The 116096-nt window shown below is 38.1% G+C and overlaps 1 protein-coding gene and 1 pseudogene across 1 annotated transcript; both read left to right on the forward strand.

The window, feature by feature from the left end:
* Positions 1-45243: 45243 nt before the first annotated feature.
* On the forward strand, positions 45244-95192 carry LOC126968804 (organic cation transporter protein-like). The gene is made up of 6 exons (XM_050813918.1): positions 45244-45561; positions 57279-57486; positions 68349-68604; positions 90897-91529; positions 91659-91837; positions 93057-95192. The coding sequence occupies exons 1-6, from the start codon at positions 45395-45397 to the stop codon at positions 93243-93245; spliced, it is 1632 nt and encodes a 543-aa protein (XP_050669875.1). The 5' UTR covers positions 45244-45394; the 3' UTR covers positions 93246-95192.
* On the forward strand, positions 63641-63767 carry LOC126968858 (5S ribosomal RNA; annotated as a pseudogene).
* Positions 95193-116096: the final 20904 nt, after the last annotated feature.

Genomic DNA, 116096 nt, shown 5'->3' on the forward strand with positions numbered 1-116096 from the left:
CACGGAACGCGAGAGGTCGTGGGTTCGATTCCCGCATGGTTCATAAAATTTTAATTATGTTTTAATCCCAGAAGTGAGGGTTATCACTTTAAAAAAACATAATAAATTGTTTAGATTAACAAGAGTGACATTTCAAGTCAATTTCCTAATATGCAAATATTGGGGTTGAGCAGGTTATCAACTGTCAATATAGGAAAATTTATTGAAGTAAGCGTTACTTTGCGGAAATCCATAATTATACAAATGATTTGAGTTTTGTTTAGTGTTAATTCCGCCAATATTTGTCTTTAAACAAATTCGACACGTGTTTCGCCTCTACAGTCTACACGATACGAGTCTCGTGCCAGATTTTGGCGAGACAGCAAGTCTCGAAGTTAGTGTAAAAAACATTAACAACAGTATTTTCAAAATCAGCACATAGAAAATATTGGTTCTCTGAATACACTTGCATAAAAAATAAGTAAAACTAAAGCACGCGGCACGCTACAACTGCAAGCGTACTTTTTGCTTTTTGCTCTTAATAGTGATTTTAATTATTATAACACTAGAAATAAGGGATTGCTTGTAACTAAATCTAGTAAGCTTCAATAAGGTTTTTTAAATAATTTATATATAATAGTTTTAAGGGTAAATGAATACATTTTTATAATAAAGTCCCAGCCACTGTTTAGGCATTATCTATAAATAAATTTAAATGTTTTATAAAAAAAATGGCTCTGTCGTAAATCCTATTACTCCACAGCTGAATATCTAAGTGATCGCATAGCCTGGGACTAGATTATGATTATTTTATAGCGATAGAAATGACTGTACAATGTTGTATATTTTTATTAAAAAGAGCGCAAAAGAAAGGAATGCTGGGAGAGTTTCTTTAGCCATTTGTTTCCGAAGCGGTAGTAGTATCTAGTATATTAGAAAAGAATTCTAAAGGAATCAATTTTAAGAAAATAAATGCCGTTTATGCCTTTTAGCGTCACCGACTGCCGCCGACGCGTCGACGCCTTCCGCCGACGAGTGTCGACGGCTCCAGTTCGCACTATCGTTAGCAACGTGCCGCCCGTGTATTAGCACACTAAGAGGCTGGTAACTCTAGCACTACAGCTGGTGACTGGTGACTGTTCGGCACTTACCGACAGGTGACCCATGCTCGTTGGTTCGAGACCACGGGACAGTCTCAGGCTTTGGCAAATAGAAATATAGTCTTGCTAAGTCTCGGAGATATTAGTGTGTATTCTAGCAGCTGTAAATCAAGTTGTAACGACCCTAACGATGAATACGACCTTTAACGAGGTTGGAGAAGTCACTTAAAATACAATAAGATTACTAGTTTTACTGAGCGATGTTTATATTCCAATAAAAATAAATCATGAACGAGTGTTGCCGTATATTACAATGGGTTATATTAGACCGCAACCAATGTTCAATAATGTGTTGTCATATTGTTAGACACCGCAGCATGTAATCAATATTAATTGTAATAAATGATTGTTTTACAAGCAGCTATTTACTCACGTGTATTATCTTTAATATATTGTAATTCGGAAACAGTCGCATTTCTATACATTACATACGTAGGTCACACGTAGGTAAAAGTTTTGCATAACTTTAAAACAGGAGAACCACAGAGCTAAAGGCATGTTTTCTACGTTCTGATTGAACGCTATCACTGCCTCTTCGGAATTGGTAAAAGTGAAACCTCTCATTAAAGCTTTGATTTTGGAGAAATTACAGACATCACAGGGTGCTAGATCGGGGCTATGTGCAAGATGGGTGACGAGTTGTACTTTTTCGGAAGCTATAAAAAGACTTAGTTTTGTTGGCCGGGTGAGAAGAAGCGTTGTCATGATGTAGGAGAACGCGTCTTTCGCGAACTTTTTTAACAAGCTGTGTAAACAAATAGTAGAATACAATATAATATTATATAATTTTATATAAGAAATATATTATATTATATAAGAAGTCGTACTGTTTAGGCATGTACACCTGCCAGCTGTAGAAAACTTTTTCGCAGAAAGCTATGAGCAGAATAATAGTCCAGTACAAAAATGCGATCATTTTTTTACCAACGTTTCTCGCCTGCCTCACTTTTGTTGGCCTATTCTCATTTTCAAACAGCCATCACAAGATTGCTTTTTTTTTCGGGCTCAAAACAATAAATCCACATTTCGTCTCCTGTGACAATGTCATAAACAGCATTAGAATGTCCGTGATCGTACCTACTTCATTTGCATCTGTGAGCACCATGCCACGAGAGCCCGCTTCTGCTCCGCTGTCAGTTCATGATGGATCCAACGACAACAAAGTTTCCGAACTTTCAATTCTTCGTGTAAAATTTTCTGAATTTGGCTCATACCAATCCCCAACAGTCCTCGAATTGCCTCATAGGTAATCAGCGGGTTTTCTTCATTTAGCCGCTTTACAGTAGCCACATTATTTTCGTTGACGGCAGTTCAAGGCCGCCCTTCACGAAATTCGTCATGTAAAGAAACCCGACCTCTCTCAAATTCAGCAAACCATCGCCTCACGGTGCTCAAGCAAGGTGCTTCTCTCCCAAAAGTATTTTAAAGACGAGCGGCACAGTCTTGCGGAGAGAAAGAACTTTTAAAATCATAAAGAATCATCGCTCTAAAACCTTTTCGACTTAATTCCATTTTCGTTGCGTACGAAGAACTTTGATGTGTGATATAAAACAATTGACAAATTATTTCCCGCCAATTGTTTTTTTTTAATTACTAAGAAGGTTGCAATGTTTAAGAAAATATAACATTCGAAATTCAAATAGTTCTGATAAGCTAGAAATTCAAAACTTTTAGTGTGCCCCATGTATATTATATGCACCATCCATGTATGTATATACTTGTAATAAAATATCTTTGGATGTACTATTTGTATCTTGTTGGTTTTAATGAAATTAAAAAGGTTACATTTCTTAAAAGTAACAAATTAATATCGCTTTATTACCAGAAATTTATATTTGATTTTCATTTTGTCTGAATATAATAGTATAATTAAAAAAAAACTACGTTTTTTAATGCAATTAATCTTTATAAAACACATGGAACTGTTGAAAGGCTCGGCCAAGAAACACCTCTTCCAGAGTTTATGTTGCTAAAAAAGACCCAAGTAAAAGCTTCAACCAGATTAAAAATGAAGTTTTTTCGCCTGATAACCCTATAAACATCTCGTTAAGACTGATACACCGCAAAATTTGTGGAAGAAAAATTGTTTGGAAGAATCTCTCGAAAGTTACCGCTACTTACCAAGCAGCACTGAGAGAAGCGATTATTATACGCTAAAAAATATGTAAATTGAACGGTTCGAGAATAAAAAAGTGTTGTTTTCAGTTGAAACAAAAATAAATATGGTAAAATCCGATGGAAAACGCTATACGTCCTGTAAACTGTGCTTTTAATTATAAATACACAAGGCGTATAATCAAGCACGGTGGCGGTAACATTAAAGTTTGGGGATGTTTTTCCGGATGTGGACCCGTTCGGAAGACTGAAGGTACAATCAAAAAGGTAGATCAATACAAAAAGGCAATATAAAAATATCTTAGAGCACACAATGATTCCCTACTCGGATGATAGAAAACCTCTGGTATATTGTTAAAAAGAAAGTCTCAAACAAACGTGACATCAGTCAAAACAAAATGTTGTTGAAGCACGGAATTCAATCCCCCTAGAAAAATGTATGAAATTGATTGAATCAATGCCACTTCGTTGCAGTGTTGTTATTCAAAAATGTATGAAATTGATAAAATAAGGGATGCGTCACTAAATATTAATTATAACTATTGCTAGTGGACAGTAGCTATTTCGTAAATAACAATACTGATTACTAATAACTTGTTTTTAATTAGTTGACCATTATTGTTCATACCTTAAAACTGATTTAAATGTTTGTCCGTAATCTAATGTTAAGACTGCACTTGTGTAATGAGATTTTTCAAATAAATGATAAATCGTTGAACATATTGTTGTCCTATTTATTGACTAATTTCAAAATAAAAACGATTTAGTGAAGTATCTTAAATACTGTCTGGTTAAGCGGAATATAGACAATTAACTGACATAGATACGGCGCGACTAGTATACTTTAGTTATTTCCATAGTATTATGTCCTATGGTATATTGCTATGGGGCAACGCTGCCGATATTAATACAATATTTGTGCTGCAGAAGAGGGCTATTCGCGCTATTTATAACCTAGGTCCTAAAGAATCATTGAGAGCAAAATTTAAAGAAATTAACATCTTGACTGTTGCTTCTCAATATATTCTTGATAATGTAATGTATGTTCATAGGCACATAAGTGAATTTGCCAGAAATTGTCATAACCATAATGTTAACACCAGGAACAGACATAAACTTATGATGCCTACTACTCGGCTAAGTCGAGTTAGTAAGTCTTTTGTGGGGCGATGTATATGCTTTTACAACAAGATCCCAGAAAATGTTCAAAACAAAAGTATAACGTTATTCAAAAGAATTGTTAAAAAACGTTTGTGTGGTAAAGGTTACTATAACATAAATGACTTTCTTAATGATACCACAGATTGGGAATGGAGTGACCGCCCTCAGGCTATTAAATAATAAGTTTAATTGTACAATATTACTTTGTAAACATATTTATTCGATGAAAAAAAAAGCCCGCTGAGTTTGTTGCGCCCATTCTTCTCAAGTCTGAGGCATTCATATTGGAATGGGTTTGGATTGGACTTTCAATAAGTGATGTCACATCCTATTTTGAATAAAAATATTTGAATTTGAATTTGAATTTGAATATATGTATTTATCTTATATATAAAATTCTCGTGTCACAATGTTCGTTCCCATACTCCTCCGAAACGGCTTGACCGATTCTCATGAAATTTTGTGAGCATATTGAATAAGTCTGAGAATCGGCCAACATCTATTTTTCATACCCCTTAATGTTAAGGATGGTCCACATGATTTTTTTTTTAATTTTTTTGACATTTTTTTTTAATTAAAAATTATGAGTCAGCATTAAAAAATACATACAACTTCAAATTTTCACCCATCTACGATCAACAGTTACTTTGTATCGCGATTTTAATATCGGCAATACAACGTTTGCTGGGTCAGCTAGTATTATATATATTTATTTCCTATTATCCTACTCCTCCTTCAGTATCCTCTTTACCGTTACTATATTCCATTTCCTAATGGCAGCGTACAAGGCCACAGAGATGGCGCTAGTCGTTCGCAAAAGCCTTCGAATACGCTAATTACGCGAGGTCAATCGAAGGACGGACATTATTGTCTGCGAAGTGCCGCTGAGTGACACGAGTGAAGTGTTAGACATAGTGTTACCTACTTAGAGAACAGCTGGAGAGAGAACGAGCTCATCAAACAAGGTAGGTACGTTGCCTTCCTTCCTCCTTCGCCATATTAGGTACATTATAATCCTAATTTAAGTATATACTTATTTCCTACTTCCTTTAATTTGAACCAGCGCATACAGTCCACGAAAGCTGCAACACAATTTTTTCTGGTCCTGAATCGATCCGAATCGTTACTTAATTATATACTTAAATTCTCAAAAGTAATAGTGTTAATAGGTATATTGTTCGCTAGTGATCGGTATTTTAACCTACACTGATAGTTAATAGTTGTTGAAACCCGCTGTAATCTCATACTTATTTCGCTTCTAGTTTCGTATGAATATAACCCGCTTTAATACAATAGGTATTTAATTCGCTTCTCATTTATTAGATATTTAACCCGCTTAATGTAGAAGTATTAATTACGTCGCTGTCGTCTTAATATAACCGTAATGTCTAAGAAGGTATAAAGTCTCGCCATATGCTGTCAAATACCTACCGAGGTACGCTCCGCTTAAACAAATAATTCTTTAATTTTAAGTTATAAGTCATAACTAAGACACCTGTAGGCTTAGCCTGTAGGTAATTATATTGTCGTATTGTTCTTATCGCTAAGCAAACTACGATTGTTGAATGCATGACCAGTTTAGTATTGACTCGTAGTAGCTTGGTATAGATACGAGACGACGGTAGATTATCTGAAAGTGGTCATTTGTTCTGACTCATACTGTAGGTACTTAGTTAACATTGAGCATTAGTTAACAAGTTACGATAGATTGCTCATCCTTTATTGATATTTATATTGTTTACTTAATTGTATTAAACTTAAATATTATTTAGTTTGTTCACTTACGTATTTGTATACATATATACCTACTTACAAATTTAAAACGGCTAGTGAAAATAAATTGTTGCTTTTACACGCTAAGAAGAATGTAATGTTTTCTCGAGTTCAACAATTAGCAGAGAAGGCTAAATATTTCATATTAATCTTGAATATATAATAATGAAATATTAAATATTTAATATTTCATTCAGCACAATCCGCGAAAGGATGTTTTTTAGCTGATATTGAAACCGTAGATCGTTTGCGATTGGATTTCGAGAACGTTTTAGATGAAATTAATTTATTGGAAATGACTAAAAACCCCAAGTACACAATTAACATACAACCATTGTATGCTTTCGAAGATTTGTATAGTCGTGTCAAACATACCGCGAGAATTATTTCATCGGAAATGCAAGACTTGTCGACAGTGTGTCGCAATCGCCCAAAATTACCGCCTATTCAGTTGTGTCAGTTTAATGGTGATGTTAAAAATTGGCCACTATGTTACTCTGCTTTCAAAACCACTGTTCATGATAACCGCACTCTCACTGACTCCGAGAAATTACATTATTTGTTAGTTAGATTAGATTCAAAAGTACTATCGGTGTTTGCTGGTGTATCAGCCACTGCCGAGAATTATAGCATTATTCTTCAAACTTTAATAGACAAATACGAAGACAAACGTTTGCTCGCTTCCGCTTATTTAGATCAAATATTCGCATTTAAACCTTTAACTTCTGCTAGTATTACATGCCTTGAACAATTTCTTGATATGTTCGCTACTTCTGTTTTGGCGTTAAATTACTTGAAGTTCAATCAACTCGCTGATTTTATATTTTTGTATACCGCATTGAAGAGACTCGATCCGGAGACCGCCCGCGCATTCGAGGTACAAAATCGTGGCTCTGCAATTCCATTGTTTGAAATTAGTTTCATTTGTTCGCGATCACGCTAAAATATTGCAGAGCACTTCAAACAGTGATTCATTAATTAAGAATCGCTCGCGTAGCGATGTGACTGTAAAACAAAATAAGGCTACTCACACATACGTCAACACTAGTGATTACTTATCGCGCGCTTGTTCACTGTGTAAGTACTACCATGAACAACTGTACAAATGTACTAAGTTTCAAGAGATGAACCCCACGGAACGATTTAAATTCGTATAAACTGCTTGAGTTCACGTCACCTCGCTTTTAAATGTAACTCTGGATCGCTGTGTCGCAAGTGTCAAGGAAAACACCACTCGATGTTGAATTTCGAAAATAATCTTTATGTAGCTCCCGCGAAAGTCACACAGCGTCATCGTCATCAAACTTAGGCGTCGACCAATCGGACGTACAACGCTCCAGCGCTTAAGATGTGACATTGTGCACTTTTTTGAATAGTGTACATTCCGCTCCGCGTACTCATAGTACAGTATTATTAGCTACCTCACGCGTCGTTGTATTTGACTCTCACGGCAGGGAACACAGTGGTCGCGCTTTACTCGATAGTGCTTCACAAAGCAATTTTATCAGTCGCAGTTTGTGTCAACGATTGGGTTTGAAACCAAACCAGAAGCCCAGGTGTTCCATAGTCAAGGGAATTGGAGGTCTAACTGAATCAATAGACAGTTCAGTCATGATTAAATTCTTTTCCAGGTACAATCTAGGTGTATGCTTCGATATGAACACATTCGTAGTATATAAGGTAACTGAACGCTTACCTACCGTATCGGTTAATAATTCAGCCTTAATTAATTTTAATAACTTACCTCTGGCTGACGATAGTTACTTTATTCCAGGAGACATTTATTTGCTAGTTGGAGCCTCAGTCTTTCCTCACCTTCTTTTGTCCCACAAGATTCAAGGTCAGCCTGATTCCCCTTCATCCGTCGCTCTAGAAACAGTTCTAGGTTATGTCATCGTCGGTTCTGCCCCTGCTTGTATTGATAATTGCTTGTCAGTATCGAATTGTTGCTCAGAAGATCCGATGATGATTGTTGATGCTGCCTTGCGGAAATTTGGCAGATAGAAGAGATAGACGCTCCGCATCCAATGTGCCCAGATGACGCGGAATATGAAGAAATTTATAGTAAAACGGGTAGTAACCCGCCAGGCAGACGGTCGTTACGAAGTCGCACTACCATTCAAAGGAGATGTTTTATCATTAGGGGATTCACTGCAAAAGGCAACAACTCGCTTCTATTGCTCAAAGTGAACAATGTTATCTTCGCCTAAGCTCAAGGAAGCTTACGATAGTGTCATACTCGAGTACTTAGAAAAGGGGTATATTTCGCCAGTACATCCAGACACGGACGCAATACAGAGATTACCGTCGTATACCATTTCGCATCATGGAGTTATAAGAGAGGAAATGGTTACATCAAGGTGACGCGTTGTCTTAGACGCTAGTGCTAAAACTACTACACATGTATCTCTCAATGATATTTTATATAGTGGTCAGAACCCGCAGGGAAACATTTAATATTATGGTCAATTTCCGCCTATACCGCATTGCTTTTTCCGCTGACATACGTCAAATGTTCCTTTGTATTGGGATTCGGTATCGCTTTTCCCTGCAAGAACCTTTGAAGACATAGGAATTAAACCGCGTTTGCTTCGGACTAACGTCTAGTCCATTCCACGCACTTCGTACTGTCAAGCAGCTACTTTCGGATGAAGGCGCGTCTTACCCGCGAGCAAAGGACACTGTAGATACAGGTTTATATACAGATGACTTTTTGTATAGTGTCGATAGCGATGAAGAAGCTATTAGTACCGCAGCCGAAGTAATTGCTCTTTTTAAAGCAGGTCAGTTTGATCTCGTAAAATGGACATGCAACTCAAAAATGGTTTTAGAATCCATTCCGCCGTCTCATCGTCTCTCTTCAGTTAAGGAGTTCGATGATTCTGAACCACTTAGGTGCTAGGCTTATGTTGGTCTCCCGCTACAGACTGCTTTGGTCTTAAAATTAGTACACCCGCAGAGTCTTGTAAAAAGCGCACTATTTTGTCTTATGTTGCTATACACTAACTTCTCATTTAACAACTTTGGTTATGTGAATGTGATTGGGATGACATACGACCTGAACATATTCTTCAACGGTGGTGTCGTTTCAAAGAGGAACTTCCTTTACTTAGCAAAATAAAGATTCCACGGCATGTAGGCATCGTTACTGGTGACATTATAACCATAGTGGGATTTGCAGATGCAAGTGAAAAGGCCTATGGTGGCGTTGTTTACTTCCACGTTAGAGATAGCTTCGGTCTGCGTGAGAATGAATTTCATTTGATAGTTGCAAAGTCGAAAAATTCGCCTCGTAAAGTCCTATCACTCGCACGTTTAGAGCTTTGTGCAATCCTCGTATTAAGTAAGTTGATTACCAAGGTAATAGAAGCTTGCAATAACCGCATATATATTCATAGAATTTTCGCGTTTTCGGACTCAACGGTTGCCTTGTGTTGGGTGCATTCTTCGCCCCACCGTTAGGATACGTTCGTGGCTAATCATGTAACTAAAATTCAAAACGAACTTCCCGTGAATACATTTTACCATGTATCAGTTATTCATAATCCCGCTGATTGCTTATCTAGAGGACTCACCCCCGCACAAATAATAGATCATCCACTTTGGTTTTGTGGTACCGAATGGATTAAATCGAATCCAGATCATTGGCCAGTTACCGCTTTCAACCCATCGATAGTATCGCATCCTCCAGAAGAGAGGAATCATGTTCTTGTGACCGCTGAATTTACTGAAGAAAACTTGATCGAGTCGCTTGCAGATCGCTTTTCATCGTGGTCAAAGCTTCTACGCTGTGTAGTTATCATATGTCGTTTTGCAAAGTTATTACCGCTACGTGAAGCTATCGTTGCATCAGATTAAAATTACGCTGAAAATTTAATATGGCGTCAAGTTCAACGCACTCACTTCCCTAACGAAATACCTAATTTACAGGTAAGAAAGTGTTGTAGTCCGGCGTTTCAACGCCTGAAACCATTCCTACAGGATAAACTCATTAGAGTTGGAGGTCGTTTAAGGAATTCGGATCTAAGCTTTGACACTAAGCACCCTATCATACTTCCGCGAAAGGGTCACATTGTAAATCTTTTAGTAGACCACAATCATAAGTTGAACTGCCACGCGGGCCCGGATCTTTTGATGTCTATACTACGCCAAAGATATTGGATTCTATTCGATCGTAATTTAATTCGAAGTCGGGTGCACAAATGTTTACCCTGCTGTCGACTCAATGCTAAGCCGAGTTTTCCAGAAATGGCAGACCACCGCTCTTGTCGAGTTACGCCAGCTGTTAATAGATGAAGAGCCGTTACATTGGTCTACGAGACAAGATTTAATTGATAAGCTTGTTCAGTCTTTCTGGAAGCGATAGAAATCTGACTACTTACATAGCCTTCAAATACGAAGCAAATGGAACAAGCCAACTAACCCTATCGCGAAAGGTGCAGTGCGTCACACCGCACCGAACACTAAGTCTCTTCTATCTTCTTCTTCTTCGAACACTTCCACTTTTCACTTCTTCTTTTCTTCTTCTTTACACTTTCGAGTCAGAACTAGAACTGCCGTAGGCCACGCTTAGTACGGCTTATATACCCCCGGATCTGTTCCATTTTCAAAAGAATTCTCCCATTACATCTTTAAATTTAAATTGTACTAGAAAATTCTTTTAACTATTTTTATCCTGCTTACACATTTTCCATCCCTTTTTTTCTGTTCGATTTGATCCTGAACTTACTAGAAATTTCCACTAACTTTGCAAAACCCAAAAAAACTCCATACACTGGTAGGTGTATCGAACCCGGGCCTACAGCGTCTAAAGTAAACACTTTTACGCCAAAGCTACGAGTATAGCTGACGGAGGTGTTGAAACTATCAATGTCTTGAAGTTTGACAATTCTCGTCATGTACGTTGCTGCACGATATGACGTTTGATAACTCTCGTCATATACGTAGAACCGTTGCTACGCGACAATACCATAGGACATAATACCATGAAAATAACTAAATTATACTAATCTCGCCGTATCTATGTCAGTTAACCGTCTAATTTTCTTAACCGCATATGCTGCAGAACTAAGCCTTTTTGCCAATTCTTCAACATAGGGGCCCGACTGCAATTTGGAATCAAGAGTAATGCCAAGAAATACATAAGATTCCACTGGTTTTACCACCTCTCCATTCAATAAAATATTCGCATCTACATTTTTGACATTTGGCGCGGTGAATTTAATATATTTGGTTTTATGACTATTTAATAATAAGTTATTGGTGCTAAACCAGTAAACGATGTCAGATAGAGTATTGTTTACTTCGTTATATAAAACTTGGCTTCGTTTCACTTTGAATATAAGTGAAGTGTCATCTGCAAACAATACCACCTTGTATTTTTTTTCTACAAGGTTAGGTAGATCATTTATATAAATAAGGAAGAGGAAGGGTCCAAGAATAGGCCCTTGTGGTACCCCTATACCGAGAGGAGTCCCAGGAGATCTCCTGCCATTCACCTCGACTCTCTGAATCCTATTATTTAAATATGAGATCAGAAGATCGAGTGCAGATCCTCTTATACCATAGTGACATAGCTTCCTGACCAGCGTTGAATGTTGAACACAATCAAAAGCCTTAGATAAATCACAGAAGATACCAAGTGCATTCTGTGATGTCCAGTACCGGAGACGCATCTTTCAAATGTCTGCCTTATCAACTTTCGATGGTAGTTTCTGCGACTACCATGGTTGTCACAGGTAACGGGGAATCAGGGTTCGATTACGGAGAGGGACCCTGAGAAACGGCTACGGTGCATCGCATCCGCGGTGATACTGACACGTCTGCGGAGCATATCGTCGGTGAGCCGGCGGTAAAACGCCGGTTCAATATCAAAATCCTATCGCGGTGCTCTTCAGTGAGTGTCGAGATGGGCCGACAATTTTACTTTGAACAAATTAGAGTGCTCAAAGCGGGCTCAAAATGCCGCTTGAATATTTCGTGCATGGAAATCCTCAAAACCATCTTAAGATGGTTTCATTTTCAGATTTCATTTTCAAAATTTATTTAATAAAGGCTACGTCGGCAAGTGTATTTATATCCACACAGATAGTAAGGCGGCTCTGCCCGCCATAGACTCCAACAGAACAGTCTTAAAGCACGTAGACAACTGCCAGACTATACTGAATACTCTGGGAGGAATAAACAGAGTTACACTTCGATGGGTTCCAGGACATGCAAGGATCGAAGGCAATGAATACGCCGACGAACTTGCAAATATTGGTGCTAAAAGCACTCAATGTTAAATCAACCCTTGATACATCATGTTCACAAGAGTGCATTAAACTCTGTAGCAACATTCCGGGCTTAACCCATTCTAAAACCCTAATCCAAGCCTCTAACAAAAAGGCTGCGAATGAGGCACTAGGGCTAGGTAGAGAAAACTTACGCATTCTAACCAGGACATTAACGAAGCACTGCAAATTAAACAAACACCTCTCAATCTTAGGTGACAGAATTGCAGAGCGTGTAGATTCCGTAATAGTGCAGATAAAACCCCGCTACACATTCACTCTGAATGTGGTCCTTTAAGGTTTGTGTATATGTCAATAAGTGGTTTTCTCCGTGTAACTGTTCTTCATTGAGTGAATATAAATGAACAAAAAAATATATGTTATTTATTGGACTTTATATTTTAGTTTGAACGTTTGAAATTATTCTTATAATGTTATAAATAGATGAAAAAAATCTCAAACTGAAGCCATTTTTGTTTGAATTATTGTAACGACTTCTAAACGGCATTGAATTTCAGTATTTTTCTTTCGCTAAATTTTTGGCTAGATATTTTTCACAAAGTGGACGATTGGCGATTCAATATAATGACTTATGAGATTAAAAATAACTATTCCTTGTTTTCTATATAAATTCGCATGGGCGGGACCAAGCGCCGGCGACGGGCGGCAGTGTAAGTTGGACTGTCGAACGGAGAGGTCACGCTACTTGTTGTAATTTTATGGTGCACTAATTCGCGCATCCCGCTTTAGTGTCACTTGTTTTATTTTAGTATAAGGTACTTATTGTGTAAATAATATAATTTCATTTTGAGGCGTGCGTGCGGGCTGCTGTTGTCGAACTATCGATAGTTTGGTTATCGATATATGATTTATTATAATACCTATAGGGCTATCGATATAACATTGAATATTTAGGTTCAATTATACTATAGTATTACTTTGTATCGAAAATATCGATACTATCGATAGTGTATCGATATTATTTGGCTTTAATAATCAGCTGTTATAATATCCTCTATCGATAGAGGACTATTGAACTGAAACACTTTTGCGTGTCCTCTCATTTATATTAGGTAGGTACATTTTATTTCTATAACAACTCGGGCGAATCAACATGACGCCTGGCTCAAATGTCGTACAATGTACAAAAAAGTTTTAGAAGTGAAACTTTTTGAGGCACATGAGGGTATTTTTTTACAAATGAAGCGGAAACGGAAGCGTCACGGAAATTTGAGACGTTTTTGAGGGTGCAGATTTTGGGATCATTTTTGAAATCCAAGATGGTGGCTGCGTAAATTTATTTTTTCAAAAATATGCATATCGTATACGAGGTTCTCGAGGATGCAGAGAACGAATTTGGGATCATTTTTGAAATCCAAGATGGTCGCCGCACAAATTTATTATTTCAACAATATGGATATCGAATCTGAGGTTCTCGAGGGTGCAGAGAAAGAATTTGGGATCTTTTTTGAAATCCAAGATGGTCGCCGCGCAAATTTATTATTTCAACAATATGAATATCGAATCCGAGGTTCTCGTGGATGCAGAGAACGAATTTGAGATCATTTTTTAAATCAAAGATGGCCGCCGCGTAAATTTATGATTTCAACACTATTGATATCGAATCCGAGGTTCTCAAGGGTGCAGAGAACGAATTTGGGATCATTTATTAAATCCAGTGTCTATATGTGCCAATAAAGTGTCACGAAAATATGGGACGTTTTTTTCCAAGAAGAGGGAGAAGGAGATTGAGACCGATTGAGATAGAGTAATGGCGTAGCATGAAGCGTATGGGTCACCTGGTGTTAAGTGATTACCACCGCCCACATTATCTTGCAACACCATAGGAATAACAGGACCGTTGCCGGCCTTTATGGAAGATGTACGCGCTTTTTTTGAAGTTACCCATGTCGTATCGTCCCGGAAACATGGCACAAGGAAGTTCATTCCACAGTTTTGCTGTACGTGGAAGAAAGCTCCTTGAAAACCGCACTGTGGAGGACCGCCAAACATCCAGATGGTGGGGACGATATCCTAACTTGTGGCGTGTAGTGCGAAGGTGGGATTCGGCGGCAGGAATCAGGTTAAACAGCTCTTCGGAACACTACCCGTGATAAATGCAAAAGTGTCTCTTCTACATGTAGAATGCACACAATAAAGAACAGCGACGTTTCTACGCAACGCCAAGTGATCCAGCCGTTCACAGAGCACTGGGTCCCCCTCAAATGGATCGATCTGATACTGGGGTGCGCCAGACCAAAAATGGAAGCAATACTCCATGTATGGCCGGACCTGCGCTTTGTACAGCGCTAGAATGTGGGCCGACTTGACTTGTATTGCCGTGCTCTATTAATAACGCCCAGCTTCTTCGAAGCCATTTTGGCATTATTCCTAGGCGAGGCTTTAAGGAAAGTATTGTCGAAGAGCGGTGATACGACAAATGGGGTTTTTTTGGTGGACAATGTTCAAGGTTCTGATCGACGTAATCGGATTACCCGAGAGAGACCTGCATGGCCCGTGTATACGGCATCACCACTGCTGTCTCTGCATAGCAATGTATGTTGGAGGTGTCCAAAATAGCATTGCTATGCTGATACAATCTAAAAAAAACCCTATGTTTTTTTCCTGCTAATGGATCGATTCCTGGGAAGTGGGATCTTTAGCCAAGTCTATAGAGTGTCATATACGTGTAAATCATGTGTATTGGTACGTGCGTTAATTCGAACGCTCTTGTTTAACGTTAAAGTTATTTTTTAAGCGAAGCTGAGCGGAGCTTCCACCGGATGACTCCAATTGATTTCTGTGTTAAATTGTTTCTAGGCCATTTCTGGACCGATTTTAAAAATTTTGTTGAGGCAGAATTTTGAATTTCGACTTGATTCAATTATCATAAATAAAAACAAACATGATATACAAAATATTATATATTAGCACGCGCTATTTATATTTATTGTCATAACTATACTCCTGAAAATAAATATTAATTCCAAGAGATGTCGATGATTTCTATTGTTTTTAACTTTTTTTACCACTTTAACAAAATATTGAGCATTTTCAAATCGAACACTGATTCTATCGAGCGCAATATAAGAAGGTTTTTGAATAACAGATCACAATTAACTTCAAAAATTATAATTCAATTTATTCCTATACAGCATTTAATATTAACATGTTTAGTGCTTTTTTCTGTGTAACAGTTTATATTAAATGTTATAACTTATAACACACTAAGCGATATCATCGCAGTTACCGTTGCACGCTCTAAGGTTATTGTTATTAGGTATTTAATAAGTTTTTGTCTAAATAAAATATTTTTAAAGGATTACAACGCGTGTAAGTAATTGTACTCTTAAATATTTTTGTTGTATTTGTTACATTTGGACTTTTCTTCTTGAAATAGATATTTCTAATAGATGATAATGATAGCGATAGATTACAAATAAAACATAGTAAAAATATTTAAAAATATTTAAAGAAAATAAATATATCTCAAACAATAACTCCAATAATAATTTTATATTTTTATATTTATATTTTATTTATTTATGTATTTTTCTTTTCTTTCCATATAAATCGCATAACAACTACAAGTTACTACCTAAAGCCGGTGCCTATGTTGTTTAATAATATACATACATTAAACTTTATAAAATATAAATATTATTCGTTTTCGTACGAGAAAGTAGAATGGAAGCAAAAACTTTTTTGCACACTGTACATTGCCCAAACGACATTTGAGCCAGATGTCATGTGGATTCGCCTGATTCGCCTATATCAATAATATAATATTATATTGTACTAATAAATGTATGGCCAGTTTATTCCTTATACCTAGAAAACTACTGAACCGATCGGAATAATTATTATACCATTAGACACAGGGTGCTACCAAATATGTGGGTAGTTTGACATATATTGGTCCAATATCAGATAAGATAGCTAAAATATTTAGGAAAAACAATATTAATGTGTCCTTCCGAACGAATCACAATGTTAGTCGGATATGTAATGGCAAAGATCGATTAAATAATTCCGAAAAATCCGGCGTTTATAAAATAAGTTGTGACACTTGCAACGGGGTATATATAGGTCAAACAGGTCGAAATTTCGAAATAAGATTAAAGGAACATATTGCCGCATTTAGGAATAATCATCCCGAAAAATCACACTTCGCGAAACATTTAATTGATACAGGTCACTCACTCTGAAACAATAATAATATTAATATTTTACATATTGTGAAAAAGGATTTCGCTTAAATGTGTTAGAGCAATTAGAAATAATAAAACACAAAAATAACATGTTTACATTGTTGAATGAACAAACAAATTTGGTCCCATCACCTTTGTTGCATGTCTCTTCCGGGGGTAATACGTCACAACAGCCGACCAATCACAGCACGTCATTTCATGGGACGAGGGTATAAAAGAGCGGCTTCCGGCTCATTTGATCATTCTTGTCTCGGCCCCCGCGCCGAGCAGACTACTACACGCGCCTGTGCTCACGCTCCGCTACGCCGCCACGCTACGCCCAGTGCTACGCTACGCAGCTCCGCTACGTGTGGTACGAGGTATACGCTACGCCAAGTTCGACTGGTTACGTCGAATTCGTTCCGGCCCGCAGCTTGTTTACAGCAATTTTTGTTGTAGTAAGTGAGTTGCGTGCCATCGCGGTTGAGCTGAAGGATACCTAACGGTGACAACTAACTCGGCTAACGTTGACCCGGTGCGTTTCTCAGGCCTCCTGACCTGAGAGAAACCGGACGACCCGATCCCATTGCACTTGGGCTTTCCCAAGGGTGACGGTTCGCGGCTATAACCATTAGGGATAGCCGCGCCACCACTTCCAACCCCCGTTGCTCCCTGCCCTCGGCGGGGAGGCTTCTTCATTAGTATGGCTCCATCAACGGACCCTCGTAACGCCATTATAATCCAGATTGCGGCTTTGCTTAAAGCCGCAAACATCCAATTCGACCAATCGCTAGCCGATAGCCTCTCCTCCGTGGTCAACACCCCAAGTCAGCCCCTTGCTGACTCTCCCGCGTCCCCCGATGAGCCCTCCGCTCACAAACCCGCGCCCGAGGACATGGAGTTCTCCGACTCCGCCTCCTGCGGCCGAAAGCGGCCAGTCCAGTCCTCCTCTGAGGACTCTGACAACGGAACCGTCACTGGCTCCGTTGTCAACACCTCCCGTTGTCCCTCTGGAGAACCTTTCAAACTGGTTCAATCCAGGAAGAAGCGCCAATCCAAGCGCTCAGCCACCACGTCGGACAACGTACTCTCCGCGGTAACCCCTGTCCCTCTAATGTCTCTCGACATTAGCTTGCCCGAGGTCTCTGTCACCTCTTCTATGAAGCCAGCCACGCGCTGCACGCCTGTCCTCCCTGCAAATAAGCCCCCACCGCCTATCTTCATACGAGACAAGGCAAAGTGGACTTATGTTGCACAGCTCTGCGCCGACAAAAAGGTGCAATACACCCGAGCCACAAACACGGGTGAAGCCATCCGCGTAGTCGTCCCGACTACGGAGGACTTCCGAGTCCTCACTCGTCTCCTCACTCATAAGAGTGTTGCTTATCACACCTATGCGCTCCCGGAAGAGTGCAAAGTGAAAGCCATCCTACGTGGCGTCCCATATGTACTCCCCAGTGAGATCATCCTAGAGGACCTGACCAAGCAAGGGTTCAAGGCCGAGGCTGTACACAAAATGTACAGCCGATCCGGCAGGAAATACCCACTGGCTCTGGTCATCCTCACCAATGTCCCCGAGTCGAGGGAAATCTTCAAGAGAGAGCTCATCGTATGTGGGCTCTCAAACATCCGTGTTGAAGCTCCACACAGACGGGGCTTCCCAGGGCAGTGCCATCGCTGCCAGCTTTATGGCCACGCAGCTGCAAACTGCTCAGCCCCGCCTAGGTGCGTCAAGTGCCTAGAGCCACACACAACCAAGGAGTGCAAACGCACCCGCGATGCGGAGACTCCTCCAGCTTGCGTCCTTTGTGGGCAGGAAGGACATCCCGCGAACTACCGCGGATGTCCCCGCGCCCCTCGTCCCTCAGTATCGAAGCCTGCTAAGAAGCAGTCTTCAAAACCAGGGCCACCTCCGGCCACTGGCACGAACTTCCCTCAACTGAGGAAGAGGACAACCGGGCCTTTACTCTCCACTTCTCGGAGACAAGCAGCCCCGATCTCCCAGACATCCAATGTCAATTCCCGCCCTGTGCAAGTCACCCCGAGTGGCCGCAGATGGGCAACACCTACCCAACCAGACTCAGGAGTGCAAAACCCCCTGAGTTTCTTGAAGAATGGAGAATTCGATATTAAAGAATTCAACATTCTCGCCAACAAATTTAAATCAGCTAGGTCTCCTGCTGAGCGCCTGGTTGCAATAATAGAGCACCAAGACCTGGTGAATTCTTTGCACTAATGTCCCAATCGCGTAACGCTTCATCACCGAACATGGGGCGAGTGAAGCCTCAGGGCTTATCACTTGTCTCATTCAATACGCGCGGCCTGCGCACCAACCTCCCAGAGATTAAGGAATTTGTTCGCAATAAGGACATCGACCTATTGCTTATCCAAGAAACATTCCTTAAACCCGACGCTTCAAAGGGATTATCGATCCCTTCCTACTCTCTTGTACACAATGGCAGAGCCGACGACCGTCGTGGCGGAGGCACAGCCATTTACTACAAGAAATCCCTTCATTGCTCGCAAATCGCTACTCCAGTGCTTACCAACATGGAAGCAACCGTCTGTCAGTTGGGCATGTCAGGTCATCCGTCTCTGATCATAGCCTCAATCTACCTCCCTACTCTCAAGATCCCTCTCCAGAGCGACCTTGAGACTCTCCTCTCTCTAGGTGACTCAGTCATCTTGTTTGGGGATTTCAACTCCAAACACACTGACTGGAAGTGCCTATCCACAAACGGGAATGGCATCAAGCTCCGCCGTCTAGTTAGGTCTATGGACTTAGACGTCCTAAGTCCCACCTCTCCAACGCACTACCCGGATAACGTAGCACACTCCCCCGATATTTTAGACATCGCCTTGGTCAAGGGTGTCACTCTTAATTTAAGGGCGATTGAACCACTCGATGACCTGGGCTCCGACCATCGTCCAGTCTCCCTCAAGCTCGGGCCCCATGCCCCCACTCCTACCACCATACACCCTAAAACCCTCACCAACTGGGAGGGTTATAGGGAGTCTCTTGCATCAACTTTTGATGCCCACAATTCACCGTATGCAATCTCGTCCAACTATTTCGATAGTACGGATAAGATTGACATCACGGTAAAAGCACTTACTCAAACAGTGCAGTCCGCTCTCCATGACAACGAGCGGGTGGTTAAGGTTAACAGCCATAAGCTCCCGCTTGATGTCATGAACCTCATTAGAGCCAAGAATGCAGCTCTCAGAAGAGCCGCCAAGTACCCAACGCCCAACTATAGGTCACGCGCTAACTTCCTCCAGAGCCAAGTTAGGTTACGTCTCTCCGAATTGAGGAATTCCAATTGGGATTCACTCATGGAGAACATATCCCCTTCACACCAGGCGTATTACAAAGTGGCGAAAGCCCTTCGTACTGACGCAATATTCCACACTCCGCCTTTGATACGCCCCGACGGCAGTACAGCTTTCGAGGACAGGGATAAAGCGGAGTGTTTTGCTGAAAGCATTGCTTCACAATGCTCACCCAGCACTTCTTCTTTCGAACCCCTCCACGTAGCGTCGGTGGAGAATGAGGTCAGCCGTCTGAACTCAATGCCTCTCACCGACGATCCCATTTCAACTTCTGTAGAGGAGGTTAAATCCATCATCCGTGGATTAAAACCTCGGAAAGCTCCAGGAGCCGACGGTATTTCCAACCTGGCGCTTAAACACTTCCCCGAGCAGGTGATCTTCTTTCTTGTCCTCCTCTTCAACGCCTGCCTCGACCACTGCTTCTTTCCAACCGCTTGGAAAGAGGCCATAGTTATAGGGATCCCTAAACCAGGAAAACCCCTCAATATCCCCTCCAACCATCGCCCCATCAGCCTCCTCAAGGCTATGGGGAAAGTCTTTGAACGGGTTATTCTGTTCCGTATGAGAAAGCATCTCTTTCCAACGGACGGCCCTCCCTTAATAATAAATCAACAATTCGGCTTTCGTGCTAAACACTCTTGTCCTCAGCAAGTCCACCGCATTGTAGAGTACATCTACAGCGGGTTCTATCCCAAACGTAAGAAGACAATCGCTGTCTTCTTCGACGTCGCCAAGGCTTTTGACAAAGTCTGGCACGAAGGCCTAATATATAAACTCCACGCTCTAGGCCTCCCATCCCGATTAGTCCGCATAGTAGCTTCTTATCTTCACAAACGTACCTTTCGTTTCAGACACGAAGGTGTCCTCTCCTCCCCTCGCCTGCTCACGGCTGGGGTACCACAGGGCTCAGTGCTCTCACCACTTCTATACATATCGTATACCAACGATATTCCCATCCCTAGAAATGGAGTCCAACTCTCTCTTTTCGCTGACGATACCGCTCTCTACGTCCAGTCCCAACAGATATCTTCAGTCCTCTCCAGGCTCCAACGCTCAGTTAATGAGCTAGGTGACTGGTTTAGGAAATGGCGTATTGAGGTCAACCCGGATAAAAGCTCCGCAGTCCGTTTTGATTTTAAGCGCAGACGCTTCTGCCGGGATCGACCCATTCATCTATTAGGCTCCCCTATCCCATTCAGGTCCACAACCAAGTACTTGGGTGTGACCCTCGACTCCCAACTCACCTTCAGGCCTCACGTCAAGAAGGTGACCGGAACCGCCCGCTTCTATCTGTACCGCCTAAACAGTATGTTAGGTAGGCACAGTAAAATGTCTTTTAGGAACAAGCGAACACTCTTCAAGGTTTGCATTCGACCGGTTTTGACTTACGCCGCTCCAGTTTTCGCTCATGCGAAACCCAATATTATAAACAAACTACAAACAGTTCAATCCATTTTCTGCCGTAAGGCTGTCAATGCCCACTGGTGTGTTAGAAACGCAGACCTTCACCGGGACTTAGAGCTCCCCACCATCCAACAACACCTTAAGTGCTTGTCTGAAACTTTCTTTAAGTCCTCAGACAATCACCCAAATCCCCTGATTAAGGAGGCAGCGGATTATACCGCCTCCCCCTCCTTCACGTCATCAAGTCAGGAGGCCCAGACACGCCCTCTCCGATCCCCCTAACAAACTCTCGTCTGACCTGGAACGCCTCTTGGCATCCGGGGACAATCAGACGCACTCACCTCTATTTTGTGATCATCCTTCTGATGTGACTAGTCCCAATTAGATAGCCCCCCTTTGTGCAATATCCCAGCGGAAACTCCATAGGGAGTGCCGCTTGCGCCTCTCTCTCCCCATGAGAAGGTCGCCTTCGATGTAGGCTTAGAGGGCACCTGCCCAAAGCCAACTGCAGGTGGTGTTTAGTGGGTAGGCACCTAGGTTTCACGTGAGTCCCACATAACCAACGCAGACTTAGGCTGCGTTGGCATGCACCACCATTGCATGAGCATTCACCACCTCCCTCCCGTCGTTATCCCGGAGGGTAGCCCATTCCCTTGCTTGGGCGCAAAAAAAAAAAAAAAAAAAAAACAAAAACGCCTACTTCAATAAATTTTCTTGTAGTCTTATCTGGAACCTATTTTTTTACTTAAACGACATTTCATTACATATTATGATAATTCATACAATGAGCAGGCGCAAGGTATTGCTGGGTCAGCACTTGTCTTCTGTAAAAAAAATTGTAACAATTCTGGTAAAATATATTAAATTTAATTACATGTTGCGATTTATAAAATAATTGACCAAAAGCAAAAACTTACTTTCAAGTATTTTCTGGTGCCAAAAATACTTCAAAAAGTGCACTAGATAAAGTATTTTTTCTAGTTCCAAAAGTGGTGTAAACAGTAACCATTTGACCGAGTGCAACGCAGAGCTGCTCGAATTGTCGGAGACGCAGTGCTCTGTGAACCGCTAGATAACTTGGCGTTGCGTAGGGACGTCGCTTCATTGTGTGTTTTCTACCGCATTTATCACGGGGAGTGTTTCGAAGAGCTGTATGATTTGGACACATTCGTGTTGTGTTCCAACACAGTGGGGTTTTCAAGGAACTTTCTTCCACGTACAACAAAGCTGTGAAATGAGCTTCCTTGTGCGGTGTTTCCGGGACGATACGACATGATCAAAAAAAGTGCGTACATTTTTTTAAAGGGCCGGCAACGCTCTAGCGGTTTCTCTGGTATTGCAGGAGAATGTGGGCGGCGGTGATCACTTAACATCAGATGACCCGTACGCTCGTTTGTCACCTCTTCCATATAAAAAATCAATAAGATAAAGTATCCCCAACAACTAGCTTATATTGTTGTGGTATGTGTATTTTGAAGTGAGTTCAATGAATATGCCATTTTACTTTATTTATTTTATAATTTTATTGTTTTTTACTTTAAAAATGTAAACTTAAAACAGAACCTTAACATTGATATGATTATCATAATATGATTCTCGTTTCGATCTTTAATAACAGAAAAAACAATGGATACGAGTATAGTACCTAATTCTGCATCTATAGATTAGGTTTAGTTTCACAAATTAATGTGAGAAAATATGAATTAAGAAAAGCTAAATATTAAATTTATTATCACATAATTACCTGGTAGCTTTCACTTTTTTAAATTCAGTAGAAATAAAATCAGAGTTTGAAAAAAAATCACTTTCAGTCATTGCAAATAATAATTATACAGATCATTCAATAATAAAAACCGACATAAAATGTTATATATTATATTGCTCATATTTATCTAGACTTTGACGTCACACTTGTTATGTATTGCCTTACGATAGTTATACATTGATCATTCCTATTATTTATTCTTAATACATAATATTTCTTCTACACTTATTATTTACTCTTAGTACTTAATTATATTAAACATTTATATCGTAATGACTCTGTTTATGTATTTTTCCCAAATCGTAATCAGTACGTAATTAGTAACGATCCTTAGCATTGTTTAATATATTGTTTACTGTTCCCATGTTTAGTTATCTTCAATACATTAGTTAAGTACACTCCTTTGGCATAATATAAGCTCTAGCTAGAGCTATAGCAGTTAGTCGATACTTCAATGTCTTAGATATAACTTGTAAATTTTGAATCATTATAATAAATATTTTTTTAAAACAAGTTTTCTTCTAGTCACCTAACAAATTTGGCGCAGTCGGTAGGATCTCGCGTGATCCACTTCGTGAAAAACGGAAGAAGAAACCAACGTACAAACGCACCGGGACACACATCGCCCATCGCAGAAAACGTACGGTAGCCACAGGCTTTTAAGCGTTTCGCCGGACCATGCAGCTCCTGATTTTACTGTTATTGTGGTGAGTGGCTTAACTTGTTGCTCTATTTTCTGATTCCATATCCTATTGTTTCCTATTCCTATTAATAATATTATCTACGTGTATTATTGTTTAAATCTAGGCATACTCTTTCATACTACTTCAAACTCAAACGATTTACAAATTTTTGTTATATCACTAACAAAAACATTTCAAAATGAGTAAACCAGAAGTCAAAATCAATACAGAAGTAGATCTTAAGGTACTACTACAACTAATTCCTGATTTCGACACGTCACAAAGTTCAGAAGAGTATCGATTCATTCGTTCTTGCGACGCCGCAATCTTGTTAGCCTCCATTCAGCAGCAACAACTTCTTTTAATTTACACATTAAATAAAATAAAAGGTCCCGGTTCCTCTGATGTCCATGTTAAACAATATGTTACTTGGGACGACTTAAAATCATTTTTAATTCAAAAATATTCCCAAACAAAAACGTTAGGTCACTTGACCCTAGAACTCCAATCCTTATTTCAAAAACCCAATGAATCAGTAACGGATTATTTCCTTCACGTTGACCTATGTAGAAGTAAAATAATTGAAAAACTAACAACGGAAATTTTAGATAATACCCTGGAGGGTCGTAAGACCACTACCGAAGAGATAGCCTTAAATGTGTTTGTAAATGGTCTAAGCTCCGATATAGGTATAGGTAATGCTACGAACTAGGGCTTTTACCAACCTATCAGACGCGGGTAACTTCGCTATACAAGAAGACAAAATTCGGAAAATGAATCTTGCTAGACAGTCTTTATATAGAAATGTATCTATCCCTGCTATTTCCATACCTTCACCTAACAAAAACTCACAATATAGTTATAACACACCCACATCTCAGTTCCAAATAAGTAATAAAAAATTTTCAATTATTGCAAAAAACCTGGTCATCTAATCGCTGAATGTCGAAAAAGAGCCTACAATAACAATTTAAAAAAGAACCACTTACATCCCTCAACATTTAGTCACCGTACATTACCTACACAATCACAAGAAAATAACGAACATTCAAAACATATCATTCATTTAAACTCACAAGCGGCCGAGGAGATGGGCTTATCCTTGGAAACCGCTTTAGTACCCTGCTCCAATGCCCAAACACAGTCTTGGAACCCTGTAATCCAACAGGAACTGAACAACAACCTGGAAAACCTACAACTTTAAAGAAGGTTCAGTTGATAACAGTTATCAAACAAACTAAAATACCCTTCAAATCCAGTCCATCGGAGACAAACGAAAATCATCTTGACCGAAACAGATAAGTCACAAAGTAATGTATATTCACAAACAAATTCAGTCTATCGGAGACAGTTTCGTGATGCATGCACACAAACAGATGACTTGACTAGCCGGTTTCAAAATACTAAATCTGAATGCACTAAATTAATCCAATTCAATACCGAACTCACTAACTCTGAAACAAATTCTAAAAATAATATCTCTCATAACTTACTACCTCATGAAACTCCTAAATCCAATACACACAAATCTAAATCAAGTCAAAATCCCAAATCAAAGAGAATATCTAAATTAAAAATAAACAAAGAAATTTCACCTGAATCATACAATATTTCCTCGCTCAACGTTCCTCCAGAAAATCTTTTACATTGCAAATTTCATATCCATGGCGTACCAGTAACATTATTAGTTGATACCGGTGCCGCTATATCTATCATTAAGAGAGATAAGATCGGTAACAACACGATCAATCCTTCTAATAAAGTTTCAATTATTGGCATCTCTAACTCAAAATCTACAATACAAACTTACGGCACTTCCGAAATTTCTCTTGATGATTTCCCTAAACATAAATTTCATATAGCCGATCTCAATATAATTGCTGACGGTATCCTAGGGAACGACTTCATGTCTTAATTCAATGTTAACATCTATGTCCAATCAAAAACTATGCGAATACGTAATAAGTCTTTTAAACTCCTTTTCCTTGATAAAATACCAAAGAAGGAAGACACTAAGCAATTTATAGGACAAAGATCAGAAACAGTTATTGCTATGCTAATCATCTTCCAGACGGTCCTGCTATTGTTGAAAAACAAACAATTGGCGACGATTTGACTATCCCTAATGCACTCGTCAACATTAAAGATAACAAATTCCTAATTGCTTGTGTAAACTCCAGGAATCAAAACAAATTCATTTCCGTTCCTTATATCAATGTCAGTTCATTTAATGAACAAACAAACCTAATTAGTTACTCTGTAAACTCCATGAACACAGGAAACAATAACAATTTCTTATCAAAAGAAAAGATTAATAAACTTATTAGACGTGATCACTTAAACGACGAAGAATGTAAATCATTAGATAAGATTGTTTCCAACTATGCAGACATATTTTACACTGAGGGTGACCCCCTAACATTCACGAATCACACCAAGCATTCAATTCCCACAACATCAGAGACACCCATTAATACAAAAACGTGTAGATTTCCCTTTGTACACCAACAAGAAGTAAAATCACAGGTAGACAAAATGTTAGATCAAAACACAATACGACCTAGTACATCACCTTGGAGTAGCCCTATTTGGGTAGTGCCCAAAAAGATGCCTCTGGAAAACAAAAATGGAGAGTTGTTATAGATTATCGTAAGCTTAATGACATTACAATAGGAGATTCATATCCCTTGCCTAATATTAGGGATATATTAGATAAATTAGGACACTCAGTATATTTTACGACTCTAGATCTTGCTTCAAGTTTTCATCAAATAGAGCTTAACCCTACAGATATCCCTAAAACCGCATTTAACACACCTTACGGACATTATGAGTTTTTAAGAATGCCATTTGGCTTGAAGAATGCCCCTGCCACGTTCCAAAGGGCAATAGACTGCGTTCTTTATGGTCTTCAAGGTGAACGATGTTTTGTTTACCTTGATGACATTGTAGTTTTTGCATCTAGCCTCCAAGAACATGAGCAGAAACTTAACGAAGTCTTTGGTCGCTTGAGACAACATGGGTTAAAGGTTCAACCAGATAAATGCGAGTTCCTGAGAAAAGAAGTTGCTTATTTCGGTCACATCGTCTCGAGTGAAGGCGTAAAGCCTAATCCTGAAAAGGTTAAGGCCGTCAAAGATTTTCCAATCCCAAAATCATGCAAAGACATAAAATCCTTCCTCGGTCTTGCAGGTTATTACCGCAGATTTATACCAAATTTTAGTAAAATCACTAAACCTATGACGGGTCTTCTAAAAAAGGACGTTCCTTTCATTTGGAGTGTAGAACAACAGCAGGCTTTAGACACTTGCAAAGATATACTCACTACCGTTCCCGTTTTGCAATATCCAGATTTTAGCAAGGAATTCGTTTTAACAACCGATGCCTCTATTCATGCAATTGGAGCAATACTTTCTCAAGGTGAAATTGGCAAAGATTTGCCAATCCCGTACGCTTCACGTACTCTCAACAAAGCAGAATCCAACTATTCAACAATTGAACGCGAATTACTAGCAATCGTATGGGCAGTAAAACACTTTCGCCCTTATTTGTTTGGTAGAAGATTCAAAATTGTGACTGATCATAAACCTCTTACCTGGCTATTTTCAATCAAAGACCCAGGTAGCCGTCTTGTTCGCTGCAGACTGAAATTAGAAGAGTAAGATTATGAAATTATATATAAAGCTGGTAAAATCAATACCAATGCTGACGCGCTCTCACGACCACCAATTTTTAACACCAACACAATTGACCACAAGATCAATACTTCAGATCCAAAAATTACTTCTGAAGATTATCTACAAACTAATTACGAACGTTTCTCCGAAATCTCATCTCATAATCTCGATACCTCAAAACTGAAACTTTCACCAGATAGACTCCTAGACCCCCGACACAAAAACATCTTTGTTCCCATATCCTGTGAACTCTCCGACTTAAACGAGATCTATAAAGAAGCTATAAATTCATGTTCACAAATAAACCCATATCTCGAAAAATCTAGATCTCTTTATGACACCGATCTCTTAATCTCAAATGAAAACCAGAACACATACTTTTCTTGCACACGACATTTTGATCCTTGGAACTCAGAAAGCTATTTTAAATCTTTAATGTCATGCCTTCAAGGAAACGATATAAGAGTACTTTATGTACCAGATCTCAAAAATGATAAGACATGTAAACTCAACGGAAATGAACAATTACACATAACGGCATATCTAGCCGAATATTTCGATTGTCATATAACAATATGTGAGAATAGAGTCCGTATTCCAAGTCCCGACGAAATTTCGAACATTCTTAAAATGTACCATGATGAACCCCTTTCAGGACACCGCGGTGTCATTGACACTACACGGAAAATCCGTGATGACTATTTTTGGAAAGGAATGACGAACGATATTAAAAATTATATTGACTCATGTCTTGTCTGCCAACGAAATAAAGTTCAAAGAAAATCCTTTCAAGCTCCTATGGTTATAACCTCTCAATCAACTGAACCTTTCGAAAGAGTTTCTATGGACCTAGTTTCTTATTCCGACATAAGCAATAGCAATAATAAGTATGTCCTCACGCTACAGGACGAACTTACAAAATATGTCCAAGCATACCCACTTCCAAACAAAGAAGCTCTTAGCGTTGCCAAACAATTAATTCATTTTTGCCAACACTACGGTGTACCTAAACGCTTCCACTCTGACCAAGGCTCTGAATTCATGAATAATGTAATGAAACAACTCATGAAATACTTGGGGTCCAACCACACGTTTAATACAGCCTATCACCCACAAACCAACGGTTTCCAGAGAAAGGTTTACGTTTCCACATTACGTGATCATATTCGCATGTATCACAACAGAAATCTTAGAAACTGGGATCAAATCATACCATTTGCAATCATGTGTCATAACACTTCTGTTTATAATTCTACAGGCTTTACCCCACACGAACTTCTATTCGGATTTAAACCTCGTCAATTTTATTCAATAAAATCTATTCCAGAATATACAGCATGTGACTACTTAAAGGACTTAAATGAACGCCTGAAGGTTGCGAGAGACTCCGCTTTACGTAATGTTCAATCTATGAAGGAAAAAGCCAAAGAGCGTTATGTCAGTCAAATCAAAAATATAATTAACTTCCAAATTGGTAGCCAAGTAATGCTAAGAAATCCAAATCCTAACAATCTGGATGCTAAATGGGACGGCCCGTACGATATAATACGGGTAGGTTTTAATGAAAACTATGTTATTCGAAAAGCTGGCAAAAATCAGCTAGTTCATGCGAATAGATTAAGACCCTTTGCTACCCAAGAAACAATTAGAAATTAATTCATATTTTTATTTTTGTTTATAAATTTTAGACTAATAAAAGTTATATCTTATCATAATTAAATTAATTACAACATATACGTTGCAGGGCCAGCCATCTCGCAACAGCCCAAAACCTTCCCCCAAAATCCAATTCATTTAACGAATTGATTAATAATCCTTATATCAGTTTCATCATCGGTTCTATCATAAAATTTATATTATATATTATTTTATACAAAATGTACAAATTTATAAAATCTTTTAATAAACAATATAGGCTTAAATCAAATAAATTTAACGAGACTGTTTCGTCTCTTTCAAGGCAATCGCCGCTGCCGAAACCAATATAAAAATTACCCAACCATTACCATCTCCTTCAAGTTTATTCTTTCTAGAAGAAGGTTCAATTTTTCCTTCAGACGAGTCATGGAAACTTGTCATATATCGAGACCTTAAACCATTATTTGTCGCTCATGAATCTCTGCTCCGATTATCTAATAAATTCCAATCTATATCAAATGAACACCCCGACTTCCCCAATGTGCAATCAACAAAATCATATCTAAAAACAAACATAGGACAAATCGAAAATCGAATATCAGAATTAAATATGTATTTAGGTACCGAAATTCGAGACAAAAAAGAGAGTTGTTTGATGCCCTAAGTTCTGTTCTTAAGTGGCTTATAGGAACACCAGATGCAAGTGAAGCGCAAAGATACAACGAATGCATCGATGCACTTGAGAAACGTGAACTAGACTTATCAACACTCATGCAAAAGCAGATTCAAATTAACATCATCAACGATCCTAAATTTTAACGAAACTATTTTTAAAATTGCAATAGATGAACAAATTATAAATGAAAACATAAATCGACTGAACGAGTACATAAATTCCACTGAAACTATTTTATTTGATATTAAATTCAGTGAAGATATCTCTTCAATTTCTCTACAAATTTTAGAATTACTTACAAATTTAGATAGCGAAATTAATTATTGTCTCTCTAGTATACTATTTGCAAAAATCTAATACGATCCACCCTTCAATAATATCTCTTCAAAAACTTTATACAGAACTTCTACTAACAAGCAACTTAAGAACTAACAGACGTCTAGTATCCCCTGTAATCATAGAAAACATTCATACAATTTTAGATTCCTCCAGATTATCTGCATATGTCTATTCAAATCGATTAGTTTATATACTAGAATTTCCAAGGAGTGTACTTAACTAATGTATTGAAGATAACTAAATTCATTCCTATTATTTACTCTTAGTACTTAATTATATTAAACATTTATATCGTATTGACTCTGTTTATGTATTTTTCCTAAATCGTAATCAGTACGTAATTCGTAACGACCCTTAGCATTGTTTAATATATTGTTTACTGTTCCCATGTTTAGTTATCTTCATTCGTTGCATCTTTTTTTTCATTCATTTTTTCGTTCATATCGATGCATTCGTTGTATCTTTGCGCTTCACTTGCATCTGGTGTTCCTATAAGCCACTTAAGAACAGAACTTAGGGCATCAAACAACTCTCTTTTTTGTCTCGAATTTCGGTACCTAAATACATATTTAATTCTGATATTCGGTTTTCGATTTGTCCTATGTTTGTTTTTAGATATGATTTTGTTGATTGCACATTGGGGAAGTCGGGGTGTTCATTTGATATAGATTGGAATTTATTAGATAATCGGAGCAGAGATTCATGAGCGACAAATAATGGTTTAAGGTCTCGATATATGACAAGTTTCCATGACTCGTCTGAAGGAAAAATTGAACCTTCTTCTAGAAAGAATAAACTTGAAGGAGATGGTAATGGTTGGGTAATTTTTATATTGGTTTCGGCAGCGGCGATTGCCTTGAAAGAGACGAAACAGTCTCGTTAAATTTATTTGATTAAAGCCTATATTGTTTATTAAAAGATTTTATAAATTTGTACATTTTGTATAAAATAATATATAATATAAATTTTATGATAGAACCGATGATGAAACTGATATAAGGATTATTAATCAATTCGTTAAATGAATTGGATTTTGGGGGAAGGTTTTGGGCTGTTGCGAGATGGCTGGGCCTGCAACGTATATGTTGTAATTAATTTAATTATGATAAGATATAACTTTTATTAGTCTAAAATTTATAAACAAAAATAAAAATATGAATTAATTTCTAATTGTTTCTTGGGTAGCAAAGGGTCTTAATCTATTCGCATGAACTAGCTGATTTTTGCCAGCTTTTCGAATAACATAGTTTTCATTAAAACCTACCCGTATTATATCGTACGGGCCGTCCCATTTAGCATCCAGATTGTTAGGATTTGGATTTCTTAGCATTACTTGGCTACCAATTTGGAAGTTAATTATATTTTTGATTTGACTGACATAACGCTCTTTGGCTTTTTCCTTCATAGATTGAACATTACGTAAAGCGGAGTCTCTCGCAACCTTCAGGCGTTCATTTAAGTCCTTTAAGTAGTCACATGCTGTATATTCTGGAATAGATTTTATTGAATAAAATTGACGAGGTTTAAATCCGAATAGAAGTTCGTGTGGGGTAAAGCCTGTAGAATTATAAACAGAAGTGTTATGACACATGATTGCAAATGGTATGATTTGATCCCAGTTTCTAAGATTTCTGTTGTGATACATGCGAATATGATCACGTAATGTGGAAACGTAAACCTTTCTCTGGAAACCGTTGGTTTGTGGGTGATAGGCTGTATTAAACGTGTGGTTGGACCCCAAGTATTTCATGAGTTGTTTCATTACATTATTCATGAATTCAGAGCCTTGGTCAGAGTGGAAGCGTTTAGGTACACCGTAGTGTTGGCAAAAATGAATTAATTGTTTGGCAACGCTAAGAGCTTCTTTGTTTGGAAGTGGGTATGCTTGGACATATTTTGTAAGTTCGTCCTGTAGCGTGAGGACATACTTATTATTGCTATTGCTTATGTCGGAATAAGAAACTAGGTCCATAGAAACTCTTTCGAAAGGTTCAGTTGATTGAGAGGTTATAACCATAGGAGCTTGAAAGGATTTTCTTTGAACTTTATTTCGTTGGCAGACAAGACATGAGTCAATATAATTTTTAATATCGTTCGTCATTCCTTTCCAAAAATAGTCATCACGGATTTTCCGTGTAGTGTCAATGACACCGCGGTGTCCTGAAAGGGGTTCATCATGGTACATTTTAAGAATGTTCGAAATTTCGTCGGGACTTGGAATACGGACTCTATTCTCACATATTGTTATATGACAATCGAAATATTCGGCTAGATATGCCGTTATGTGTAATTGTTCATTTCCGTTGAGTTTACATGTCTTATCATTTTTGAGATCTGGTACATAAAGTACTCTTATATCGTTTCCTTGAAGGCATGACATTAAAGATTTAAAATAGCTTTCTGAGTTCCAAGGATCAAAATGTCGTGTGCAAGAAAAGTATGTGTTCTGGTTTTCATTTGAGATTAAGAGATCGGTGTCATAAAGAGATCTAGATTTTTCGAGATATGGGTTTATTTGTGAACATGAATTTATAGCTTCTTTATAGATCTCGTTTAAGTCGGAGAGTTCACAGGATATGGGAACAAAGATGTTTTTGTGTCGGGGGTCTAGGAGTCTATCTGGTGAAAGTTTCAGTTTTGAGGTATCGAGATTATGAGATGAGATTTCGGAGAAACGTTCGTAATTAGTTTGTAGATAATCTTCAGAAGTAATTTTTGGATCTGAAGTATTGATCTTGTGGTCAATTGTGTTGGTGTTAAAAATTGGTGGTCGTGAGAGCGCGTCAGCATTGGTATTGATTTTACCAGCTTTATATATAATTTCATAATCTTACTCTTCTAATTTCAGTCTGCAGCGAACAAGACGGCTACCTGGGTCTTTGATTGAAAATAGCCAGGTAAGAGGTTTATGATCAGTCACAATTTTGAATCTTCTACCAAACAAATAAGGGCGAAAGTGTTTTACTGCCCATACGATTGCTAGTAATTCGCGTTCAATTGTTGAATAGTTGGATTCTGCTTTGTTGAGAGTACGTGAAGCGTACGGGATTGGCAAATCTTTGCCAATTTCACCTTGAGAAAGTATTGCTCCAATTGCATGAATAGAGGCATCGGTTGTTAAAACGAATTCCTTGCTAAAATCTGGATATTGCAAAACGGGAACGGTAGTGAGTATATCTTTGCAAGTGTCTAAAGCCTGCTGTTGTTCTACACTCCAAATGAAAGGAACGTCCTTTTTTAGAAGACCCGTCATAGGTTTAGTGATTTTACTAAAATTTGGTATAAATCTGCGGTAATAACCTGCAAGACCGAGGAAGGATTTTATGTCTTTGCATGATTTTGGGATTGGAAAATCTTTGACGGCCTTAACCTTTTCAGGATTAGGCTTTACGCCTTCACTCGAGACGATGTGACCGAAATAAGCAACTTCTTTTCTCAGGAACTCGCATTTATCTGGTTGAACCTTTAACCCATGTTGTCTCAAGCGACCAAAGACTTCGTTAAGTTTCTGCTCATGTTCTTGGAGGCTAGATGCAAAAACTACAATGTCATCAAGGTAAACAAAACATCGTTCACCTTGAAGACCATAAAGAACGCAGTCTATTGCCCTTTGGAACGTGGCAGGGGCATTCTTCAAGCCAAATGGCATTCTTAAAAACTCATAATGTCCGTAAGGTGTGTTAAATGCGGTTTTAGGGATATCTGTAGGGTTAAGCTCTATTTGATGAAAACTTGAAGCAAGATCTAGAGTCGTAAAATATACTGAGTGTCCTAATTTATCTAATATATCCCTAATATTAGGCAAGGGATATGAATCTCCTATTGTAATGTCATTAAGCTTACGATAATCTATAACAACTCTCCATTTTTGTTTTCCAGAGGCATCTTTTTGGGCACTACCCAAATAGGGCTACTCCAAGGTGATGTACTAGGTCGTATTGTGTTTTGATCTAACATTTTGTCTACCTGTGATTTTACTTCTTGTTGGTGTACAAAGGGAAATCTACACGTTTTTGTATTAATGGGTGTCTCTGATGTTGTGGGAATTGAATGCTTGGTGTGATTCGTGAATGTTAGGGGGTCACCCTCAGTGTAAAATATGTCTGCATAGTTGGAAACAATCTTATCTAATGATTTACATTCTTCGTCGTTTAAGTGATCACGTCTAATAAGTTTATTAATCTTTTCTTTTGATAAGAAATTGTTATTGTTTCCTGTGTTCATGGAGTTTACAGAGTAACTAATTAGGTTTGTTTGTTCATTAAATGAACTGACATTGATATAAGGAACGGAAATGAATTTGTTTTGATTCCTGGAGTTTACACAAGCAATTAGGAATTTGTTATCTTTAATGTTGACGAGTGCATTAGGGATAGTCAAATCGTCGCCAATTGTTTGTTTTTCAACAATAGCAGGACCGTCTGGAAGATGATTAGCATAGCAATAACTGTTTCTGATCTTTGTCCTATAAATTGCTTAGTGTCTTCCTTCTTTGGTATTTTATCAAGAAAAAGGAGTTTAAAAGACTTATTACGTATTCGCATAGTTTTTGATTGGACATAGATGTTAACATTGAATTAAGACATGAAGTCGTTCCCTAGGATACCGTCAGCAATTATATTGAGATCGGCTATATGAAATTTATGTTTAGGGAAATCATCAAGAGAAATTTCGGAAGTGCCGTAAGTTTGTATTGTAGATTTTGAGTTAGAGATGCCAATCATTGAAACTTTATTAGAAGGATTGATCGTGTTGTTACCGATTTTATCTCTCTTAATGATAGATATAGCGGCACCGGTATCAACTAATAATGTTACTGGTACGCCATGGATATGAAATTTGCAATGTAAAAGATTTTCTGGAGGAACGTTGAGCGAGGAAATATTGTATGATTCAGGTGAAATTTCTTTGTTTATTTTTAATTTAGATATTCTCTTTGATTTGGGATTTTGACTTGATTTAGATTTGTGTGTATTGGATTTAGGAGTTTCATGAGGTAGTAAGTTATGAGAGATATTATTTTTAGAATTTGTTTCAGAGTTAATGAGTTCGGTATTGAATTGGATTAATTTAGTGCATTCAGATTTAGTATTTTGAAACCGGCTAGTCAAGTCATCTGTTTGTGTGCATGCATCACGAAACTGTCTCCGATAGACTGAATTTGTTTGTGAATATACATTACTTTGTGACTTATCTGTTTCGGTCAAGATGATTTTCGTTTGTCTCCGATGGACTGGATTTGAAGGGTATTTTAGTTTGTTTGATAACTGTTATCAACTGAACCTTCTTTAAAGTTGTAGGTTTTCCAGGTTGTTGTTCAGTTCCTGTTGGATTACAGGGTTCCAAGACTGTGTTTGGGCATTGGAGCAGGGTATTAAAGCGGTTTCCAAGGATAAGCCCATCTCCTCGGCCGCTTGTGAGTTTAAATGATTGATATGTTTTGAATGTTCGTTATTTTCTTGTGATTGTGTAGGTAATGTACGGTGACTAAATGTTGAGGGATGTAAGTGGTTCTTTTTTAAATTGTTATTGTAGGCTCTTTTTCGACATTCAGCGATTAGATGACCAGGTTTTTTGCAATAATTGAAAATTTTTTATTACTTATTTGGAACTGAGATGTGGGTGTGTTATAACTATATTGTGAGTTTTTGTTAGGTGAAGGTATGGAAATAGCAGGGATAGATACATTTCTATATAAAGACTGTCTAGCAAGATTCATTTTCCGAATTTTGTCTTCTTGTGTAGCGAAGTTACCCGCGTCTGATAGGTTGGTAAAAGCCCTAGTTCGTAGCATTACCTAGACCTATATCGGAGCTTAGACCATTTACAAACACATTTAAGGCTATCTCTTCGGTAGTGGTCTTACGACCCTCCAGGGTATTATCTAAAATTTCCGTTGTTAGTTTTTCAATTATTTTACTTCTACATAGGTCAACGTGAAGGAAATAATCCGTTACTGATTCATTGGGTTTTTGAAATAAGGATTGGAGTTCTAGGGTCAAGTGACCTAACGTTTTTGTTTGGGAATATTTTTGAATTAAAAATGATTTTAAGTCGTCCCAAGTAACATATTGTTTAACATGGACATCAGAGGAACCGGGACCTTTTATTTTATTTAATGTGTAAATTAAAAGAAGTTGTTGCTGCTGAATGGAGGCTAACAAGATTGCGGCGTCGCAAGAACGAATGAATCGATACTCTTCTGAACTTTGTGACGTGTCGAAATCAGGAATTAGTTGTAGTAGTACCTTAAGATCTACTTCTGTATTGATTTTGACTTCTGGCTTACTCATTTTGAAATGTTTTTGTTAGTGATATAACAAAAATTTGTAAATCGTTTGAGTTTGAAGTAGTATGAAAGAGTATGCCTAGATTTAAACAATAATACACGTAGATAATATTATTAATAGGAATAGGAAACAATAGGATATGGAATCAGAAAATAGAGCAACAAGTTAAGCCACTCACCACAATAACAGTAAAATCAGGAGCTGCATGGTCCGGCGAAACGCTTAAAAGCCTGTGGCTACCGTACGTTTTCTGCGATGGGCGATGTGTGTCCCGGTGCGTTTGTACGTTGGTTTCATCTTCCGTGTTTCACGAAGTGGATCACGCGAGATCCTACCGACTGCGCCAAATTCGTTACGTGACCAGAAGAAAACTTGTTTTAAAAAATATTTATTATAATGATTCACAATTTACAAGTTATATCTAAGACATTGAAGTATCGACTAACTGCTATAGCTCTAGCTAGAGCTTATATTATGCTAAAAGAGTGTACTTAACTAATGTTTTGAAGATAACTAAACATGGGAACAGTAAACAATATATTAAACAATGCTAAGGGTCGTTACTAATTACGTACTGATTAAGATTTGGGAAAAATACATAAACAGAGTCATTATGATATAAATATTTAATATAATTAAGTACTAAGAGTAAATAATAAGTGTAGAAGAAATATTATGTATTAAGAGCAAATAGTAGGAATGATCAATGTATAACTATCGTAAGGCAATACATAACAACATAACCAATAGCATTGCGTTTCGATGTTTTATTTTTCGCTCGATTGCACTTTTGTTTATTTAATATTTATTTTTCAGCAAATAATTAATAAGAAAACAATATTTAAGATAAAATAAATAATAATAAAGATAAAAATAATAGTATTTGAACTAAATACAGTATGGAAATAAATGTACATACTTGTTAGTATATTTGCTGACGATATACCAAAAATTAACAAAATCCGTCAAAAAATAGACTTCATTTTGAGCAAATTTAAACGTTATGTAGTATTAGGTAACTGGGTCAATGATTCAATGAATATGAATATTTCAATATCATAAGACGGCGTTGCCGGTTTGCCGTGCAAAAGTTGAATAGCAGTGCTACGAAAGAAAAGCCGCCAGACCCGTGTATTTTATATCGTAAACACATAGTCCGATTTGGTCCGGCCGAACTATCGGACGCGGACCGGTAGCGGCCCATATTCGACGGTATGTCGCATGTCCATCGCACAACATTATTATTATCACCGTTCGGACCGGACTCAGCACGAAGGTCGACGGCGACCAGCTGGTGAGAGGCATCCAGCCACGCCCACCGGACCGTCCTATGGTACTTTTTAATACAAAAAGTAAACAGCTTCGTTAGTTTGTTTTTATAAATTATGAAGTAGTTTAGAGATGATTGTTATGAATAACAATTTATTACCTATTTGTAATTTAAAAGTAACCATCAAAAATCATACCAACTTGTTCCATACTCAGGAAATCATTCAGAAAACAGTAGTTTCGTAAGTATTAAATTTAAAAACTAAACTATTTTTACAAAACATATCCATTCATTAATTTATTAACTGTTAAAATTATTAAAACATTCGAATAACACAAAAATACTAGTTTTAATGCCTTGTTTAGGTTGTTGTTTAGTAATTGTAAATAAAGTATCGATAAACTAGAATAGTTTTTATCTTTGTTTTTTTAGCCATTTTAGTGTTTGTTGATTCAGTAATCAGTTTTCCGCTTACTTCCGAGATGTGTGTCCGATCTGTTAGAGTCCGTGAATCCAAGTGGGTGCCTTACGCAGGGCGCGATTGTTTTAAGTGACTGACTGTATTTATTAATTTAACTTTCTAAAAGTTCAAGTGAAATATTTAAATCAATTTTCATTTCTTCGCTATTTGTTAAGAGCTTGTTTACGAGAAGAGAAGAACTGATTTGGCGCTTGTGATCTACGTTGTCGCTCCTCGGGGGGTCAAAGTAGGTTGTCTAAACAGACAGTTCTATTTTTTTAATTCAATTTTGATATTTATTTTCTTTGAAAATTTCACTTCTGTAATTTAGGGACTTAAATTAAATAATTTATTTTACGATACTTCTGTGGACCAGTACCTACGACTTGTATTTTCAATTATTTCATATATACACAATCCATACTGTATACGTTTCATTCATATACCTTATTATTATTCAAATATGCTGAGCCTCCTCGAGTGTAAATTCCGATAAGATGCGTCTTTAATCAATTCGACACGAGGCATCCTCCGGAGATGTTGACTCGCCAAATTCTAGCAAGAGACTCTCGTGCAAGTGCTCATAACATTTGAATAATAATAAATACCATATCTTAAATAGAATCTCAATCATGACCATTCATGTTGTTTTAACAACAATAATTATTAATTTAATAATTACTAATGAATTGTTTACGTTATGTCGTGTGCCGTCTCTTTATGCATCATTACATTAAATGTAATTGAACATTTCATGTTACTATTGTTAATATTACCATTAACTGAACCTACTCGATGTTAGAAAAGCAAACACCTTTCGTCGCGTACACAAAGTTAAGTAAAAATTCAATAAATAAAGATTTCAGAGAAACGTGAATCAAACAGATTTAACTACAGAGAGCGATCAAATTTTTCATTCAATAATTTTGATCCCAAGTGTTAATAACGCTATTGAACGTCAAAACTATCACCTATTCGAAAATGTTATGCCTCAGAGATGAGAGGAACGGGCACAAGAAACTCAGCGAACCTTTTTTTTTTTTAATATTTTTTAAGTAGCCTCTGAGAGCGGTCGCTCAATTCCCAATCTGTGGTATCATTACGAAATTTATTATGACATATTAACCTTTACCACATATACGCTTCAAACAATTATTTTAAAAAACTCTGTTCCTTATGTATACAGTCATAAACATACCGTCCGTTACTACTTATATTATACAATTTAAGTTTTATGGACATGTGCCAATAAATGCACTATATGCTGTCATTATACAAAAGAAACAACATGATAAAAAAATAAAAGAAAACTCGAAGAAAATTTATGGCAGAAAATGTGCCCGTGTGTAATAATATTTACGATATTACAATGTGAGTTTGTTTGCTTGTTTGTTTGCTACGTTTTCTGCGTTCACTCCATTATCATACTCAACCAATCATGAAATGTTGACACACACCTTAATTAGGGGTACAGTAAAGTATATAATATGATAATACGGTTATCAATTTTATTGAATTGAATTTGACGCAGAAGTTGCGGGCAGACACAAACTGTTCATAAATTCGCACTATTCCTGGAAAAAGGAAGTAAATGATTTTCACCAACTTTTCAGGAGCTTAAAAAACTGTCCTATATTTTTATTATGAGTTCTAGAAATAAGTTTCAAAGAGAAAATTGTAGATCACAGTTGCTTTAAACTGCACATGTTATTTAATTTAGGAACAGCTTGATGTACTTCGAGATAATTTAAAAAAACACGGTTACTTCTGTATTCCACGAAACACAAATAATATTCGCAGGGGTTTTGTTATGTAATATGAAATATATGAACTGAAATAACTCTACTTACGGCTTTATACTTTATTATATTTCATTATAATCTAGAGTTGTAAGTATAATCACGTTATTATTTAACGGAAAATCCTTTTTTGTACATCGAGTTATGAATTTCTAGGGAGTTATTTATTTTAGTTTAGTTAGTGTATTTATAAAAATAGCTTTTATAATGCGGAAAGTAACCGAATATTTAATTTGTATCATGTCATACCTACTTCTTACAGTAAATAGTCTATTATGTGCGTGTGCGTGTATGTAAGTCAAAACTATAAATATAGGGACAAATTAATTTAGAGAAAATGAAAACAAACAGGGTTATTTTTTTTTAAAGATATGTTTATCTCATCCATAATCAGCTAATGTTCAAAATAGTGATATTTTCACTATTTTTATTAACCTTCATTATCCTCAACTTCGGAATCAGACTCGGTGGCAGTAGATTGAGTACTTAAGCTCTTATAAAACGTCTGAGAGTGTGGTGGTATGTGATTATCTTTACTCATCAAGTCTTTGTATCATTTTTCAGATATCGGTAACGGCGCATCGTATAATTGCAGTAATGCCTGATGTGTGTTCACTGTCTGCAGCTCTTTTTTTCTCATAACTCTTCCGCTTCTATTTGTGTCTACAATTTTTGGTGTCTCATCATCGAATTCATATTTTATTTGCAATTTACCCGGACATTGAGAATCTGCTGAAATCTCTTTAACTTTACTCCAACTCACTTTCTTTCCGAAGTCATCTGTTTCCCAGTTCTTATTGTTGACAACAAGCTTTTTAAAATCGACTAAAATGTCTTGAGTCATTTCTTCGACGTAGTATTTTTCACCTTGTACTTTTGCATTTCGAATGATTGCATATATTTCTTCTGGAATATAGAGTACGTGATTATTTTTGGCTTTTATCAATGCAGGAGTGCATCGAGTCACCCTCATATTGGGTATGACCTATCTGTAAAAATCAGTGCGTAATTTTTATACCTAATGCTTTAGATACGTGAATATACAGTGCAAAAACAAACCGATTACGATTTTGTCCAGTGCAGTTATACGAATACAAAGAAATTACTTTGGTTCCTTTCGCAGCTTCACTTTGTAGTTAGCACCATAGACAGCTGGCTATTTCATTGGCTTTTTGCTATTTGGGCATGCCAAACATAACAATGACCACTTTTTGTCAATATGTTAAATACTGTGAAATTAACCACTGGGTACTTGCGTTTATAATGGAAAACTCCAACTTCTGATTGCAGTAAGTTTAATACTTTTTCCAAATCAAAACAAGCCACCGCGTTTTCTTTAGGATCAAATTCTTCTTTTTCTTGGTTTTTAATTTTTCTTATAAGCTCCTTGTTTTTAATGTGCATCTCATATTATATATCCACTGCTCTTTTTTTAGAATCAGCCTGCAAGTTCCGCACAAATCTTTTTTTGGCTATAAGAAGCCAATATTAAATTGTGTAGTAAATATATTATAGTACCATCTCTCGGATGCTGGAGTAACATTTTCATAATCTGGGTTATTCTTAATCCACATTAAGTATAAACGATGCATTTTGGCGCAATTAAGCTTTTCATCTAGAAATCCTCTTTGTGTTTGTTTGTGGTGTAAAGCGATTCGTCACGTGGAAACATATTAATATGATCAATAAAACTTTTTGTTGTACGCGGGTAACACTGAAAATGTATAGAACTGGCCAGTTAGAAACATTGGTAATGAAAACTTTTTTTGAATTTCAATTTTAGATCTCTTTGGTAACCTAATGTAGTATATTGCATTCATTTTTCATGTGTTTTTGTGAATTAGCGGCAAATCTAAAACTCTTGTTACACGTGAAAATGAATCTAACGCGAGAAAATCTTCGGTCAATCATTTATTATGACTTTCGTTGAGGGCTTACGCAACCAAAAAACTATGATAGGCTGCGATTGGCATTTTTTAATAAAGCCCCATCTCGTGCCAATATTTACAATTGGTTTAACGAGTTTAAGCGTGGACGTAGCAATCCCAATGATGATCTGCGTGAGGAGCTCCTTTAACAGCGACTACTGAAGATAACGTCAGTGTGTGGGACGAGGAAGATAAGAGAGTAACCTATCAGCAGATACGGGCAAGCCTTGGTACTAGTCAAGTTCAAAAAATATTACACGAACATTTAGGCGTCAGGAAGCTTTGTACCAGATGGATTCCCCATACTTTAACCGACGACCAGAAACACCTTCGTATGGACTGGTGTCGCCAAATGTTAGATAAGTTCAACGGTGGTGACTCAAATGCTGTATTTGACATCGTCACAGGTGATTAAAGCTGGATATATTGCTACGAACCCGAAACCAAAAGACAATCAGCTCAGTGGGTGTTTCCATTCGAGGATCGGTCTACGAAGGTAAAGAAAGGAAGAAGTCAAGGAAAAAAGATGATTGCCTCATTCTTTGGTCGGAAAGGTCTAAAGATAAAATTCGAGGTATTCGCTTTACGAGCCCGGAAGATGCGGTGAAAGCGTACGAAAATGCCCTAAGGAAGAACGGGCCCACTGCTTTTCTCAGTGGTTCCATATAATGCGACGATGTGTAGAAAGGAACGGAGATTACTTCGAAAAACAATTAAAGTATTGGCTACTTTCTACATTAGGCCGTTTTTCATTTTCTAAACATTTTCAGTGTTACCTAGGTGCTTTCACTTCGGAGATCGATAATCTTCTGGATTTCTTGCTTATCAGGAACTGTGTATACAGTCTTATCACCGATATTTAGTGTTTGTATAAACATCTATTTGCAAACAGTAGTTGTATCACGTCCATTACTTTTTGGCATCGCATAGACCACTGTCTGCGATCGAGGTCTCTTCGAGCCTACTAGTGCACGTGTTGGTTCCCCTTTAACGTAATTTAAAATATAATCCCACATTAATTGTCTTCAAAAAAGTATTTTCATTGATCATGAAGTGAATCTGTGTGGGTTGTGCTGAAGTCTCATTGGAATTCGATGACGAAGCTATTGGAAGATTTTGATTCAAAAGTTCTTCTATGTTTTCGCAGTAAAGAGTACTCATAATTTCAGTGACACCAAACAGACTATTATAGTTTTCAAGATGATCAACATTAATGTCGCAACTATTGTAAACTATAGAAGTTGACGCTAAAAAATAAAATTTCTCATAATATGTGGTGTCTTTTTTCCGGAGGTAATTTCTATTTAGCTTCGAGGTCATACAAATAATCTGTTTTTCTCTCGATTCAGAGTCGCCGTCGTACTTTGTTTGTAGGATTATCTTCCTCCATCATGTATCATCCTTCATAAAGCATGTATTTAAAATTACCCTACATCAGGTATGAAATGCTTCGTGTAATAAAGGAGTAACTGCAACTACACTTTACGCATTGTGAAGTTTTGTTGGGTGGAAAGTATGTAACAATAATCACACAAACTTTCAGCAAAAAGTTTCGTAGAAGAAATAAGTAATTAGAATCACACAATAGTCCTAGGTTGTAAAATACAGGAACAAGTATTTAAGTATATTTGCGTTATACATTTTCTTGTAAATCTTCTTTTAAAATTGACGTAAACATAATTATGACTTAATTAGCGGGATAATTGTAAGGCGAATAAACGTAAATATGCATACCTCTATTTTAAGCTGGAATTTTATGTTTTCTAAAGTCGCAAAATTTTAGTATTTTTGCATTTATTCCTTAATTTTTGTCGATAGCTTCACGATATTTTGACAGAAGGTGTAAACCATGATGCTCGCTTTATTTACGTAATAAAACATTTTTGACGCAAGTGTAGTTACGTCTTTTTACAGGGGTAGTGCGAATTAGCTGACGCTATACACACAAATCAACTTCTTAGGCAAAGCAAATGAAAAATGAAAAATTTTCATAACTATATTGTTTGTTTGTTGTGTGGCGATAGGTGAAGTAAGAAGCTCGGACAATATCACAATATCACATAATGATCAATATCATATTATGTTTGTTCCTTTGGGGTGGAGAAGATGGCTCCTCGGGTTGATCAGCACAAGAACTCATAAAAGAGTTGTCGAGGCGCCTTGCCGATTTGATAGACGACCCAAGGTCACGAACTCTGTCAGAGGACCTAGGAATTATTTAATAGCCTATTTAAGTTTTTTTTAATAAATATAATTTAATATATTATAAATTATTAAATGTAGTCAAGAAATTTGTAAACTTTAACAGTTATTAATATTAAATTAAGTTTAATAAAAATCTAGCCCTTTATCTTTTTGACTAGCATTTCAGTTTGCGGCTATGGACAGAAAAGTTTTTTTGAAATTCTACTAATGGAAATCATAATGGGTCATATTGTGTCCTTAACTGGATCGTGTGTTTTTATTAAAAAAAATCTTTAATCTATTATACTTACTCTTATTGAGTTCCTCTGTTATTATATTTAACCAACAAAAAGCCTTTTTTCACTGAGTTTCTTGTGGCTTCTTGTTAGATGAGTTGCAATATTGAAGCCACAGTAAACTTATAATATAAAGTAATTACATTGATACTTTGAATAATTAAATTTTTAATTTGTATTTGAATTGAATAGAAATATCGACATGAGGAGTTCCGAAATGGCTGCCATGCAAATTTAAATATTTTTTGAAGTGATAACTTCTTATTGGAAGGTAAACCACTTGGTAACGTAACGCGTTACGGCGCCAGTCTGTTTGGCTTCCCTTTCTCTCACGCTATCTATCCAATTGTTTTTTTTATAGGACTAAATAATGATAATAATAAGGAACATACACAAAATTCTAATGTACATATTCAAAAATTTTAACAAAGAATGAAATATCTTTTATAATCAATAAAATATTTTATTTAAATAACCTTTCCGTACATTATCATATTAATATCCATAAAATGTATGTTATAACTTCAGCTTTTCTCAAGTTAAACAATTTCAATATTAAATAGTTGAACTTAGATGAATTAAAGTTATCACTTGTGGACTCTATACTTGAAGGTCCACAAGTCGTATAATTTGGTTTCTTTTGTAACACACACTTTTGTATCACAAACGTATTAAGTAAATATTATAATTGACGTTAAAGACTAATTTACTAAAAGATTTGATTCAGTATAACGTGAATAATTGAATAATATCAAAGAGTTCCTTGAAGGCGATAAGCTGCAGTTCTAAAGTAACAATAAAAAGTATTTATATTGCGAGTGGCGCGCACTATAATAATCCGGCCGATCGTAACGACACCGTCGCGTTTGCCTGTGTAAATTATAAAAAAAACGTTCCAAATTTAAATTGTTATTAATGTTCGTGGTAATATGTGGTAAACAATAATAAAATAATAAAATTTAATTTGTAATTTCGCATTGTGTGAAACGTAATTAATTTAAGATGGAAGTTGAAAAAGATAAAGAAGTGAGTGTAGACGATATATTACAAATATTAGGTCCGTTTGGTAAATTTAATATGTTGAATCATATTATGATCTTGTTTCCTGTATTATTGGCGGGAATGTACTCATCAGTCTATAATTTTGAAGCAATGGATCTCAAATACAGGTAAAGAACAATATAATAATATAATATATTATATAATATTATACATTTACCATATTCATTTGTGCTCTAATTGTATTTTATAATTGAACTCATTGATAATAGTAGTATGTGATGGTATGGTTGAGATAATTATTAATGAATTACATATTCTATGATTTAGATCAAAATTAATTTCCTAGTTATTTATTAAAGTGATGGGTCGTGGGTTGTGTTCCAATGGGGATGCTATAAGCATTTTTGTTGAGTCTCAATATTTTGTAAATTATTATTTCAATTTATGTTCTACAGGATAATATTAAATAAAATATTAAGTGTGATGTTTTCACAAACACAGTTTATGAATAATTTATCGTTTATATGGATGGAAACATAAAGCACTGAGTGATAGTAATCGAATACCATGAAGAAAGTGAGCTTGTGGAGCTACAGACTCCACAACGATATTTATAATAAATAAACATTTTGAATACGTTACATATTATGACGTTTGAGTAGTGTTCTAGAAAAAAGATTATCTGTGTTCTGCGATTGTGTGATTATAATTAAATATTTTGTAAGGTGATGAAGCTGTAAATATTGATTTAAACGAGCGGTAGTGGGTCCTTGCCAAACTCCTTAACTTTGTCTTGGTGATAAATGGTATAAAATATTTAACTTTTATCATTTATAAGTATAATGTATAAGTAATTCGACTCTATTAAATAAATGTGGTTTGATTTCATTTAATTTTTTGCAACATAACCCATTGATAAATTTGACGTTTGTCAATACGTTACTATATACTACCAATTTAGATTAAGGATTAGTCTCCGCTGCGCTCCAACTAGATACCACACTACCTAAGACAACCACAATAGCTTCTTTATTACGGCAACTATTAGATGCTTGTGTGCGTGGCATCTTTCAAATATTGTAATATACGGTTCGTGTTATTTTACATTGAAAACCAAGTGCCTTTCTTATTTTTTGTAGTATTATTATTACAAATTGTACTACTCAACCCAACATCTTAGTTTCAATTATTAGATTATAATATGTACAAAGTACTATCGTCGCGCCTCAATATGGCAACTAGAAACCCCAGCGCTGCCAGCTATTTCGGTCAACGGATCAGCCTAGCTATACAACGTGGAAATGCTGCCAGTATTTTGGTACACTTCCCATAATAATAGTTTTAATTTTATTTACTCATAGTATTGTAATTTTAACAGAACAAGTGGCACGTCAACGTCATACATTGTTCGAAACTATTACAGAAATTTATATTGTTTTCAACGTTGTTAATATTATGAATGTAAATCTCCTTATTGTTCCCATTTTTATACAAGATAGATAATAGTTTTATATTATATGGATGTTCTTTTGATTTTTGACGTGAATATCGTATTTGGTGGCAATCCTATGAAGTGACGATAACAAGATCTATACAAACATATACATACAGGTACAGCTTAGAGCTGCTGGGACTTGTATATCATCGAGTATTTAATTATATTACTGGTTGGCCAAACAATCAAACAAATATTGTTATATAAGTTATATTGAGCGAGCTATGAATTATTGCGCCCGGTCAAACGGACGATTTATACTGAATTACAACATTCTTGTTTGAGATAACTTGAAAACATTTAAAGAATACGATACTTGTTTATATTTCAATATTCTGCTTTCGTTTTAAACTATCGATAGGTAACACTGAAAATGTTTAGAAAATGAAAAACGGATTCATGTAGAAAGTTGCCAATACTTTTATTGTTTCTCGAAGTAATCTCCGCTCCTCTCTACTCATCGTCGCATTCAAATTCAAATTCAAATATTTTTATTCAAAATAGGATGTGACATCACTTATTGAAAGTCAAAAAACCACCACCCATTCCAAAATGAATGCCTCAGACCTGAGAAGAATTCGATGGAAACAGTGAGAAAAGCAGTGGGCCCATTCTTTCTTAGGGGTCTCTTCTTCAGGGTTCGTAAAGCGAATACCTCGAATTTTATCTTTAGTTATTGGGAATAAATATAAGTCGCAGGGCGCCAGGTCAGGACTGTATGGCGGATGACTCATTATCTCGACACCTGCCATAGTCAAATATTCAACAATCCGTTTTGCGGAGTGCGCTGAAACATTGTCGTGGTGAAGGAGGATCCTGCTTCAAGAGCACTGCTGTCGAATTTTTTGCAAGACAACAGGCAAACATCGATTAACATACCAGTCTGCAGTAACTGTCCTTCCATCTTCTAGCACAACTGTCGCAAAATGATCTTTCCGACCAAAGAATGAGGCAATCATCTTTTTTCCTTGACTTCTTCATTTCTTTACCTTAGTTGGCCGATCCTCGAAGGGAAACACCCACTAAGCTAATTGTCTTTTGGTTTTGGGTTCGTAGCTATATATCCAGCTTTAATCACCTGTGACGATGTCAAATACAGCATTTGAGTCACTGCCGTTGAACTTATCTAACATTTGGCGACACCAGTCAATGCAAAGGTGTTTCTGGTGGTTGGTTAAAGTATGGGGAATCCATCTGGTACAAAGCTTATAGACGCCTAAATGTTGGTGTAATATTTTTTGAACTTGACTCATACCAATGCCTAGGCTTGCACGTATCTGCTGATAGGTCACTCTCTTATCTTCCTCTAACATGCACACGCACGTCGCACAGCACTGATGTTATCATCAGTAGTCGCTGTTAATGGACGTCCCTCACGCGGAACATCATTGAGATTGCTACGTCCACGCTTAAACTCGTTAAACCAATTGTAAATAGTGACACGAGATGGGGCTTCATTAAGAAATGCTAATTGCAGCCTATCATAGCTTTGTTGTTGAGTAAGCCCACAATAAAAGTCATACTAAATCATTGATCGAAAATTTTCTCGCGTTAGGTTCATTTTCACGTGTAACAAGAGTTTTAGATTTGCCGCCAATTCACAAAAAAAATGACAAATGAATGCAATATACTACATTAAGTTACCAAAGAGTTCTAAAATTGAAATTCAAAACGTTTTCATTAACAATGTTTCTAAGTGGCCAGTTCTAAACATTTTCAGTGTTACCCACGAACCCGTCCAATAGACAAATCAAAATTTTATATTCTCAACGGCAATCTAATGGTAACCGGAAACACAATGTGATAAAGTGAAGTGGTACCGAGAACGTAGTAAAAGTGTCAGTATGGTGATATGCGGGATAAGAATAGGGATATTATATTTGTACGATGGAAGAGGAGGACAACGGAGCGTACGGGTCACCTGATGTTAAGTGATCACCGCCGCCCACATTCTCTTTCAATATCAGAGGAATCACAGAAACGTTATCGGCCTTTAACGAAGCTGTACGCGCTTTATTTATTTGTACCAATATCGTATCGTTCTGAAAACACCGAGTTCTGTGCTAGAGAGTAGGGACCAAAGGAAAACATTTACCACCGCTAAATAATTAGGGCTACGATATGATAAAAATCGATGTAATACCTAACTTAACCGTTATTGTTTTAAAATAGTATTCTTATTAAAACTATCTTATGAATCTATCTTTTAAATAAAACTGCAGTTAATTAGGCTTTGTAATACTCGCGTTCCGCCATGACGTCATATTGCCGCCAGGGACTTGTTCACAACCTCTGGGTAGCTCCTACGTGTGGAACGAGCACAGCTGTCTGGACTCATATTTAAGTTTAAGGTGAATGATTCAAAAAGTGCAAGTTCAATGATCAAAATATGTCAATTGATAGATATATTCACCCTTCCGACATCCGGAACGAGCTATAGAGCCTACTTACACTTTGCTCAGACTTAACTTACTTAAAACTTAGCTGAGTGGAAGCTTGGAATAATCAATGATTTAGTTTTTATAGTCATTTGACAGCTGAAATTATGCTGACTGCATTGGGCTTAAGACAGCCCAATGCAAAAGTAAAGTTCACATTTTATCACACTCACCTGAGTTACCTGGATACCGGATTAAAGTGAATCGGACTCGCCCACCGCGGGTTCAGTATAATGTTTTACTATTTAATTACAAATGTATAGCTTTAGGATGTTCTCCCAATACATGTAGGATAAGACTTTCCATAGTTCATAGTTCCAGGTCAACAGAAAATACTCTATAAAAATTGATTCCCTTGAGAGTGTCAAGATATATTTAAACGTATATTTTTGCTATATCTTTTTTACGTTAACTTAGAAGTTTGCTTTATTAACAGCCCCAACAAACTGTACACTTGAGTGTATCGTTTATTTAAACTTGATACCACGCGTTCTTGACATAAAGGGCCTTGACAGACACACATACAGACGGACATCCTATCAGGATTCTGTTTTTTCCGTTAAATATTAAAAAGTAGCTGCAGTAAGTTTTATTACTGTAGATTATCTAAACGGCGTGACAGTCTGGGACTTGATTGTGAATGTCTGTAGTATTGACATGGTAATATTATTAAAATTGCGCTGTTTCTTCTCTCTCAGAGCGTCATTACTTAATGAAGCGGTGCTAGTAGATTTTTTTCATCAAAATGTATTTTCAATTATTATTTTGTAGTTTTTTATTCTTTGTGTCAGTATTTATGGCCAGAGTAAGTATATACTCTTTAATATTATAATAACCTCTTGCCATTAAAACAGTTCTTACATATTATTACGTCTTGAATGTTTTGTCAGATAATTCTCTTACGGTCGCGGAGTGTTTATTCTAAAATCTAACAGAATTCCCCAACACACAACAATACACCTCAAAGGGCGGCGACGCTCCTGTGATTCCTCTGTTCTTTGAACACTTCTCCTCTTCCATGATGATCTCGTCCTTTACTTCAATAATAAAGCCTTAATTCAATTCAAACATAACACATCTCTAATATGCGATATAGCCAACGAACACCATCTATTAGATGACGTAAACAACGTTATTGTAATCATAACAAGATCATTAATACAGATTGAACACGTCTATTATATTGATAATATATTATCTCACACGTTTTCATTATATTTGAGGTATAATTCGTTATACAAGACAAATTGAATACTATTTAACTTAGTTTTGTTACCAGGCCAGTCAAGGCCACAGTATTGCGATGTTATTTGCGCTGTTTTTATAATCATAATTTGTTAACTGAATCGATTCATAAATGTCTGTTATAATTCATACTTAATCACTACATTAAAAAGTAAAGAAATTACAAATAAAATGTACTTATGTAATTACAATAATGTTTTATTATCCATTGTCCACAAATTATCTGATCCCAAGTAGGTATATATAAATAGGAGATAAGGAATTGCTTGTATATAATTCCAGTAGGCTTAGCTGAGTAGACTTAGGCTAGAGTAGACTCGACAACAAGCATGCCTAGATATAATAGCGACAAATATTCCTACAGCGGAAGGCAAAGTAATTAAGCTTTTTCTATCGGATCATGAATCATGCCAACTAGTAAGTTTACCGAAAATATTTATAAATAAACCGAAAAATTGGTCTATAAAAATTAGGGATTATTGTCAAGAGAATATACATAAATTTAATATGTACTTACAATCTCTAAATTGGATCGATGTATTAAATGAGTCAAATGCCAATACAGCCTTCAAAAATTTTCATGATTTTTTCTGCCTGTTATACGATCTTTGCTTTCCCATATATAATAAGAAAATGTCCAATTATGTTGGCAATAATAAATGGATATCAAAAGGTATTAAGGTAGCTTGTATTAAGAAAAGACAGTTGAGATTTAATCACTACAAATCAAAGTCTCATGAAAGTAAGATAAAGTTAAAAAAATATAGCAAAATATTACGGTCTTGTATTGACTGCTCTAAGAGACACCTAAATAATCAATATATACAAAACTCAAAAAATAAAACTAAAGCTACATGGGATATAATAAAGAAAAAAGGTAGTCATAATAATATGATAGCTAAAAATTGTATTGACCTAATTCATTATAACGACGTTGATATAACAAATCCATCAGACATTGCAAAAACATTTAATAATTCCTTTATTGATTTGACTAAAAATTGTAATCATAATTGGAATAATCAATATAAATACAAAATAAATGCAATCAATAATAGTATATTTCTCTCTCCATGTTCCGAAAACGAAGTAATAAAGATAATAAATTCTCTTAAAAATACAAAGGCAACAGGTTATGATTCCATATCTACACATATACTCAAACACTGCAAGCACAATATCTCTCATATTTTGACTTACTTAATTAATATATCCTTTTCACAGGGTGTCTTTCCAGAAAGCTTAAAGTTATCTGTTATTAAGCCTTTACTCAAAAAGGGTACTAAAACCGATATCAATAATTATCGGCCAATTACTCTTATATCTATTTTCTCAAAGATAATGGAAAAAGCAATGTATGTAAGAATAATGCATTTTCTAAATAAACATAATATTATAAAAAAAGAACAAACTGGATTTCAAGCTAACAAATCAACTACTTTGGCTGCTTATTACTTAATAGAAGAAATAACTACATGTATTAACAAGAAAGTACCTGTAATATCAACCTTTTTTGATATGTCAAAAGCATTCGATTTTGTTGATCATCATATCTTAATATATAAATGTGAAAAATATGGTATAAGAGGCCCTGCTCTAAAATGGATTGAAAGTTATTTAGCCGATAGACAACAAATTGTAGAAATAAATAACATAAATGAGAAACTGGAGATGACTACATACAAGTCACCCTATTTAATTAGTAAATTTGGAGTTCCTCAAGGAAGTCTTATGGGACCCTTACTGTTTTTAATTTATTTGAATGATTTACCCGATGTGGTAGACTATAACTGTGTATTATTTGCAGATGACATATCCATAATTATTCCTGACGAGCATAAAGCGATAAATAATTATAATATGACTATTAATAAAAATTTAGAAACTATATTGACATGGTTTAATGAGAATAATTTATTCGCTAATATGACAAAAACTAAATATATACAATTTTCTAATTATAAAACAATACATAAATCTCTAAATATAACACACAGTGACCTAACGATTAAAGAAACAAACACAATAAAATTTTTAGGCATTATATTAGATTGCAATTGTAACTGGAAAGCTCAATGTGATACAGTGGCAGGCAAAATAAATAAGTTCGTTTTCGCTTTAAGAAGGCTCAGACAAACTGTATCCTTTAATGCTGCACTTACTGCATACCACGGTTATATTGCGTCAGTTTTACGGTACGGGTTAATACTATGGGGAAACTCCACTAATATTTCAAATGTTTTTCTGGCACAAAAAAAATGAATAAGAGCTTTATGCAATGTCAGTCCTCTAGAATCGTGTAGACCATTATTCAAAAAGCACCGTCTGTTAACGCTTACTGGTCTATATATATTAGAAATTTGTATGTTCATTAAAAAAACATGGTGAACTTTTTAAACCAGCAAAGGACTATTCCATATTAGGATTAAGAGATCCAACTCGCCTTCTGATGCCATACTGTAGAACAGCGCTTCATCAAAATAACGCAAATGTTATGTGTATTAGGGTATTTAACCACCTTCCAAAGAATATTAGAGAGATGCCTAAAACATTAATGCATAAAAAATTAAAATTATGGCTAATAGATAAATGCTTTTATAGTTTAAAAGAATTCTTTAGCCAAAAATAATAGTATTCAAATGTAATTTTTGAGAGGTACCTACAAACTAATGTTTATTTTATATTATCTCATTGAATTAAAGCTATGTAATGTGTATTAAGAACGTATAAGTATAAATTAAATATGATATTCCAATATTGACAATCAAATATTTGTATGCCGATATATTGGCGAATTGTGCTGTACACCAATTAATTGTTAACAACTATGTTACCACGATTCATACAAATAAATCATTTCATTTCATCATTTCATTTCATTTCATTTCATTTCATTTCCAAAGTATACCTTATAGCCTTAAGGGTAAATGTTTACACTTTTATAATGAGTCTCAGTCGCTATTCAAGCATAAGGCATTCCACTCAGTAGTCGTACCACCCTCAGATATAACATTACTTAAGTTTACTGCTATTGGTTTAATTTGATAAAATAAGGATATTAGCAGTATTTTACTATTTTCAAATAGAATAGTGCCTAAAGTTATTATGTATTATGTAGTTTAAAATCAGTGATCTAAAAGTATTTGCAAAATTTCGTCGCTACAGACTATTCTTGTAATATTGAATCTTTGACTGTTAGTAAGTGAATTTATATTATACACAAACTTTGTGTGTAATTCGAAATCTAACTTTTATCAAATTGTTCCAGAAACACACACCTACTAGGTCTGGATTTCGTACACGCGACAGTCTCTTGTTTCAATGACTAACTGTCGCTCACTCGGCTTGCCATTTGCTATACCTTTTTATAGAGAGAAATTTTTTCTTTGACTATTTATTGTTGTTACTTTCTAATATTTCCCGCAAGTTTAACGTCACTAACTGATTTATTTTGTTATATGTTAAATGTCCTTAGTGTGTTATGCGATTGCTTACTCAGCTGCTAAGAAATTCATGCGTTAACAGTGATGGCTATTACAGTATTATATCAAAACGTTCGTGGGCTTTGCACTAAAACAGTACATTTTTAATAGAAACGTTTGTATGTGTTCATACGATGTGATCTGTCTTACGGAGACGTGGCTGTTAGAAGTGATTCATAATCGAATGGACTCCGTCGGATGAAGATAGTTCATATATACTATCACACTTGGAAGGAACTCACCAAGTAGAATACATTAATAATCTCACGTTATGCGATTTCAACCAGTATAACTATAATTTCAATGTTAATAATATGTAACTTGACTTAATTTTATCACACACCAATGTCACTGTTATGCAATCTCCTTTGGTTCCATAAGATGTTCACCATACAGCCCTCAGTGTTACAATTGATTTCTTAGAAATACATTAACTTAAGGCAAAGCCTTATCAGTAATTTTTATATTATTTTGGTGACAATGATACTATTTCTTCTTAATTAAATGATTTTTATTGGCCCAAGGAAATTCATAATAAACCTTTGGGCGAAGCTGTATCCTTCTTTAACAATATTCTTAAGGATCTGCGTGATGAATATTATATACCCTCTAAAACAGTCGTATCTAGTCATAAGTATCCATTATTGTATATGGTCCTTAAAGTTACTTAAAGAAAAACATAAGTATCGTACCAAGTTTGGGACATGATCGGGATTCTTTTCTTAAAGGAACATGAAAATGTAAGGATCTTGAAAACGAAATGTTTCTCGAATTTATGACCACAATTGAAACTAGTATAGCTAAAATCCGCAAGCCTTCTGGTCTTATGTGAAAACAAAGAATCAACGTAACAGTTATCCTTCTGTATTGAAATACGGCCAACTCACTTCAAACCAGGGAGTACAATTTTGTGAAATGCTTAGTGAATATTTTCAGTTTAAGTTTTTTTAAGTTATAGAAAAAATTGTGTATAATAAACTGAATTGCTCTAAGCAAACCATGAATCCGCGTCAGCATGGGTTCTCGAGGGGCAGATCTACCACCTCAAATCTCTTAGTGTGCACTGAATTTTTAACTAAATATATGTCAAATCCTTCTCAAGTACATTTCATATACATTGACTATAGCAAAGGCTTTGATCGAATTGCTCATGTCACACTTCTTATAAAACTTAAGCGTGTAGGCATCGGAGGTAATTTGTACAGATGGTTTTCTTCATATTTACAGAACGGATACACATCGATGCATATTCCATCTGGAGTGCCTCAGGGATCCTTTCTCGAGCCACTACTCTTCTTTATTTTCGTGAAAGACATACCTCCTGCTTTCACCACTCTAAGGTTATTTTATATAGAGATGACATGACAATTCTTTGTACCATTAGTACATATGATGATGGTTCTTGACTTCAAGAAGATCCTAATAGATTTCAAAATTATTGTAATTTAAATAAGCTAGATAATTTATCTAAATACTACATGTGTTGCTTCACTCGAAAACATCATCCCCTAAAAATCACCTATAGCTTAAAGTAGTCACCAATTGCAAGAGTATGAAATTTGCGATTTAGGAGTCATTTTTAATTCAAAACTACTTTTTTAAGAACACATAAATTATATAGTTAATAAAGCTTCTAAAGCATTAGGTTTCATTATTAGAATGTCATCGGAATTCAATTTAATTAAAACTCTAAAAATTCTGTATCTCTCTCTGTATTCTTTAAGAATTCGAAGTCCTTTAGAATACGGCTCGGAGGTTTAGAATCCTAGTTACAATGTCGAAGGCATCCAAAAGCGATTCTTAAGGTATATTAATTAGTTTCTCAGTAAAACTTATTTATCCGGATACATGTACCGTTGTAATAAATTCCATATATTATTATTTCATTATTATCATTATCAGAACAGAGATGGTCTAGGACGTCTGTAATTTATTTAAGGAATCAACTTTGAAAATAAAAATGATTTCATTATGGCGGCGCAGACACCATGGTTGACATCAAATAGAAAACACAGATATTATTAAATATCTTGGAGTCACTCTTGATAGCAATCTGATATAGAAGCAACATATTGCTTCAACTGTGGCTCGTGTCAGAAAGCTCATATATAATATTTAAAAAGCTCAGAGCTGCAGCTCATTTCAGATGTTCAATAACTGTCTAATCTGCGCTTGCCCAGTCTGTTCAGGGGAATTACCTTGCGGTCTGAGGTGGTGCTGGTAAAACAGCCATGCTAAGGGTAGAACGTTCGCAGAGCAATCCTGAAAGTTTTTTGAAGGAAACCGATCCGATATCATAACCACATAACATAGCTGCAAGTCGCCATTACAAATATAATAAGCTCTATAATTTATAACAAAATAAACAAATTAAGCTTAAACATCAACAAAATGACCAAGATAAAATACAAAGTGAAACTTGACTCCTGGTTAAAATCACTAGATTAGAAAATGCAAAAAATCTCGTGGAAGTGTAAAATACTCATCACTCCCTCACACACCTAACAAATCACAATTCACAATCACTATATAAATATCATTAACATTAACCCAACACTTATTCCAAATCACAATATGTCGTGTACTATTTATTATTTTTAACCGACTTTCAAAAGGTTCTCAATTCGATTGGTTTTTTGTATATGTATGTATATACACTACGAAGTTGTTTATTTTACTTTTTTTAAATTAAATATATAGATTTTAAAATTATGATCCAATTTACTCGATTCTTTAGTTTGATGCGGAATAGTTTGAATTTCAAGCTAATCGTTCTAGTGGCCGACGTACAAGGTCGTGGCCCAGTGCCCATGGTATTCTGGAACAACTCCTATAGAGCAACATCGTAATTGTGTTCATCATGTAGAGACAAAATGTCGACTAATTGGCTAGTTATTTCACTGGCTACGCCGCCCTTAACCGTAACACGATAATGATTACACATTTCTTCTTGTCGGAAGGAAAGGGCGGTGCTGTGCTATCCATCTGGCGTCCTCGGCAACGAAGTCTTCCACTGGAAAAACTGACCTTATGCTTTTAAGTTACACTGTCTAAGAAAGCCATTAATAATAAACATGTTTAATTTATCTCAATGTACTTATGGCTTCCATAGTGCATTCCCGCATACTTGCCTTCTATACCGGCCTGTAGAACCCACGTAGCCGGTATCCTGTGCAAAGTAGTCTCCCACTGGTGAAAACCTTCAAAGACTCATCAATTTCCAGGTGTTCAGTGCCAGAGTGTGAGGAGCCATCGGCGGTGAACTTCTCAATCCCTCACGGGTTGGACGGCTCTCCGTCCAGGTGCCGCCGCTTCGCGCCATTTTACAACAACACCCTGAACGACACGTGCTCACCCAACTATTATGATACGTCTACGGAAGTACCCTGCGACTCCTATATTTATTTCGAAGAACATTCTATCGTCAAGGAGGTAGGGGATTTTTATCAATTTTTTTGTAAATAGTTGTTTCTTGAAACAAACAAGATTACAGAATAATGTTCATACTCTCATTAAAGCGTAATTTCGCACCGAAATCAGTTTTATAATGCCATGTGGTAAAACATTGAAGCAAAGGGCATCGAAAGGTCTACCTGACTTCTGCCGCTGAATTCCACCTTCGCACCACACACCAGAAAACCAGCCTCACCGGTTGAATATATGGCGTTAAGCCACAATCTGGTCCACAAGGAATTTTCTTCCACGTATAACTAAACTATATAATGTGTTTCCTTTTGCGGCATTTCCGGGACGATACTACAAGGGTACCTTCAAAAAAAGCGCTTACACCTTCCTGTAAGGCCGGCAACGCTCCTGTGATTCATCTGATCTTGTGCGAGGATGTGGCCAGAGATTATCACTTGAGATGAACCCGTAAGCTTCCGTAAAATAGGTGGCATACATTTAATTAATTTATTTAGAAATACCTGACATGTCAGGTGTCATTAAAACTGTCAGAAACATCGTAAGCCGCACCTCATAATTGATTTTATGTGACCAATTTCTTTAAGCCTGAAAGACTTAAAAAAAATCATAGCAAGTTAACAAAAATGAATTCCTTTTTATATTGCTACCGCGCCGCGGCAGAACATGGTTCGATATGATTCTACATCTACATGAGAGTTGACACCACCACACAGCGTACTGTGTGGCGCATCTGTAGATGGATACTAACGTATTCGCTTCTGTTTCCGCATTAAACTTATAATTAATTATTCAAAAAGATTTTAAGGAATCATAATATACTGAAATGCGTCATATTTCTGGGCACCTATTGCGGTGCAGACCGTTTGTACCAAATAATTAACTATTAAGTTTCGCGAACGTGCGTTGACGAAAAGCGATAGTCTGAATTGAGAAATACATACTCTCTCTGTGCATGTTTTAAATTGTAGGTCTTAGATTTAACGCTAATCTGTGATTGTGATGTAGTCGCATGGCGGTCAATTAAGGCCATTAGCAGACTACATTCAATTTCTAAATTATTAAATTAGTAGAAGCACGTGTTCTAGTCTGTGCCATTTTTCATCATAACTATGATCTGCGTACGAATAAGAAGATATCTAATATTTATTTTTGACTGCGTTATATTCGCGGCGCATTCCTACATATTGTTATATTTATTAATATGACCTACAGATAAATTAAGAGCAATATTTACTTCTACTATTTTATTTTATATCATTTTCATCAGCTGTATAATATAATATGAATGATTTATGTAAGTATCGTTATAAGTTAAGACTGACATACAGTAGTAAATCGATAATGGATTTCAAGTCACAAATAGAGTAAGTAGTAATGGTAAAGATTTAATTAATGTACCTAATTGCTTTCATTCCAAGCACGATGTTACCTTAATTATTTAAAAGCCCAATCATTGTTCCGGAATATATCAAATCAAAATCATTTTATTCATGACAATTATGAAAGTAAAATTTTCTTCTCTTTTTTAATTTAGGACCACCACTTCTCAAAAGGTTGATCTTATATGACAACAACAAGAATCTTATTGTCACTCATTTAAATCAACATTTACAGCTTCATCGTTTTATAAATCATTTCAACTACAACATATTAAAATATTATGTAAAGTGACACAACGAAAATGCTCTAACGTCAAATACTTAAAAGTAATGCCTTACACGAGTAAATCTCTATGTATATTTAAGCAAGTACAAAGAAGATTTGTTGCCCTGAATAAAAAGTTAAAATGAATAGCTAGGTGGACAAAGCCTCCTCATCCGTTCCCTTGGTCTGTTCAATAATCTCGCCACAGACTATCCTCGCAATAATCATCGACACTTATTTGCAACTAACACTCACTGGCTGTTGTCACTTGTTCCAACAAGACTGATGACCTCTCGATACAGTGTGTCTGTATTTGAGAAATCATTCGTCGGCTGCTGCAGGACTTAGTTACAACGAGTGAGATTACTCACTCGAAAGGTCGGTCGAGCGCTCGCACAGAACGCGAGAGGTCGCTGATTCGAGTCCCGCACCGTTTTTAAATTTAATTTGTGTAATTAATACAACATGTGGCTTATCACTTTAAAAAAATAACAAATTGTTTAAGTTATCACTTCTGTCGGGCGTCGCGAGACGTACACGTGTATTAGACTAGACCTACGACTATTTACTACGGAACCATAGAAAGGTATACAAGTTTAACTAACTGACAAGCCCTAAGAAAATCCAGAGTCCACTTGTTGATAAAACATAATAATATCCATCATATTATCAACGAACTTGATTGTGTAAGCTAACACAGCAGCTTGTCAACAAATGTCATTTACCTGTACTCCGTTCATAACATGAAACCCAAGCAATTACACATAGCGTAACCGAAATACTCGAAAAACCAATAAAGAGACAGTACCCCAGGAGGGTACCGGCTCTACCAGAGTCGGAGAATCCCTCCCCGAGCACTCTAGCTCGGGCTGCCCTTCGTATTCTGGGGAGGGCACAGTACCGCGCATGACCAAGGACAAACGAGGCAGTAACACCACGGCACCCCACTCCACACTCAACGTGGACTTTTGCAATATCAGGGGAATTCACTCCAACTTAAACGCCGTCCACCACCACCTTGAGACGGCGAAGCCGGCCTTGTGTTTCCTTACGGAGACGCAGATATCTCGACCTACCGATACGTCATATTTAACGTACACCGGGTATAAAATTGAGCACAATTTTTTGACTCATGCCGGAGTATGTGTGTACGTTAGGGAGGATATCTGCAATCTAGGCAATTTTGAGTGTAGGGACCTGTCCACTCTCTGGCTCCGCGTAGATTTAGAGGACCGCATCCGCATCTATGCGTGTGTCTACAGGTCCCATAGTGGTAACGCAGAAACCGATTATCTCATGGGCTGCGTTCAAGCGGCAATTGACGACGTGCTTGCACAGATCCCCTCCGCTGAAATCGTAGTCTTAGGTGATTTCAACGGGCACAATGCCGAATGGCTTGGATCACGTACCACAGACTACGCAGGGCGATCTGTGCATAATTTTGCATTGGCGTACGATCTGTCCCCATTGGTTGAGTCGCCAACGCTGGTCCTGGATGTGGATAGCCACATGCCGTCCTTATTAGATCTTCTGCTGACTACACATCCCGATGGTTACCAGGTCATTGTCGACGCCCCTCTCGGAACGTCCGACCATTGCCTGGTCAGGAGTGTAGTGCCTATCCGACGCTATCGTCGCAGACCACCAGCGACCCGCCGCGTTTGGCACTACAAGTCAGCAGATTGGGATAGGATACGTTCCTTTTTTGCATCCTACCCTTGGAGCAGGGTTTGTTTCCCTTCGGATGATCCTAGTGCCTGCGCCGTTGCAGAAGCCGATGTGATACTACAGGGCATGGATATTTTTATACCAAGCTCTGTAGTACCGATCGGTGGCAGATCACAGCCCTGGTTCGATGCGTCAGTTAAAGCAGCATCTGACTGCAAAAAACAGGCGTATCGAACTTGGGTTGCGGCGCTGGGCTCAAAGGATCCGAACTGCAAAGTTCTAAAGAGGAAATATAACCGTGTCTCCAGATTTTTTAAGCGGCAAATCGCCCGTGCGAAATCGAAGCACGTCGTCAAAATTGGCGAGCAGCTTTCCAGTTACCCGACCGGAACACGCAAGTTCTGGTCGTTGTCGAAAGCTGCTCTTGGTAACTTCAGCCAGCCGTCCATGCCGCCGTTGCACATGAGGAATGAAATCCTGGCCCATATCCACATCCGGCCATATCCGGCAAAAGAGAAAGCCGATCTCCTGTGCGCTCTTTTCGCCTCCAACTCGACTCTTGACGACAACGGAAAAACACCGCCGACCATCCCGCGGTGTCAGAGCTCTATGTCTGAAGTACAGTTAAGACAGAAAACTGTTAGGCGAGCTCTGTTTTCGTTGGACGTTAGGAAGTCGAGCGGGCCGGATGGCATTTCTCCAATCGTGCTTAGAACGTGTGCCCCTGAGTTGACGCCGGTGCTAACGCGTTTATTCTGGCACTCTTATTCCAAAGGCGTAGTTCCTGACTCATGGAAGTCAGCCCTTGTCCATGCGATCCAAAAGAAAGGAGACAGTTCGGATCCGGCAAACTACAGGCCTATTGCTATTACCTCCCTGCTCTCCAAAATCATGGAGAGCATAATTAGCCGTCAGCTCTTGGTATACCTAGAGGGTCACCAGTTGATCAACGACCGACAATACGGGTTTCGCCATGGTCGATCGGCAGGTGATCTTCTGGTATACCTAACACATAGATGGGTTGCGGCTATTGAAAGCAAGGGGGAAGGCCTGGCAGTTAGCCTGGATATAGCGAAGGCCTTTGATCGTGTATGGCACAAGGCGCTCCTCTCTAAACTTCCATCATTTGGGCTTCTCGAGAGCTTGTGCAAGTGGACCTCCAGCTTCCTCACTGGGCGCAGCATACAGGTCGCTGTCGACGGACATTGCTCGAACCCGAAGCCCGTGAATGCTGGAGTGCCCCAAGGCTGTGTGTTATCTCCTACGCTGTTTCTTCTGCATATCAATGATATGTTGGACACCTCCAACATTCATTGCAATGCAGACGACAGCACTGGTGATGCCGTATACACGGGCCATGCAGGTCTCTCTCGGGAAATCGTCGACCAGTGCCGGGAGAAACTTGTGTCTTCTATCGAGTCCTCTCTTGAGAAGGTCGCGGAATGGGGTAAATTGAACCTTGTCCAATTTAACCCCCAGAAGACTCAAGTTTGCGCGTTTACCACTAAAAAAACCGCATTTGTCGCATCACCGCTCTTCGACAACACTTCCCCTTATAGCCTCGCCTAGTATCGGAATACTGGGTCTCGAAATCTTGAGCGATTGCCAATTCCGTGGCCATCTGGAGGGCAAAGCCAAATTGGCTTCAAAGAAACTGGGCGTCATTAATAGAGCATGGCAATACTTCAAGCCGGCCCACATTCTAGCGCTCTACAAAGCGCAGGTCCGGCCACACATGGAGTATTGCTGTCATCTCTGGTCTGGCGCACTCCAGTATCAGATCGATCCATTTGACCGCGTGCAATGCAGAGCAGCTCGAATTGTCGGGGACCCAGTACTCTGTGAACGGCTGAATCACTTGGCGTTGTGTAGAGACGTCGCTTCATTGTGTGTCTTCTACCGCATTTATCACAGGGAGTGTTCCGAAGAGCTGTTTTACCTAATTCCTGCCGCCGAATTCCACCTTCGCACGACACGCCACAAGTTAGGATATCATCCTCACCATCTGGATGTGTGGCGGTCCTCCACAGTGCGGTTTACAAGGAGCTTTCTTCCACGTACTACAAATCTGTGGAATGAACTTCCTTGTGCGGTGTTTCCGGGACGATACGACATGGGTACCTTCAAAAAAAGCGCGTACACCTTCCTTAAGGGCCGGCAACGCTCCTGTGATTCCTCTGGTGTTGCAAGAGAGTGTGAGCGGCGGTGATCACTTAACAACAGGTGACCCGTACGCTCGTTTGTCCTACTGTTCCATGAAAAAAAACGGTTTAAAAAACCGAAAAACAGTTTTGTCATTTTCACATGAATCTTAATTTATAGCTATTGTATTACTTATCTAAAAATTGTATCATTATGTGTGAAATACTCTTTTAAGGTACACATCATATTATGTATATTCATTTTTCAAACTTAATAATCCACGACGCTTATGTTACGATTTTGTTATATATTTATCTTGATCAAAACAGAACAATGCAATGACTTAATAAAACACTTTATCAAAGCATAATAATTTGCTAAACACCAATTTGTCACATATTCACTGACAAAGCACTTATTATAATTATACCGACGTCATTAAGTGCAGCCACCAGTGTGAATCTAACTTGACATTTGTTTGGCGTGAGTTAACACATTATGGTGTTTACGTATTGCTAATGTTAGTTATTATCTACTAGGTTCATACAAATATTATTGTGATATATTAATGTGTTTATTTCATTGTATGTAGACATTTGTGTCAGGAAGATACCAACACAAATATTATGTTGGTCTCGATCATGGGTGATCGACACTTATTGCTTTGGCTAAGTTAAACGGTGTTATTATTGGTTGATATTGTTCGATACTAGTCCATACCACGTTGAATAGTTGAATACACCGGTTCTCGTTCGACCACCGAAGTTAAGCAACGTCGGGCGCGGTCAGTACTTAGATGGGTGGCCGCTTGGGAACGACGCGTGATGTTCATGCATTTTAACTCTTATTTTATAATAAAAATAATCTTTATTTGAGAAACTGCCACCAATTTTTTCACAAATACAATAGAAATTAACAATTAACAATTAACGTTATATTAATATTTTTTTTTAACAAAAAACAACCGACTTCAAATGCACTATTCCAAAACAATAGATATAATATGCACTAAAAAGTATAAAAATAATTGCGTATTTTTATACAATCTAATTAATTAATCTTATTCCAGTTACGATTATTGTTATTTTTGGAATCGGTGTCCTTCCGCCGCGACCCGCTCTCGCCTCTCGCCTCCTCACGACTCAAGCACATCTCACCTATAACTATGTATGTAGTTACAAACCTATCTTGTATGACACTGCCTACAAACTACAAACCTATCTTTGAAGTATATTCTTTCCAATAAAAAAAGAATCATCGAAATCCGCTGGCGCGATATTGAGTTATTCATAAATTTATCATCCACTTTGCTATATCTATGTATAGCAAATTTAAGACTTTTATGGTTTTCTCATGGATGCCACTGTCGGATCTGGACCAATACAATGGGACCATACGGAAAGCACCAGCTTTCAAATAAAAAAAGAATTATCAAAATCAATATTTTTTGAAGTCGGTTAAAAAGAAAAAATAACAATACAAATGTTAAAAAACAATAAAAAAAGAGATAATACTTCTATAAAAACGTGAAAGGATTATTTTAACAATTAAGAATGATAACAACCGAGTATCAGCGCGATTCGCAAAAAGGAAAGTTGTCAGCAAACATTAGGACGTACATTCCTAACACTGATTTTATGAACTTCCTAGATATTTTTTCCGTACTAGCTATTGTGGCAGTAATGTGTGAACAAAATAATTATAATATTCAAATATTTATCGTCCTTTAACCAACAAAACTCAAAATTTAATCATTTTTTTAATGTTAAAAGAAAGGATTTATCACGTAGTGATGAGGATACACGATAGAAAATATATAAGTAGAGTAGACTAATATAATATAATATACATAAAAGATATCCAATAAGATACCTATCCTTACTACAATCAAAGTATGTACTTAATTTAGTATTTGCTCTTGCAATAATAACTTTTTGCAGTTGTTTTTAAAAGATTCCTTTGTGTGCGAATATCGAAAAGGCGGTGGCAGGTTATTCCAACATTTAGTGGCTACGTAGCGACAGCTACTACGAAATGCCAATGTGTGAAAGATGGGTAAATTTAAAGTGTCGTGCGAAGTGCAAGTATTATGTGTAATATTAGCATCACTTCTCCATTTTAGCTTTTTAAATAAATAAATAGGGATTTCGTTCTTTATGATACCGAACAGAAAAGTAGTAAAGTGCAATTTGATACGACTCCCCATTTTTTGTAATGATTCTCTATTCAAATAAGGAATAACATGGTCTCGAGGCGGGATGAAGAAACAATATCGTGCACAAGCGTTTTGAACACGTATGAGACGTTTAGTACGCTGTAATAATCGTGCACCTATGGCTGCATCCATATAATTAAATTTGGAAAGAATCAAGTATTCACATATGAGTACAAGTAGGTCTTTCTTTAAGATTCTGATGCGGTATAGTAGTTTTAGTCCATAAAAGCAACTACGAGCAATCTGAACTATATATTTTTCGAAGCGTAAGTTTTCGTCCATGAGCAAGCCAAGATTTCGGGCCTCTGTTACCCTATCCATTTGCTCTTTTTTTATGGAATGTGAGGACAAACGAGCGTACGTCACCTGGTGTTAAGTGATCACCGCCGCCCACATTCTCTTGCAACACCAGAGGAATTACAGGACCGTTGCTGCCCTTTAAGGAAGGTGTACGCGATTTTTTTGAAGGAAGCACAAGGAAGTTCATTCCACAGCTTTGTAGTACGCGGACGAAAGCTCCTTGAAAACCGCACTGTGGAGGACACACATCCAGATGGTGAGGATGATATCCTATCTTGTGGCGTGTCGTGCGAAGGTGGAAATCGGCGGCAGGAATTAGGTGAAACAGCTCTTCGGAACACTCCCCATGATAAATGTGGTAGAGGACACACAATGAAGCGATGTCTCTACGCAACGCCAAGTGATCCAGCCGTTCACAGAGCACTGTCACACCGTCAAATGGATCGAGCTGATACTGCGGTGCTCCAGACCACAGATGACAGCAATACTCTGTATGTGGCCGGCCCTGCGCTTTGTACAGCGCTAGAATGTGGGCCGGCTTGAAGTATTGCCGTGCTCTATTTATGACGCCCAGTTTCTTCCAAGCTAATTTGGCTTTCCTCTCCAGATGGCCGCGGAAATGCCAATTGCTCGAGATATAGAGACCCAGAATTCCGACACTAGGCGAGGCTGTAAGGGAAGTTTTGTCGAAGAGCGGTGATACGACAAATGGGGTTTTTTTAAGTGGTAAACGCTCAAACTGGAGTCTTCTGGGGGTTAAATTAGACATAGTTCAATTTACCCCATTCCGCGACCTTCTGAAGAGAGGATTCGATAGAGGATACAAGTTTCTCCCAGCACTGGTCGACAATTTCCCTAGAGAGATCTGCAGGGCCCGTGTATACGGCATCGCCCGTGCTGTCGTTTGCATAGTAATGTATATTGGAGGTGTCCAACAAATCATTGCAATGTGGATGAAACAGTGTGGGAGAAAGCACACAGCCTTTGGGCACTCCAGCGGGCTTCACGGGCTTGGGATTCAAGCAATAATCGTCGATAACTACTTACATAAGCTCTCGGGAAGCCCAAATGATGGAAGTTTTGCGAGAAGCGCCTTGTGCCAAACACGATCAAAGGCCTTCGCTATATCCAGGCTAACTGCGAGGCCTTCCCCCTTGCTTTTGATAGCCACCGCCCATCTTTGTGTTAGGTATACCAGAAGATCACCTGCCGATCGACCGTGGCGAAATCCGTACTGTCGGTCGTTGATCAACTGGTGACCCTCTAGGTATACCAAGTTCTTTTTTTTTATATGAGAGGGGGCAAACGGGCAAGAGGCTTACGGGATGGGGAGAGGTGAGGCAACCGCCCATGGACATCCGCAACAACACATCTCTACGCAATGCTAGAGAATCAAGCCGATCGGAGACGACTTGATCGTCGATGATTCGAGCCGCTCTTCGTTGTATGCGGTCAAATGGAAGAAGCTGGTACTGGGGAGCACCCGCCCAGAGGTGACAACAGTACTCCATGTGAGGCTGAATTTGCGCCTTATAAAGTTGCAGGCGGTGGCTTTTAGTGAAGTACTGTCTCGCCTTACTGAGTACACCAAGCTTTTTAGAGGCCAGTTTGGCCTTCTCTTCCAAGTGACCACGGAACTGGAGGTCTACTCGCAAAATCGACAACGATACATTCGGAAAGATACGATAATACTCCGAATATATCGCAACTAACCTACTCTAACAAATGTTCGAATTCCTTATCGTTTATCGTTACCATAGACTAATATTTTTTACGATGTTAGTGTGAATGTAATATGTTCAAACCTAAACATTATCTGTGCTTTGTCGCTGTGAAGTGTCCAAAGTCAAAACATAGTTTAGGCACTAAGGACCATGCCAGACTCTGCACCACCAATTTGGTATCATTTACACATAATCTAAATATTAAAAAAATATGTATTGAATATAATATGACCATTTAAAATTGAATAAATAATACAAAACTCGCAGATAATAAAATGTAAAAAAAGGTAACTCAACCCTTCTCGTCGACTTCCTATTTCTCAGGCGGCCATTTGCATTATTTCTACGCATAAACGATCAACAAAATGACTTAAATAACTTAATAGTAAAAAAATCCTCTTGAATAGTAAATCACGTATAATTATTTTAATAATATTTATTAACTATGTATATTGTATGGCAAATATATCTATACAACTTGAAACGATAATAGCATCGACAGCCTAGATGGTGTCGTTGAGATTATCGTAAAAGTGACGTTTGATTATTTGTGAAATTCGAATATTCGTCTCTGACATTTTCAACTAAGAGTAGGGCTAGGACCGATAATATCGAATAATGTTTCGTTCGTTCAATCATCGTTTCGACATTGAATACGACGTAACTAAGAGTAGGATTCGACACGACTAATGCCAAAATTTATCGAATATCGATTTTAGGAGTAGTCCCCCTGAACGTCGCTCAATATATCGACGCCAAGTATGCCAATACAGGCTGTGGCAGTTAGAGGAGTGATCTCGAATCGAGGGGATACGACAAGGGGATACCAAGAGCTGGCGGTTAGTTATGCTCTCCATATTGGAGAGCAGAATAAAAATAGTCGTATTCTGTATTATTCAGAGCGCCTATAATATTATAAAATCGCATCAAATCGGATTAGATCTGAAAGTCTGAAGATCGCTATGAGCGCCGCACTCCACCAGGCGACGGGGCGAAACCGTTGGAGACAGCTCGTTGACCAATTGAGTGTGAGTCACGATCCTCAGCAGTGAGAGAACGACTAAGAAGAATAAATAATATTATAGATAAAGTTTTCACTTCTGTCGTCTTGTCTTAAGTACACATCTCGCACCTTGTATAAAGAAGGCTTGATAACGAACAGTGATACTTTCCAGTTCGACCTAGGATGTCAGGACTGGAAGCGGTCGCTGGTGGGCACGGTGCACAATGCCGGCTTCTTCATATCCATTCCGCTGAGCGGGCTGCTCTCGGACCGGTGCGGGCGCCGCCTGGCCGTCGTGTTCGCGAGCGTGGCGTGTGGCGTGTTCGGAGTGCTCCGAGCCTTCTCGCTCAACTACCCGATGTTCATCGTGCTGGAGTTCCTGGAGCCGGCGCTCGGTGGTGGTGTCTATACAGCGTGTTTTGTTCTTGGTAACTATATAATTTCAAACTCTTTATAAATTTCATTACGATACGCACAGTATATACACATTGAACTTCTCACTAAATCCATTCAATTTCACTTATAAGATATACACAGCGCTAATGTCGCACAAAACGTCAGCTATATAGCTACAGATATACTGCTATAAGCAACAAGTGTCCAACGCGGCTAAAGAAATTTGCACTTTAAAAAATTGTCCTGTTGAGCAGCCCCATAAGTAATTTATGACCGTTAAGGGCCCACCCAGAGTGAAAGACCGCAACAATACAATATATCAATAAACAATACAATAATTCAATCTCAGCAGGAAGTTGCTACAGCTTTTGAGTTTTTTTTTTTTCACATTCCAGTTTCTATCACAATCACTCTTGTCTCCTCCACTAGTGTTGCTGAGTCACTTCTTCTGGAAAATGTCACAGAATGTGAACTAATTTTTAATTTTAGTTTTGTTGGCCTTGGAGAAATAATCAAAACTTTTTTATCTCTAGACGTGAAAAAAACTGCTGGTGTATGGGGAAATTCTGTTAAAATAATAAGTTCAATAATTGATGTCATAGCACCAAATCTTGCAATAGTCTTTAACAATTGTATTAATCATGACGTTTTTCCTGACCTTCTGAAACATAGTAAAATTACACCAATATTTAAGTCGGGATGCTCTTCTGACCCGAATAACTATTGTCCTGTGTCGGGTTTGCCAACCCTTAGAAGATCTTTTAAAAAATAATTATAAGCCAAATGCTTGCTTACTTTAACTTTTATAAGTTATTTCATTTGAAACAATTTGTCTTTACTAGGGGACGTTCAGCAACGGGTGTTGCAGCAGGTGTTGAGGTTTGAGGGAGGAATCGCAGAATGCACTTGGCATATTCTGTCATTTATCTAAGGCTTTTGATTGTGTTCAACATTCAACGCTGCTCAGGAATCTATCTCACTATGGCATAATGAACTGCACTCGATCTTCTGGTTTCATATCTAAATAATAGAATTCATAAGGTCGACGTGAATGGCAGGAGATCTCCTGGAACTCCTCTCAGTATGGGGATACCACAAGGGTCTATTCTTGGACCGTTTATCTTCCTTATCTTTATAAATAATCTTCGTAGTCTTATAGAAAAAAACTTAAGGTAAGTATTATTTGCGGAACTTCGACTTCACTGATATTCAAAGTTAAAAGAAACCAACTTATGTATGACGAAGTAAACCATATTCTATCTGACGTCGTGTACTGGTTTAGCGAAAATATATATATAAAAAACGAAATATATATAATTTACCGTACACAATGTTAAATTGATAGATGCAAGTCTTTGTTAAACGGAAAGGTGATAAAACCGTTGTGATCTGCTATGCTTCTTGGCATTACTCAGGATTCCAAATTACAATGGGGCCCTCATATTGAAGGATTGGCGAACAGACTTAGTTCTACAGCATACGCAGTTAAAAAGATTAGCTAAAATATTATTGTATCACAATTAACTGACATAGATACGGCGCGACTAGTTTACTTTAGTTATTTGCATAGTATTATGTCCTATGGTATATTGCTATGGGGCAACGCTGCCGATATTAATATAATATATGTGCTGCAGAATATGGCTATTCGCGCTTTTTATAACCTAGGTCCTGAAGAATCATTGGGAGCAAAATTTAAAAGAAGTGAACATCTTGACTGTTGCTTCTCAATATATTCTTGATAATGTAATGTATGTTCATAGGCACGTAAGTGAAGATAGCAAATAAAATAGACAGCTGGAATATTGGAAGTATCTAAATGAATTAGTACTTCTGCTACAACAAGATTTAATAACAACCTAGATGACAAATACCGCAACAGTCGCGAAAGCAGCCAATACATAAAAAAAATGTATGTGTTGGCTGGTTTTTTGTTTTCGCTCGACAGCGATACTACGCCGCGCCGCGTCGGTGCACAATAATACACTGTCTGCCTTTCTAACAGTTGACAACGTTCAACTTGGCCTGTGCCTTTCCAAGGGCAATCGAATTTCTGGCAACACAAAAACCTTAATACAATACGTGCTTATAACATTGCGTAAACACCAACAAAACTTGTAGTAATTTGTTTAAAGAACTCCTTTACGTGTCCAAATGTTATGAGTTTTTCTTGATTGCCAATAAGCTAAGCTTTGTCTTTCACCAATTCACCTTTATGTGTGTCTTAATTTCTTATGGTGGCATTTCACATCGCTATTTGGTGTTAGCGTATGTTTTAGGCTTTGTTCGCTACATTATATATTCATGTTGAAATCTGATTAACAGGAATAGACGAGTCTTCATCATTCATCTTTAATTGTCATTCTCAGCATCGTTCATGCACAGCGAATGTGCTGAACATGTAAGAATATTTTTGCTATAATCGACTATAATAGATATTATATACATATAGATAATATAGTAGAAAGCATCGAACGAAAATGGACGTGTTGAGTGCAGAGGTTTATTATCTCCATTGTGCTAATTACCAGTAATGTTATGTGTACATAAAACATGTATAGGTAATGTACTATATAGGATAGCACGATGTGTGGACAGGAAACGGACGTAACGGCTTCTGGAGAGCAAAGCCAAATTGGCTTCAAAGAAACTGGGCGTCATAAATAGAGCACAGTAATACTTCAAGCCGGCCCACATTCTAGCGCTATACAAAGCGCATGTCCGGCCACATATGGAGTATTGCTGTCATCTCTGATCTGGCGCACCCCAGTAGGTACCAGCTCAATCAATGGATCGAGTCAAATGTGACTGCGTGCAACGCAGAGCAACTCGAATTGTCGGGGGCCTAGTGCTCTGTAAACGGCTGGATCACTTGGCGTTGCGTAGAGACATCGCTCCATTGTGTATACAGATTTCCGGTAACATGTACCTATAAAAAATATTGTTTATTTACGTTTTGAAGCTACATTGTAATTTAAATTATGTACATAATACATTTTTGAGTCTTCATGGGACAGCTCTTATTTTTCTTCTAGGAGGCTTCTATGCACAGCATGTGAAGTAGTGTGCAACCATTGTTCGTGGTTTGGTTTGAATTTCACCTGAGCTAGAGCATGAGTCCTGGCCTCTGGAGCATTGACTTTGAATACCGAAAATTCACTCAACTTATAACCGTTTTTATCTAAATTAATATAACTAAGTTCTACAATTAATACTTCGGTCCCTGCACCCGGGCCCTACTCACCACCCTCCACCATGCCCAAGGTCACGAGGTGACGAGCGCAATATTACGATACCGCACATACATAATTTCGGGTTTTTCGCTAATTCTAAGCGGCACTGCATGGTAATGGGCAGGGCATATCAATTAACGTTATGTGAACCTCCTCTTCATCTTTCCACTTTTTCTCATAAAGAAACCTAACTATTGTACCAAGATTTATTTAAAGCATTAGTCTGTCAATGAAATTAAAATAAATTAATAAAACATGAAGAAGTTGAGCATTTACTGTGACAGGTGCAAGGAGTCGAGTTTATGATAGAAGGTCATGGAGTAGTCATTTGTCACTTCAATAATCATTAAGATTTATAGCAGACATGGCATAATAATTACATTTATTCGTAGGTAATGAATAAAATACTTGATGATTGCAATTTTACTCATTGTTTCCGTGTTGCAATTGAAAATAGTCTGTGATATATCAGACAAGTAACAATATTTATAAGTATCAGCTGGCCGGCTCGATCACTTGGCGTTGTGCAGACATGTTGCTTCATTATGTGGTGCCACATTTATCACAGGGAGTGTGCATTGTTGCATGAAGTGATCCCCTCTGATCACGTTTTGACCCGTATAAAAAATAGTATTGTTAAATCTATTTATGGCTGAAATATACGAGTTATAAAATATGATTCATTTAATGTATTGATGGCACTAGATTCCTTCACTTTGTACTATATATATAGTAGATCCGCAGACGTTATAATATCACATAAAAAATGCAAACCTTTTTAACAAATTTAAATGAATAGAAGTTGGGATTCCTGTTAATAATTTAAAGACTATTAATAGTGATATATAACAGTTTTGCACATTAACATACATAATAAGTTATTCTACGGTTTTGTTAATTAAAACAAATATCATTTAATTTCATTATTTTCTTTCACAATATTAGTAAAATGTAGAAAGATAGGTATTCTATAATCCATATAACTGCTTACTACTGGTAAAAAGGGTCTCTGGTTCGAGTCCCCGTGGGTGCCAATGTTTGTCTTATGACATGATAAGATAGAATAATTGTTTCCTATGCATATTATAATATGTATGTTTATTGCATAGTACTACCCATGACTTTGTTCGCATACATATAATATGTCTGAGCACGTTATAAACATCGTTGTTTCTCAAAACTTTAATAAGTGTACATTAAATGAAGATATGCAATTTCCATTTTTTCAATTTTTTTTAGCTAATGGCCACGTGTCTAAGGAATATAACTTAGAACACTTAATTGAAATCTGTCCAGTTGTTTTTCCTTGATCACGCACAAATGAATACCTCCTATCATTTTATTTATATAGATGTTTGTCTATAGAGCATCGTAAATGTCGCGGAGTCTTGCGGAAACAGGAGCCGTTAGTACTGTACCATACCACCTCCTACCACCATGATGAACATAGGCTTTGCCCAGTTTAGGGCAAGATAAATATTTGTGTTTTTAAAACTATTTTTATATTATAAATTATATCAAATGACGGACGCAGCCGTGCACTTACAGTAGTATACATTATTGTTTATTTCCTATAAAGTTACAATATACTAACACGTACACGGAACTATTGTAGGAAGTCATAACAAGGCCATCCATTTCTTCTAATGCTTCTAGATATTGGTGTCTTGTAGAATCAAGAACAAGTACAGTTTCAATATAAATCTCTATAGGTGGACATTTATAATGTGTCAGTGTATTGTTTTTCGGTCTGAAGGTCGCCGTAGCTAGTCAAACTACCGGGCAGACGAGACTTAAACTAATATTTTGGGTTTTTCAAGAATCCTGATCGTTTCAATGACCATCAGCTGAATGTGCTGCTCGCCTCGTCCATTATTATCATAAACAAAAAACTTTCTTCTACGTAAGTACAGCCGATCTGTAATAAACTATGCCACATCATCAGTAAGCACTTGCAACCTACTTTTGTTGAACTATTTCGTTCTCTCTGTCAAACGTCATTTTTACTTGAAGTTTAATCTTAGATGAGATACGAATCTTGAGCTTAATCAACTAATTAAAATACCAAAGTCAAAGTTTTTTATTTGCAAAAAACATTTATAGCTAAAGATGATCAAAGTTTATGTGTAAACTTAGTAGGCTTATTACGTCTTGACATACATCCAAATATTTAAGTGGTTACGTTTTATAATTAATAATAACATACCAATAATGTATATTATAAGGAAGAACAGCTTTTACTTGTTTGTTCGGATGCGCTCATTTCTGGCTGTCAAATACGGTACTGACAATAATTTATAACATAGAAATGTTTGAAAAAGTACATCGTTGACGAAGACGAGAAAGTTACTGATTCTCACGAGCGTGTACTTTGTAGGCACGATACGAAGCCGAGGGCCTCAATACAACAGCTGAGTAGTGGAATCGCATTTTACCTTATAGTGCTGCACGTTCGTGTAGACAAATTATAATAATCTTAGCAAATAGATTGCGAATATCAATTGAGCAAATTGAACTATTTTGACAAATTTAAAAAAAAATAATTGAGCCTGACGTATCGTCAGTCAAAATATTCAATATCTTAACAAAAAAAACAATGAAGAACACGTTGCATATAGATTATTACCAGCTGACCCGACAGAATTTGTTCTATTCTTAATAAAAAAAACTCTATTGGGTGAAAGTTTGTATAATCCGTTCTTAGCTAAAAACCTAACCTCTACTCAAGGAAACGAACATTCCTACCAAATTTCAAGTCTCTACGCCGTGTGGTTCCAGAGACAATATATGGGTGGAAATCTTCTATATTATAATATATACTTAGGCTGGCCATAAATACTGTTACAATAACAAATAAACAAAATATTACATTTCAATTTGGAATCTGTCATTTATATATGATTGTTCATTGAGTTTTATCATTTTGGTGCCAATACATTGTACAATATTTTGCAATATTAAAATGGAGTGGGGTGATAAAGACAACCGAGAGAGACTGTTTGGAATGGTAGTGCCATGTTGGGTCCTAACGGACACAACCGAATTAGGCCAGCAGCGCTCCTGTGATTCCTCTGGTGTTGCAGGAGATTGTAGGCACCGGTGATCACTTACTCACAGGTGACCCGTACGCTCGTTTGTCCTCTTATGCCAAAAAGAAAATACCACTCCCCCACTTGCAACCGGCGTGAAATAGCGGCATCGCCGCTATGTTTCGTCCGGTGAGCGGGGTATCCGGTGCCCTACACCTCCCTCCTCCCCAAACAAATGGGAACACAGATTAAAATATACTACTCCAGGCTGGTTCCAGGCACTGGGCATCCACAATTAGGACCTGTACCTGATAGTGCATGCCCAGGCTGCCCCGCGTATTCCAAGGTGGCAAACCTGTAATGATTCGGGGCAAACAGAGCAGGAGGATCAAATCACCTTAATCCACATTTTCTGTGGACTTTTGCATCACCAGGGGGCTTCGCTCAAATTTAAATGCCGTCCACTTCCACCTGGAGATGGCGAAGCCAGCCCTGCTCTTTTTAACCGAGATACAGATATCCTCTATGGCTGATACATCTTACCTTTCATATATATCCGGGGGATAATTTGAAACACTCCTTTATACCGCGTGCTGGCGTGTGCACTCACGTCAGGGAAGATGTCTGATCTCGATGCCTGAGTTTTCTTGAAGGACAGGACCTATCCATCATCTGGCTGCGTGTAGACTGCGACGACCATCCGCGCGAATCTACGCATGCCTGTGTAGGTCCCATAGCGGTAACGCAGAGACTGACAGGTTCCTCGAGCACATCCAAATGGCTACAGATTCCGTGTTGGAGCAGATCCCCACTGCAAAGATCGTGTTTCTTGGCGACTTTGGCGATTTTAACGCCCAACACGCCGAATGGCTAGGCTCACGTACCACCGATCAAACAGGGAGATCTGTTCACGACTTCACCTTCGCATATGGTCTGACGCAACTGGTTATTGCGCCTACGCGAATCCCAGATGTGGAATATCATACACCTTCACTGTTGGACCGTCTGTTGACATCACATCCGGACCCTCCCCTGGGGTCGTCAGACCACTGCCTGATCCGGAGCACCGTGCCGATCACGCGCTTAGCACGGCCCCGCTTCTTCGGCTGTCGCCGCGTGTGACACTATAGGTCAGCAGAGTGGGATGGGAATATTCATTGCTATGCATACGACAGCACAGGGTATGCTTCCTACACCGGCCGAGCCAACATGACCCGGGAAAGCGTCGACGAGAACCGGAACAAACTTGTGTCTGAAATCGAGACTATGCTGTGCAAAGTGTCCCAATGGGGCCGACAAAATTTAGTCCAATTCAACCCCAAGAAGACACAAGTTTTTGCGTTCACCACGAAAAAGTCCCCTTCCTCCTATCCCCTCGAACCCCTCCCCGTCTAACTGCCACAGCCTGTATTGGCATTCTTGGCGTCGATATATCGAGCGACGTTCAGTTCCGTGGTTACTTAGAAGAGAAGGCCAAACTCGCCTCTGAAAAGCTTGTTGTACTCAGTAAGGCGAGACAGACTTCACTTAAAGCCACCGCCTGCAACTATATAAGGTGCAAAGGCCTCACATGGAGTACTGTTCTCACCTCTGGGCGGGTGCTAGGGAGCACCCACCCAGTACCAGCTTCTTCCATTTGACCGCATACAACGAAGAGCGGCTCGCATCATCGACGATCAAGTCATCTCCGATCGGCTTGATTCTTTAGCGTAGCGTAGAGAAGTGGGTTCTCTCTGCAACTTCTGCCGCATTTATCACGGGGAGTGCTGTTCGGGTTGATGCCAGCGGCCAAATTCCACGTTGACGTCTGGCATTCCACAACCACGAGTTTTGCACGAAATTTCTTTCCTCGCACAGCCACTTTGTGGAATCAATTACCGGCTGCAATTTTTCGGAACCGATACGACATTAGGGACCTTCAAGAAAAGAGCATACTCACACCTTAAAGGCCGGCAACACATCTCTTCACACCTGATGTTGCGGATGTCCATGAACGGTTGCCTCACCTCTGTCCTTCCCGTGAGCCTCTTGCCCGTTTGCCCCTTCTTCTTTTTTTTTAATATGACTTAGGACTTGCAACCTATAAGAGACTGGTCATTTCTTTACTGATAATTTAGAAAGCTCATATCATAAAGCTCGGTCTTCGCAGTCTTGGTTAGAACGTTTCGAACTTCATCAGAGCTGAAGACTGGCCGTCGTCTTGTCCCGATCTAAATCCGTTGGATTATGATTTTTTGTCAATTTTAGAGAGCCGTACTCTCTCGCTCTTAACGCCATGATAATTTGGAGTCCCTAAAATAATCCGTACGATTGGCAGTAAATAATTTTCCCATGCGTGCGTGCTTCTATTGATAACTGGCCTCAACGTTTAAAGGACTGTATTGCAGCCAATGAATACCAATTCAAATAAGCTTTTATATTTTAAATTGTTTTATATTTATAAATTAAACTAACACACAGAAAATTAATAAATGTAATTTGTTGTGAAATGTTTTTTTTCCTTTGTTTCAGTATTTATGGCAAGACTAGGTATACAGATTATACAAATTTTCCGCAGGCTTATGCCGTCGTGGACGACGCACCTTCGACCCATTTGTCAGAACAGTACAAAGACACTTTCCTAACGGCTGTAGTATTAATAATTTAACCTTTAAACTGTGATTGCGACTATCACTAACTAATTACTTGTACACACGAGTGACCAAACACAGCTAATTCACTTTAAATAGCCGTTCAATCAACTACTTTCAACAAATTTCACTTGTTTTTACAGATATGATTGCCAAGACTTGGGTAGAAGCTAATACCATAAAAATATATTTTAAAGACATTAAAGAAAAAATTGAGTTAATGAATTTGTTTAATTAGTCGTCGCCACAGGTCGTCGCGTCTTCTTATTCGCTTTACTTTCGTTCTATATTTAAATTACATCCCATGCTAGCGCTCTCAATGAAGAGGAAAATAAAACGAATTAACGAGACTCTATATATCTTTAAAAAAAACCAAAGCTCTTAACGCAAAGCAAGCACATTAATTCTAAGTTCGTCCACAGTGAAATGTTTAACATTTTCCTCGGGGCGTGTTCCGTAATCAGTACTAAATCTTATTTTCCAGGCAGGAATTTAAATTAAACAAGAAATCTCGGATCGGGACTTATTAAATGATAATACAGAAACTCGCTCCTTTGATATCTAACACCTCTCACTTGTTTTCAGGGGTTTGTATCTCTAAAAGAGAAACTGTATCTTTGTGTGTATCTTTCATGTAGGCTTCTTAATAACTTATATTTTAATTGTTTCGACCTTTATGTTATTGTAAGATATGTTATTAGCTATTGTATTATATTGATATCATGTTTGGTTGAATTATTGAGCTTGTCACTTTTCTTCTCAACATAAGCAGCATTATGTATGTTTTATATTAAATGACTATTGAAGTGTTTTTATTTAACCTTTGATCGGATTATGGCAGATAGCTCATTTTGTAGGGAGAATCCCAGTATTTTGCAGAAATAAATTAGGTGTTACCAAGAAAACATAATAAGTCAAAAACATTATGGCTCATATTCCAGAAGTGAGTATTAAACATTCTTTTTTGTTATTTGGTTGAGTTCTCGTATCAGGCTGCGTCATGCTCTGCTTGTAGCGGCGCGCGACTCAATAACTCTAAAGTATTCATTTTTTGACTTACCTACTTGTGTAAGACATTACTTTTAACCTATTTGACGTAACGTATTTTTTACGTATTTGACGTTAGAGCATTTTTGTTGCGTCACTTTACATAGATATTAATATGTTGTAGTTGTAATGATTTTTAAAACGATGAAGCTGTAAATGTTGATATGAAAGTATGGCAATGAGTTTCTTGCCACTTCTTGTATGACATATAAGCTCAACCTTTTGAGAAGTTGCGGTCCTAAATTTAAAAAGAATTCTTGACATTCATAAGTGTCATTTCATTGACCTACGCGAATAAAATGATATTAAAACCGTGATCAAGTGTATTCTGTCTCCTATTGCACAGGTATGAACATAGCAACCAACACACTGTATTATGGTTTACATATTGGTATACGGTCCTTCATATAATATTAACTTTTAACTCATAATAGTTGTTACCTCCTCCTTACCTAAAGAAAAGTTTCAAGAATACCTAACAAAAAGCAATTAACATTTAATCCTAGTTAATTTAGTTGTCCTTTTAATTTGCGTGCCATAGAGTCTAAGCACTATTATTCCATTCATGGTCCTCACGGATGTATAGTCAATACTCAATTTTGCAAGTAATCGCATGACAACACCCTGCTCATCCACGGTCAACTAGCCAACCTTCATGGGACACGGCTCAATAGCCATTTGTAACTAATTACACTTTTTGCGAATCAACTCTTCCGGCGATTCTATTGCCATCATCATCTATTTTGGGACTGAAATCATAATTATTGTGAAACGTTAATATGGTGCGTGTTTTTTGAGGGATCTTTTCCTTTAGAACTTGTTCGACAAACATCCTACTGTGCTCGGGGCAGTGTCATGAGGTGAGTTTTTACACAGACCTACTAGTTAAAACTAGTTTTTTCTGTTCCGTGGGTTTTTACCTTCACTGAGTTATGGCGAGAGACGCGATGGCTGGTTCGTGCATGATACTCGTGTACAGACGCTGCTTTTGGTACATAGTCGATCCTGGATCTCTGCTCTGCTGAATGTTCCATATTTCTTTGAATCTATTTCACATGTGAAAAATAATCGTATGATAAATACGTTTTCAAATTGAAATTCAAATATTTTTATTCAAAATAGAATATAAAATAGCTATTTGAAAGTCAGAAATTACCACCCATTCCAAAAGAATGCCTCAGACCTGAGAAGAACGAGAGCAACAAACTCAGCGGGCGTTTTTTTCATAAAAATGGTTACATGGTTTCAAAGTAATATCGTACAATTAAACTTATTATCTAATAGACTGAAGGCGGTCGCTCCATTCCCAATATGTGTTATCATTAAGAAACTAATTTATGTTTATTTATTTATTTTATTAACTAATTAATTTATTTATTATTTATATATATTATAATTAAATACATTGTTCTACATGCCTAATATAAATTTACAGTCTCAATCTTAAAAACAGAAACAAAGAGGCACCTTTAGATTAAATTCCTCTAGGATATGGATGGCTCACTAGGAAACCCTGTGCAGAGCCAACCAGTGATTACCGTCTGCTATGTAATTTTATATAATGTTAATAATTAATGAAATACAACTAAGACTGACACTTAAACAATATTTATCTAAGTAACTTTAAAGCATACCTATCTTATAATAAGAACTGCATAAAATTAAAAATAAATAAAATTAATAATAATAGATAAAGCAAATAGTTATATAGATAAAGCAAAGATATAAACAAATATTCATAATTAAATACATAAAGTTATATTAACTTTGAGTTAATAATTTTCTCGGTTTCATCATAGCTTAACTGTAAAAGCCACTCTCGTACTGTAGATCTTACTTTGTAAGAAGAGAGGTCCGCAATTTTTATTTTATTATTATGTTATAGTAACCTTTACCACAGAAACGTTTTTTAATTTTTTTTTTAATATCGTAATAAGTACTTTTCTTTTGAACATTTTCTGCGATCTTGTTGAAAAAGCATATACATCGCCCCACAAAAGACTTAACTCAGCCGAGAAGTAGGCATTATACGTTTATGTCTGTTTCTGGTATTAACATTATCATTATGACAGTTTCTAGCAAATTCACTTATGTGCCTATGAAGATAAATTACATTATCAAGAATATATTGAGAAGCACCAGTCAAGATGTTAAATTCTTTAAATTTTGCTCTCAATGATGCCCCATTGTAATTGTTTATTGGTGCATCTAATGTTTTTCAATTTAATCAAGTAAGTCGAACATTTAAGTATTGTGTTATCATACTTAATATTCATAAAATTATTATTTTTGTAAAATTGTGAAGCTTTTCTAATAAATATATATTAAAAATAGTGACGATGAGTTTCTTGCCACTCTGGGTGGTATTTAAGTGACATTTTGTATTCGCTTATGAATAGTTCATTTTCAAAATTACTACATAAAGATATAATATTTATTTAATTAGTGTCAGTTGATACAAAATGCAATATACTACTCGGACGAATCACAATATTACATCTGGCTCGATCTTGACAGTCGTCTTGCGAGGGCATTAGCGATAGTAGACTTGAATTACTCATTAAAATTATTATAACACTGTTTAAAATTAAAAGTAACCTTTTTTATACATATTTATTTATTAATAAAAAACAAATTTTACGTGGAGGTTTCTAAGCAATAAAAACCACTGAGGTTTGTACGATTGCTAAATTTAGTCTACACCAACAGAGTTAAATTAACAAAAGAAAAAATAGTTCACAATCCTTAGAAACTTAGCTATAGAGACAATACTTATAATTTTACAAATACATAAAAGTATATAAATAATATAGTACTTGATACAAATAATAGTTAAGCACGATAAGTTGATCGGTGGTCAGTCAAGTCTTATAAAGTATTTTTTAAATTTGTCTCAGCCAACGAGTCGGTCAAGTCACGTGGCAGTTTATTAATCAGTCTAGGTACTATGTAAGCTGTTGTTCTTTCACCGAACGTATTGGATGCCCGAGGCATATTCAGCCGGTGTAGACTAACAGCGCGCGTATACACGGGGTGATCTATGGCTGTTTTTAATTTATTATTAAAATAAATTTCTTTTAGTGTTGAATATTCAATTTGCTTAAATATTGCCAACACTTGACAATGCTTAAAAAGCCCACTTTCGTTACCCTGAAATTTAAGTTTAATTTGATTTGATACTATTTTTTTAATAAGAATTTGAATATGAATTCTATTAATTTTGTCAAAGTACGAATTGTAAGTACGACCGTAACTGCTCAGTCCATACTGAACGTACGATTCGGCTAACGCGTTATAGCGCATTATTTTGACTTTATAGGGTATGCGATTTTTAAGAATTGAGATACTTGCAAGGAATTCTCTAAGTTTGTTGCATACATAGTCCACTCCATTTAAATTTATCATCTATTATTAACCCAAGATATGTGTCAGATCTAACTATTTAAAAATTATTAAAATTACTCAACTTAACATTAACAATTGATTTGCACTTACATATTAGTTGGTTGGTTATTCTAATGAAATGAAATGAAATGAAATGATTTATTTGTATGAATCGTGGTAACAAAGTTGTTAACAATTAATTGGTGTACAGCAATATTGGAATATTATATTTAATTTATACTTATACATCATTAATACACATAACATAGCTTTAATTCAATAATATAATATAAAATAAACATTAGTTTTCCTCTTAACTGACGCAATATAACCGTGGTATGCAGTAAGTGCAGCATTAAAGGATACAGTTTGTCTGAGCCTTCTTAAAGCGAAAACGAACTTATTTATTTTGCCTGCCACTGTATCACATTGAGCTTTTCAGTTACAATTGCAATCTAATATAAGGCCTAAAAATTTTATTGTGTTTGTTTCTTTAATTGTTTGGTCACTGTGTGTGATATTTAGAGATTTATGTATTGTTTTATAATTAGAAAATTGTATATATTTAGTTTTTGTCATATTAGCGAATAAATTATTCTCATTGAACCATGTAAATATAGTTTCTAAATTTTTAATAATAGTCATATTATATTTTTTTTTTATGGCATAGGAGGACAAACGAGCGTACGGGTCACCTGGTGTTAAGTGATCACCGCCGCCCACACTCTCCTGCAACACCAGAGGAATCACAAGAGCGTTGCCGGCCTTTAAGGTGTACGCGCTTTTCTTGAAGGTACCCATGTCGTATCGTCCCGGAAACACCACACAAGGAAGCTCATTCCACAGCTTCGAGGTACGAGGAAGAAAGCTCCTTGAAAACCGCACTGTGGAGGACCGCCACACATCCAGATGGAGGGTGTGATATCGTAACTTGTGGCGTGTCGTGCGAAGGTAAAATTCGGCGGCAGGAATCGGGTTGAACAGCTCTTCGAAACACTCCCCGTGATAAATGCGGTAGAAGACACACAATGAAGCGACGTCTCTACGCAGCGCCAAGTGATCCAGCCGTTCACAGAGTACTGGGTCCCCGAAAATTCGAGCTGCTCTGCGTTGCACGCGGTCAAATGGATCGAGCTGATACTGGGGTGCGCCAGACCAGAGATGACAGCAATACTCCATGTGAGGCCAGACCTGCGCTTTGTAGAGCGCTAGAATGTGGGCCGGCTTGAAGTATTGCCGTGCTCTATTTATGACGCCCAGTTTCTTTGAAGCCAGTTTGGCTTTGCCCTCCAGATGGCCACGGAATTGGCAATTGCTCGAGATTTCGAGACCCAGTATTCCGATACTAGGCGAGGCTTTAAGGGAAGTGTTCTCGAAGAGCGGTGATACGGCAAATGGGGTTTTTTTAGTGGTAAACGCGCAAACTTGAGTCTTCTGGGGGTTAAATTGGACAAGGTTCAACTTACCCCATTCCGCGACCTTCTCGAGAGAGGACTCGATAGAAGACACAAGTTTCTCCCGGCACTGGTCGACGTTTTCCCGAGAGAGACCTGCATGGCCCGTGTATACGGCATCACCAGTGCTGTCGTCTGCATAGCAATGCATGTTGGCGGTGTCCAACATATCATTGATATGCAGAAGAAACAGCGTGGGAGATAGCACACAGCCTTGGGGCACTCCAGCGTTCACGGGCTTGGGATTCGAGCAATTACCGTCGATAACGACCTGTATGCTGCGCCCAGTGAGGAAGCTGGAGGTCCACTTGCATAAGCTCTCGGGAAGCCCAAATGATGGAAGTTTTGCGAGGAGCGCCTTGTGCCATACACGATCAAAGGCCTTCGCTATATCCAGACCAACTGCCAGGCCTTCCCCCTTGCTTTCAATAGCCGCCGCCCATCTATGTGTTAGGTATACCAGAAGATCGCCAGTTGACCGACCATGGCAAAAGCCGTACTGCCGGTCGTTGATCAACTGGTGACCCTCAAGGTATACCAAGAGCTGGCGGTTAATTATGCTCTCCATGATTTTGGAGAGTAGGGAGGTAATAGCAATAGGCCTGTAGTTTGCCGGATCCGAACTGACTCCTTTTTTTGGGATCGGATGGACAAGGGCTGACTTCCATGAATCAGGGACTACGCCTTTTGAATAAGAGTGCCGGAATAAACGCGTTAGCACCGGCGTCAACTCAGGGGCACACATTCTAAGCACGATTGGAGAAATGCCATCCGGCCCGCTCGACTTCCTGACGTCCAACGAAAACAGAGCTCGCCTAACAGTTTTCTGTCGGAACTGTACTTCAGGCATGGAGCTCTGACACCGCAGGATGGTCGGCGGTGTTTTTCCGTTGTCGTCAAGAGTCGAGTTGGAGGCAAAAAGAGTGCACAGGAGATCAGCTTTCTCTTTTGCCGTATGGGCCAGGGTGTCATTCCTCATGTGCAACGGCGGCATGGACGGCTGGTTGAAGTTACCAAGAGCAGCTTTCGACAACGACCAGAACTTGCGTCTTCCGGTCGGGTAACTGGAAAGCTACTCGTCAATTTTGACGACGTGCTTCGATTTCGCACGGGCGATTTGCCGCTTAAAAAATCTGGAGGCACGGTTATATTTCCTCTTCAGAACTTTGCAGTTCGGATCCTTTGAGCCCAGCGCCGCAACCCAAGTTCGATACGCCTGTTTTTTGCAGTCAGATGCTGCTTTAACTGACGCATCGAACCAGGGCTGTGATCTGCCACCGATCGGTACTACAGAGCTTGGTATAAAAATATCCATGCCCTGCAGTATCACATCGGCTACTGCAACGGCGCAGGCACTAGGATCATCCGAAGGGAAACAAACCCTGCCCCAAGGGTAGGATGCAAAAAAGGAACGCATCCTATCCCAATCTGCTGACTTGTAGTGCCAAACGCGGTGGGTCGCTGGTGGTCTGCGGCGTTGGCGTCGGATAGGCGTTCCGAGAGGGGCGTCGACAGAGACCCGGTAACCATCGGGATGTGTAGTCAGCAGAAGATCTAATAAGGACGGCATGTGGCTATCCACATCCGGGAGCCGCGTCGGCGACTCAACCAATTGGGACAGACCATACGCCAATGCAAAATTATGCACAGATCGCCCTGCGTAGTCTGTGGTACGTGATCCAAGCCATTCGGCATTGTGCCCGTTGAAATCACCCAAGACTACGATTTCAGCGGAGGGGATCTGAGCAAGCACGTCATCAAATGCCGCTTGAACGCAGCCCATGAGGTGATCCGTTTCTGCGTTACCACTATGGGACCTGTAGACACACGCATAGATGCGGATGTGGTCCTCTAAATCTACGCGGAGCCAGAGAGTAGTTTAAGTTGGAGTGAATTCCCCGGATGTTACAAAAGTCCACATTAAGCGTGGAGTGGGGTGCCGTGGTGTTGCTGCCCTGTTTGTCCTGTGACATACGCGGTACTGTGCCCTCCCCAAAATACGAGGGGCAGCCCGAGCGCGAATGCTCGGGGAGGGATTCTCCGGCTCTATAAGAGCCGGTACCCTCCTGGGGTAATTTATCTATATTTTGTTTGGGGGGGGGGGGGTAGGACGGGGGGAATGGCCTCCGGTCCGCGACACTAACCTATGCGAAACATAGCGGCACTAGGCCGCTACTTCACGCCGGTATTCTGTGCGAGTGTGGTAAGTAACCCGGACGAGTCTGGCCCGATTGTGCTGACGTCATAAGACAGCAGCGTGACTCTCCCACTTTCAAAAAGCCCGTAGTCGCCTCTTACGACACCCTTGGACCTGGGACTACCCTATTCTTTTGACGTCCCGGGGCAGCACAGGGCGAATTATAATTATTTATCGCTTTATGCTCGTCAGGAATAATTATGGATATGTCATCTGCAAATAATACACAGCTATAGTCAACCACATCGGGTAAATCATTCAAATAAATTAAAGACAGTAAGGGTCCCATAAGACTTTCTTGAGGAACTCTAAATTTACTAATTAAATAGGGTGACTTGTATGTAGTCATCTCCAGTTTCTCATTTATTTTATTTATTTCTACAATTTGTTGTCTATCGGCTAAATAACTTTCAATCCATTTTAGAGCAGGGCCTCTTATACCATATTTTTCACATTTATATATTAAGATATGATGATCAACAAAATCGAATGCTTTTGACATATCAAAAAAGGTTGATATAACAGATACTTTCTTTTTAATACATGTAGTTATTTCTTCTATTAAGTAATAAGCAGCCAAAGTAGTTGATTTGTTAGCTTGAAATCCAGTTTGTTCTTTTTTTATAATATTATGTTTATTTAGAAAATGCATTATTCTTACATACATTGTTTTTTCCATTATCTTTGAGAAAATAGATATAAGAGCAATTGGGCGATAATTATTGATATCGGTTTTAGTACCCTTTTTGAGTAAAGGCTTAATAACAGATAACTTTAAGCTTTCTGGAAAGACACCCTGTGAAAAGGATATATTAATTAAGTAAGTATATGAGAGATATTGTGCTTGCAGTGTTTGAGTATATGTGTAGATATGGAATCATAACCTGTTGCCTTTGTATTTTTAAGAGAATTTATTATCTTTATACTTCGTTTTCGGAACATGGAGAGAGAAATATACTATTATTGATTGAATTTATTTTGTATTTATATTGCTTATTCCAATTATGATTACAATTTTTAGTCAAATCAATAAAGGAATTATTAAATGTTTTTGCAATGTCTAATGGATTTGTTATATCAACGTCGTTATAATGAATTAGGTCAATAAAATTTTTAGCTATCATATTATTGTGACTACCTTTTTTCTTTATTATATCCCATGTAGCTTTAATTTTATTTTTTGAGTTTTTTATGTATTGATTATTTATGTGTCTCTTAGAGCAGTCAATACAAGACCGTAATATTTTGCTATATTTTTTTAACTTTATCTTACTTTCACGAGACTTTTATTTGTAGTGATTTAATCTCAACTGTCTTTTCTTAATACAAGCTACCTTAATACCTTTTGATATCCATTTATTATTGCCAACATAACTGGACATTTTCTTATTATATATGGGAAAGCAAAGATCGTATAACAGGCAGAAAAAATCATGAAAATTTTTGAAGGCTGTATTGGCATTTGACTCATTTATTACATCGATCCAATTTAGAGATTGTAAGTACATATTAAATTTATATATATTCTCTTGACAATAATCCCTAATTTTTATAGACCAATTTTTCGGTTTATTTATAAATATTTTCGGTAAACTTACTAGTTGGCATGATTCATGATCCGATAGAAAAAGTTTAATTACTTTGCCTTCTGCTGTAGGAATATTGGTCGCTATTATATCTAGGCAATCTTTGTTTTCGAGTTGGTTCCGTTATATTTATATTAATATTGAAATTACTTAATAGATTTTGAAATAATTTTGATATCTGATGTTCTTTTAATATATCAATGTTAAAGTCTCCGGCTTATATAATATTTTTATTATTATTTATGGTTAATTTATGGAGAAGTAGTTCTAATTTTTCAAAAAATAAAGTAATATTTGAGTTTGGTGTCCTGTATATACAAACAATGTAGCAATTTATCGCTCTTACTTCAACAGCACAACATTCAAATATTTTTTCGGTTGAGTATTCAGTACACTGATCGAAAATCTTATAATCTAGAGATTTCTCCAATAAAATACAACTACCTCCTCGTCTTTCATTCAATCTACAAAACGTCGAAACGACATCATAATTTTGCAGTATGAGATTAGATTCTTCTCCCCTTTTTATAAAAGTTTCAGTAAGACAAATGATACTTATATCTACTTCTATTTCAGACAACGCTAGCTCAATCCATTCTAGCTTATTTAAAACACCAGCAATGTTTTGGTGCAAGAGATACTTTTCCTTACATGGTTTATGGTCGAAAAAAATTAGCTTGTGTATTATTTTCTAGATTAATTGTTTGAGTCGCTTTTTTACAATAGTTTTTAACTGACAATATCGTTTTATCAACTTGTGTAGACATTTCTTTTTGGTTTCTAACGCTTCTATTTTTGTATTTTAGTTTATTTAACCAATCCTTGCATACCAAAAATTCCTTTTTATAATGCTGACTTTCTAATTCGTTGCTGATTTTGTTGCAAACTTTATTAATATAATTATTTTTAGCATTATAATATCCAGTATAATTTACATTTGAATTCAAATATTTACAATTTGGATATTGTTGACATATTTGTTTTAAATAGTTATTAATAAGAATTTCGTTAAGATGAGGATTTTTCACAATATTCAATATTATAATATCAGTACCTTTTAGGTAGCATAGGAGGGCAGCAGTCTCAGACATAAATACGAACGGATTTCTATCGTGTTCGCCTAGACTAAGAATGAATTGGTCCGTTTGGCAAGTTTTATTTTGTAACACGATTCGATTATATTTTCTGTACTGGCTGAAGGTTTTGTTTCTGCTGAGATTTCATATTTTGAAGTCAAATTAAACGTGGAGGCAGAGAGTCGAGAAGCCATACCCACACATTGTTTACCTACAAAGATAAATAAACGTTTTTTCTTTTTCGGTTCATTTTCCCCATGTTGCATGGATGTCAACACACTTTTTTAGGCTTGAAATGATTATCCTAGGGATTTACAATATCAAAATCAATCCTACGTTTAGCTTTTAAAGTTCTAAGTGATGAGAACTAATTAAGTATATTAAACATTTTAAAAAAGAAATAATTTTAATAACTTTGATCTTAATTGTTATATGAAATTAAACAATGTGAGTATATTATAAGTATTAAATTACAAAAATAAAAGTAAGAATTAATATGTAGTTAATTAGTTAACAATCTAACACAAACTATTATCTATTGTGGTCGTAATTTTTTATAAAACTTTCTTTTCCTTTTTGACCTACACGTGTCCTAATCTTGTTTTAAATTTTTCCACAACATGTTACGATTTCTATTTTCATCCAATATTTGCTTATATATCCAGTCGTAAATTTTGTACTTTGAACTTAATAGTTTTATGATTCTCTATATTTCTTTTAATGAAACAGTCTAATTGATTGAAGTCGTGATCTATCATCTGAAGATTATTTTCGGCCATATCCTTGTAGAGGCTATCATAATTTATTGCTTCATGTTTTATTTTCTTTTTGGGTTCAATTTTTAAATTCACAATAAATTTGTTTATGATCACATAAAGGTGAATCTATTATGGCTATATGAAAATCATGTTGAAGTCCCCAAAAATTATTGATCTTTTCTTTTGTTCCAGCTGCATTGAGTAAATTTCAAAAAAGTTTTCAATGTTAGTTGAGGGAGGCCTGTAAGCAAGTCCAATATTTAAGCAGCATTTTTCTAAAAATAAAAATATTTCCATCGACATACTTTTCCTCCGTAAGTCTATAACATAAATCATTGTGTACATATATTGACACTCCTCCACCAATGCAATCATTAAAGTCATCAAGTTATAAAGATGTGAGTAATTCGGGATTTGCAATATGTTTGCGTCAGCTTCCAATTTTATCCAGGTCTCCGTTAGTAATATCAAATGTATAGTATATTTAAAAGATTTAATGATGCATTTTAGTTCCTCTTTTTTACCTTACTTTAATAAACTTCTAACATTTGCATAATAAAATTTAAGTGAAAAGGATGTCATTAATACATTACCATAATCGTGAGTAATCTGGTAGGTTAGTGGTTCGCTTGTTGGTAGTTCCGATATCAGTTGCCGTTTTTTGAAATCATTTTTGTAATTTTTGGAATTCCATTCCAGTATTTAATACTTAAGTCTGTTTCACCACTTTGCTGGCGCTGAGTAAGCTCACCTTTCAGATTTTTTTTAAAGATTTTTGCTGTGATGGCGTTTGATCCCAAAAAATACGAATGTTTTTATCTTTCGTCAAAGTACGGTTACGTAATATATAGTTTGCAGGTTCTTGAGAGTCAAAACATAGCTTAATGTTTCGATTTCTACCTGGAATATGTTTACCTAATCGGAAAAATATTTTCGGTTTCGGGCAGTTGTCGTATATACTGGTAATTATTTTGGTAACCTCCTGCATATCATATTTGCATCTGTTTTGCGAATTCTTATCATTTAATTCACATATACCCGCAAGTATGCAGCCGAATGCAGCGATCATGTAGTTTTAAAGTGATGTTTTCAAGACTAAGCGGCAGCGGGTTTACTGAAGAAGATGGGTTGACAGCATTTTAGTATGAATTAAGGTCACTCTCGAGTTGAGTAATTTTAACCTTTATTGTTGAGTTTTGTAGTCTTATATTTTCCAATTCATTTCTTATTGTATGGTGTTCAGTAATTAAACTTTCCATTGCGTTTTTCATTTCTTGAATTTCCTGTTTGATTTCCGACATTTCTTGAAAGATTTTGTTATTATTTTTATTATGTTGCACACTACAGTCTTGGAATACTGATTGTATATCATTTCGTAATTTATTTAACTCTTCTACAAAAAATGCACCATAATCGTTTTTATGTTATTTCTTTCTTCTTTGGGTTATGTTGTCTTGCTCTCTGGCAGTCCCACATATCTCAAGAGCAGAATCGCTGCCGCTCATGGAATGAGAACTCATTATTAGATAGTGTCGGGCGAAACTGCTTAGTGAGATCAAAAATAAGATGTTGTCTCTTTTACCCGAGGGGGTGAAGAGAGCGCACAGCCACGGCCGACTTGTTCTGATTAATCGTAAGTGAAACGCACAGCACAGTCCAAAATTAACGTTTTGCACTATCACTTAGGATCGATTGTTAAGGAAGCAGTTGATTTTTAAAAATTATTATTTTTTTAATTTTGACGTAATTAGTTGTACACGTCTACTCATTACAGCATTAGTCACGTAACTTGTAAGTCAATGCCTAAATGTTTTAGAATTTAATATTAATATCTAACCGAAAGTAACATTCTTTATATTTCTATTAATGAATGTAAATAAGCTTACAATAAAATCTTTAAGTGATAAACCGTTAATGTTGTTTGTTTCAGCTATGGAACTAGTTGGCCCTAAAGGAAGGGTATTCATAAGTCTCTTGTTCAATACCATGTTTATACTCGGCGGAGTGTCAGTGACTACTCTATCCTGGTGGCTACAGAGCTGGCGATATCTTCTCCTCGTCATATACATACCAGCTCTCCCAGTTTTCTTCTATCTATGGTCTTTGACAGAGAGCTTCAGATGGTTGTTCAGCAAAGGCCAATTTGAGGAGGGCATCAACGTGCTCAAAAAATGTGAGAAATTTAACAAAGTTACTGTCCCTAAAGACCATTACGACCAAGTTGAGAAACAGGCAATGAAAAAAAGAGATGCTATGAATTATGAAATCTCAGTAACGAACCAGTCAGCTTTGAAACAAATATTCTCATCGGCGCTAATTTGGAAACGATTATTTATATGTTCATTTCTGTGGTCTTCATCGACTTTGGTATACTATGGCCTGTCTATCAACGCAATAGAATTGTCAGGAAATAGGTATTTGAATTATATTGTGGTGCTTCTGATTGAGGCCCCGGCGAATGTTTGCAAGTATATCTGTCTGGATCGATTTGGCAGGAAGAAGGTCATTGCTTCTGCGTTCGTTTTGACTGGGATCGTGTTGATCACGTATGGATTCGTGCCGAGTAAGTTTTATTAATGTATAATTCAACTTAGTACTCATATTCGGACAACATCTCTCTGTTTTTTATTCTTTCTATTGGATGGTATTTCTTTATCTGTTTATAATATTTAACAAAATCCTTATTTTCCAGGTGGTAATTGGTCGGAAGCATTCTACTTGAGTGGTAAATTCTTTATTACCCTCGCATATAATTCCCTCTACATTTTCGCGGCTGAAGTTTTTCCAACTAACTACAGGACAACTTTATTAGCAATGTGCTCTACAATTGGTAGGATTGGGTCTGTGCTAGCTCCGCAGACGCCGCTTTTGGTAAGTTTTAAGTATTGGCAAATGGGGCATAACAGTTTTTTGGAAATGTCTTTCCTTGTAATATTTTTTTCACAAGAAATCAAATGGAAATATCTGTCGATCGTCCAGGATATTCGCAGACAGGCCAGATTGAAGATGCACACATATCGGGTTAGATCAGGTATACCAAGCATAAGAGTGCTTCTATACCATGCAAGGGTTCAAGCCGTGTTCAGATATAAATAACGACAGCGAAAGAAAGATAGCGAATGAACGTGGCAGAGACTCATAAAAGGTTCGCCGATATTTTCGAAAAGACCAAATAAGGGAAATTCATGAATGGGTATGCCACCGAAGACATTCCTTTAATGGCCCGCCTCATGTAGGTATGAGTGTGGACACAGCGGCAAAACCCGTGTGATCTAGACGCTTGTGAATGGAGAAGCCCGAGTAGTACATCAATAGGTACTGTCACAAACCAATAATACTCAGCCTTACCCCTGAGACATTGAGGCGTGATTATGTTTATGTAGTGGCTCAAACCAATGAGATGAGGTGTGACTTTATCTTGTACATAAAAGGTAAAAATGTATTCAAAAGATATTCTAATAATAAAGGGCAACTGGAATATTATAACTTCTACGAAAACTTCCACGACAGATGGTAATTGCGCTTTGTTGTTTTAACTTTTAGCATGATATTTTCAATTAAATTGAAAAATATCTTTATTAACCAATAAAATATAAAATTATTAAAACTTTCGCGAGTCATTATTAAAATATTTTTTAATACGGCTTTACTCACGTTTTTGTCGGTGTCGGTACCGACTAGTTTGACCGACCAACTTGGAAACCTGTGTTACAAAACGCGTTTCGATATAAGACCCATAGTGCCGATGATCATGTAGTTTTCAGGTTTATTTGTGTAGTTAATCCCAGAAGTGAGGGTTATCACTTTAAAAACATAACAAATTGTTTAGATTAGCAATAGCGACATCTCAAGTCAAATTCCTAATATTGAAATATTGGGGTTGAGCAGATTTTCGACTGTAAAGTAGATCCTGTAGAACAAAGCATACGAGATTTTATAAACGATACGTCACTCGAACGGTTGGTTCAGTTGGAAAGAGCGTTCGCACGGAACGCGGGAGGTAGCTTGTTCGAGCGTTCCCGCGTCGTTCATAAATTTTGTTTTCAGTTTTATTTATGTAGATAATTTTATATTTTTTGTTATATTTCAGACAAAATACTTCGAATATTTACCAACACTCGTATTTGGTATCATGGCAGCTCTGTCCGGTCTGTGCGTCCTAACTTTACCAGAAACTAACAACCTCGAGCTACCAGACTCGCTGAAGGATGCGGAGGCACAAGACAAAGGATACGTTCCTAATATTAATAAAGTTACCGACAGTAAAACTACATTGTAATAATAATGTGATATTTGTATCTTAGTTGTGAATTTATTGAATGCAATCAGTTAGACACCAAATAGAGCAAACATCATTTTACACAGACTCTAGTGCCCATTGTCAATTTATGTGCTAACAGTGGCACTTGCGTAGGAAAGCGTCAAAATCCTTACAAACTAGTTATAGACATACAGAGTAACGTGTCTGATATGTGCAACAATTACGGTGTACATAGCTTTGCCAAAACACTTAAAAAATGCTATTACTAAATGTTTTTAAATTTTACAGTAACTAATAACAATAATATAAACTAAATTCTTAAATGCTCCCAAATCGTTTGTTTTATACTATATAAAGAGTCATGAAACACGTCCAACTCAATGCGACCATTTATTAAATTGTACTCCTCAAGAATGCGCTAGACCGGGGACTGTAAGCCGAGATTTAATCTACACGGTGGGGTATGGAAAATTTTAGATACCTTAGCTCTTGGATACTTGTAAGGGACCTTAATCGCAATACGACTGACTCACAATCATTATTCATAAATTTTGGTTACAAATTTAATTTGTATAATATTATTATGTATCCAAATATAATGTATATATGTAATCCAAAGACTGTCGGAATATTTTGCGAGTGTATATTTATAATATTATCTTAAGTAAATAGTATCTACATGTACAAAATATATACATAGTAAGATGCAGTTCATGTAGATATATTGACATACGTTTATAGTTTTAATCCGTTTTTCGAAATTCGAGTTTTCATCAGATCTCGACGTTTTAAGGTCGTAGGAAAGTTTCCTGACTACTCCCGCGATGTTCCGTACGTCTGTATGTATATGTACGTGTGTGTGCATGCATGTATGTAAACCTCTTATGACTTTTGAACGGTTCGACCGATTTCATCGCGCCCTTCGACAAGACTTGACCAAACTTAGATTTTGAATACAATTTGGGCCGATTCGGACTGGTAGATTTTAAGAAATCTCAAAAAAGTATGAAACATTTTTTATTATGTTTGTTTTTTGGAATAACTTTTAAACGGCTTTACCGATCGATTGAAAACTGTGTGAAAATCGGTTTATTCATCCAAAAGTAATTGCGATTTAAAAAAATTAAAATATTTGTTTTAATTTATAAATAATTTTTAAAGGTGGATGTGGCTTCACACTAATATTAAATAAATTTGATTTAGGTACTTACTACTTACATTAGTTTTTAAGTAAAACTTTACTAACAGAGATATGGATCTGATCCGATCAATATAATAAATGTTTTTATTTTATTTTAATTAAATTATTGTTCGATCGGAGATCTCTTGCCGGAGCAATATATCTATATAAACTCTTAAACGGTCAAACACAATGTAGTAATCTCTTACAGAATATTAACCTTGCTGTCCCATATTCATTCCCATGGTTTAAAATCAAGAGAATTTTTCAAGTTCTCTCTGTAAAAACCAACCTGGGAGTTCAGGCACCTCTCGCTCGCGAGTACAATAAGTTGAACGATACCAATTCAGAACTTGATATATTCGGTAATGGGCTGGTCACATTCGAAGAAAGTGTTGTTTAACACTTAGCTGGTTCTCAATCAGCATTAGTCAAATAAGTAGATTATCTTTTTTTTCGTTTCCATTATTTCGATTAATAAGTTAAATTTATAATTGATACTTTCATTTCTTATTTTGTTTTTATTGTTTAAATAGTATTAGATCTACTTTTCAGAAGTAATTGGGGAGATTTTTTTGTAATTTTTATATTCACCATAATAATTGTCCTTTACATTAAAACTACTAATTGTAAAATAAGATTAAGAAAATTGTATTGTATGATATGATGTGGTGTACTTTAATCAATTTATTTATAAATATTGTATACAATATTAATTTTGTTAATTATCTACAAGATTTCTTAACCAATGAGTTTTAATATAATAAAAATATTTTTTTTTAGTATTTTCTCATTATTCATTATTCGTAAAATGTTTATCGTTCGATACCCAACCAAAGGGAACGGAAAACATACTATAACCCGTTTGCGTTGTCCGTCCGCGTGTGTGTCAGCTGGCTGTATCTCGTGAACCTCGACAGAAAGACAGCTGACTTGTTACAGTAGGTGTGTGGTGTGTGGTGGATGGCGATAATAAAACCAAACACGTAAACAATTTGTTATTTTAAAGTGATATCCCTCACTACTGGGATTAATTATAAATATTATTAAGTTGAAACCAAAATTTATGAACGATGTGGGACTCGAACCCGCGACCTCTCGGGTTCTCTAAACAACTGATTACTGAGCCAACTGTTTGAGTGACGCTTGGATCGTAATTCTTGATACGTGTTGTTCAACTCTCAGGTTGTCGCTCCATCTACAGCATCTACTTTACACTTGAAAACCTGTTCAACCCCAATAATTGTCCCGCATCGTTCATAAATTTTGGTTACAAATTATTTATTGTATATCCAAGATGGTATCGAAATAACCGCCATGCAAAAAAAATAAATATTTAAAAAATTAATTAGGTATAAAAGTAGTTATATAATAATATCGGGTGGCCCGTGCGGACGTGTGCTCCGTAGGGGCGTTGATGGTGAGTTTGGTCATTGAAGGCCTTTGATCGGGTGTGACATAAAGGACCAAAACTGCCATCCTATGGGCTTCCCTAGAGATTGTGCAAATAAGTCACTAGCTTTTTGGCTGATCGGAGCATCAAGCTTGTTATTAATGTTGCTCCGACTTAAAATCCATATACGCTGCTGTCCTGCAAGGCTACGTGCTATCTACTATTCTGTTTCTTCTGTATATCCATGATATGCTGCAAATCTACAGTATTCATTGCTATGCAGACGACAGCACAGGGTATTCTTCCTACACCGGCCGTGCCAACATGACCCGGGAAAGCGTCGACGAGAACCGGAACAAACTTGTGTCTGAAATCGAGACTATGCTGTGCAAAGTGTCGCAATGGGGCCGACAAAATTTAGTCCAATTCAACCCCAAGAAGACATAAGTTTTTGGGTTCACCACTAAAAAGTCCCCTTCCTCCTATCCCCTCGAACTCCTCCCCCTCTAACTGCCACAGTCTGTATTGGCATACTTGGCGTCGATATATTGAGCGACGTTCAGTTCCGTGGTCACTTGGAAGAGAAGGCCAAACTGGCCTCTAAAAAGCTTGGTGTACTCAGTAAGGCGAGACAGTACTTCACTAAAAGCCTCCGCCTGCAACTTTATAAGGCGCAAATTCGGCCTCACATGGAGTACTGTTGTCACCTCTGGGCGGGTGCTCCCCAGTACCAGCTTCTTTCATTTGACCGCATACAACGAAGAGTGGCTCGAATCATCGACGATCAAGTCATCTCCGATCGGCTTGATTATTTGGCATTCCGTAGGGATGTGGTTCTCTTCGCATTTTCTACCGTATTTTTGTCACGGGGAGTGCTCAGAGGAGCTCTTCGGTTTGATTCCAGCGGCCGAATTCCACCACCGGACATTATGTACCAAAATACCTCTCATATCACGTTGACGTCTGATATTCCACAACTGCGCATTTTCTAAGAAATTTCTCGCCTCCAACAGCCACTTTGTTGAATCAATTACCGGCTGCTGTATTCCCAAACCGACACGACTTAGGTACCTTCAAGAATAGAGCAAACTCTCCCACCTTAAAGCCTGGCAACGCATCCCTTGACACGTGTTGTTGTGTATGTCCATGGGTGCCTTATATTACATTATGAAAAATGGTGTAGATCGATGCTTGTGTGAATCCGACTAGCACTTGATCACTTTTTTTTTTGGATAATATATTCATTCTGGACTTATCAATCAAAATGGTAACAGTAATAAAGTAGTTATTAATATATTGTATTATGTAGTAGGTATTATTATGGATCGTATTAGTAGAATAAATGAGAAAAAAGTCAGAAGACCAAATAAAATATTTATTGTTACTTACCAATAATAACTATTAAATTAATAATGCCAATTATCACCTATTAATTAAACACAGCGACACTATAGTGAACAGCAAGCTGACTGTATCTATCTCGCTCTATCTAGCGTGACGGATCAGCATTACTACCTACGAAAAAATGTGTATGCGGTGCGCCAAATGAAGTTTTCACTTCAATAATGATTATAAGACGAAAATGTGAGATTTTATTATATCGCCGAGACGGACTTTCGAGTGATAGTAAGTGATACGCCCTGCCCATAAGAATGCCACTGCATTGTTATCATTTTTCTAGTGGCACATGTACCACTGTGACTATTGCCGTGTATTGTGTTAATGGTTGTAACACGATATACATGCAGTAGGTAGGGGCGTGCGCACTATGTCGATATTTCACAATATATTGGTTCGCTGCAATTTTGATAAACGATTGTCTTGAAATTATATTTTTTGACTGCAACAAGTATTTTAATTCTTCGTCGTATTGTTGAGCCTTAGATATTTCTGTGTAATCGATTGGCGATTTTTTTGAGCCTTGGATGTTTTCAATTGATTTACAAAGCTGCTGTCTTATGAAATCCAGGTGTTGTAGGCGTCTAGGTGTATCGCTTCCACCGTGGTTTGTGATCAGTAAACACGGTCACTTCTGACCTTCTTTTATATACCTAAAATGTTTTATTGTCATGTATACATATAGAAGGTAGGTCCCGGTCATAAGCACTGTAACGCTGCTGAGCTTCACTGAATTTGCAGGAAAAGAAGGATAAGGTAAATCAATTCGGGAAAATATCTTCTTTCACGCCAGTAAGTATGTTAAATCGTGGATACGTGGAATTAATTACCTGGGTCTGATTTGGTGATAGCATTAAGACTGCGATAATCACCGCAGGGTCGTATTTCACCGTTCTTCTTAGCAACACCGTGAAGTGGACTGGTCCAACAACTCTTAGAAGGTCGACATATATTTGATGCATGTATTCGAACTCTTTCTTGACTTTTACATATTTTTGAAAGTCAATTCAAGTCAAATACACACACTTCTGCGAGGAGGTTCAAGCGCGTGCGAATACAGGGGGGTCCCGTCGTCTCAATGTAGTGCATAACATTATGTTTGGGGATATCTTTGTACTAGAAAGGTTTAGTTATATTGGGATAAATTGACAGTATATCGTATTATGGGTTAGTGATCTGTATTATTCTGATATTGTCATGATTACACTTTACCATAGACCCAATAACATTTAGACTCGTTATAAAATCGACAAGTCTTCGACCGTTCACATCCACTAAGAGTTTGTGATGATTCAAAAAATTGGCACCAAGGATCGGATGTTTTATGTCGGCCAGTATAAAGTTCTACGCGGGAGGTCGTCTTAATTTTAAATTTGTGTTTAGTACCATAAGTGCGTATTTCACTTCCATTTGTGGCATAATGTTTATAACTATCACTTGCACTATTTCTATACGCTTTTTTTTCGGCTGGCAAAAAAAAAACGTTTGCTCCCGAGTCCACCAAAAAACGTAGACCACTGTTGAAGTCAGTCGCCGCTGACTGCTGCTCTATGGAGAAATCGCGCATGATACTAACAAATATCGTCGGCGCTCCTCGACTTATGTCGTATCATATGACGGCCACGGGATTTTAATCGATAGCGATTGTGAATATTATAATTTCGTTTTTTGTGTTGAAATCTTTGTATGTTCTGCAATATCATCATTTGTAAAGGCACCTGACCCACTTGTGCTTGCAACACAAGCGTGAGATCTATCCTGTGAGATACGACTTAGGGACCTTCAAGAAAAATTCATACTCGCATCTCTTGACACCGTATATTTGAAAAAAAAAAAAACTTTTATAATACTGTCCCAGCCACTGTTCAGGCATAAATGTTTTATGAAATTGGTGTTCATCGTTTTATGTAAAGTAAATAAAATTAAAAAAACCGCAAAGAAAATAATGCTGGCATAATTTCTGGCGCCACTTCTTCTCTCTCAGATAGCCATACTCCCATAGTCTGGGATTAGATTATGATTATTTTGTGGCAATAACAATGACAGTACAATATTGTATATTTAATTTTTTAATAATTTTGTTTTTCATACATGTGTCTATCTTATATTATGAAAAAAAAATCTTTTCTAATACTGTCCCAGCCACTGTTCAGGCATAAATATTTTATTAAATTGGTGTTTTACGTTTTATGTAAAGTAAATAAAATTAAAAAAAAACGCAAAGAAACCTTAACACTTTAAGTGCAATAAATTATATTGTAACCCGAGCCGTGACGTCATGCAACGACCTCGAAAGCGCTTGTGAAGAGCGCCATTTTGTTGTCAGAGCGCTCGCCAGGTGAGGGATTATCAGCTGGCGTTGATGATTTGCTACTAACCTCCGCTACATGCAAAGGCCTTGTATTTTCCATAGTTTTGTCTGCAATAGCAGGTAAATTTTCCAAATCCATTACATCAGTGACGGCAAGGACAGAGCGTACTGCAGCCGGTAAATGACCTTGTGACATAATACTCAGCGTTTCATCGGGAATTTTTGTCCTGGCCAAAGCTCGCATGCATCTCAAGAGTTGAGATGGTTTCTCATCGCCAAGGTAAATTTCACTCAAAAGTTTTTGGAGTTGACAATTTTCTGATTCTTCCTACACTGCTAACAATCTTGACTTTATGTTGTCATATTTCTTCGTTTGAGGCTGATGAAGTAATGTGTTGCTAACTTATTGAGTAACGTCTTTTCCCATCTTCGTGACGACTAAGTTGAACCTCGCTTCGTCGCTTAGTTTTTGGGGTGTTAATATGGCTTCAAATTGCACAAACCATAAACGAGCTTGATCGCACCTAAATTCCGTAATTCTTGATGAAGAAACTGGGTTACTTCCCGTACTTGTACCAGCGTATCTCATCGGTTGCCTCGGATACAATACTCTAGAAAGTAGAAACCAGACGGGCTCTTGACCAATCAACCCCCTTACTTAAAGGAAGCTGGGGCTTAAAAGATGCCCCTGATATTCATAATGAGCTGATTCGATTGTATACACCTGACAATTATAGTCGTAGCAGAAATCACCATCTTCTGACGGTACCCGCGTGTCGCACGGCACCCGTGCCGCGAGTCTTGAAATTGTTTAATCGCCTCATAGAAGCCCGCCCTGATTGTGATCTATTTACTAACAGACTTGAGGTGTTGGTGCAGTTGCTGCTCCAACTTTGTGAGTCCTCACATAATAGTGTCTAGCAATAGCAATGTACTTGAGTCTTGTTACCGTTTTAATGAAAATAAATAAATAATACCGCCATTGTAAAATACTCTTTTTGATTGAACGAGTGGCCGTTGAGTTTCTTGTATGTTCTTCTCACGAACTCAACTTTTTACGGTAAATTCAGTAATTTAAAAGAAATATTTGTAGTAACGATAACGGCTTTATGAAATCTCAAAGGAGACGGGGATTTCTGGGCCAAAATGTAATAAGTTGAGTCAAAATATACAAAATTAGCCTAATTCACAATCTAGAAAATAAGAAATCTTAAAATTAAGTTTTCACTATCTTAAAATTCACGATTAAAATGGGATATCGATTACTATAATCGATTAATGTGAATGAGTTTATACAATTTAACCCAAAACCACTTGCACCAGATGATTGATTCAGTAAAAGTACCTTAGTGAAAAAATACATTATAATTAACATAACATAATGTCTTTTGTTAAAAAAGTTAAATATCAACTTAATATTACAAAGAAATCGATCGAAGAAAAAGTCGATTCTGTATCTCGTTTTGTATTTTTTATCTGTCCTGACAGTGACAGCCACAGAATTGTCTATAACGTCAATTGTCAATCACACGTTACATAGGTCGCGATTTGTCATTTGAGTGTTTCCCGTTGTTTTATTGATCCTTTCCCCTTCTTTCTATTTGACTTCTGATATTGCAAAACTCGTAGAATCATTATCATACAACAAAATAACAATGGCATTTCAAAAATCAGCTGTTTTAATATAGGTTGTTGCCCATATATTGCATAACCTCAATTTAACAAAACCTTTATCTCAGCTTTCAGATTGCCAAAAATCCTTAAATTTTCAGTGATGCTTTTTTAATTTATATTTATTCTATTTATTGACATTAATTTCATCCTTTTACATCTTGGCCGAATAATGTATGAAAGGGTATCCGTCTACTTTAATCCTAAAATATCTAAATTTTCTAACTTTCTTTTGCTACTTTCAAATGAAATCAGTTAAAACTTGTGTAGGTACTCCGAACAGACAATTGATAATGCTACATATATAGTGGTAGTACAACTAGTCTAAGAAGCTATTTATCTGTGTAATGGATCATGGAATACTGTTTTCTCTAAAGTCCAAATCTACAGCTATAACACGTTAATTACAACAATTTATCCTGTCAACAATGTAATAATCATAAACGTGGCATTTGCAATGCGAAACACAATTCCACAATCCGCTATTAATATCCAACGTGGCTTTACCCCGAAATGCATAATTCGATGCCCTGTGCACTGCTTTGCGTCTTCGTACGATTTACGGCGGACATATTGGTTCGATGACAGCTGTGACGAATGGTGATGTTATTAAGCTTTGTTAATTCCGGTGAGTTATACGCTATTACCTCTGTCCCCTACGTCTGATGGAACATTAGATATCTAGCTCAAGTTATAAATTATATTATCTTTAATAAAGGTTTTCATAACTTTGCAAAATCGTTTATTTTTCTACATATAAAAACTGTAAAGGAAAAGGGGGTCACACTCACAGATCGTTTCGATTTTCTTTTAATTTTTGAAATTTTGTCCAAATTTTAAAATTTAATAAGTCTTGATACAATAATGTTTTTACAATTTTCAAAGCGGTGGATGTCTTCTCTTCCCAAGGCTCATTTTTTTGGGTAGGAAGGTGTAGTCCAGCAAACGCAGATCCACGACCTCGTGGAAACGTAAAACTTGTTTTTTTGGATTTTTCTTCGTAAAAAACTGCGGGAAAAAATTCAAAACTTACACAGCAGGATAGAACTCGTTGTGGTGCATCATGGAACACTAAGAAACCAGCACCTTACAGCGCTTGTTTGAGCAGCGTTATTTATTAACATTTTAACTTTTTCACTTTTAGCACATTTTATCACTTTGTACTTTCAAAATTGTATTTTAGAAATGGGGACACACCTTATAGAGCGTACGATTACGCACATTTTGATTCATTTGTATATTGTTGAAACTTCTAAGAATTATTAAAACTTTTAATATAGAAATATAATAGAACTAGATTTTGGCTAGCTAGTAAATATGCCATTAGTAAGTTAGTTTTGAGCTGTAACCTTTTTTAGGGATCGGATGAATAATGGCTGACTTCAATATTTCTGTGACTATGCCTTTTAAGTACGAGAAGGCACTAAAATGAACGCGTTAAAAATCCCACATAATATTTAAGAAGACGTAAGAAACACAACGTGTAACTTTTTTATATTCAAATTGTACTAGATTCAGATAATGTATAATGTTATAATAGTTAATGAAAAATCCCTATCCTAAAGTTTAATTTCGTTTGTAAAGTCATTTATATTTTAGTACATCTTTAATGATGATAAGTAGATTTCTCCCTTAGCTTCCTGAAATGTACGTTCCAGGTTGCTCTTGAGTCTAGTCGTTACGAATTCCACCTCCTCCCTCGACGCGCGTGTTAGTACAACTCGCTGGTTACGAACTCGGCGGACGCCATCGACCGTTGCTTCGGTTTTGGTGATATCTACTGCAGTTCGTACTTTGTTCGGAACGTTTTCACTCGTATCAGATGTTGAAGTGCTACTGACAATTAACGACAAATTAATAACAATTGCTTTCATTGGCGACGACATGTTTATATATTAATTAATTGTGCACTGTTATCAATGACGTTCTATACATTTAGACAGTGCACCTCATACAAAATCAAAGCCGAAAAAGGCACATGCCCCAAATGACATCGTAATAACCTTCGACTGCATATCTATACATTTCTGCGTTTACACCAGTTGTTTAAAATTTTATTGGTCAATAGGCAGAAATGTAAATACTATTTCAGTTTCAGATGCGTATTTTGAATTTAGAACCCGATTTGACAGTGACATCAGTGGGGTAGCAGTTAGGTATTTTTTTTAAACCCAGACGAAAAAGATGGTTGCTATAAGTTTCACGTTCGTCAGTCTGTCCCTATATTCCGTTCAAGAACTGTTCAGTCGGAGGTTTTTACGTTTTTAACCAAAAATGACACGAACATTATAAAGGGAAATGTTTGTATTTTTATTTATTTGCTTGTGTTTACATTTGTTACTTCTTTAGGTTCTAAAGGCATTTGGATTTAATATGTTAATTTAACATTTAAATGTCACCCAAACCGAAGCGCAAGGGTCCGCCCAGGCTGCGTCAGGCCCAGGGGCCAAACAAGAAGCCAGAGGCCTTCATTCCGGCCCCTCCGCCCAAGACGATGACGCCTGGGATAAGTCATCTATCAAGGAGACAGCACCAGCGCCTACCACGGCCCCCGCGCCCCTCCGGCCCCCGCTGGCGTCCAGCCCGGCGCCGTCGGTCCCGCGACCGAGGCCACCGGCGCCCGCGTCCGCGTCATCAGGCAACCTAGGCGGCACCGCCATTGCCTTCATGTTCGAGCTGTCGGAGCAGTTCGACATAGATGAAATCACGGCCCTGGCGAACAGGCTCGGGACTGTCCGGGACGACCCGCAGTCGCTCCTGCAACTTATGGCAGACAACGCCAAAGTATTCCGCGCCATCTCCGATATAAGGAGAAAATTTAAAAACATTCGCGATGCATAACAACATAAGCGGACGGGTCAAACCACATACGCTCCGTATAGCGTATTTTAACCCTCAAGTAGACTTGGTGAAGGAGTTCGCAAACGAACATCAATTAGACCTATTCTTAGTGTAAGAGACATTTCTAGAACCACGTAAACGCGATCCGCGTATCGCTAATTATAACTTAGTCAGGAATGATCGCACCACCCGCATGGGTGGTACCCTCATTTATTTTAAAAGGTCTCTACACTGTATACCTATCGATCCTCCGGTCCTCACTAACATCGAGGCCTCTACCATCCGAGTCAGTATGGCGAATCACCAGGCGATCACTGTTATCTCAGATTATCTTCCGCCTAACAAACAAATATTACACACAGATATCGAAGCATTACTCGGCCACGGAACCGCAGCCATAGTGGGCGGCGATCTTAACGCGTAACACTCCAGCTGGAACAGTAGAGCCAAAAATAGAAACGGAATTTTATTAGATTCTCTTACAGACACGCTGAACTTTTCAGTAATAGCACCTGACGAACCAACACGATATCCGGATATCGTCGTGCACCGACCCGACATATTAGACGTTGCGTTACTTAAAAACGTAACGCTCAATATAAATTCAATCGAAGTTTTTCACGAATTAGAGTCAGACCACCGGCCCGTCGTCCTAAATCTAGGCCCACCGGTTAACTTTCGACCACCGACGAAAACAGTGATCGTCTGGCTACGGCTGGAAGAGAGTCAGGGACTTACTCACGCAGAAGCACAGAGCTACTAGAGTTTACGATAGGTATCCGTCGGTCGAGAATAGGTGCTACCTCCGCTACCTACAGCGGGTGGTACGGGAACGGGAACGTATCGCGGAACTCCGCGGCGAACGTTGGGACCGCTAGCCTGGCAACCTTTAGCCATCACAAGTGAATTTCTGGAAGCTGCCTTGCGCGTTCAAACAGGAGCCGCCCACTGTCATGCCTCCTTTGGATAGACCGGGACTGCAGCATGCAGAGAACAAATTTGGGATAATATTTGAAATTCACGATGGCCGCTGCGCAAATTTATGATTTCAACAATATGGATATCGTATCCGAGGTTCTCGAGGGTGCAGCGAACGAATTTGGTATAATTTTTGAAAACCACGCCACGTTAAATTTTGATTTCAACAATATGTGTATCGTATCTGAAGTTCTCAAAGGTGCAGAGAACGATGGCATTCCCCCGATAGTGCTGCGGACATGTGCACCGGAACTGGCGCCGGTCCTTACCCGTCTTTTTCGGCTCTCCTGCTCATCAGGCGAGTCCCAAAATTATGGACGGCGGCTTTAGTGCACCCGATCCCTAAGAAAGGTGTACGCTCGGATCCGTCCAACTACCGCCCCATTGCCATTAAAAAATAATGTAAATAACGAAACAAAAATATAACACGGTTGAAAAGAACATAAAAGTTACACAATGTTATCAGAAATAAGTATAAGTAAATTTGTCATTAAATGTCTTTATCTAATGGAACGAGTCATCATGGGGGAAGTGGCTTTATCTAGACTTAACACAGATTGTCTAATTTCACTTGACACATTTTGTACATTTGGGACACTCGAATACACTTTTTTATTTGCAACATTCACAATCACATCACTAAGACTCTGCTGGGCCCCCGTGCCAGCGGCGGCGGTGGAGGCGTTGGCCGTGTCCCGCTTTCCGTGAGGTACCTCCCCGCCCGCCAGCTGACGTCTCCGTCGAAGCCATCGGAATACGATGAAACCGCCGGTGATAACAATCAAACCAACGATGCTATAGCCCAGACTATAGTGATGAATGTCATGTACTCTCAATTCGCTATTAGATTGTTCTTTTAGCTCTGATAGCTGCGTCCTCAAAGCTTTCCATTAAGTTCTTCATCATCAAATCATTTCCATAAGGTTCTTCTTTCGGGATGTTTATAGAAGAAGTGTTGATGATATTATTCAAAACGGAGAGTTTCGGTGTTTCCAGCCTTTGGTTAATATTTAATTTGTTGTAATAATAGTTATGTGAATATATTGTAAAATCATTACCCTTCAAAGTGCACACAGGGCCTAATCGAATGACTCCGCTGCCTATCAGTACTTGTGATGTAATCCCAGATGGACAAATTAATCGGATAATGCACTGTTCGCAACAGGTGAATAGCCATTCATTATCAGCGTGTAACTTGGTCCAGCTCTCTTTGCAATTGGAGACCTCCAACTTACATAGCGGTAGGTCAGCACCGCCGTCCACTATGTTCACGTCACAGATAGATTGTTTTATCTTTGTATTATAAATAGGCCTGTGAAGGAAGCATAAAACTTTTTCTGTTGATAAGTGTCGACACGCCTGAAGATCTAATTCTGATAAAAACACAAGTGAATCCTTATGGATATTAGAACCAATGTAAGGATATTTTGAAATTAATTGATAATATCTTTCACTTTTCTTCTTAGGAATGCTAATTATCTTGTCAAGTTCAAAATTTCGTTGTTTAAAATTGGTACTTTTACTTCAGCAATAAGGCATTTTTCCGTAATTCTCGCAGCAACCCTCAGTAGCTTATACAGTGGTAAGATATTTGAGCCGTCTGTCGGTAGCACGAGATCTCCTTGTAATTGACCCGATATTATATTCATTTAATTTTTCAACTGTTCTGGTGATAAAAAATTTGTACTGGTATGGCCTTGATTTATATCGGTTAGTGTACTCATAAGAGATTCTTGAATATGTCTAAGGTTGGATATGATTATGTGGGCAGCCAACGACGAGAAAGTGATATAGGTAGAACGCGATGAATACTGACTAACTTGATATACCTCGGCAGCCATGTCTTTAATATGACCTTCGATGAGAGAAAATTGCTTTTGCATAAGACTCTCGTGTCTTTTCAAAATATTATACTCTGCCTCCACTATTATAGTCTGATTGCGTAATAGAGTTTGTAAATGGTTCTCGTTTTGCTTGATGCGCTCAATGTCTAGCTGATACTGGTTGGCAAATCTTTCATCTAGGACGCCAAATAAAGAATTAGCAACGTAACCAACACCATGATTTAAACCTCTCTTTTGTCTCCTGCTTAATTGATTTTGCAATAGCTGATTATAATGTTCTATCTCACTAAGCTGATGTTCCAGTTGTAATGTGATTGGTTGATAATCCTTGGATGAACCACTCTCTTGTATGTGTGTGACATATTTTTTAATGTTGTCCAAACTTTGCCAATATGTAGTCATATTATAATATATAACAAGACTCCATTCGTCTCTGATATGTTGCAGCTCCGCAATTTTATCATAGTATATACTTTGATTAGTATTTATAGGCGTGATGATTAAATTTTCCTGTTTTTGTTGTAACATCGGTGATAAAAATAATGATAAAAACATAAAAATAGTGATAAGAAAATTCTTTAAATTGATACAATGACGAGATCTCATACGGTGTGGCTCCGGAGTTGATGAATTTTGTTGGCTGGTAGACGCTGATGTCTGGTCTTCTACTTCTTGTGACACTAAAGGTACTAATTTGACCACCGCCCTTTTTATGATATTATTTTTAGTTTTCAATGAAACAACTCTGACTTTGCCGTCTCCACCCGGGTGTAACTTTTGCACCCGGCCCATAGCCCATTTACCCGGAGGTAAGTTTTCATTCTTTATTAAAACAACGTCATCAATATTAATGTTTTTCCCTGCTGTTTTCCATTTGGATCTTATCTGTAGTTGTTGCAAATAATCTGAAGACCAATACTTCCAAAATTGCTTGTTGATAGACTGGACAAGTTGCCATTTCTTTGATAAACACATGGATTCAGGTTCTGTTTGAGGTTTGGTAAGTATTGGACCACCAATCAAAAAATGACTCGGTGTTAAAACGGGATCTTCTGGGTTCTCGGTCAATGCGCAGAGTGGTCTCGAGTTCAGGCAGGCCTCAACTTGGTGTAAAAGAGTAGTAAACTGCTCGAAAGTTAGTTTCTGTTCACCTATAACTCGTTTGATATGGAACTTCAAGCTTTTTACAGCAGCTTCCCACAAGCCCCCAGCATGATGATGAGAAGGAGCATTAAAGTGCCACTCTATTTTCATTTCCGCAATATTTTCAAATAAAATCCTGGTTTATAACAGCCTTTATTTCTTGATATTCCTTTTTTAAAAGCTTGCTAGCGCCTTTAAAGTTGGTTCCGTTATCACTATAGACGTGAGACGGTACTCCACGTCGTGAGCAAAATCTTCGAAAGGCAGCAAGAAATGATTGCGTGCTCAAATCAGATACTAACACCAGGTGTACAGCTTTCGTTGATAGACACACAAAAACTGCAATATATCCTTTGGTAGAACGTACGCCTCGTCCTTTATTCATTTTCAGGTCTACATGCCCAGTGAAGTCAACGCCGCTATGCGTGAAAGGCCATTGTTTTGATACCCGACGAGACGTTAGTCCTCGTCCTGTAATTGCTTCACTACACTCACTCACACACGGACTGACTGACGGACTGACATACACCACTTACACAATCACAAACACACTCCACAAACAGACACAAACATACATGCACACAAACATTTACACTACGTACATACATACAAACACACATACATACAATCATAAACACATACATACACACTTACATACATTACACAAAACATCACCACACTCGCCGGCGAGTGTGTTCTTATCACCTTTTCATCTTTCATCTTCATTTCATCTTCATTTTCATTCTCTCTCCTTCCCACAAGCACACAGCCGGTCTGAGGTTCGAGTCTCCTTAGGAGACGCCCCGCGACTGTTGTTGCGTAGTCTTTGCGGCCTCCACGGCCCACGTTCTACTTCGCTGTGAAAGCCAGGGCTGCTAACAGCACAGAGGAGGTTTTAGTCGTTATGGGGTGTCCGCTTACCCGGACACTCGAGTCCGACATATTACGCCCCGTTCCGGGGCGTAAATACGTAACCGTATTTCCTCCTCTCAAAAAAAAAATCGTGAAACGTCTAGAAGGAACTACTCTAGGCTGTGGTAGGTCTGCCATTACTGGTTGATACTTATGCTGACTAAATCGACGACATCTAACACACCGCCGTAATTCTTTCTTTACTGTAGACATTCCTCTAATTATCCAATATGTGTTTCTAATATAAGCAAGTGTAAGCCGTGCTCCACCGTGTAAAGTTGTGATATGTGCCTGATATATGATAAGAGATGTAAATCTGCTATGACTATTTAATATGATAGGGTGCTTCGCCGACCAACTGATATGGGAATCCTTTAAACGACCCCCAACTCTTAATAGTCCCTTTTCAACAATAAAAGGATTCAAATTGGCTAGCTTGCTATTTTTATTAACATGACCTTTTGCACTGATACCTGACTTATCTTCGGAAAAATCTATCGATTGAATTGTTTTGATTATTATATTATAAGAATGTTGGATTTCAAGTGGTAACAAGAAATTTGATGCGTCGGATTGGTTTCGACTCCGAGCGATGAAACGCAACACCCATGCTATTGTTCTAACAACAAATGTTACAGATCTGTTATTATTAATTAGTTCATTTATAAATTGTGTATGATCACTACATAAGGCAGTGTTCACACTGCGAGCGATATTTTTTATTTCTAGATCAGGCTCTGCATATGAGGGTTTGGGAATTTTGTGAGAATCGAAAGTAGTAATCCATTGTGGCCCTTCCCACCACAAACGAAAATCTGACAATTTCTTAACCGTAACCCCTCTTGTGGCACAATCTACTGGGTGCGTTTCTGATTGTACATAATTCCAGTTCGACGATGGTATAATTTCTTTAACTTGTTGCACTCTGTTAGCAACAAATTTCTTCCATCGTGATTGCTCGCCATGGAACCACCCCAAAACAATCATGGAATCAGTCCACGCGTGAACGTAAATATTTTTGCTTGGCAGAGTGCTCATAATTTTATTTATAAGTTGTGATAACAGAAGTGCGCCTAATAATTCAAGCCGCGGAAGCGATACTTTTTTGCTTAGAGGCGCTAACTTAGTTTTAGCAGCTATCAATCGCGATGTGCGCTCACCCTTATTATTTGTTGCGACACACAACAACACACAGTACAAGCGTATGCTTTTGCTGATGCATCGCTGAATCCATGTAAATGATACTTATGTTGAATGTTACCTAAGTAACGTGGAATATTGATATGATTCATATTTTTTAAATCATTGCGTAATTCAGTCCATTCTTGAATGATTTTAGAAGGTAAAATTTTCATCCCACGACTCCACTGTGGCTCATGCTTTTTGGAATAATAACTTAGCCTTGATCGATACAGGTGATATCCAACCGATCGGGTCGAACAACTTCGAAATATCTGATAATAATTCCCGTTTGGTATGATTTTTAGGCTCCGATTCAAATTTATAATCATAGGTAAACTTGTCAGACTATGGGTTCCATTTAAGACCTAAGGTTTTTCGTGATTCTGAGCTACGAAATTCATATGGATTATTTAACTGATCGCTTTTTTTTTTTTTTTTTGAGAGGAGGAAATACTGTTACGTAATACCTCCTCTGTGCTGTTAGCAGCCCTGGCTTTCACAGCGAAGTAGGACGTGGGCCGTGGAGGCCGCAAAGACTACGCAACACCAGTCGCGGGGCTTCTCCTAAGGAGACTCGAACCTCAGACCGGCTGTGTGCTTGTGGGAAGGAGAGAGAATGAAAATGAAAATGAAGATGAAATGAAGATGAAAAGATGGGAAGAACACACTCGGCGGCGAGTGTGGTGATGTTTAGTGTAATGTATGTAAGTGTGTGTGTATATGTTTATGATTGTATGTATGTATGTTTGTATGTGTGTAAGAAGCGTAAATGTTAGTGTGCATGTATGTTTGTGTTTGTGTCTGTTTGTGGAGTGTGTTTGTGATTGTGTAAGTGGTGTATGTCAGTCCGTCAGTCAGTCCGTGTGTGAGTGAGTGTAGTGAAACGATCACAGGACGAGGACTAACGTCTCGTCGGGTATCAAAACAATGTGTGGTGTATCTAGGGTGCGGGCCGCTGGCCATCATCAGAGTGACGAGTGCCAGTGGTTTGCGGTGGATGACCGCGCCTACGCCTGCGAAGGCGGTGTGTGCGTGTCTGTGTCGGTGTTTGTGTGGGTGTCGCGTTCGCGATGGTGATGTCGTCATCCGGGTCTACCGTTACGTGTCTGGGACGTCTTATTGGGTTGAGACTATGGTGAAGGGGGGTGTACCCGCATGCCTTCCTAACCAAGATGTTGGGATGGTTAGGCGCCTTGTCAAAGGAGCGTCGCGAGATCTCTTTAAAGTGTTGAGCTATCGTCGGAAGCTCTAGGTCGCGGTGAAGGTCAACGTTTCGGATGAACCACGGGGCTCCGGTTGCCATGCGCATGAATTTATTTCGAACTACTTGCAAACGACGTAAGTAGCTCGGTCGGGTGTGCGCGAAAACGACGCTTGCGTATGACAGTATGGGCCGTACGATGGTTTTGTACAGCGTCACTTTGTGTTTGAGCGGAAGTTTGCTTCGCCCACACACAAGTGGATAAAGGCGACTGAGGACAAATCGGGCTCTATTGCAAACCGTATCAATATGTTTCTTGAAGTTCATATTGCTGTTGAACGTAACTCATAAGTATTTGTAATCCTTTACCCACGGTATGGGTGTTTCATACAATTTAATGACGTCGGTCGGTCGTTTTTTAGCGCGGATGCTATTCGCGTTACCGAAGAGTACCGCTGCACTCTTGGTGGGGTTCACTTATAACCGCCATTTTCTGAACGTTCCTGCTCAAGGTTGAGCGGTTCAATAGAGCGGAGCCAAAGTAGAGTGCCGTATCGTCAGCGTACTGAGCGAGCTAGACACTCGGAAATGTCGCTCGTGAAGAGCGAGAAAAGAGTGGGAGAGAGGACTGAACCCTGTGGCACGCCAGACCTGATGGGTCTGGGTGAGGATAGGGTGCCCTCTACTCGATATCGGAAGGAGCGATCAGTAAGGTAGGCTCGTATGATGCGCACGAGCCTGTCTGGCACTCCCAGTTGATACAGCTTGAATACTAAGCCGTTGTGCCATACCTTGTCGAATGCCTTCGCGACATCGAAAAACACGGCTGCCGTGGTAGCGTGAAGTTGACGCCGTACGAGAATGTACTCGGTGAGTCGGTGAGCCTGCTGGGGACACGAGTGAGCGGTTCTGAATCCGAACTGTATGTCGGGTATCAGGTTGAGCTCCGCGATGTAATGATTAAGACGCGCGAGAATTAATCTTTCGTAAAGTTTCCCGATCGAGTTAATTAAGCTAATAGGCCTATAGCTACTCGGATTAGCTTTAGGTTTATTGGGTTTAGGGATACCGATACCAATGGAATCCTTCCATTGTTTGGGGAACGCAAGAATATTAAAAATGGTAACCAATAAAGTAATAAGAGTCGAGGGTAGGATTTTAAGAACCCTATTGTTTATAGTATCGGGCCCCGGGGCCTTCTTGGAGTGAAGCTCCTTAATGATTAGCTTCACCTCTTTGTAAGAGGTGGGTTTTATTACATCGCCTGAAGGGCTCAGAGCAGAGCGACGTTCAACTTCGTTAACGTGTGTCGGGTCGCCTGCTGCATTTGAAGAGCACTGACTCTCGAGACTATCGGCGAGGCATTCAGCCTTCTCATCGTCATCGAGCTCCGGCTGCAGTCCCGGTCTGTCCAAAGGAGGCATGACAGTGGGCGGCTCCTGTTTGAACGCGCGAGGCAGCTTCCAGAAAGCCACATGTGATGGCTTAAGGTTGCCGAGCAAGCGGGTCCCAACGTTCGCCGCGGAGTTCCGCGATACGTTCCCGTACCACCCGCTGTAGGTAGCGGAGGTGGCGCCTATTCTCGACCGACGGATACCTGTCGTAAAGTCTAGTGGCTCTGTGCTTCTGTGTGAGTAAGTCCTGACCTCTGGAGGCAGGTTTAGGCGATGCGGTTGCATCGTCGGAACCTGCCTGGAGCAGGCCTTGATTCTATTCTGTATATGTGACGTCACATGAGAGATAGCACTGTGAGCCGTGTCGACCGAGTCGATGACGTCCGGTATAAGGTCAAGGTCGTCGGACTTGATAGACTCGAGATCCTTTTCCAGCCGTTGTTAGTCGATCATTGTTTTCGTCGGTGGTTGAAAGTTAACCGGTGGGCCTAGATTTAGGACGACGGGCCGGTGGTCTGACTCTAATTCGTGAAAAACCTCGATTGAATTTACATTGAGCGTTACGTTCTTAAGTAACGCAACGTCTAGAATCTCGGGTCGGTGCGCGACGTTATCCGGATAATGTGTTGGTTCGTCGGGTGCTATTACTGAAAAGTTCAGCTTGTCTGTCAGCGACTCTAATAAGATTCCGTTTCTATTTGTGGCTCTACTCTTCCAGCTGGAGTGTTTGGCGTTAAGATCGCCGCCCACTATGACTGCAGCCCCGTGGCCGAGTAATGCTTCTATATCTGTGTATAATAATTTTTTGTTGGGCGGAAGATAAGCTGAAATAACAGTGAACGGCTGGTGATTCGCCATACTGACCCGGATAGCAGAGGCCTCGATGTTAGTGAGGACCGGAGGATATAGATCCGATATACCTATAGAGGTATACAGTGTAGAGACCTTTTAAAATAAATGAGGGTGCCGCCCATACGGGTGGTGCGATCATGCCTGACTAAGTTATAATTAGCGATACGTGGATCGCGTATACGTGTTTTTAGAAATGTCTCTTGTACTAAGAATAGGTCTAATTGATGTTCGTAAGCGAACTCCTTCACCAAGTCTAGTTGAGGCTTAAGGCCTTGGGCGTTAAAATACGCTATACGGAGCGTATGTGGTTTAACCCATCCGCTTACGTAATTAGGCATCGCGAATGTTTTTATACTTTCACCCTATATCGGTGAGGGCACGGAATATTTTGCCGTTGTCTGCCATAACTTGCAGGAGCGACGGCGGGTCGTCTCGGACAGCATCGAGCCTGCTGGCCAGGGCTGTGATTTCATCAATGTCGAACAGCTCTGACACTTCGAACATGAAGGCAAAGGTGCTGCCGCCTTTGTTACCTGTTGCCGAGGACGCGGGCGCCGGTGGCCTCGGTCGCGGGACCGACGCCGCCGGGCGGGACACTAGCGGTGGCCGGAGGGGCGCGGGGGCCGCGAGAGTGGCCTCTGTGGCAGCATTGGCAGCCGGAGGAGACCTCGCCCAGGCGTTTACCTTCGGAGGCGGCGCAGGTTTGAAGGTCGAAGTGAACTCCACCTTCTCTGCTCTGCCTTGCGGCTGGCGGCGCCCTGGGTGACGCTTGTGTTTGGGTGCTTTGGGACACCCGCGATAGCTTGCGGGGTGCCCCTTCTCCCCGCACAAGACTTAGGCCGGGGGCTCCGCGCATAGCGCTGGTCGAGGGCACTCCGGCGTGCCATGTTTACCGAGGCACTTCACACACCTCGGGGTGTGTTCACAGTTGCGTGCCGAGTGCCCGTATATTTGGCATCTGTGACACTGACCGGGCCCCCCGCGGTTGCGAGGAGCTTCGGCCCGGATACCCTGAAGGGAGCAAACCGATTTAATATTTAAAATTTCCTTTCCCTCTTGCGTGAGGTCGAGGACGACGAGAACCATGTTAAATGGTTGTTTGTTGGTGGTTCCGCGCATACGGTGCACCTCGTGTGCAGGGTAACCCTGCTCTTTGAGGTCCGACAGAATGTCGGCCTCGTCTAATTCTCTGGGGACGTTCCTAATAACGACCCTCAGACGCTTCTCCTCAGGCAGGGTCAACGTGTGGAAACCCACACTCAGCTCTCTAAGAAGAGATGTCAGGGCGCGGTGTTCCGCTACCTCTCTGGTCTCTAATTTGATGAGAGATGGGTACGCCCTCGCCTGGAAGGAGAGCGTCTTCGGGATCCTATTTTTATAACTAACCATCGGCCTCGGTCTCCTATAAAAATAGGAGGTGGGCGCTTGGTCGGAGGCGGTACGCGGGCTTTAGCGGGCGCGGGCGCGGGCGCGGACGCGGGAGTGGAGCCAGTCGTGGCCGCGGCTTTCTTGGCGGGTGTGCCATCAAGAGAAGGCGATTCGTGACCGCGCTTCTTCTTGCGACTGACGGTGATGAAGCCGTCAGCATCCGACGCGACACTCTCCGCTCTCGATGGTAGAGCGGTTTCCGGCTGGGCCGGTGAAGCACTGGAAGCCTGAGGGTCTTCCGTGCGGTCAGGACTGACCGCGGGGACCTTAGGGGTCGCCTACGCGTCAAAGTACGCCTGAAGGACAGGCGGGCGGGCTGATCACCTTTCTCGGTTTGACCGAGGCCACGGAGCTTGCGTCGGAGTCATTTCCTAATTCCATTTCGGATTCCCCGTCGGAACCCGAAACGTCGGATGACGAGTTATATTTGTTGGATTTCGCTTCAATAGCGGCATCCACTGTCTCGTTGATTGATTCTTTCATTAGCGGAGCGATCTTCTCCGTGAATAACCTATCTAAGAGAGCGCTGAAGAAGCCCTCGTTGGGAACCATTGGTGAAGCCATGGTTGTTATTAATTAGGTTAAGCGGGTGACAACCCCCGCTGCCCGAGTCAGGCAGAGGGGGAATATAATAATAAAGTGGACAACTATAGTTTAGTTGTACACTTGCACATTAATAAAATACTATTAATAATAATAAAATATGCACAATTAAAAGAAATTAATAATAATAATTAAGCCTAAGACTTAGCTTTGCTGGATGTAGACTGGCTGGGCCGGGACCCCGATGCACGCTGTGCAGGCCCCCGCGGAGAAGACACACACGGCACGAACTGCAACTCACAACACACACGATTAGCGTGCAGAATCGCGAAACACAGCACAGGTGCTAACTAACACGATCGTAAAACCGGGTAATTAACACAGATAATAACTCAGCTACGTTCCGCGAAGGAACGTAACAGGTGCGAGACTCAAAGAGTCCCGAACAATAGCGCGCGATAACAATAGCTAGCCCAGGTGGCCTGAGCAGATAGTGCGATAACGCAGGTAATAAAAATATTCGAAGGAGGGCAGATAACGCGGCACGTGTGCTCGCGTTGCCTGCCTGAATCGAACTTAACTGATCGCACGGCAAGTC

The sequence above is a fragment of the Leptidea sinapis genome, chromosome 16 (genome assembly GCF_905404315.1).
Source record: "Leptidea sinapis chromosome 16, ilLepSina1.1, whole genome shotgun sequence".
Taxonomy (NCBI): domain Eukaryota; kingdom Metazoa; phylum Arthropoda; class Insecta; order Lepidoptera; family Pieridae; genus Leptidea; species Leptidea sinapis.

Coding starts and splice junctions, on each gene's coding strand:
- LOC126968804 (XM_050813918.1), top strand. CDS start 45,395: ATGGAAGTTGAAAAAGATAAAGAAGTGAGTGTAGACGATATATTACAA. Junction 91,530..91,658: donor CACGTATGGATTCGTGCCGA/GTAAGTTTTATT, acceptor CTTATTTTCCAG/GTGGTAATTGGTCGGAAGCA. Junction 91,838..93,056: donor CTCCGCAGACGCCGCTTTTG/GTAAGTTTTAAG, acceptor GTTATATTTCAG/ACAAAATACTTCGAATATTT.